This window comes from Aquarana catesbeiana, linkage group LG06 (genome assembly GCF_042186555.1).
Source record: "Aquarana catesbeiana isolate 2022-GZ linkage group LG06, ASM4218655v1, whole genome shotgun sequence".
In the NCBI taxonomy this organism is placed as follows: Eukaryota; Metazoa; Chordata; class Amphibia; order Anura; family Ranidae; genus Aquarana; species Aquarana catesbeiana.
The window spans coordinates 409261613-409404046 of NC_133329.1; the positions used below are offsets into that span (position 1 = coordinate 409261613).

The window sequence follows — 142434 nt, forward strand, 5'->3', positions numbered from 1 at the left end:
CCCTGCACTCTGTACTTTGCATACTTCTGACCCCTGCACTCTGTACTTTGCATACTCCTGACCCCTGCACTCCGTACTTTGCATACTTCTGACCCCATGCACTCTGTACTTTGCATACCCCTGACCCCTGCACTGTGTACTTTGCATACTCCTGACCACTGAACTCTGTACTTTGCATACTTCTGACCCCTGCACTGTGTACTTTGCATACTTCTGACCCCTGCACTCTGTACTTTGCATACTTCTGACCCCTGCACTGTGTACTTTGCATACTTCTGACCTCTGCACTCTGTACTTTGCATACTTCTGACCTCTGCACTCTGTACTTTGCATACTTCTGACCTCTGCACATTTTACGTCATATACTTCTGACATCTATGCTCAAGTTTTAATCACAGTCTACTGCACAATTTTGACACACTGCTTCAGTCTTCTCCTCTGCATGGCCAAGAGAGGAGGAGCCTATCCATTGGGGTGTACAGGGTCCGTGACTTCTAATGACGGTCCTGTACATAGTAGTGGGTTTTGATGCAAACAGTAATATATATGAACACAAAATATCACAGACCAAGTCACTTAGATAAAGTTAAAACATTCAATCAAATTAACTTTATTTACAAGACTTGGTGGACAATATCTCATGCATATATCATATGGTTCGGGTTAAAATCCGCTGCTCTGTTGCGCCCCCTTGTGAGGATCACTATATTGAGCGGATTTTGTTTGATAGAATGATTGCACTTTCAGTGATTTCTTCCATATAAATGGAAAAAAGAATACAAAAAAGAAGAAAATTGATGTATCTCTTATGACACTTTTTCTTGAAGCAGAGAAGGTTGTACGTTATTTTGTGTCTCTTCCATAAGAAGCCGTGTCGTCTTCTGACCCGAACATAATGCACTTTATCAGCCAATCTGCGTTATGAAATATGTCAACATCGGACCAATTACCTCGTTCTGTCAGATCTCTTGTTATTTCAAATCATGGACATTGTCAAAAATAAAAGAAATTCCTACATTGTTTATTAATAAAAAATATATAAACTACTTTCAAATACAAGAATCTGCGTGATTTCTAAAAGAACAATTTGCAACATAACGATTCATTCACGATTCATCCATTCATCTTCCAATCTTAGGTTGGGTTCACACCTAATGCTCGCGTCTTGGCAGTGGCGGCCCGTCCATAAGGAGTCCATGTGCCCGGCCTCTAATCCATGCGCCTGACTCCTAATCTACATTCAGGACACCGGACGCATGGAATCCAATGGGGATTTTTTTTTTTTAGAAGCACATGATTAGAGCCTGAGACTCTAATTGGCTTCAAAAAAGGGTGGGCTCAGGGCGCAGAGCACTGTGCCCGGAGCCCATCCAATTGTGTGACAATAGCGAATTAATATTCGCTATTGTCTTCCCGATTCTCCTCCCAGCCAATCAGGAAGCAGGTCCTGAGACCCGTCACCCGATTGGCCGAGAGGAGAAGCGATCCTATTGGCCGTCTAGGAGGAGGAGGGAGGAGATGCATGGCAGAAGCCGCCATGATGCCGAGGAGGAGGAGATGCAGGGGAAGCCACCGCCCGGAGGAAGCGCTGCCTGCGACCTAGATGGGGTAAGCGCGGGGCTGGTGACCAACCGACAAACCGACCAACCAGGGGGATGCAGAGGTGACCCGAACGACGGGGGGGGGGCGGTGGGGTGACACCGACTGGTTTGCCGCCACTGTGTCTCGGCGCACACGTTTTTGTATTGTTCAGCGCCAGGTAACAAAGTATGATATCAATGCTTCCTCATTGTGGTTACATTAGAAATTCCATAATAAACACACAGATTATCAGTTCTGAGGTCCAGCATCCCGCTGGTGTGCACTGGAACAGATGGTTTGAGGGGTATTTCGGCCCCGGGGCCGCCAGTGTGAACATCTGTCTGTTTCCCGTCTCGGCCTCCCATCCTTCTCTATTCTCTCCAAAACTCCAAAAATTCATTTTTGGCTGCAGCTTTAATTTCCAGGACATTCCAGTAATAATAATATAGTAAAAATCATAGTAATAATAATAATAATAATAATAATAATAAAATATAGCCAAATATATAAAACAAACAAAAGAAAATTGTTTATAAAAATATAAAAAAAATTATATATAAATAGAATTATAATTGGAATGGAGGTGAGGATTAAAATTGTCTTCTCCACACTGAGTAGATCTCCCTTAAATCTTCCCTTCAGTCTTGCACAGATGTACCGGCTCCTCTCCTGGACTGAAATGGCCTCCTCTGATTTCACTGCACACTCTGAGCTTCTCACAATGTGCATTAGAAGCTGCAGCAAATCAGATAGAGCCCCCCTAATTTCCTGGCTGGAAGACATCCAACATCATCTTCTCTTTTCTTCTGAAACCTGACTACACACATCCAACGTGCAAAAAGGTATTATCAGCAAATGGCCCATCAGGAGTCCTGGTGGAATCGTGCACATTTACCCGGGTATGCATTGTTATTAATAAAGATACATCCAGATGAATGTTACAGCAACCTTCAGTTGCAGGGGGCCCCTGAGGGTGATCATGATGGGGGCGTCCCTTATGATGTGGGAGACCTGAAGACAAGATTTGTGGAGATGAGGAGATCTTCCAACTGTTGTCCAACCAGCCTGGAACGTAGCTTTTCACGAGCAGGACCCATCGTGTGGCTATGGAACTCAGAGCTGGCCTATCTACTCTGTGTCTTAGGCCTTAGTAGCTTCTCATCTGTCATGCAACCAGACCTCTAATTATAAGAAGTGGCCGTCGGATGCCTAACCTGGCTCTAGTCTAGGCTGATTATTGAGCTCTGAGCTAAAACTAGCTATAGAATCCCAGTCCAAAAGGGATGGAGTTAATTAAAATGACAGGAGCTGCATATGAATGTTATTGCAATGAACAGGAAGGTGATCACTACACACATAGAGTAGCATGAGAGATAATAACAATAGGACAAAACGACTTCTGTCACAAGGATTTAGATGCACACTCAAGCTATGGGCAGCTGCAGTTATACCATTAGAACATAGGATTACTTGCCTAATAGTCTCTGTTTCTGGTCTGGGTTACAATACAACCGGGTGTGAATAAGGTCACCTGGCTTAGTTCTGTGTCTACCTTATGGAAACCCCCCTTTAAATAACATCACAGTCCTCCAGTCTTGGTTTTTGACCAAGCTTGCAGGGACAGGAAGTACCTGTCTGTAACCAACTAACCCTGTGGTAATAACAAGCAAACGCTATTTACATGTACAGACGGTAGAGGATGACAGACTCTTACATGTGCCCAGAGAAGTGCATACGACCACAACCAACATGCACTGCTCATTCCAATTAAATGAAAATGAGGGGAAAAGGAGAGGTTCGGGAGCACACAGAAGTTGTTATATACAGGCTGAAAAACACAATAAGAAACAATTTGAAGAAGAATAGATGACAGGGCCATTAAGTAGTGGATGTGTACGGATTTTTTTTGAAAAATATTGTATCACTTTAAGGAAGCAAAGTTGCATGAATTTGAAAAAGGTTATTTACAGTTTAAAAAAAAAAATCTGCAATAATGTAAGAGGGTGGAGGGAGGGGGCGTGTTGTGGAAATGGATGAAGGTCTGCTGTAACCGATCGGTGATGTAGAAAAAGAAGGGAAGTCGAATATGCAGCCAGGATCCAGTCGTTCCAGCCAAGACACTTCTCCGTTTCCTAGATGCACCATAAATATGTACGATCTGCTCAGCCAGGTGTACATGTTTATGTCAGACGAATGGTGCACTAAACATTCAACTTATGGGTAGGGGTGGGGGGGAAGCATTCAGATAGCCAGATTGGAAGAATCTGCCTGTGTGTGGCTATCACAGCGATTGGATCAACCAGACAATATCCTGATACATGAATTACACTATATTGTCAAAAGTATTGGGACGCCTGCCTTTACACACACACACATGAACTTTAATGACATCCCAGTCTTAGTCCGTAGGGTTCAATATTGAGTTGGCTCCGCCCTTTGCAGCTATAACAGCTTCAACTCTTCTGGGAAGGCCGTCCACAAGGTTTAGGAGGGTGTCTATGGGAATGTTTGACCATTCTTCAAGAAGAGCATTTGTGAGGTCAGGCACTGATGTTGTGCAGGCCAATCAACTTCCTCCACCCCAAACTCGCTCATCCATGTCTTTATGGACCTTGGTTTGTGCACTGGTCCAAATCATCTGGTGGAGGGGAGATTATGTTGTGGGGTTGTTTTTCGGGGGTTGGGCTTGGCTCCTTAATTCCAGTGAAGGGAACTCTTAAGGCGTCAGCATACCAAGACATTTTGGACAATTTCATGCTCCCAACATTGTGGGAACAGTTTGTGGACGGCCCCTTCCTGTTCCAACATGACTGCACACCAGTACACAAAGCAAGGTCCATAAATGGATGAGCGAGTTTGGGGTGGAGGGACTTGACTTGCCTGCACAGAGTTCTGACCTTAACCTGATAGAACACTTTTGGGATGAATTAGAGCGGAGACTGTGAGCAAGGCCTTCTCGTCCAACATCAGTGCCTGACCTCACAAATGCGCTTCTTGAAGAATGGCCAAACATTCCCATAGACACACTCCTAAACCTTGTGGACGGCCTTCCCACAAGAGTTGAAGTTGTGATAGCTGCAAAGGGTGGGCCAACGCAATATTGAACCCTACAGACTAAGACTGGGATGTCATTAAAGTTCATGTGTGTGTAAAAGCAGGTGTCCCAATACTTTTGGTAATATAGTGTAGATGGAGAAACGATTTAAAAAAAACCAAAAAAAAAAACACTTTTCCTCTGTTGATTGCCCCCCACCCTGCAGACTTCACAGGATCCGTGGCTCTGACCCCTCATGTCTGCCACACACCGAGGAATGGTCTGCCAGCCCAGGGCTGTCCGAAGGTCAACAATCACCTCCATAGGTGTGCGCAGCCTATTGTATTAGGGTGTGCACCTCAAAGCTCCAACACATATGGCTTTGTGACACATTAACCGGCCTCTTCCCCACTCATCATCCTAAAACAATAGGGGGGGGGGGGAGCAGGTGCAGCACACAGGGGGACCTGGGCAGCAGAAAGAAAAGGAACTGGGACAAGAGGGGTGGCATACATTGGTACCAATCCCCTGTATTTTCCTCCCGTGGCAGCTGAATATCGGCGAGAGGAAGAGGAGGAGAAGCCTACTTTCAGCTGCTGCAGAAGAAAATACAGATCGGTCCCTTAATTTCCACTCCAGCCGCCTATCCTGTCCAGGTTCTGGGGGTCGGCAAGTAAAGATCGCGGCTTACCTGTCACCTGCCCACAATTGATGGGTTGCCAACTCCAGGATTAGGGTGTGCCCAGGCACACCTGGCACACCCCTTGCACATGCCTATGATCCACTCATCCCAACCAGGGAAACAATAGGAATGCTGACTATTGGTGGCCAGTTTTTCATTAACTGTAGGGCATGCACTATTTTTGGAAAAACCCTGCAACCGGATCGCCTAGTACTTTTGTACCATGTGTTCTGGTGCAGGCAAACACACTGCATTTGGGGTGTCATCAACTTAACATGGAGACTCCCTGCAGATCACAACTCCTGTATGTTTTGAACATGCTGCGGGAAACGCACACACGGATCGCATTCTAGTGTGAACTGGGGCTTTGTGTAGACGGGCGCTGGTGACAATTGCTGCCTTTTCAACTTGGGTGCAGCGCAGCTCAAAAGCATCTCAATGGGACGCGCCGCATCTAAGGAAACGTGACAGACGCATCCTCAGAATCGTCATCCGCAATGCAACATTGAAGTAAATAGGGATCTGTTGGCTTGTGTTTGATGTATGTTTCAAAGGCATGTCCAACGCAGGAAAACTCCCGTCTACATGAGCTCTGAGCGGTATAAATGATTTTAGATACATTATTTATCTCCTCTGATAACGTTCCTCATCAAAACATCCAATGCCCAGACATGAAGACTCATCGATGTGCAGACAGAAATTGAAATACATTGTTACTTTATCTCATGAATCGCAACTTTGTCTCCTTCCTCTGTTCTCATCACAATCATCTCCAGACAGAAGCTAGAGAGATATTTTAAGAAATGTATTCCCTGCGATGACCTTTGCAAATTTTTACATTCTCCATCGCTCTGAAATAAAAAAATATGATGTGCATTAAATTCAGCTGATTTGTGCTCTATTTAGAGAAAAAAAAAAAACATAATAAATATAAAATATTGGAAGTGTTAGGAAATGGCTAGCGGTGGGGTGTTTATACCTTGTATACACTTCGTATTATCCACCTCAGATCCGGAAGGTTTTACCCCCCTTCGTGGCCAAGTCATTTTTTGCTATTCAGATTACAATATTTTTTTTATTAACCTCCCTGGCGGTATGATTATGTCAGATTTTTGAAGCTCAAAGCGGTACATTGTTTTCCATGGAAATTTGGCAGTTTATGTTGTAGGCCTGTAATTCTTAGGAATAACTCACTTAGACCCCTTTTACTATTTTTAGCGCCACTTTACAGTCGTTTTAGCGGTGGTATTCGGCCGTTAGTGGGGGGGGGGCGGTTTTACCCCCTGCTAGCAGACGAGAAAGGGTTAAAACCACTGCCGGCGGTATATCCACGCTGCCCCATTCATTTCAATGGGCAGGATCAGTGAAGGAGTGGTGCATACACATGTAAATACAGTAATATACATGTGTGTGTGTATCCCCAGAGAGCCCCCCACTTACATCTGGGTCCCCAGAGAGCCCCCCCCTTACATCAGGGTCCCCAGAGAGCCTCCCAATTACATCAGGGTCCCCAGAGAGCCCCTCCTTACATCAGAGTGCCTAGAGAGCCCCCCCCGCATCAGGGTCCCCAGAGAGCCCCCCACTTACATCAGGGTCCCCAGAGACTCGCCCTTAAATCAGGGTCCCCAGAGAGCCTCCTCCTTGCATCAGGGTCCCCAGAGAGCCTCCCCCTTGCATCAGGGTCCCCAGAGAGCCCCCCACTTACATCAGGGTCCCCAGAGAGCCCCCCACTTACATCAGGGTCCCCAGAGAGCCTCCCCTCCCCTTGGGGACCTCTGCAGAGACTCGGGGCTATGGGCCCCAGATTCGGGGCTATAGCCCCAAAAGCCACCCCCTAGAGACGCCACTGCTGCTAGCAGGACTTTTTTTTAGCGTCCTGCCAGTGCACCGCTCCAGTATGAAAGCCCTCGGGGCTTTCACACTGGAGTGTGAGGAGCGGCTCTTTCAGGGCGCTTTGTAGGCACTTTTTTTAGCGCTGTGGTGCTTGCAAAGCACCCCAGTGTGAAAGGGGTCTTAGACCCCTTTCACACTGGGGCAGCAGCGGTAGTTTTAGCAGCGCTTTACCCACTGTTATACCGGCGCTTTGGGCAGGAGCGGGGCACTTTTAGCCCCCTAGAAGGGGTTAAAAGTGCCCGTGTAGCACTTTGCAGGCACTTTGGCAGCACTGTCCATGCATTCCAATGGACGGGGGCGGTAGGGGAGCGGTGTATACAGCGCTCGCAAACCGCCACAAAGAAGCTGCTTGCATGACTTTTTCTAATGTCCTGAAACGCACCGCCTCAGCGTGAAAGCACTCGGGCTCTCATAGTGGGACTGCAGATGAGGCATTTTCCGGGAGCTTTATAGGCTCTATTTTTTGCGCTAAAGCGCCTGAAAAATGCCCCAGTGTGATAGGGGTCTTAAATCTGTCCAAACAAGAGTCTAGTAGATATCCCGGGTATGATAAAGTTTGAAACACAAAATCATGAATTATAATATAATACATAACTATAAATAATTATAAAAAAATAATAATATAATAATAATAATAAAATGTATTCAATACAATCAAAAACACTAAAATTGGTCAGTTGCAGAATTGTCGCTGTCGTCACTTTCAGTGTCTGATGACAAATTTCCCCACAAATCACTCAATCTCTCAATTCTGCAAGTGATTCTTATGATTTACTATCACTCTTTTCTAGCTGGTCTAAAGCCATTTTTTGGTTGCCATGGACATTCTCAAGTTTCCAGGCAGAAAGAACATTATAGTTAATATAAAATAGCATGCAGGGCACTGGACAAAGCACCATTTTTTAGTGGGACTGCAACATTGCGGTGGACAAATCGGACACTAACTGACATTTTTTGGGGGAACCAGTGACATTATAACAGTTATTACAGTGATCAGTGCTAAAAATATGCACTGTCACTGCATTAATGACACTGGCAGGGAAGGGGTTAACATCAGGGGCGATCAAAGGGTTAACTGTGTGCCTAGCTGGTGCTTGCTAACTGTGTTGGGGAGGTGCTCTGACTAGGTGAAGACAGAGATCGGTGTTCCTGCTAAGGCCCCTTTCACATTTGTGCGATGTGTCCTGCGACTTGGGACTGCAAAGTCGCACTATAAGTCGTACCCCATGATTTACAATGAGTACCATTCATATCTGTGCAACTTCAAGTCGCACCGACTTCAAAGTAGTCCCTGTACTACTTTGGTCTGACTTTGATGCGAGTTGAGGTCCGTAGACCTCAAGTTTAAAAGGCATTCCCTGAAATCGCGGAAGAATCACGTCAAAATTGCGGCTGTGAAATCGCGGCCCCTTAGCAGGAACACCGATCTCTATCATCTACCCAGTAAGAACGGAGATCTGCCTCTACCAGTGAACGCCTCCAATCAGTGTCCAATCAGCGCGATCGCGCCTCCGCCGGTGCTCGTGCGCTCCCAGGGTCTATTGCACGAAATGATGTGCAGGTACGTCGTTTAGTGCATTAGAGCCGGCCTGCCGCAGTACAAGTGTGGTAGGCGGTCGGCAAGTGTCTACGATATTTTTGTATTTATGTCATAATATATACCAGTATGGGGAGGGGTAGACGTGCAATTATTTCCGTTACAAATTAAAATTCGGACAATGTGTTATTCGAGTGTATCTCCGAATCACAATAGTAACAAACTTGAACGAACCCGAAAAGAAAAAACTATGACGAAAAGATCAAAATAATTTGTATTCATTTGTTTCCTTTGGATGACAGGATGTGACAGTTTGGGCCTTTTGTTAATATTTAAAGCATCCGAAACAACGTAATGACATATCGAATGATCCGAATTGATTTGGATCCACTGGCGGTGCCACCATTAAGGGCGCACGGGCGCCGCCCTCTCTCTCCAGCCACCCCCTCTGTGTAGTATGGATAGATGGGCGCTGGAAACCCACCCCCCCCCCCATTCAGGCATCCGGCCCCTTTTCGGACGCCTGAATTCCAGTGGCGGGCGGGGGGGGGGGTGTGTGTTTGTTTTTGAAGCACCTGATTAGAGCCATAGGCTTTAAAAAAGGTGAACTGTGAGCGCAAACCATTGTGCTCGCAGTCCACCCAGGTGTGTTAGCAAAGCAAATGAATATTTGCTTTGCTAACACAGATTCCGCCTCTCGGCCAATCAGGAGGTGCGCATGTAATACCGGTCACCTGATTGGCTGAAGGCAGAGGCGATTCCAATGGCTGCCTAGCTGAACAGGAAGAAGACGCGCACGGAGGACACAGGAGCCATCGCCACGCTACCCGTCCCACAGCTCACGGCCTGAACCGCCACCATTATGGGGTAAGTGCCAGGCAGACAGCGGGCGGGCGAGTGAGCAAGGGGGGGGCTCACAGTGGCTGCATATTATTGGCACAGAGGCTGCAATTGATGGGCACAGTTGGCTGCATTTGCTAGGCATAGTGACTGCATATTATGGGCACCGAGGCTGCAATTGATGGGCACAGTTGGCTGCAATTGATGGGCACAGTTGGCTGCATATGATGGGCACAGTGGCTGCATATGATGGGCACAGTGGCTGCATATGATGGGCACAGTGGCTGCATATGATGGGCACAGTAGCTGCATATGATGGGCAGAGTTGGCGGCAATTGCTGGGCACATAGGCTGCATATGATTTCCACAGTGGCTGCATATGATGGGCACAGTGGCTGCATATGATGGGCATGTTTTCATGCCATTGTGTACAATTGTGTTGCTAGCTGTGATTGGTCACAGGAATCACATGGTACAGACAGGGCCAATCACAGGCCATCTGTACCATCTGATTAGCTGTGGTCAATCACAGCAAAACACACTGAATGAATCAGTTTCATTCAGTAAAATGGTTGCTTATACCAATGAATAGGGGGGATTTTAGGGGGGTGTGCTATCCCATCCCATTGTCCCTCTGTCCATCCCACTGTCCCTCTGTCCATCCCACGGTCCCTCTGTCCCCCTATTCATCCCACTGTCCCTCTGTCCATCCCACTGTCCCTCTGTCCATCCCACTGTCCCCCTGTCCATCTCACTGTCCCTCTGTCCATCCCACTGTCCCCTATCGAATGAATGAATGACTTGTACAGCGCTACAAATGCGAACTGAATCGCCTCAAGGCGCTAGATCCATCCTGTGTTGTCCTGCTGCTTAGAAGAGGTGGGTCTTGAGTTTTTTTCTGAAGGCCCGATGGTTTTCTTCCATGCGGATGTTGGCGGGTAGAGCGTTCCATAGCCGTGGTCCTTGGACTTCGAATCTTCGTTCTCCCTTTGATTTGTAGCAGGACTTGGGAATGAGGAGGAGGTTTTTGGTTAGTTGATCGGAGACTTCCATTGCGTGTCTAGTGTTTTATTTTCTCGCAATAGGTATTGAGGAGCTTTTCCTTGTGTGCATTTGTGGGTGAGGCAGAGGGTCTTGAATGCTATCCGATCTTTTACGGTTAGTCAATGTAGAGTCCTCAGGGATGGGGAGATGGATTCCCAGGGTTTTTTTTCCTGTTATCAGTCTTGCTGCCATGTTTTGGATGCCTTGTAGGCGTGCGATCTGGTATTTAGGTAGTCCTATGTAGAGGGAGTTTGCGTAGTCGAGACGGGAATTGATGATTGTTCCAACTACTGCTGCTTTGTCCTCTTTTGGAATGAAAGGGATGAGTCTACGTAGCAGGCGGAGGAGATGGTGAGATCCGCTGACTACTGATCCTATTTGTGCATCCATCGACATCTCTGAGTCGAAGATGAATCCGAGACATTTGGCTTTGGTGCTTGAGGAGATGGTCTGTCCAAGGATGGTGGGTGGTGTATTTCGGTTTACGTGGAGGAGAAGAAGCTCTGTTTTGGATCCACTGAGTTTGAGGGAGCTCATGGTCATCCAGTCATCTATTAATGTGAGGCATTTTTCTAGTCCCTGATATTGGTCTTTTTGTCCGGTGATGCGAAAGTAGAGTTGAGTGTCATAAGTCCAATTTTCTGATGATATTGAAGAGAGGACGGATCTAGATGTTGAAGAGCATGGGTGATCCTTGAGGGACGCCATAAGAAATTGTGCGAGTTTCAAAGGTGAAGGCTCCTAGTTTCACTGTCTGTGAACGATTTTCTAAGAAGGATGCGAACCATGGTAGATCAGAATCTGTGAATCCTGCTACTTCTTTGAGGCGGATGAGTAAAGTATTGTGGTCCACTGTGTCGAACGATGCACTGAGGTCCAGGAAACATGATTCTCCATCATCTGCTGCTTCGAGGGCGTCGTCCCATATTTTGAGAAGTGCCATTTCTGTGCCATGGCCTGGGCGGAAGCCTGATTGAAGCGGGTCCAAGAGTTTGTGTGTGTCCAGGTGGAGTTGTAGCTGTTGTACTACTGCTTTCTCCATAATCTTGGAGATGGTGTTAAGGCTTACCGGTCTGCGGTAGTTCGGGTCTTTGGGGTCGAGGTTGGGTTTCTTTAGGAGGGGTTTGACTATGCCTTGCTTGAGGGCGATCGGAACAATCCCTTCATTGAACGACTGATTTATGAGATGTGTTATAGTAGGAGCCAAGATGTCGGCACATTCTTTCAGGAGTTTTGTGGGAATTATGTAATTTGGTGATGTGCTGTCTCGATGGCTTCTGATGATGTTTTTGGTGGTGTCAGCGGTGATCGGGATCAGCGAAAAATTCAGTGATTGTTTGAGGTTCGTATCGATTTCCTCTTTTTTCTTTAGTTGAATGAGGTTGGTTGTTTTTTTCTGTTCAATTATTTTCCGAATGTTGTCCATTTTGTCGATAAAAAAATCCGATAACTCATTGCAGAATTCTTGAGTTTCGTATGCTGGGGGCTCTAGGCAGGTAGGGTTCATAGTCTGAGCAACAAGTTTGAAAAGTTCACGAGGGCAGTTTAAGGCTTTTGAGATGGTGTTTGAGAAATGTTCTTTTTTTGCTTTGAAGATTGCTTTGTGATATTTCTTAGTGAGTGCTTTGTAGTATGTGAGGTTTTCCTTTGTAGAATTTCTTCTCCAGGCTCTTTCAGCTCTTCTGCGTTCCTGCTTTAGTAAAGTAAGGGTAAAGTAAGTATCCATCCCACTGTCCTACTATCCATCCCACGGTCCCTCTCTCCATCCCATGGTCCCTCTATCCATCCCACAGTCCCCCTGTCCATCCCACGGTCCCCCTGTCCATCCCAAGGTCCCCCTGTCCATCCCAAGGTCCCCCTGTCCATCCCATGATCCCCCTGTCCATCCCACGATCCCCCTGTCCATCCCACGATCCCCCTGTCCATCCCACGGTCCCCCTGTCCATCCCACGGTCCCCCTGTCCATCCCACGGTCCCCCTGTCCATCCCTCTGTCCCCCTGTCCATCCCGCGGTCCCCCTGTCCATCCCGCTGTCCCCCTGTCCATCCCACGGTCCCCCTGTCCATCCCACTGTCCCCCTGTCCATCCCACTGTACCCCTGTCCATCCCACTGTACCCCTGTCTATCCCACTGTACCCCTATCCATCCCACTGTCCATCCCACTGTCCCTCTGCCTATCCCACTGTCCCCCTGTCCATCCCACTGTCCCTCTGTCCATCCCACTGTCCCTCTGTCCATCCCACTGTCCCCCTGTCCATCCCACTGTCCCTTTGTCCATCCCACTGTCCCCCTATCCATCCCACGGTCCCTCTGTCCATCCCACTGTCCCCCTATCCATCCCGCGGTCCCCCTGTCCATCCCACGGTCCCCCTGTCCATCCGCGGTCCCCCTGTCCATCCCGCGGTCCCCCTGTCCATCCCGCGGTCCCCCTGTCCATCCCACGGTCCCCCTGTCCATCCCAAGGTCCCCCTGTCCCCCTATCCATCCCACTGTCCCTCTGTCCATCCCACTGTCCCTCTGACCACTCTGCAGCACAATTCTTCCACCCCCCGTCCACCCCACTGCCTGCCCCTGTGCATCCCGCTGGTGTGGGGTTCTTTGGGGTGCTGTGGTTAGGGTGGTCCACTTTGGGGTGCATTAGATATGATGGACTGATTTGGAGTGTTGACATAGAATGGGTCACTTTGTTGTGGTGTTGATAGTGTGGGTTACTATAGGTAGGATGGGCTACTTTGAGCTGTCAGTGGAAGGGTGCAGTGGATAGTAAGCCCCGGTTCACACAGGGGTGGCACGACTTGCAGGTCGCCTCACCGAGGCAACCTGCACACGACTTTCACGGCGACTTGCAAAACGACTTCTGTATAGAAGTCTATGCAAGTCGCCTGAAGTCGCCCCAGAAATGCTACAGGAACCTTTTTCTAAGTCGGAGCGACTTGCGTCGCTCCTATTAGAACGGTTCCGTAGTACAGAACGGGAGGCGACTTGTCAGGCGGCTAGGTCGCCTGACAAGTCGCCCCTGTGTGAACCGGCACTTAGGGTTGTTGTAGGTAGGGTGGGTTTAATTTAGGCCCCTTCCACGGTTAACGCAATGTGGCCACACCCTCTGTGCGCCATGGCGTACACAGCACACTGTCTTACTACTCTCTTTAAGCCACCCAAAGGTATGCAAGGTCTTTTACAATCCTATTGTCTTTATAGTGTAAAAAAAATGCAGTGCGCCAGAAAAGTGTTCAGGTTTGGCTTAAAGAAAAGGTGGCAACCCTACTCCTGTTCCCCCTTCACATCAGAGTCCCCCCCCCCCACACACATCACAGTCCCCCCTCTTCACAATCACAGTCCTCTCCCTCCCTTTACATCACAGCCCACCTTATAGCCCACCTTACCACCATATAAGAGTCTCCCTCCCTTTATTTCACAGTCCCCCCTTTTAAATGACATTACCCCCCTTCACATTAGTGTCCCCCCCCCCCCTTAACACTCCTACCTTCCACACACAGCAAAGCGGAGGGTGGGAGGTGTGGACAGAGGTCAGGGGCTGACCAACTTTTCATGGTAACAAGTGTGCAATCGGCTTCTTGACCTGCCCCACATCCTGGCATCACCTGTTTCTTAATATGAAAGGTTGAGAAGTTGCCGCCCTCCATCCATAACTGCTGCAGCTCCCGCCCTCTACCCTGCTGTGAGAATGGGGGGGGGGGACCTGGGAAAGGAATTCATGGCTGCAGTGGTCTGGATGGGACTATCGTTCGGTCCTGATCGCGGTCCACCATTTAGCGTTCCCTGATTTTAAACCCCTTCCAACTTAAAGTTACCGCAGAACACCATGGGGTGCACAACCTGTGGCCCTCCAGCTGTTGTGGAACTACAATTCCCATCATGCCTCTGCCTTTGGGAGTAAAGCTTGTAACTTTCATCCTTGCCATGCCTCGTGGGACTTGTAGTTTCACTACAGCTGGAGGGCCACAGGTTGAGCACCCATGAGTCGTAGCCCCCAGCAGACAGAGGTTCTAACCCCTCACAATTCTATACAATCAAAACAAATTGTTTTGCTTTGAGATGAGTTTTAGAAAAACGAAGTAAGCCAATTACAGGAGCAGGTGGGGAACTCTGTTAAATCTTGTTTTAAACAGTTGCCAGTACTGTTGCCATGGCTGCCAGTGCCGGGACAAGGTCACCTACCTAGTGCCCAGGGCAAAGATTCCACTTACCCCCCTTACTTCCCTTTGCAAGCCAAAAATTCCCCCTCTTCCAGTACAAATCCCCTCCTCCCAGCTCAAATCCTTTCCCTCCCCAAATACCACCCCTCAGCACAAATCATGTACCCCTCAAATTTCCCCTCTGAGCATAAAACCCCTCCCCCACCAAATACCCCTTTCCCAGCACACATCCCCCTTAGCAGTACTGTTGCCATGCCTGCCAGTGCCAGGACAAGATCACCTAGCACCCAGGGCGAAGATGCCAAGTGAAACCCCTTCCCCCAAAATGTATAAGCATTATGTGTCAGCAAGAAACCCTGCCCCCAATCCCACCCCAAAAAAAAAAAACATTTGAGCACTAGTCTTCACACTTATTCCCTTATTTACTTTTGCAACCCCAAACAAAAATTCCCCCTCTTCCAGTACAAATCCCCCCTCCCAGCTCAAATCCTCTCCCTCCCCAAATCCCCTCCCCCTTCCAGCACAAATCATCTACCTCTTAAATTTCCCCTCAGAGTATAAATCCTCTCCCCACCTCCAAATCCCCCTTTCCTAGCACAAATCCCCTCCCCCACCCCCCAATCCTCTCTCCTAGCAGTAATCGTCCCCCCCAACTTTCCCTTTCTTGCACGAATCCCCCCCCCACACACAAATCCCCCACTCTCCTAGTACTAGTTCCCCCACCCCCCAATCCTCTCTCCTAGCAGTAATTGTCCCCCCAAATTTCTCTTTCTTGCACAAATCCCCCCATCATCCCTACTAGTACAAATCCCCTTTCCTAACAGATATCCACCCTCCTAGTACTAGTCCCCCCCCCCCCTCCCCAATCATCCATTCTAGCACAACCCCCTAAAATCCCCACCGCACCCGGGGCGGGCGTTCCCTTCTGCCCACCCCTTGTCCCCGCCCCTAATGGCTGCACTGACATTTTATCTTTTGGGAAAGCTTTAAGAACACCGATTGGAATGGAAAGGTGATTTTTTTTTAACAATAAATGAGAAAGTGATTTGTATCGTGTTCGGTTTCTGAATGAATCTGATGTCATTCTTTATTGTTTGAAAGTTAAACTTTTAATGAGTTTTCTGTCACATCTGAGATTTATTACAGGACACAAATTTTACTGATAAGCGAGGATCAGCGATATCCTGATTGTGTTCTGGAATGATCTCCACCATTTAATTCCTCTGTCCAATCAGCTTCAGGCTGGGGGGGCGTCCCCCCCCTCTTGGCGCTAATGACGCCTGCCCTCCGCCCCGGAGTGAAGGGTGACCTCTATTTAGTAAACGCCGGTTGTTGAGGATTTTGGACAGATTTACAGGCGCCTCGTTATAATTACATTTCTTGGCAGCAAAAATGTAAATTCCGAGTTCTGGAAATAAGACGCCGCGTATTGACGGAGGGCGGGGGGGGGGGGGGGGTCGCAGACGCCGATTTATAAAATTGATGGAGAAAAACTTTATTTACTCTTTCTGGACAGACGACGGCTGTTTGAGAACTTGTCATAACGATCGGCTACTTAGCGAAGGTTAAAGGTTCCGTCTTCAGACTTCATAAATGTGACAAAATCGTTACAATGTAATGTATTTCTATAAGAATACGAGGATTGGAGCCGTCATTGATCTCCACATCCCAATCAAAGTCCAATATATCAATAGATCATTTGTGTCTTACACAGGGGACCTTCAATGTGCCAAATTAACATCCAAAAAATGGAATATTATACCGTATAAGATTATTTTTTTGTTAATAGATTTTAGTAAGCGGCCAGCTTGGTGTGAACCATTTTATCGATGTGTTTGTATTTTACCCGCTTGCTGTCCGGGGAAATTTTTCACACACATGTTAAAATGCTTTTCCAAAAAATGACTTAGAGACCCCAAACATTATATATTTTTTGAAAGCAGAGGCCCCGGAGAATAAAATGGTGGATGGTGCAATTTTTTATGCCGCCCAATATTTATACAGTCTTTATCAAATATACATTTTCAGGAAAAAAAAATACTGCACATAAACACAATACCCAATTTGTGGTATATATATATATATATATATATATAGTGAGCGGCAGTTGTGTGGAGGAAAATGCCTTGTTGAGGTCAGAGGAGAATGGGCAGACCAGATGATGTTCCAGATGATAGAAAGGCAACAGTAACTCAAATAACCACTCGTTACATCCAAAGTATATAGAATACTAATCTCTGAACACACAACACATCCAACCTTGAAGCAGATAGGTTACAGCAGCAGAAGACCACACCGGGTGCCACTCCTAAGAACAGGAAACTGAGGCTACAATTGGCACAGGATCACCAAAATTGGACAATAGAAGATTGGAAAACCGTTGCCTGGTCAGATGAGCCTGTATTTCAGCTGTGACATTCAGAGGGTGGGGTCAGAATTTGGGGCATGGATCCATCCTGCCTTGTATCACCAGTTCAGGCTGCTGGGGGGGGTGTAATGGTGTGGGGGATGGGGTTTAATCACCATGGCCTACCTGAGAATTGTTGCTGACCATGTCCGGTGAGTGTATATTTATGGTAAAATATAAAATATGAAGTTGTGTCGAGTAAATAGATACCAAACATTGGCGCACGCTCATGAAATGACGACAAACTATGGAACCTACAGTTGGCAGTAGGTGAAGCTTTCAAAGCCTTTTACAGGTTATTCTTTTAGAGTTTCTATCATTAATGATGACCCGACAATCACGGCAATCACCGTTTACATATGTGTGCCGGACCTGTGTGCACTTTTGCATTTGCCTGTATGTTGAGCTGCATTTTTGCCGCCCACTGACCGCCCCCACCTTAAGCTGCAATGAGCAGTGAATAGTTTACATACTGCGGTTGCGATGCTTTGGGGCACGTACCTGGTGGAGATGGAGCTGTAGAGGGGGCTTCTCTTGCACCTCCTGTATAACACCCCTGGTAGAGATGACAGGGAGTGTAGGACACTGAGTGTCACGAGGGCCGGTAAAGCAGGTGGCACCAGCTGAGGCTTGACAGGAAACCGATGGCCGTGAATCACCAGACAGGCACCCGGAACTGGAACTCCGAGAGGCTGGGTCAGTAGGCAGGAGCGCAGCTGGAAAACACAAGCCAAGGGGTCATCAATGGCCAGGCAATGCAGGTACAGGAACGTGAGACAAGAGCAGGGTAAGGATACAAGCCGAGTCAGTACAGAGTCGGCCAGCGAGGTACAAGAGCATGAGACAGGAGCAGGGTCAAAGCAAAGGCCGAGGTCAAAGGTAGGCAGGCGGGAATCCCGAGGAGGGTCGAGGTCAAGCCGGATCAAACACAGGTAGGCAGCAAACGGATCAGGGCACAGGTAAAACGGGATCAAGCTGAAAGACCACTCAGCAATGTTTTAATGTCATCGTTCAGCTTAAATAGGCCGTTTGGCGCCAGTGCGTGCACGCGTTCGCGCATGCGCATATGCACATTTCTTCTTGTGCACACGCTTGCCGTTTGGATTCAACTGGACTTCTAAGGCCCCCTCACACTATATTGCATGTAGGGAATGTGTGCAAAATCTCACACTTTCCCGACACACCCAGAAACACGTTGCCCTTTAGCAGACGTACGGCGGTGCAAATAATTGTTAATATATTTTTGGAAAAGGGTCAAGGGACTCACATTTAATGCCCATTGAAATGAAGTGCTCTATACGTGGGGTGCGCGGGAATGCCCTGAAAACGTGCGGCGGTCAACCAGTGGCGGCTGGGGATCAATATTTTGGGGGAGGGGGCGGCAAACAAACTCGCACCGCCGCCACTCCCCCCCCCCCCGGGGGAGATGGACGGGAAGGCGGCCTTATAATAGAAGATGACGAGGATTGAGGACAAGGGTTAGGGGTGCTGTTCCTCGCTCCAGCCGAGGGAAGAGCGGGGGCTTCTCCTCCCGGCCAAACAGGAAGTCTGTCCTGAGACCCGATTGGCCAGGAGTCCTAAGACTCCTGGACCTGCTTCCTGATTGGCCGGGAGGAGAATCAGAAAGACAATAGCAAATATTAATTTGCTATTGTCACACAAGTGGGTGGGCTCTGGGCACAGTGCTCACACCCCAAGCCCACCCTTTTTTGAAGCCAATTAGATCCTCAGGCTCTAATCACGTGCTTCCGAAATAAAAAAAAAAAAAAAAAACATCCGGCATCCTACATGGAGATTAGGGGCGGGAGCATGGATTTGGGGGGCGGCGCCCTGCATGGAGATTAGGGGCGGGAGCATGGATTAGGGGGCGGCGCCTTGCATAGAGATTAGGGGCGGGCGCATGGATTGGGAGGCGTCCCTTATGGACGGGCCGCCACTGGTGTCAACCTAGTCTAAGATTGGAAGATGAATGGATGAATTTTGAACCAATCATTACGTTGTAAATTGTACATACAGAAGTCACACAAAGATTCTTGTATTTTAAAGTACTTTAAAATATATTTTATTTATAAACAATATATGAATTTCTTTTATTTTTTGGCAACGTCCATGATTTGAAATAACAGCAGATACGATACAATGGGGCCATACAAGCGATCGACTGATAAAGTGCATTATACTCGGGTCAGAGGACGCGGCTTTTTATGGAATAAACACAAAATAATGTACAACTTTCTCCGCTGCAAGAAAAAGTTTGATAGGAGATCATCAATTTTCTTCTTTTTTTTTGTAATCGTTTTCCACTTATATGGAAGAGGCAAAAATCAATGACAGTGCAATCTTCATATCTAACCAAATCAGCCTATTTTAGTGATCCCCACAAGGGGGCGCTACAGAGCAGTGGATCTTATCAGAAGACAGAACGATTCATGCACACGAGAGATCGTCAGCCAAGTCTTATGAAGAAAGTTCAAATGAAATAAAGTTTTGTTTTTAACTTTATCCAGAAGACTTGGCCGGTGATATCTTGTGTGCGTATATATTACTTTTTGGGTTAAAACCCAATGTACAGGGCCACCATTATAAATCACGGGGCCCCATACATCCTACCTGACAGCCCCCCCCCCAAGCTCTTGTTCACATAAAGGAGTAGAATGAGGCAATGATGTGTCAATGAGTGGGGGGGGGCTATATGTAATATACAGAATGCAGGGGTCAGGAATATGTAATGTACGGAATGCAGGGGTCAGGAGTATGTAATGTACGGAATGCAGGGGTCAGGTGTATGTAATGTACAGAATGCAGGGGTCAGGAGTATGTAATGTACATAACGTAGGGGTCAGGAGAATGTAATGTACAGAATGCAGGGGTCAGGAGTATGTAATGTACGGAATGCAGGGGTCAGGAGTATGTAATGTACGTAATGCAGCGGTCAGGAGTGTGTAAAGTACAGTGTGCAGGGGTCAGGAGTATGTAATGTACAGAATGCAGGGATCAGGAGTATGTACCATTCACCAGATCACATCATGTGAGACTGTGGCCGGCACCCCCCCCCCCCCCCCAATCACTGCTGAGATCAAGCAAGATGGCGGCCTGGAGGGCACAATCTTCCTCAGCACTGCCCGGCAAGGTGCACAAAGTGGAGTTAAGGTGGGGGAAAGCCGACAGCTCCTGCAAGTCCTGGGACCCCCCTTGCTGACCCGGTTAGGCACAGGAGGGGCTCCTGTATCCCCCCCCCCCCCCATCAGCTGCACTGGCTATATAGCGCCCCCTTGTGGGGATCACTAAAAAAAAGCTGATTTTATATACAGCTTCCTTTGGTTCGGTGTCCATCATGGCTGAAAGATAAAGTCCTTTGTGAAGAGGAATGATGATGACCCAGGAAAACATACACGGCTGGTCAGGAACCGTCCAATCCAGAGAGAGGCTCAAGAGCAGAATTTCAGATTTATAGAAACAAGTTTGTTATTTTAATGTAGCTTATTTTCAGTTTTCTACATTTTAGATCTTCGTGGTCTTCTCCTCTATATTGTCTATACCGGTCTCATCGAAGTCGGGTGTTGGCTTCTCGATATCATCATCTTCATTGTTGCCTTCCTTCAGGTCATCGGGGTCCACCGGAACGTAGAAGTATCCCATGATGGAGAAGATGATGGCTACAGCGACCAGGAGGGCGCCAAACAGGATAAACTCCGCCCACTGCGAGGCGAGAGAAGGAGGGTCAGTTGATTTATAGAAATATACACAAATTCAATACTAACATATTGTAGAATGTATTTTCAATTGTGTATATTTTTCTTCAGTTATGGATGGGGTAGGGAGGAGTTAGATCTCCGGTCACTTTATTTTTGTCTGTCTATCCTGTTGGGGAGATTTCCCGTCACTTCTTATCTGAGAGACACAACAGGAAGTGAGAGGAAAATCTCTGAGAACGGGAGTATTTGTGCTAGAAGGGGGAGAGAGGAGAGGATTAAGTGGTACAAGGTAGGATTTGGAGGGGGGGTTAGTGCTTGGGGGGGGGGAGTTGTGCTAGGAGGTAATTTGGGGGGGGGGGATTAATGCTTTTGTTAGGAGGGTGGATTTGAAAGGAGATTTGTGCTTGGAAGGGGGATTTGCACTGGGAGGGTGGAATGAGGGGGAGGATGGGGGATTTGTGCTAGGACAGGAAATTTTTTTTTTGGGGGGGGGGGGAGAGATTTGTGCTAGGTGGGGGGTTTTGAAGGTGAGAAAGGATTAGTGCTGGGGGAAGGAAATGGGGGAAGAAGATTTTTGCTGGGGTGGGGAGATTTGTGCTAGGAGGGTGGATTTGTAGGAGGGGGGTCGTGCTGGGAGTGAGGGTTGAGGGGGAGGAAGGGGAATTTGTGCTAGGAGGGGAAATCTTGAGGGGGAGATGATTTATGCTTAGAGAGGGGAAAGGATTAGTGCTAGGAGTGGGGATTTGCAGAGGGGAGAGGGTTAGTGCTAGAGGTGTGATTTGGGGAGAGGGATTTGTGCTGGGGATGGGACTGGGGGAGAGGATTTGTGCTAGGGGGTTTGTGCTAGGAGGGTGGATTTGAAAGGGGATTTGTGCTGGGGGGAATGAGGGGAGGATGGGGGATTTCTGCTAGGTGGGAGGATTTGTAGGGGAGAAAGGTTTAATGCTAGGTAGGTGATTTGGGGGGGGGGGGGGGGGATTTGTGTCAGGAGGGTGGATTTGAAAGGAGATTTGTGCTAGGAGAGGAAATCCTGGGGGGGGATTTGTGCTAGGTAGGGGGATTTGAAGGTGAGAAAGGATTTGTGTTGGGGGAAGGGAATAATGGAAGAAGATTTGTGCTGGGGGGGGATCAGAGGGGGGAGATTTGTGCTAGGAGGGTGAATTTGTAGGAGGGGGGGGATTTGTGCTAGGAGGGGAAATCTGGAGGATTTATGCTTAGAGAGAGGAGAGGATTAATGCTAGGAGTGGGTATTTCACAGGGGGAGAGGGTTAGTGCTAGAGGTGTGATTTGGGGGGAATTTGTAGGGGGGGGATTTGTGCCAGGAGGGAAAATCTGGAGGGGGGAGAGGATTTATACTTCGAGAGAGGAGGGGTTTGAAGGGGAGAAAGTATTAATGCTAGGTAGGTGATTGGGGGGGGGGGGGGGGTTGTGCTGGAAGGGGGATTAGGGGAGAGGGGAATTGTAGGGGGGGGGATTTGTGTGGGAGGGGGAGGATTTTTGCTAGGAGGGGAGATGAGGGGATTTTGTGCAAGGAGGGATGATTTGTGATTTGATTTGTGGGGAAGGAGAATTGACCTGGGGGGGTGGAGGTACAAATATTTGTGCTGGTAGGGGGGACTGCAGCAGGGAAGGATATGTAGTGGGAAGGGGGGGGGGATGTTTTGCAATTTTGTTTGGGGAGAATTTTGGCTTACAAAGGGAATTTTTGCTTGGGGGGGGGGATGGGGAATGTGCAGGTTAGTGCTAGAATTTTTTTTTTTTTTGTGGGGGGGGGGATTTTGCATCTTTACCCTGGGCACTTGAGTATCTTGTCCTGCTTGGGAGTATGTCCAATATAAGGATTCTACTGGGGCTTTGCTCTACCATAGAGTGAGGGACTAAGGAACGAGAGGTGGGACAGATGGGCATCAGAAGGCTTCATTTGCGCGGTATTATTGGAAATCACTTTAGCGGGAAATCACGGTGATCGTATTACTTTATGACTGGTCATCAAACATTCACTGTTTTGTCTTCAGATTGGAAGACGCACAGATGGGAATTTTAGCCTCAAATCCTGATCCTCATCCGGCCTCACACTTTTATCCAAGTTGAGAGTTCACTGATAAGCGTTACCTGTTCCATGGATCCGGCCTGGGCTACAATTAGCACGATGACGTTACCGAAAGCCACAGTGAGCAGCCACCCGGCCTGGAGGACGGACTTCATACTGGCTGGAGCCTGGGAGACGGGAGACACAAAGAGGTCACAAGTCAACATTTAGCACCTTCAGTGCCAAGAATCTAATCTAGCTCTTTCCTCCCTAGCTTCACAGTCCCTGGCCCCCAACCCCTTTCATTCAGTTAGTTCGAATGAGTCCCTTCAAGACAGAGGGGACACCTCAACCTCCATCATACATGGAATTATCAGTTCTGGGTGGAGTGCCCCCTTTTACCCCATGTGTACCTTCCAGCAGGTGCAGGGTGAGACCTATTATCTCATTGTCAGTGATTACCTGGGAGTAGGAGAAGTCTAAGCCGGTGACTGAGAACATGACCTCACCGGCGCTCAGCAGGATGTATTGGGGGACCTGCCACGCCACGTGCACGCCGTTTGCATCAATGTCCTCCATCTTGTAGGCTTTAATGACTTTCTTGGCTTCATCCACCTGATTAGAAAAGTTCACATGTGAGACGGAAACAGACAGCAGCTTATACCAAGCTATTAAATATTTGATTTGTAAGGAAAAAAAAAATAAAATAAAGACCATAGATGTCAACTGTCCCGGACTTGCTGGGACAGTCCCACATCTTGACCCTCAGTCTAAATGATGATGTGTCCTGGGCCATGTCCTGGGATCACAATTGTACCCTGATACATTATTCATTAGGATGATTGGGGGCTGTGCGTGGGTGGTCCCTGCATAATCCCAGCACATAACCCCACCCACAGTCTGCCTTAGGCCCGCCCAGTGACTAGGTGGTTTTGCCCACTCACTAGATTGAACCATCAAACCCTGCAGTTTAGGGTGTTCAGTATAGTAGTGGTCACTGGGCGGGCCCAAGGCAGACTGTGGGCGGAGTTGTGTCCCGGGAGCCGGGACTGAAATGGTGCTGAGCATTTCAAACCAATTCTGCAGATTCCAATTGTGGAGATGGTTGGATCTCTAAATATTGATAGTAACAATTCTGATCTGAGCCGGATAGTAATGAAAACAATGTATCAAATCAAAGCCTGAAATGAACACAATGCAAAGATTATATAGATGGGAAACTTCGTTATTGCCAGTAGAACTAATGCTGCTATATTTAGCCTGAATATCTTGTCATTAAAGACCTCTGTTCAATAAAGGGTTAAACACCACAATTTTCGTTCTGGAATGTTGTACTAGACAGGGCCGGATTAGGAACATCATGGGCCTGGTGCTGAGGATTTTGGTGGGGCTTTTATAAAACAAACAAATAAAAATGCAAAAATTTTTTGATATAACAAATTAAATTAAATAGAGAGAAAGGGGATGAGAGAGAGAAAAAGGGGATGAGAGAGGGGTAAGGGAGGGAGGTTGAGAGAGAGGATGCGCATGAGCATGCGTGGGAGTGAAAGCAACACAGCCCAGCCAAGGCAAGAGACCGAAGGCAAAGAACACGGAAGAAAGACCGGTATGGCAGTGGGCACTATGTACAGGAGAGGAGTGTGGAGGGTATGACAGTGAGCAGTGTGTACAGGAGAGGAGTGTGGAGGGTATGACAGTGGGCACTATGTATAGGAGAGGAGTGTGGAGGGTATGATGGGTGCAGTATGTACAGGAGAGGAGTGTGGAGGGTAGGACAGTGAGCGGAGTGTAGAGGGTATGACAGTGAGCAGTATGTACAGGAGAGGTGTGTGGAGGGTATGACAGTGAGCACTATGTACAGGAGAGGAGTGTAGAGGGTATGACAGTGAGCACTATGTACAGGAGAGGAGTGTAGAGGGTATGACAGTGAGCAGTATGTACAGGAGAGGAGTGTGGAGGGTATGACAGTGAGCAGTGTGTAAAGGAGAGGAGTGTGGAGGGTATGACAGTGGGCACTATGTATAGGAAAGGAGTGTGGAGGGTATGATGGGTGCAGTATGTACAGGAGAGGAGTGTGGAGGGTAGGACAGTGAGCAGTATGTACAGGAGAGGAGTGTGGAGGGTATGACAGTGAGCAGTGTGTACAGGAGAGGAGTGTGGAGGGTATGACAGTGGGCACTATGTATAGGAGAGGAGTGTGGAGGGTATGATGGGTGCAGTATGTACAGGAGAGGAGTGTGGAGGGTAGGACAGTGAGCGGTATGTACAGGAGAGAAGTGTGGAGGGTAGGACAGTGAGCAGTATGTACAGGAGAGGAGTGTAGAGGGTATGACAGTGAGCAGTATGTACAGGAGAGGAGTGTGGAGGATATGACAGTGGGCACTATGTATAGGAGAGGAGTGTGGAGGGTAGGACAGTGAGCGGTATGTACAGGAGAGGAGTGTGGAGGGGATGACAGTGGGCACTACGTACAGGTGAGGAGGATGAAGGAATCTGGGAAGGAAAAATGTAAATGGTTTGTGGAAGGATGTTTAGGGACTGCGTAATAATTAAGTGGGCCATACAGGGCTTGAAATTAAGCAGAGACCAGCCATAGTCGATCTATGTATGGGTTAGCTGGTTGTACACAAGTTAATCTTTTAATTGACTTGAGTAAAACCAGCCTGTCAGGTTTTTCGCAAAACAATCAGTACTGCCAGCTATAGTTAGCAACACTGATGATTGTATTGTGTGGGTAGGGAAGGCTCTCCACTGGGAGAACACAATAACACTGTGGGAGTGACCTGGTTGGTGGGGAGTGACCTGGTTGGTGGGGAGTGACCTGGTTGATGGGGAGTGACCTGGTTGATGGGGAGTGACCTGGTTGATGGGGAGTGACCTGGTTGATGGGGAGTGACCTGGTTGATGGGGAGTGACCTGGTTGATGGGGAGTGACCTGGTTGATGGGGAGTGACCTGGTTGATGGGGAGTGACCTGGTTGGTGGGGAGTGACCTGGTTGGTGGGGAGTGACCTGGTTGGTGGGGAGTGACCTGGTTGATGGGGAGTGACCTGGTTGATGGGGAGTGACCTGGTTGATGGGGAGTGACCTGGTTGATGGGGAGTGACCTGGTTGATGGGGAGTGACCTGGTTGATGGGGAGTGACCTGGTTGATGGGGAGTGACCTGGTTGATGGGGAGTGACCTGGTTGATGGGGAGTGACCTGGTTGATGGGGAGTGACCTGGTTGATGGGGAGTGACCTGGTTGGTGGGGAGTGACCTGGTTGGTGAGGAGTGACCTGGTTGGTGGGGAGTGACCTGGTTGGTGGGGAGTGTGAAATGGATGATGCGTTTCAAGTTTCTTTCACATTTGCGGTAATGCTTACTGCCCTCTGAAAAGTGATCTGTGGTGGATTGCTTTTCAGTGAGTGGTATAGCAGCAGCTGACAGGCGTTCATGAGGTGCTACTGCCGCCTCCTTGTTTTTTTTCTTTTACATTGCTGAATGGTAGTTTTACCTTGTTGGACTATGGAACTCCTGGAACGGATTACGCTCGTAATCTGAGGTTCCACTGTATATCATTTTTAGCTTGATTAAAACAGTACCTTTGCAGCAGCAGAAGATTCTCATTCTCCCTCTTAACTGTGTGAGAAAAACATGGGATTGTGGGTAAATCTTATACACATAAACACATGTTTTTTCCTTCTAATTAGGAGGGCTGGACTGGAAGGGAGCATTTGTCTTTCAGACACGCCCCCTTCTATGACACTGCAGTGAGAGGCGTGCCTCCACTGCAGCATTTTTATTGGACAGCTGGGGCCAATAGTACTTTACCATTGGTCCAAGGCTCCAAGCTGTCCATTGAGCTCAGTGCCACTGACAAGAAGTAAGGAGAGGCACTGTGAGCTCATCCTCTCAGTCTGCTGCAAACAGAGTGTGCCAGCCTGTATTTAAACTGGCTACGAGCCCCAAATTTTGACCAGTGGTGGGGTAGATCTTCCAATTTTTTGGCAAATGGGCCTATCTTAAGGTAAGGGGCCTGGAGCTGCAGCTCCAATATCCCCTATGTTAATCTGGCCCTGGTACTAGAAGGTTGAGATCGGACCCACCCACCTGGGGAGAAACTGGGTTCTTCAACCTGTACTGGAACTACAAGTCCCAGCACATCCATCCAGCTGCTAAATAGAAAAATAATCAGAAATACTCTATTTGGAAAAAAAAGTATGTGAACCCCCCTCCAAATGAAGGCATTCAAGTGTTTCCAGTGAAAGGTCCTGCTAATACTTCATCATACAAAGACAAGTGCTCTTCCAACCTTGTGGAAGCAGTTTGGTGAAGACAATTTTCTGGTCTACCATCACTGTACCCCTGTGTACAAAGCCAACTCCATAAAGAGATTGTGTGACAGAACTTGAGTGGTCTTCACAGAGCCCTGACCTCAACCCTACTGAACACATTCTGGATAAATTAGAATGAGCCAAGTCTTCTCAACCAGCATCTCCATAAAGACATGGGTTGACCAGTTTGGACTGGAGGAACTCAAGTGTCCTGCATAGAGCTCTGACCTCAACCTTACTGAACACCTTTGGGATGAATTGGAATTCCAATTGTGAGCTAGGTCTCTTTTTTTTTTTTCGGTGCCCAATGTGTGAGCCAGGTCTTCTCATCCAACATCAGTACCTGACAGTGGGTGCCCGTCCATAAGGGGCGCAGGGGCGCTGCTCGACTAATCTATGTGCCGGGCCCCTAATCTACTTGCAGGGCGCCAGACGTATGGATTTCAATGGGGGTTTTTTTTTTTGGAAGCACACGATTAGAGCCTGAGGCTCTTAATGGCTTCGAAAAAGGGTGGGCTTTAATTAAATTAATATTTAATTTAATTAATTTTCACTATTGTCTTCCTGATTCCCCTCTCGGCCAATCAGGAAGCGGGTCTTAAAACCTGATTGGCCGAGAGGAGAAGCGGCTGTATTGGCCGCCAAGGAGGAAGCCGCTGAGGAGGAGGAGACGCAAGGGAAGCCCCCCCAAAAATGGAGCACCAGCCGCTACTGGTACCTGACCTTACAGATGGTCACAGATTCCCACAGACACCATCCAAAATCTTGTGGAAAGTCTTCCCAAATAAATGGAGGATGTTCTCGCCACAATGGGGGAAACCTCCATGTTACGTGTCGTGGGGGAACTCCATAATAATGGTCATGGTTTTTAGAATGGGATGTCCATCTCCATAAAGACATGGTTTGACTAGTTTGGTGTGGAGGAACTTGAGTGTCCTGCACCGAGCCTTGACCTCAGCCCTACTGAACACCTTTGAGCTGAATTTTTTTGGTGCCCAACACGAGGCTCAATGTGTTAGCCAGGTCTTCTCATCCAACATCAGTAACCAACCTCACAAATGGGCACAAATTCCCACAGACACCCTCCAAAATCTTGTGGAAAGTCTTCCTAGGAGGGTGTAGGATGTTATAGCCATATCAGAGGCCATGGGAAAAGGGGCAACTTCATAATACCAGTCATGGTTTTGAAATGGGATGTCCAACAATATGTGATGGTCAGGTGTTCACGAATGTTTGGTCATATGGTGTATAGCAATAACGAGGCTGTAGGATTCCTTGGAAGGTAAGAAAGCCAAAATGTTACTCACCTCCCTCAGTACTGCTGTGTATGCGGCACCAAAGTCCAGTAGACCCAAGTCAATCGTGTATTTATCTCCTTTGTAAGTCACGGCAGTTAGTTTGGTACTGGTGAGAGAATAAATAATATTACGAGACTGTTTACGGTCAGTGAAAGATCGATCAATTCATTAATCATGAATTCACTCACAATGCTCTTTTCTGGGTGAAATATTGCGATATGTTGAGGCTGGCACTGTTGATCGTTGCATCGCCGATCTTGATATCGTAGACAGTTTCTGGGAGCAAATTAATAAATCTGCAAGAAATAGAAAATCAGAAGTTAACGAACAAAAAAAGGGGTGCATTTATAAAAAACAATCCACATAGCAATTTGCCAAGCAAAAGTCCATGTACATGCATTTTGTATGAGTAGGAAAAAAACAAATGTTATGAGACAGACAGATTGTTCCATCGAGACTGCCTTTTTGTTTGCTTTTAATATATACAGTTTATATAATATATATATTTATTATATGTATGTGTGTATATATATATATATATATATATATATATATATATATATATATATATATATATATATATACACACACACACATATATTATATATGTATCTGCATAAAATGTCAACAATTCTGTGTTTTTCTGTCAATATGGGGTGCTGTGTGTACATTAATGAGGAAAAAAAATTAACTTAAATGATTTTAGTGGAGATAAAAAGGTTCCTGGACTGCTGCACTCTGAATTAAGGCATCTTTATTGTAGAACGTAAAAAATCCAAAATACAGTCACATAAATAGAGACAAGACAGGGTACAATCGCTAACGCATTTCACATCATCGGATGCTTACTCATAGCTAAAGTGGACAAGAATAAAATGTGTATAAATAGGCAAAAGGGTGGGGTGAGAAAACTAGTAAAACCACCAATCAGTGCCTCACACTTGGGCTTGCACCCTTTGCATGCAATTAAAAACTTTGTAATCCCAAAAGAATTAAGAAACACCTGTGGGTCGGGATGGAGAAGGATCTAATTTAGCCCAGAATATAATTTGAGAACATGTATACCTATATACCCAATAGACAATGATCAAACGTAATAAATGCTAACACATCCCGTCATGGTGTTTACATATAGATGGGATAATAAGAATAAACAACACCAAAAAAGAAAAAAAATCTATATATAGATACATAAAAAATGCATAAAGAATATATGTACCGAAGACACTCCTAATAAATAGGAACAGAAAATGTACATGTAATAGATATGCAATTAATCGTGTCGAAAGTCGACTACAAAAATCATGACAAGTCATGAGCGTATCTAAAGGAATGCAAAACAAAAATGCCCCATATTGGTTATTATAAGTCGCTATCGATGATTTTAGCAAATGGCTGCAATATAACAAAGAGTGAAAAACTTAAGGGGGTCTGAATACTTTCTGTCCCCACTGTGTATATATTTTTTTTTTTTTTATCTTTTTATTGGTGCTAAAAACACTTACAGATATCCAACATACAACAGTATATGGGTTCAGCTAGGAACTCAGATACAAAAGTACTAGAGACCAGCCTCCTTGTGTTTCTCTTGTCTCTGGATTCCCGGAGAGTTTAACAGACAAAGGTGGTATACAATGGAGTAACCTGGTCAATTTGGAGCACATAGCTTAACCTGGAACAGTTGTAAGGATCGCATAAATCAGAGGAACGGCAGCAGAACTGGAGTGATCATCAACCACCCTAAGGCACCCACTCTGTCGCTCGGTACCCCTGTAGGGGTGATTATTTCTGGTGAGTGGGGGAGCACTGGGGGGTGAGCACTTCAAGTCACTACCTGAATTAAAACGCACAGAAGTCACTGGTGGATGCCCTCAAGGGTGAAATAAACAATATATATACTGAACTTAGTTTTTCCATCTGGTTAAAAACTTTCTTACATGGATTATATATATATATATAAAAAACTTTTTAATTAAATAACTTTCTAGAAATGAACCATCACCTGCTATAAAAACACAAGAGACTGGAAATAATTGTTTATGCATGATATTTTTGGGATTGTATATTTATTGGATTTAATGCTCAGGGAGCGATTTACCTTGCATTTTACGTTATTAAGATTACACAAATAAGTAATTTTATTTCTAGCAGGCACTCACCATCACAATATTTTTGATTTTTGGGGTTAGTCACTACCCAATCTAACATTTTGCAGAGAATATGGGAGTGGCAAAACAGACATTGCACTGACACCTTTATTCACTCATCTTTTTTTACTAAATATAAACAAAAAATGTTTTTCTTAGCGCCATTTTGTCCCAAAACTTTTGAACTTTGGGGTCAATTTCAATTTTACTAATTGCACAGTTTATAGTATTATTTGTTTCACTATAGTCAGCACAATTTTACATGGCAGACAATATATTCTCACTGGGGTGACCTAGTTCTAATATTTATTAAGCAGTAATTAACATTTTTTGTATCACTGGTGTTTTTATTTATTTCATTTTATTTTTTGGTCTGCTCCAATTATAAGGTCTTCTCTATCTTTAGACCGCATTACGGCATTTAGTGATGGAGTTCTTATATGTCATAGTCATTTGAATTTAGCGTGTAGTTTATGATATCCATACCTATAAACAATCAACATAGAGGGCAGTGCCTTTTATATCTCCTTATTACCTATCAATTTGTGCAATTAGACCCCTAGGGGTACTAATTAGGGATAGGCAGCAGCTCTTATACTGTCCTAAGCGCGGATTTATTTATTTATATCAATAATGGGGGTTGTTGGAATATTCCTTTCAGCGTTTCATCCTCTGTTATAATGGGTTGTAAATCTTTGATTATCTTTTTGATCCCTTCTAGTGTTGGGTTGTATGTGGTGACTAGAGGTACTCGGTTATTTGTTTTTTTGCTCTGTGTATTGGAGGAGATTTTCTCTTTGAGCCCTTGCACACTGGGGCGGGGGGCGGCGTCGGCGGTAAAACGCAGCTATTATTAGCGGCGTTTTACCGTCGGTATGCGGCCGCTAGCAGGGCGGTTTTACCCCCCGCTAGCGGCCGAGAAAGGGTTAAATACCACCGCAAAGCGCCTCTGCAGAGGCGCATTGCCGGCGGTATAGCCGCGCCGTCCCATTGATTTCAATGGGCAGGAGCGGTAAAGGAGCGGTATACACACCGCTCCTTCACCGCTCCGAAGATGCTGCTGACAGGACTTTTTTTACCGTCCTGCCAGCGCATCGCTCCAGTGTGCAAGCCCTCAGGGCTTTCACACTGGGATGACAGCAGCGGCACTTTCGGGGCGGTTTGCAGGCGCTATTATTAGCGCAATAGCGCCTGCAAACCGCCCCAGTGTGCAAGGGCTCTTTGGGTTTTCAAGGCTGTGTTTATGCTGTTGTTGATGGTTTTGTCTTTGTAACCTTTCTTATGGAAGGAGTCTGCCAGTGTTCTGAGATATTTATCTCTGTCTTCTGGGTCTGAACAAATTCGGTGGTATCTGATGGCCTGGCTGTGTATGATGGCCCGTTTGGTGTGTTGGGGGTGAAAACTAGAACTGTGAAGATAGCTGCATCGGTCAGTCGGTTTTCTGTATATCGACGTGTGAAGCTTGTCACCTCTGATGTATACTGTAGTGTCCAGGGAGTTGACATGTGTGTTCGAATAGTCCATTTTTAGTTTGATAGATGGGTGAAAAGTGTTGATCAATGAGAAGAATTGGTTTAGATTTTCTTCACCTTCAGTCCAGATCATGAATATATCATCAATATAGCGATAATATCTGTATGGCTTTTGTTGTATGCTGTTCGGACCACCACTATAGAAGACCTCAATGTTTTAGTTCTTAAAGTGAATTTCAGAACTATCCAGGAAAGGAAAACGTTTGAACTAAGAATGATACTTCTTTTTGATACAAAAAATAACGGCCTAAATTTAGATATTGGTTACACATTATGCTAAAGTTTTACGACCCCTCTGTGACTAGTATCCCCCCCCCCCCCCCCCCTGCATTCTATAGCTCTCCCTCTGTCTTATCTCACTAACTCTGCTGCTATCTTTATTACCATTGATTTGTATGTGTTTTGTTTTTCTCTTTTTTTTTTTTCTTCTTCTTTAACATTCTGCTTAAAAATTTGTGAATCAGTACTGCTTGAACCTTGAAGAAGGGGACATACCCCGAAAGCTTGTCCTGAAAAATTGTATGTTAGTGCAAATAAAAGTATCACGGACAGTACTCAATTTTCTCTGTCACAATTGCACTAATACGGCTACAATCAAATCAAGTATGATGGAAGATATTTTATATCACAGAAACCTGACATTTTACCAACAGGGGTGTGTAGACTTTCTATATCCACTGTACATTCACATCAGTCCCTACCCTCCAGGAGCTTACAATCTACAATCTAAGGTCCCTAACTCACATTCATACTGGGGCCAATTCAGGTTTTGCACAGAGAAACATTTCTGTAATCTACAACATAAATCACACAATAGACACAAAAGACGTACCTGACCCCTGCTAATCCATTGGCTGGTTTTCTATTGGAATCTTGAATCTAGAGGAGAAGAAAAAAATCCATAAATGTTACAATGTAACTGTTCAGTACTAAAATACATTACAGCTATGGATTGTATGGACCTAAACAGCTCTATAATGTGATCGATATTATCCAAAGTCACCAGCATTGTATTGGCTAGTCAATGCTAAAGCATTCAAATAAACTATTTACAGCCAAAAATAAAATTAAAAAATTATATATATGAAGGCCAGCAGGGGCGTTGCTAGGTCTACAAAAGATCTGGGGGCTAGAGCCCATAGCAGCGTAGCAAAGAATGTCATATGCTTGGGTGGGCATACACATGTATATACAGTAAAATACGCAGGTGTGTGTATATCCCCAGAGAGCCCCCCCTTACATCAGGGTCCCCAGAGAGCCCCCCCCTTACATCAGGGTTCCCATAGAGCCCCCCCCTTACATCAGGGTTCCCAGAGAGCCCCCCCACTTACATAAGGGTTCCCAGAGAGCCCCCCTTACATTAGGGTCCACAGAGAGCCTCCCCCTTAAATCAGGGTCCACAGAGAGCCTCCCCCTTGCATCAGGGTCCCCAGAGAGCCTCCCCCTTGCATCAGGGTCCCCAGAGAGCTCCCCACTTACATCTGGGTCCCCAGAGAGCTCCCCACTTACATCAGGGTCCCCTGAGAGCCCCCCCTTACATCAGGGTCCCCAGAGATCCTCCTCCTTACATCAGGGTTCCCATAGAGCCCCCCACTTACATCAGGGTTCCCAGAGAGCCCCCCTTACATTAGGGTCCACAGAGAGCCTCCCCCTTAAATCAGGGTCCACAGAGAGCCTCCCCCTTGCATCAGGGTCCCCAGAGATCCTCCTCCTTACATCAGGGTTCCCATAGAGCCCCCCACTTACATCAGGGTTCCCAGAGAGCCCCCCTTACATCAGGGTCCCCAGAGAGCTCCCCACTTACATCAGGGTCCCCAGAGAGCCTCCCCTCCCCTTGGGGACCCCTGCAGAGACTCAGGGCTTTGGGCCCCAGTTTCAGGGCTATAGCCCCAAAAGCCACCCCCTAGCGACGCCACTGAAGGCCAGTATGGTGGCCTAAATTTATGGGGGTATTTAAGCAGCCCACTCCCCATGCTCTTTGTCGGTTCAGTGCGCGATACTACATGTCACTGGGCCAACTCTTCCCAGCTCACCCCATGTTCGTGAGTCTGTGCATTCGATCGCAAATGCGTTGTGGCTTCTTCATTCGTGGTCTTCGTTGGTGGTTCTGCTCACCGTCGCAGGTAGTATTCAAACCTTTTTTGGTGCAATCTTGTGATTCGTTATGCTTCTTATCCTGCATCCCTTCCAGTTGTTGTCGACATCATTCGGCACACGTGTAGTAAATTCATAAGTTCCTTCTGTCAAACACGATTCATTTGTAGATCCGAGCCTCCGAGCCGCTGTCGGTCGTTGTCCAATATCACTCACCATAGGCTTCACTCGTTATAAGATTTACTGTCCATGAGGTTGCCATCTCATCCGTTTGGAGATGTATTGTTTGGACGGGTTCTGTGGCTGATTGAGGTGGTAATTAGACCCACCCGGTGCCTTGTCTGCACTTGATTAGCCCTGGGGGGGCTGGGTGGTTGGTAGGTGTTCAGTTTCAGAGTAAGGGGTGGCATACACTCTACAACCAATTTGTTTCAGATTCATTCAATATTCCTTACTACCGATTCGTATCGGATTCATTTCATAAATTTTACAACTGATTTGTATCAGATACATTGCATACCTTCTACCGCTGCCATTCCTTGTGTCTCCCATGCCGTGCGTTTTCGTTCCCGCAGCGGAACTTACGAATCGTTTGTACACGGTTCTTCTCTCATTTATTTACCAAACCAAAGTTATTTTCTGTGCGTCATGCACGGCGCCACACCACGCTCTTCGGATGTGTTGCACACCCGCTCCAGTCCAATGCGAACCAGTCATATGGTCACTGGTAGGACTCTTTACCGTGTTTTGTCATGTCAATGTGTGGCTGCTCGCGGTGTCTCCCGTACCATGTGTTCGGTCCCCGCAGAGGAACTTACGAATCATTCGTACTATTTTCTACACCAAACCTTGTTGTTTTGCCTCGTGCACGGCATCACGCCACACCTTCCCGATATGTTGCACCCCCGCCACAGTCCGGCGCAAACTCAATTGCATGCCCCACTGTCGCAAGTAAGATTAGTTACCACATTCTTTATGTCCCATCAATTCGTTACCATCCGTTGCCTCCCATATCGTTCATTAGTTCTCCCTACGGAACCTATGAATCAAACGGACGTTGTCCTTATCCCTTATAGTGCCCGCTTAAGGGTAGGGTAAGCCGCCAAACAAACCAGGTGTTTCTATCCTTTTCTCAGTAACCCAATTCTCATTCGTTTAGACCCTTGCAGCCATGCAAAATTGTCTCAGCAGCCTGTTATGCCTCGTACACACGATCGGATTGTTGGTCAACAAAACTGTGGACTTTTGTCCGAAGGGCGTTGGCCCAAACTCGTCTTGCATACACACGGCACACAATCGTTGGCCAACAATCAAGAACGTAGTGACGTACTACGTGGTTTTTCAGCTTTTTAGCGCCACCCTTTGGGATCCTTCTGCTAATTTCGTGTTAGTAGAAGTTTGGTGAGTGTTGATTCGCGCTCATTTAGCGCTTTTCATTTCGCGCTTTTCAGTTAGTTTCTGAATGGCCGTTCGTCAGCCAGACATGTTGCGGAATCAGAGGAGATAACGAGTTATTGCTTTGACATTATTTTTTTGGTTGAATAATGATTTGATTTGGTATATTTTCTATATTTTTGGATGCATAGAATGCACTTTTTGTTTGGTGAAGTTCTATTGGCAGATATCATGTCTAATTTTATTTGTTTTCTTTTTTTAATACACAATAAAAAAATTGTGTAGAATAATACTTGGCTATGTGTTTTACTTCAAATGACAGTTTGGGAGTCGGCAGTTACATTAAAAAAAATACAATGTAAAATTACAAGGGACACCAACATAGTTGTATCTTTGATCTTAAAAACTACCGGATAATGGTGTTGTGGTAACTTGCCCAAATAAAAAAAAAAAAAAAAAAATATTATTCTTGATATCACTAGAAAAAATAAGCCTTTGAAAATGTGTTTGCAATAACTCCATCAGTATCACCAGCAAAGCAGCTTCATTATTATCCCATTAAAGAAGAAGAGAATTGTGCGCTGCATTTCCAGATTTCATAATTTGCCGCATCATGAATGTTAATTCTCCATTACGAGCGCAAGTTTACAAGACCGACCGCTTCCGGCTCGTCCTCGCTTCCGAGCATGCGTGTTTTGTACTTTGGACTTTTGTCCGACGGACTTGTGTACACACGCTCGGAAAATCCGACAACAGACATTTGTCCGCGGAAAATTTTAAAACCTGCCATCCAACATTTGTCCGCGGAAAATCCGACAACAATTGTCCGATGGAGCGTGCACACACTCGGATTTTCCGCCAACAGCCTGTCAGCCAACATTTCCCATCGGAAAATCCAATCATTTGTACGCTGCTTTACTCTTGTCGAGACCCTAGCAAAACGTAATATCGTCTCAGCAACCTCTCACTCATTAAAAAAAAAAAAACCTTTACCACAACGCAATTTCGGCCCAGCAACCTGACACCTGTTGAGACCCTTGCAACCATGCAAAATCGTCTCAGCAGCCTGACACTCTTGTTGAGACCCTTGCAAACGCAATATCGTCTCAGCAGCCTCACACTCATCGAGTCTCTTGCAAACGCAATATCATCTCTGCAAACCCGACACCCATTGAGACCCTTGCAGTCATGCAATATTGTCTCAGCAGCCTGACACTCATTTGAGACCCTTGCAAAATGCAGTATTGTCTCAGCAACCTCACACTCATCTAGACCTTTGCGACGAACGCAATCTCGTCTCAGCAACCTGACACCCGTTCAGACCCTTGCAGCCATACAAAATCGTCTCAGCAACCTGACACTCATTTGAGACCCTTGCAACCACGCAATATCATCTAAAAAAAAAAAACACTTATACTCATCGAGATTCTTGCAACCACGCAATATCGTCTCATACAACCTCATACTCATGGAGACCCTTGCAACCACGCAATATCATCCCAGCAACCTGACACTCACTGACACCCTTGCAACCACGCAATATCGTCTCCAGTAGTATATAACACTTTGCGGCACGCACCTAAGTGCAAACCCCAATACAAACTAACTTGCAAACACACCTCATTGGCAAACAATCAGCGGCACCCAGTTGGCCATTCATCTCCATCTTTTCTCTGTCTTTCTCCCTTAGTTCAGGTTTCCATCCGGCACCAGGTTGGACTTTATCTTCACAGGTAAAAAATAGTAGGGGAAGAATGTACAGTTCACATCTTCACCAGGGTCAGTCGCATGACAGGGGTGAGCCAGTTCATTTATGGTAAAGTCACGCCAGGCCCACCGCCCACAGTTATCCACCACCTCGATGACTTCCTGCTCTTCGAACAACCAGACACACCACGGGCAGATCTAGAGTAGTTGAGAATAGTGTTCAGCAATCTCAGCGTGCCCATAGCCGAGCATAAAGTGGAAGGCCCGCCACACTCTATCACCTTCCTAGGTGTCACTCCGGACACACGTAGCATACAGGCTAGCGTGCCTCCCGACAAACTAGCTCGTACCAAGACAGTTATCCACCACTTCACCGGGTCACAAGGGTGCACCATGAGGCAGTCGCAATCCTTACTAGGGATGCTGAACTTCGCGATGAGGATTATTCCTCAAGGACGGTCCTTTATATCACACCTTTTAGTTTTTCTTACACCAGTGCAAGATCCAGACCAAGATCTCAAACTAGACCAAGCAGCAGTAGCAGACTTAGCTATGTGGGACATGTTCCTCACCAGCTGAACCGAACCTTGGCCCCCAGAAATTCTCTTAATTTCTGCTTTCACCCAGTCTTCATTACTCTTCGAACTGTATCCCATCGTGGCAGCTGCCCAGGTCTGGGGCCACACTTGGACAGGACAGACGGTGCTCTTCACCACAGACAATCAGGCCATGGCCAACATCATCAATAAAGGTAGATCCAAGTCACATATTCCAGGCAAATGCAAAATCGCAGCTGATGCGCTGTCCCATTTCAACCTTACTTTGTTTTTCCAGCAGGAGCCTGGAGCTGACCCAACATCTACTCCTGTCCCACCCTGGTCCTTCCTGACGATGGACTGAAGTCGCATCTCGTCGAAGCAACCCAGCTCGTTAACCACTCCTTGGCATGCAACACACTGAAGGCCTATCGCACTGCTTGGAATACCTACCGCAAGTTTTTGGCCTCTTGCTCCGAAGCAGTGATAGGTGACGTTAGATAAGTTCTAGCCTTTACATCGTATTGCCACAACGCAGCTGGCCCTTTCTCACAATACTATCAGGCTATACCTAGCCGACGTCCAGCATTTCCTGTCCTTACAGGACCCCAGTAAACCCTCAGTACTCTTGGTCCATGCAGTCAAGTCCCTCCTACGGGGCATACTGAAGCACCAACCTGTAGTCAGTGGCAAACGCCTACCTATCACGAGTGCCCTCTTCAGAGACATGTCTGAAATCCTTACTCATTCTCCATTTGGGTCTTTGCCCAGCCTAGTCATCCAAGCGGCCATCTACCAGGCCTTCTACGTTTTCCTACGACTTAGTGAATTTACCGTCAGCGGCTCCGGCAGTCAGACACTGCTCTGACGCCACCTGACTCGCTTTCTAACCATTACACCCTTCATCTCACAGTCTGCAAAATGCATCAAACCGGCCCCGGGGTTGACATCAACCTGTTTTAGACTAACAACGCCAGGTGCCCGGTAACGGTGCTTGACCGACTACTGTCCCATCTACCCAGCCAATCTGATGGTAGCTCGTTGCTACCCTTTCTAACCAGCCCCCTGAGTGGCAGCCAGTTTATCAAGCATGTCAGGATCCTCCTAAGCAACTTGGGCTTCAACCCCAGTCAGTTGTCTCGACATTTCCTGTTGGATTGGAGCAGCCTCAGCTGCCTCCCAGCATGGAGTACCAGACCATGTAATCAAGAAACTAGGCCACTTGTTTTGCCACATACATCCCAAATCCTCAGGAAGAAATGGCACAAGCCTTCACCAATAACCACAAGAATCAATAAAGAGTTATTCCCCTATTTGAGTCTTTTGCCCCCTTTTCTTGGCATACAGACCAGACCACCAAGGCACACTTCAGGTCTATTTATGTTGTAAGTCTTGTCGCGTGTTTATGTGATCCACAACTCTCTCGGTCATAGGGCCATGACCATAAATATATAATATATATATATATATATACACACACACACACACACACACACACACACACACACACACACACACACACACACACACACACACACACAATACATTACCAAAAGTATTGGGACGCCTGCCTTTACACACACATGAACTTTAATGACATCCCACTCTTAGTCCGTAGGGTTCAATATTGAGTTGGCCCACCCTATGCAGCAATAACAGCTTCAACTCTTCTGGGAAGGCTGTCCACAAGCTTTAGGAGTGTGTCTATGGGAATGTTTGACCATTCTTCCAGAAGAGCATTTGTGAGGTCAGGCACTGATGTAGGACGAGAAGGCCTGCCTCGCATTCTCCATTTCTTTATGGAACTTGCTTTGTGCACTGGACTAAATCATTTGGTGGAGGGGGGGTTATAGTGTGGGGGGTTGTTCTTCAGGGGTTGGGCTTGGCCCCTCAGTTCCAGTGAAGGGAACACTTAAGGCATCAGCATACCAAGACATTTTGGACAATTTCATGCTCCCAACTTTGTGAGAATAGTTTGGGGATGGCCCCTTCCTGTTCCAACATGACTGCACACCAGTGCACAATGCAAGGTCCATAAAGACATGGATGAGCGAGTTTGGGGTGGAGGAACTTGACTGGCCTGCACAACATCAGTGCCTGACCTCACAAATACTCTTCTGGAAGAATGGTCAAACATTCCCATAGACACCCTCCTAAACCTTGTGGACGGCCTTCCCAGAAGAGTTGAAGCTGTTATAGCTGCAAAGGGCGGGCCAACTCAATATTGAACCCTACGGACTAAGACTGGGATGCCATTTACCACTTCAATACCGGGCATTTTCACCCCCTTCCTGCCCAAGCCAATTTTCAGCTTTCAGCGCTGTCGCATTTTGAATAACAATTGCGCGGTCATACAACACTGTACCCAAATGAAATTTTTATAATTTTTTTTCCCACTAATAGAGCTTTGTTTTGGTGGTATTTGATCACCCCTGCGGTTTTTATTTCTTGCGCTATAAACAAAACAAGAGTGACAAGTTTGAAAAAAACACAATATTTTTTACTTTTTGCTATAATAAATATCCACATTTTTTTTTTAAACAAATTTTTTTCCTCAGTTTAGGCCGATACGTATTCTTCTACATATTTTTGGTAAAAAATATCGCAATAAGCGTATATTTATTGATTTGCGCAAAAGTTATAGCGTCTACAAAATAAGGGGATAGATTTATAGCATTTTTATTATTTTTTTTTTACCTAGTAATGGCGGTGATCTGCGATTTTTATCGTGACTGCGATATTGCGGCGGACACATCGGACAATTTTGACACATTTTTGGGACCATTCACATTTATACAGCGATCCGTGCTATAAAAATGCATTGATTACTGTATAAATGTGACTGGCAATGAAGTGGTTAATCAGGAGGGGGCGCTGTAGGGTTAAATATGTTCCTAAGGAGTGATTCTAACTGTGAGGGGAGGGGATTCACAAGGGGAGGAGACCGATCGGTGTTCCTCTGTACAAGGAACACGCCATCGGTCTCCTCCCATCTGGCAGGACGTGGATCTGTGTGTTTACATACACAGATCCACGGTCCTGCTCGGTTACCGGGCAATCGCGGGTGCCCGGCGGACAACGCGGCCGCCGGGCACGCGCACCGGGACCCGAGTGACGCGGCGGGCGCGCGCCCCCTAGGGATCCTGGAAGGCAGCGCCGTCATATATCACAAATCAAATGTATCCCCTCTTCCCAGACCTCCCATGTATCACTTGTCGAATAATTCTGTCCAACTTACCGTTCTACAATACAGACTGCCATTCACTGTATCCACCAATAAGGAGTATGTGGCTTCCTCGTGAATGTCCTCTGTGCAGGAAATGTTCGCTCCAGGAATTTCCACAGTCACCTTCGCAGAGCCAATGAAGTTAACCTTCATGTAATTGGGATCCTGCAGCAGGAAAACACACAGATATCACGAGGTCTGTGGGGGGGGGGGGGGTCAGTTGGACTGGAAGGCAGAGAAGACCATCAAACCCTTACAGAGGTGCAAACCCTTCACCACACGATTACACTCCACCCAAAATGTAAAAAAAAAAAAAAAAAAAAAGTATAATCTGGAGTTCCCCTTTAATCTCACTGTTCTGTACGTTCATTCCCCTCCCCTGTGTCATGTGACTGCTCAGGTGGCGCGTTTCTTACCTGGAAAACTCCTTTGATCAGTGATGGCCGTGTGAACGGAGAATTGTTTGGCACCTGAACGGTGACATCTTGGTTTGCAAAGTTCAGAACCTGCACGTAGCTCTCTCCGGCCTTTGGAACGAGCGGATTGGACACCTGGAATGCCAGAATAAAATAATTAAAAACAAAGACTTTAAGAAACAAATGTGGGGGGGGGGGGGGGGTATCAGTGCCAGGACAAGGTCATCTAGAGCCCAGGGCGAACATGCCAAATTGCTCCCTCTTACCCCCAAGATGCATGATTATGTATCAGCAAAAATTCCCCCCCCCCCACCCCACCCCTCAAAAAATCGAGCAGCAATCTGCATGGTCCACCCTAAGCATAAATTCCCCCCTCCCTTCCTGTACAAATCCACTTTGCTCCCCCATCCTCCCCAGCTCAAATCTTACTCCCATATGCTCCTAGCACCATACCCCCCCCCTCCTCTAACCCTAAAATATCCCCCCTGAGCACAAATCCTCTCCCCCCACTCCAAATCTCCCCCTCCTAGCACAACCCCCCCCCCCCCAAAAAAAAATAAAAATAAAAATAAATGTTTTGCCCTCCTATCATCCCTACGAGCACAAATTACACCCCGCCCCCCCCCCCCAAAAAAAATTGTCTGATCTGAGAACAAATCCTCTTCACCCTTTCCCCCTCTCCCAACACAAATCACCACTCCTAGCACACCTCTCCAAATTTCCTCTCCTAGAACTATTCTTACCTCCTGACAACCCCCGCCCCCCCATAACCCCTTCCAACACAAATTTCCTCTCCCCAATCTCCTTATGGTGCCCCCCCACCTCACATGATACTGCAGTGCCCAGGGCAGCCATCCCTACTGCCCATTCCTTGTGCTGGCCCTAGGGGGGTAAGTGTATGGTCCACTCCTCAATTCACTGAGAAACCCACCAAACCTCCCCCAAGAACAGGTATACTAGTGAGACCTATAAGAGCGGTGGTCCTGGGAGAATTAAAAAAACATTCCAAAAAAACATGTCTTCGCCGTGGCATTTTTAACTCTGGGGGGCAGTGTCTGGCAGGCAGCACCGTCTGTCAAACTCGCCTGTTGACTTCAACGTGGCTGCAACCCAACCAGCTCTCGGTTTGCAGTTCCCACAATGTAAAATTGCTATTCATATATTTATATATTAGATATTGAAAAAAAAAAAGAGCAAAAAAGCAAGTGCATGGAAAACGCATGGCAAACGCACAGGGAGAAGGGGAGTTGTGGCGGCATCAGCGTGTTACAGGTAAGAACCCACCTAAATTGTATTAGTTGTATTAACAGGAAGCAGGTAAGTCACTTGAGACTTTAACTCACATCAATTTTGACCTCCACAATAGTGGCAACAGCGAAGGCCAGAGCGACCAGCAGCATGCCGACAGCCATCTTTGCCAAAGGTCTACGGAGAGGAGGAATAATTACAGGTAAATGGGCAGCTTATGGATACACTGAGCAATCACCGCATTGGCTGGAGACAGGAGACATGACTTTGCTACTCACTTGAAGTTGATCTTGCAAAGCCCGATGAGAGGGTAGATCCCCAGATCAAACACCGGGATAAGAATGAGGATCAGAAGTGGGTTCAGGACCTGCAGAGATAAGATATTTCATTACCATCACTCTATGGAAGGATCTGAATCTAATAAAATAACTTCCTGCAATAATATAAACTGATCAACCATAAATTAGGACCACCCACCCTCACCATTTGAGGTATGGACTCTACTAGACCTCTGAAGGTATGTATGCTGGCACCAAGCCTCCAGTAGCAAGTCCTGTAAGTTGGGAGGTGGGGCCTCCCTGGATCGGACTTGTTTTTCCAGCACATCCCACAGATGCACAATTTGTATGAGATGTGGAGAATTTGGAGGCCAAGTCAACACCTCAAACTTGTTGTGTTCCTCAAACCATTCTGGAGTTCATCAGACCAGGCCACCTTCTTCCATTTCTCAGTGCTCCGGTTCTGATGCTCATCTGCCCATTGTAGGTGCTTTTGGCTGTGGACATGGGTCACCACGGGCACCCTGACCAGTCTGTGGCTACACAGTCCCCATACACAACAAACTGCGATGCTCTGTGTGTTCTGACACCTTTCTATCAGAACAACAGAAGTTTTGGCCCCAAGAGGAGGAGACTAATTATATAAAATAAGAGTAGGCTGACCTTGTAAGAACCCATATTGTGGGGTCAGACTGGGCCCCTTACACAGATGAAGGTGCCAACTGCAGAGGGACGTATTACAGTATCTCACAAAAGTGAGTACACCCCTCACATTTTTGTAAATATTTTCTTCTATCTTTTCATGTGACAACACTGAAGAAATGACACTTTGCTACAATGTAAAGTAGTGAGTGTACAGCTTGTATAACAGTGTAAATTTACTGTCCCCTCAAAATAACTCAACACACAGCCATTAATGTCTAAACCGCTGGCAACAAAAGTCAGTACACCCCTAAGTGAAAATGTCCAAATTGGGCCCAATAAGCCATTTTCCTCCCCGGTGTCATGTGACTCGTTAGTGTTACAAGGTCTCAGGTGTGAATGGGGAGCAGGTGTGTTAAATTTGGTGTTATCGCTCTCACTCTCTCATACTGGTCACTGAAAGTTCAACATGGCACCTCATGGCAAAGAACTCTCTGAGGATCTGAAAAAAAGAATTGTTGCTCTACCTAAAGATGGCCTAGGCTATAAGAAGATTGCCAAGACCCTGAAACTGAGCTGCAGCACGGTGGCCAAGACCATACAGCGATATAACAGGACAGGTTCCACTCAGAACAGGCCTCGCCATGGTCCACCAAAGAAGTTGAGGTCACGTGCTCAGCGTCATATCCAGAGGTTGTCTTTGGGAAATAGACGTATGAGTGCTGCCAGCATTGCTGCAGAGGTTGAAGGGGTGGGGGTGGGGTGGGGGGTCAGCCTGTCAGTGCTCAGAGCATACTCCGCACACTGCATCAAATTGGTCTGTCATCCCAGAAGGAAGCTCTTCTAAAGATGATGCACAAGAAAGCCCAAACAGTTTGCTGAAGACAAGCAGACTAAGGACATGGATTACTGGAACCATGTCCTGTGGTCTGATGAGACCAAGATAAACTTATTTGGTTCAGATGGTGACAAGCGTGTGTGGGGGCAACCAGGTGAGGAGGACAAAGACAAGTGTGTCTTGTCTACAGTCAAGCATGGTGGTGGGAGTGTCATGGTCTGGGGCTGCATGAGTGCTGCCGGCACTGGGGGTACAGATCATTGAGGGAACCATGAATGCCAACATGTACTGTGACATACTGAAGCAGAGCATGATCCCCTCCCTTCAGAGACTGGACCGCAGGGCAGTATTCCAACATGATAACACCCCAAACACACCTCCAAGACCACCACTGCCTTGCTAAAGAAGACGGTAAAGGTGATGGACTGGCCAAGCATGTCTCCAGACCTAAACCCTATTGATCATCTGTGGGACATCCTCAAATGGAAGGTGGTGGAGCGCAAGGTCTCTAACATCCACCAGCTCCGCGATGTCGTCATGGAGGAGGGGAAGAGGACTCCAGTGGCAACCTGTGAAGCTCTGGTGACCTCCATGCCCAAGAGGGTTAAGGCAGTGCTGGAAAATAATGGTGGCCACACAAAATATTGACACTTTGGGCCCAATTAGGACATTTTTTTACTTAGGGGTGTACTGACTTTTGTTGCCAGCGGTTTAGACATTAATGGCTGTGTGTTGAGTTATTTTGAGGGGACAGCAAATTTACACTGTTAGGCCCCTTTTACACGGGGGTGGTGGGGGCGGCGGCGGTAAAATGGCAGCTTTTAAAGCGCAGCTTTACTGTCGTTTTTGCGGCGGTATTCGGCCGCTAGCGGTGCGGTTTTAACCCCTGCTGGTGGCCGAAAAAGGGTTAAAACCGCTCGCATAGCTCGGTATAGCCACGCTGCCCCATTGATTTCAATGGGCAGGAGCGGTGAAGGAGCAGTGAATACACCGCTCCTTCACCGCTCCAAAGATGCTGTTTGCAGGAGTTTTTTTTCTCTCCTGCCAGCGCACCACTTCAGTCCAGCTTTCACACTGGACAAACAGCAGCGGCAGTTTTAGGTCGGTTTGCAGGCGCTATTTTTAGCGCAATAACGCCTGCAAACCGCCCCAGTGTGAAAGGGGCCTTATACAAGCTGTACACTCACTACTTTACATTGTAGACAATTGTCATTTCTTCAGTGTTGTCACATGAAAAGATAGAAGAAAAGATTTACAAAAATGTGAGGGGTGTACTCACTTTTGTGAGATACTGTATATCTGATATAAGTTTGTAACTTGCCGTTTCTGCTGTTAACACCATCACTGGCTGATGTTTATAATATCATATGCAGAAGATCAGTCTGTTTGGGAGTATTTTTTAATCCATTTAACATTCTGCCATTTTACTCTGTCCTGATGAAGGGGTTGTGGCCCATTGGCTGTCCTTCACTCTTCTTGTTGTTATCTGTTGAACAATTAAAGATCTCGGACTCTTAGGTTTTTTTTTTGGGGGGGGGGGGGGGGGGGGGTCTTTTTCATTGACCTATTACACTTATAATCTATGACTGTCAGGTAAGTATCAAAATTATATAAGTATGGTGACCGTTCCATACCTGCATCTGGTCCGGCTGAATGAGAAATCCTTTCTGTAAATAGAATTAATAATAAATAAATAAATTATTTAGCATATCAGGGCGGTTTTGGAAGGAAACAAATATATCAATGTTACATCATCTTCTCTAAGCTGTACACAGAGATCTCTAAATACAATGGTCCAATGTATTCACAGATGAGGGTGTAAATGGACAGGTGGACAAGGGTGGAAATGGCGGGAGGACAAAGGTGAAAATGGCGGTTGAACAAGGGTGGAAATGGTGGGTGAACAAGAGGGGAAATAACACGAGGACAAGGGTGGAAATAGCGGGTGGACAAGGGTGGAAATGGCTGGAGGACAAGGGTGGAAATGGCGAATGGACAAGGGTAGAAATGACAGGAGGAAAAGGGTGAAAATAACAGATGGACACGGGTGGAAATGGCTGATGGACAAGGGTGGAAAAATCAAATGGACAAAAGCAGAAATGGCAGTTGGATAAGGGTGGAAATGACAGGTGGACAAGGGTGAAAATGACAGGTGGACAAGGGTGGAAATGGTGGGTGGTCAAGATAGGTATTGGTGGATGGACAAGGGTGGAAATGACAGAAGGACAAGGGTGGAAATGACAGGAGGACAGGTGTGGAAAAGGAGAATGGACAAGAGTAGAAATGGCAGTTGGATAAGGGTGGAAATTACAGGAGGACAAGGGTGGAAATGACGGGAGGACAAGGGTGGAAATGACGGGAGGACAAGGGTGGAAATGGCAAGTGGACAAAGGTGGAAATAATGGGTGGAAATGGTGGGAGGAAATAACAGGAGGACAAGGGTGGAAATAGCAGGTGGACAAGGGTTGAAATGGCGAATGGACAAGAGCAGAAATGGCAGGGGGGTAAGGGTGGAAATGACAGGGGGACAAGGGTGGAAATGGCAGGTGGATAAGGGTGGAAATGGCTGATGGACAAGGGTGGAAAAAGCAAATGGACAAAAGCAGAAATGGCAGTTGGATAAGGGTGGAAATGACAGGTGAACAAGGGTGGAAATGACAGGTGGAAAAGGGAGGAAATGGTGGGTGGTCAAGGGAGGAAATGGTGGGTGGTCAAGGGAGGAAATGGCAGGTGGAAAAGGGAGGAAATGGTGGGGGGTCAAGGGAGGAAATGGCAGGTGGACAAGGGTGGAAATGGTGGGTGGTCAAGATAGGTATTGGTGGATGGACAAGGGTGGAAATGACGGGAGGACAAGGGTGGAAATGGCAGGTGGACAAGGGTGGAAAAGGAGAATGGACAAGAGTAGAAACGGCAGTTGGATAAGGGTGGAAATTACAGGAGGACAAGGGTGGAAATGACGGGAGGACAAGGGTGGAAATGGCAAGTGGACAAGGGTGGAAATAATGGGTGGAAATGGTGGGTGGACAAGGGAGGAAATAACAGGAGGACAAGGGTGGAAATAGCAGGTGGACAAGGGTTGAAATGGCGAATGGACAAGAGCAGAAATGGCAGGGGGGTAAGGGTGGAAATGACAGGGGGACAAGGGTGGAAATGGCAGGTGGATAAGGGTGGAAATGGCTGATGGACAAGGGTGGAAAAAGCAAATGGACAAAAGCAGAAATGGCAGTTGGATAAGGGTGGAAATGACAGGTGAACAAGGGAGGAAATGGTGGGTGGTCAAGGGAGGAAATGGTGGGTGGTCAAGGGAGGAAATGGCAGGTGGAAAAGGGAGGAAATGGCAGGTGGAAAAGGGAGGAAATGGCAGGTGGAAAAGGGAGGAAATGGCAGGTGGACAAGGGTGGAAATGGTGGGTGGTCAAGATAGGTATTGGTGGATGGACAAGGGTGGAAATGACGGGAGGACAAGGGTGGAAATGGCAGGTGGACAAGGGTGGAAAAGGAGAATGGACAAGAGTAGAAATGGCAGTTGGATAAGGGTGGAAATTACAGGAGGACAAGGGTGGAAATGACGGGAGGACAAGGGTGGAAATGGCAAGTGGACAAGTGTGGAAATAATGGGTGGAAATGGTGGGTGGACAAGGGAGGAAATAACAGGAGGACAAGGGTGGAAATAGCAGGTGGACAAGGGTTGAAATGGCAAATGGACAAGAGCAGAAATGGCAGGGGGGTAAGGGTGGAAATGGCAGGGGGACAAGGGTGGAAATGGCAGGGGGACAAGGGTGGAAATGGCAGGGGGACAAGGGTGGAAATGGCAGGGGGACAAGGGTGGAAATGGCAGGTGGACAAGGGTGGAAATGGCAGGTGGACAAGGGTGGAAATGGCAGGTGGACAAGGGTGGAAATGGCAGGTGGACAAGGGTGGAAATGGCAGGTGGACAAGGGTGGAAATGGCAGGTGGACAAGGGTGGAAATGGCAGGTGGACAAGGGTGGAAATGGCAGGTGGACAAGGGTGGAAATGGCAGGTGGATAAGGGTGGAAATGGCTGATGGACAAGGGTGGAAAAAGCAAATGGACAAAAGCAGAATGGTGGGGGGGTCAAGGGAGGAAATGACAGGTGGACAAGGGTGGAAATGGAGAATGGACAAGAGCAGAAAAGGCAATTGGATAAGGGTGGAAATGACGGGAGGACAAGGGTGGAAATGACGGGAGGACAAGGGTGGAAATGACGGGAGGACAAGGGTGGAAATGACGGGAGGACAAGGGTGGAAATGACGGGAGGACAAGGGTGGAAATGACGGGAGGACAAGGGTGGAAATGACGGGAGGACAAGGGTGGAAATGACGGGAGGACAAGGGTGGAAATGACGGGAGGACAAGGGTGGAAATTACGGGAGGACAAGGGTGGAAATGACGGGAGGACAAGGGTGGAAATGACGGGAGGACAAGGGTGGAAATGACGGGAGGACAAGGGTGAAAATGACGGGAGGACAAAGGTGGAAATGACGGGAGGACAAGGGCGGAAATGACGGGAGGACAAGGGTGGGTGGGCAACGGTGGAAATGGTGGGTAAACAAGGGAGGAAATGACGGGTGAACAAGGGAGGAAATGATGGGTGGACAATAGTGGCTATGGCGGTTTAGTAATGAATCTAAACATGGGTGTGACAATCCCGATACGGGGACAGCTGACTTAACTGTGAAAATGAATCTTCACTTACAAAATCGGTGTTCATTCTTGTAGCCTGAAGAGTCCATCGTGATCCCTGAAAGGTAACAGATAAAGTTTGCTATGTGAATGTGTGTACTGCTGCCAGGGTGATAATGAAATATAATGGACAACTCGATCTGTCGATCTGTTGACGAGTGCTGGGACCATAACTATCCCCCAACTCAGCTGACACCCAATGTGATGAATGCATAATGGGATACTTGCTCTGGGCAATCGCTGTAGACTTGCCATTACTGGGCAGTGGCGGCTGGTGCTCAAAATCTTTGAGGGGACGCAAACAAACTGAAAAATACTGAAAAATAAACACAAATTGCAGCCTCACTATACCCATCAAATGCAGCCACTGTGCCATCAATTGCAGCCACTGTGCCCATCATATGCATCCACTTATTCCTATCATATGCAGCCACTTGTGCCCCTCTTAGTGGCGGGTCAGGCAGCAGGTGACGGAGGTGAGCTGTGGGACAGCTCCTGTGTCCTCCATGTTTCCCCCTCCTCTGTTGTTCCGTTTTGCTAGGCATCCAATCGGAGCACCTCTGCCTTCAGCCAATCAGGTAACGGGTATTAGACCCGTGCTACCTGATTGGCGGAGAGGCAGTTTAGTGTTAGAAAAGCAAATATTCATTTGCAAATATTAATTTGCTTTTCTGACACATCTGGGTGGACTGCGAGCGCAATGCTCTGCACCACCAGTCCACCTTTTTTGAAGCCTATTAGAGCCTATGGCTCTAATCAGGTGTTTCAGAAAAACACAACCCCAATCCCCCCCCCCCCCCCGCCGCTGGAATTCAGGCGCCCGGTGTCTGAAAAGGGGCCGGACACCTGAATAGGGCAGCGGCGGCATAAATACATGAATCTATGCATTAGTCATAGAGGGGGTGGCTGGAGAGAGGGGGCGGTGCCCATGTACCCTTAATGGATGGGCCGCCCCCTGCCACTGGGGCTGCCTGAATCTCATGAAGTCTGCTGCTCCCTCACTGTCCAATCACAGGCTGAAGTGTGGGGGAAGTAACCAAGCTATATTGCTTTATTTGCAGCAAAAAAAAGGTCAGGCCACTGGGCTGGCTGTGCTACGTGTCAGACGTGTCAAATCTCAGGACTGGATAGACAAAATTACTAATCCTTTGGTGGGTAAACCAGCCGAGGCAAAGATCCCCCCCCCCCCCCCCCATCCACTTTGCTTGTGCAGATGGGGAATTGCCTCAGTTTTTTTTTTTCCGCTCAGCTTGTTGGCTAAAAATTGACCCATCTATGGGCATCTTTAGGGGCAGCTGAATGAGGTCATCAAAGTGACCCCAGATCACATATAAACCGGGTTGATCAGCATGTTGTGTTTTTTGTATGCGCCCCTCCCCCATATTCAGAATTACCTGCTGGTCGTAGAGAGCCCAGAACATCGGGAGGGGGATGTACAGGAAGAGGACTTTGGTCACCATTTTCACTTCTGTGATTGTTTTTTTCTAGAAAAAAAAAAAAAAACACTTGAAATATGAGGGTCTACTCTCCCCCTGCAATGAGGATTCTGAAAGTAAAATGTTTCTGATTGATTTGAAACAAGCCAACGCGCTTTGAGGATCTGCACCCCCTTCATCAGGGCTGAGCGACAATGGAAAGGTGCAAATATACAGCATCAGAGGAAGTGATCCACTACCTGGGGTGAATGTCGGGTAAATGGGGTTCCTATTTGTGTTTTCCTGTATCTCCTGCATACCCTGTACCTTGGCTTTAACGCTGCTTGGGATATATAAATATCATCTAAATCCATCGGTCACACGTATTCTTCTTGAATCTCGGTGTCATTTGTGCATCTCTTGCAGATCCGAGCTGTAATCCAGTGTGAAACCTCCTGATAAGGCAGTACAGCCGGCCCTCCTGTACCGGGCATTGGCCCCATCAGTTTAACCGATTGCCGACCAGCCGCCGTCATTATACTGCAGCAGGTTGGCACAGCTGCGCAAACCGCCATAGGCTATAGGAGGCGCACGCTCCTCAGAGAGCCAGAACGGGGATCCATCAATGTAAACAGACAGACCCCCGTTCTGTCAGGGAGGTAGAGAGAGATCTGCTGTTCCTAGTGATCAGGAACAGCGATCTCTCTCCTCCTCCAGTCAGTCCCCTCCCCCCACAGTTAGAAACCCCTCCCTAGGGAACATTTAACCCCTTGATCGCCCCCTAGTGTTAACCCCTTCCCTGCAAGTGACATTCATACAGTAATCAGTGGGCTATTTTTTATCTCTGATCGCTGTATATATGTCACTGGTCCCAAAAAAGAGTCCGATCTGTCCGCCGCAATGTCGCAGTCCCGCTAAAAATCGCTGATCACTGCCATTACTAGTAAAAAAAAAAAAAAAAAAAAATGTATAATAAAAATGCCTTAAATCTATCCCACAGTTTGTAGACACTATAACTTTTGCACAAACCAATCAATATACGCTTAATGTAATTTTTTTTTACCAAAAATATGTAGAATACATATTATACACAATTTATATAGCGCCAACTGTTTACGCAGCGCTTTACAATGTATAGGGGAGACCACACAATCACAGTACAGTTCAACACAAAAGGTACAGGAGGGCGCTGCTCGTAGAGCTTACATTCTAAAGGGAGGGGGTGGTGGTACAAAAGGTAATAGCTGCAGAGAATGATTTGATGGGGGTGTCTCGGGGACAGTTGTTAGGTGGGTGTGGGATAGGCTTCCCTGAATAAATTAGTTTTCAGGGATCTCCTAAAGGTGGACAGGTTGGGGGCTGATTGGACATACTAGGGCAGGGAGTTCCAGAGGATGGGAGAGGCTCTGGAGAAGCCCTGAAGGCAAGCATGGGAGGAGGTAACAAGGGAGCTAGAGAGGAGGAGGTCCTGGGAGGAGCGGAGGGGACGATTTGGGCGATATCTGCAGATGAGGTTGGTGATATGTTGGTGACATATCGGCCTAAACTAATGAAGAATTTTTTTTTTTTTTTTTTTTGGGATATTTATTGTAGCAAAAACTAAAAAATATTTTTTTTTTTTCAAAATTGACACTCTTGTTTTGTTTATAGCGCCAAAAATGAAAGCTGCTGAGGTGATCAAATACCACCAAAAGAAAGCTCTATTTGTGGGGAAAAAAAGGACATTAATTTCTCTTGGGTACAATTGTCAGTTAAATCGTCGCAGCGACGTATCGCAAAAAATGGCCTGGTCAGAAAGTGGGTAAATCCTTTCCGGGGCCCCCTCAGGGGGTCGCCTACAGTGATCTAAATTTGATTTCTTATAATTCTACTCTCGCCATCGATTAGGATATTGAAATGTGACATCATCAATGTACTTTTTGACTTGACATGGTATAGCTGATTATTGTACAATATCTGTCTTGAGCTAATGTAACCCGTTCTTTTTATTCTGTTTGTTTGTGACAAAATAAATAAACTTTATGTTAAAAAAAAAAATCCTTTCCGGGGCTGAAGTGGTTAAAAAGGGGGTCCCAGGCACCTGCCGAGCAGGAGGGGCCGGCTGTACCGTCTTATTGCAGACACAAGCCTCTTCTGCCACCCTCCGCTGCCGCCTTCTCCTCCTCTCTCTCCCTCTGGCTGTGCTGCAGAGGAATTGGTTCTAGCATCTGCACCCCCCCATTCCCCTGCTGTTTGCCCCCCCCCCCCGTGTGCCCCTTCTCCCTGCAGCACTGCTGGCTTCCCTCCTCTCTTCTCCCACCGGCACCTGCAGCGTGCACACAGGGGGATTGTTTCAGGATGGAGAGTAGGGGTAAGGGGCCAGTAAATATCTCATATTTACCTTCCCCTACCTTTCCTGAATGAACACAGTAAACGATCGGTACCGATCAGTCCTGTGTTCACTTGTCACTGAAGCATAATAACCACTTGACCTCTGAAAGATTTACCCCCCTCCCCTTCATGACCAGGCCATTTTTTGCTATACGGCATTGCGTTACTTTAACTGACAATTGCGCGGTCATGCAGCCTTGTACATAAAAAGTCATATTGTGTAATTTTTTTCCCCACAAATAGAGCTTTGTGTTGGTGGTATTTGATCATCACCTCTGCGTTTTTTATTTTTTGTGCTATAAACGCAAAAAGTCCGACAATTAAAAAAAAAAATATATATATATATATTTTTTTTTACTTTCTGTTAAACATACCCAATAATTTAAAAAAAAAAAAAAAAATAGAATTTCTTCATCAATTTATTATAAATTGATTGGTTGGCACAAAAGTTATAATGTCTACAAACTATGGTATATATACTGGAATGTATTTTTTTATAGTAGTAATGGCAGCGATCAGCGACTTATAGCGGCACTGCAATATTGCGGTGGAAATCCGACACTGACTGACACTTTGTGGGAACCAGTGACACTAATACAGTGATAAGTGCTAAAAATATGCACTTTCACTGTACTAATGACACTGGGAAGGGGGTTCAACATCTAGGATGATCAAAGGGTTACATGTGTGCCTAGCCAGTGTTTGTGTGTACTGTGTAGTGCTTTACTAAGGGATCATGTGATGGGCTATTTTCCTTGCTTTGCAGGGAAACAAAATCCAGCACATCCCCGCTGACAGGACGGAGTTCTGGAAAGTCTGTCTCCTCGCCGATCAGCGGGTGCCGGCGGACATCCACTGGTCGGCACCCGCTGATCGGCTTCTGCTGTGACTAATCACAACAGAAGCAGGACGCCGCCACGTGCGCATGCACCCCCCCCATACCTAGAAGAGCAGAATCACCAATCTGCGCAGCTGGCCCAGCACTGTCACAGTAGATGTACACTGCACAGTCGGCAACTGGGTAAGCTGTGTTAGCAGGAATTTTGTTGTGTTTGCGTCTACTAATATTGATTTTCCCGTATTTTTTAACAAATTCATCATTTGATATTTTCGGGGGGTGGGGGGGCTGTCAGGGTCCTGTGACTTCTTCTAACTTCTGCTTACTGTATTAACGATCGCTCACTGCTGCTCTCCCTCCTTCTGCAGAGGGACTTGTCTTGTCGCTTAGGTCCTCACATTACATAGTTTTGGTAAATCTAAAGTTGATTGTACAAAGATTGTAACATGTATGGTGAGTTCTAATGTGACTCCTCCCTATGAAATATTAGTGAGCGTCTTTTGATGGAAGGAATGTGACCTTTTTTTTGGAGATGGGGTTCACCTTAGTCTGCCATGGACCAAATAAATATGTAAAAGTATGAGAGGATCACAAATCCAAAATTAACCCAATAAAAGTTTATTTTTCATGACAGGAGGTTGAAGGATAAAACCAACGCATTTTGGGGTCTCAGTGCTCCACCTTTATCAAGACAAAGCCTTGACCAAAGAGGAGCTCTGAGCCATGAAACGCGTAGGTTTTATCCATTTGACTGCTGGTCATGAAAAATGAACTTTGCTGGATTGATTTTAGTTTCGAAGTGTCCTTAGACATATTTTCTAGACTGCTCAGTGGACCCCGAGGGACACACTAGTTTATTTATTTATGGTATTTATATAGCACCATCATTCACATCAGTCCCTGCCCCCAAGCAGTGGCATACCAAGTGGGGGATGGGCCGCCCCGGGTGCCACACACTGGGGGGGTGTCAGGCCGGCGCCCCCTGTCTGCGACTGAAGTGGTGACAGCGCTCCACCAACCATCCCCTTCTCTCACGGCCGCGGGCTGTCTGAGCAGTCCCGTATGTCACGCAGGCACAGCCCAGCAGAGTGAAGCCGCCTCCCCCTCCTCTCTGTTGATGTGTACACAGGGGGAGGAGACCTGCTGTGCATGTGCCATGCTTATCTGAGGTACTGAATGGAGGGGGTCTGCACTAAAGGGAGGGGGTCTGCACTAAAGGGAGAGGGTCTGCACTAAAGGGAGGGGGTCTGCACTAAAGGGAGGGGGTCTGCACTAAAGGGAGGGGGTCTGCACTAAAGAGAGGGGGTCTGCACTAAAGAGAGGGGGTCTGCACTAAAGAGAGAGGGTCTGCACTAAAGAGAGGGGGTCTGCACTAAAGAGAGGGGGTCTGCACTAAAGAGAGGGGGTCTGCACTAAAGAGAGGGGGTCTGCACTAAAGAGAGGGGGTCTGCACTAAAGAGAGGGAGTCTGCACTGAAGGGAGGGAGTCTGCACTGAAGGGAGGGAGTCTGCACTGAAGGGAGGGAGTCTGCACTGAAGGGAGGGAGTCTGCACTGAAGGGAGGGGGTCTGCACTGAAGGGGGGTCTGCACTGAAGGGGGGTCTGCACTGAAGGGGGGTCTGCACTGAAGGGAGAGGGTCTGCACTGAAGGGAAAGGGTCTGCACTGAAGGGAAAGGGTCTGCACTGAAGGGAAAGGGTCTGCACTGAAGGGAAAGGGTCTGCACTGAAGGGAGGGGCTCTGCACTAAAGGGAGGGGCTCTGCACTAAAAGAAGAGGGTCTGCACTGAAGGGGGGATCTTCACTAAAGGGGGGGGGTCTGTGTAACATGCAGGGGGTCCAGAGCGGTGGGGGATGTATAATATATAGGGGTCCAAAGGGTGCTGTGTAATGTAAAAGGGTCCAGGGGGCTGTGTAATGTAAAGGGGTCCAAAGATGCAGGGCGTGTGTAATGTAAAGAGGTCCAGAGGTGCAGCTGTGGAGAGAGGGTACACAGTAGTGACAAAGAGATATTGGGGTATGCAGGGGGCACAGTGAGGTGTTTTTACATTTTAATGTGGGGGGAGGGTGCCAGATATAGGATCCGCCATGGGTGCCAAATGCTCTAGGTACGCCCCTGCCCCCCAAGGAGCTTACAATCTAAGATCCCTAAACTCACATTCATACATAGACATACTAGGGTCAATGTAGACAGGAGCCAATTAACCTACCAACATGTCTTTGGAGTGTGGGAGGAAACTAGAGGAAACCCACGCAGACACATGGAGAACATGCAAACTCCAGGCAGGTAGTGTCGTGGTTGGGATTTGAACCGATGACCATTTTACTGCAAGGCAAATGTACTAACCACTATACCACTGTGCTGCCTGTAGTTGACAGAGAATGGTCTTCAAATGTTGGAGTTTTGGTTGGATTTGTCCTAATCTTGGGTCTAGAGCCCTACCAATATGTTTCTTTTATCGAACACAGACCAAATAAATGTCACGAAGCAGAGAAAGGACGTTGAGGTGACCTATGAGCAGGCAGGAGACGCTCACACTTACCGAATAGTTCTCGGAGGCCCAGTCCAGCCAGTGCTCCCGCTTGGGGAATTGCTTGGAGCGATGCCTCCAGCGGTTCTTGATGGCGAACTAAAGACGAGAAAGAAATAAAAACATGAAGATGATTCGGATTCCTCTCACTCTGCTGAGGAGAGATGACACCATAAACCCGTTTGTGGCCAAATTATGGAGGTCCAGCTCAAGAACCTGAAGTATACTGTATTGATGGAGCGCAAACAGAGGCAGGCATCAATGTGAACCTTTATAACTACAACTCCCATCATTTTGGTATCTATATCGGCTGCCCATGGGGTGAACCCATACCACCCACTTACAGTGCCTTGAAAACGTATTCATAGCCCTTGAAAATTTTACACAATTTGTCATGTTACAACCAAAAACGTAAATGTATTTTATTGGGATTTTATGTGATGGACCAACACAAAGTGGCACTAACTAAAATCTAGAGGAACCAATTGCCTTCAGACGTCACCTAATTAGTAAATAAAGTCCACCTGTGTGTGATTTAATCTCAGTATAAATAAAGATGTTCTGTGAAGCCCTCAGAGGTTTGTTAGAGAACCTTATTTTATGTTTTATTGAGGAGATGGAACTCGGTTGCCACTGCTCCGAGGCCTCCCGGACAGCTAACACTGCTGAGAAAGTGCTTCTACCCTGGACCGAGCAGTGCTGGTTGTGGGATAACAAACTGCCTGCCACTGGTGATAATCGCCAGAAAAAAAATCTTTGCCAGTATCTTTCTATCGACATTAGGAAGACTAATGGGGCGCCAATTCCCAATCATCGAAGTATCTTTACCCTTTGACAAAAGGATCACTGCAGATTGCCTCATGGAGGGAGAGAACCCTCATACAAACAGCCATTAAAAACCTCCACAAGGTAGGGAGCCAGGATCATCTTAAAACATTTATAAAATTCGTCTGTCAAACCACCTGGCCCTGGCGTTTTCTTGATGGCTAGTTTATCAATAGCCTGGATTACCTCATCTGCAGTGATTTTATCCGTCAAATTCATCAAAGGAACATTACTCTCCAGACCTGGTGTAGAGTCCAAAAAACCCAACATCCTTGTCTGATCAAGGTTCCTTCCTTCCAGGAGATCGGCATAGTATTATCTGACAACCTCCAGGATCCCTGACCTAGACTTCGTCAGAGAGCCCGTACTGTCCTTCAGGCCATTGACCGTCTTAACTGCTACGCTCTGTTTACAGTGCTGATAAGGGTCAGGCGAATGGTATTTCCTGTATTCCCTCTCCTGAACCAAAGAGGCGTGCCGGTCATATTGATGTCTCCTAAGGGGGAGACATCAATCTCCTCCATTCAAAACAAGGCGGTCAAGTTTACTCCGCAAACGCTGGTAGGTGATCTACTTATCTTGCTGCTTCTTTTTTCCTATGGCCTTGAAAAGCCCAACAGTCCGCTGTTTTAGAAGCTCCCACCATTCTGACTTACTGTTGCAAAAGTCTAGGATAGTCACCTGTGCTTGAAAAAAATCCTCAAAGGATTGTCTTACTCTCGTCTTCCAGGAGGGCCGAATTCAATCTCCAGATATCCCTCCCCCTAGGTGGCATGTCTGGGGCATTCAGAGTCACAGATAGAATACAGTGATCAGAAAACTCCACTGCCTGACACACAGGAACCAAAAAAGCAGATTCTCCCTTTAAAAAAAAACTATTTATCCTACTCTGACTACTACCTCACTGAAAAGTGAACCCCGTGCTGTCTGGGCAGCGCTTAATGTGCGCATCTACCAGACCTGCTTCCCTTACTATCGCATTGAGAAAAAGGCTGTCATAGCCCAGCTTATCTCTGAAACCTCTCCTGTCTTTAGACCTAGTAATGGTGTTTAAATCACCTCCAAAGATAACCTGCTGGGCCGTAAAAAGAAAAGGCTTAATATTTGTAAAGAGTCATTTCCTGTCCCACTTCGCCTGGGGACCATAGATGTTAATCAAGTGCAGGTCCTGCCCCCTCACAGAGATGTCCAAGACCATGCATCTCCCTATCTCTACCTCAATTACCCGCCGGCACGTTACCATACCAGAAAAAAGGACCGCAACCCCGCTGTAAGGCTCAGCCGCAAGAGACCAAAATGAGGGACCACATCTCCACTCCTTCTTTGCCAGATGTATATCGGCCAGACTACTCAGATAGGTCTCTTGCAAAAACAAAATGTCAGCATCAAACTCGAGCAAAAATAAGGCCATAGGACGAGCACTTACTTATCTTAAGCTGGCAACATTAATGGTTGCCACTTTTAACGGAGTGGGAACTGCCATTAGGGTATTTGAGGCAGCCGTTTCTTAGCCTGACTACTCCTTCTCCCTGGAGATTAGAACCAGCACGCTTCATTGCACCCTGGGACTCATCATCCATAGAGGATGCCATACTCAACGAGTCCCATTCATCGTCATCATCTGACAGGACCTCAAACTTATTTTCCAAAGGCAAAACCTTAGGACTTAAGGTAACTGTACCTCTTTTTTTTTTTCTTTTACCCCTCCTCCTTTTATCCCCCAACCACTCCATATCATCCTTAGACAAACCGGAATCAACAGCTTCCCACTCTTACCCTCCCCTTCACCCTCCTCTCCCCCACTCTCCCTTTCCTTATCTACCACCAGGCCAGCCTCTTCACCATCCTCCCCACTCCTCTGCACCCCACGATCCTCAAAAGAAACCTTGCAGCGTTGAGGGAGGGGGACTGGCACTGCACTTGATGCACCTGCCTCAGTACCTCTTGCTGCCTCTGCAATTTTGTAAGACATAGAAGGATTGGACACATTCTCGGTAACTGATACCTTACCCACAGACTGGGAAGACACGGGCACACTAGGTAAATGCACAGACTGGGGCACCACAGACTGGGAAGACAGAGGCACGCTAGGTAAACGCATAGACTGGGGCACCACAGACTGGGAAGACACAGACATATTGGGTATTGGCACAGACTCAGATGGAATCACAGGCACCCCACCTGCTGAGCTTTGAGTTTCCTCTATGTCCAGGCGGAAGAACTCTCTCTCATAAGCTCAGGCTTGTTATGCATTGCCTCAGGACACTGACTGTAAGGATGCCCCACCGCATTGCACAGATTGCACCTTATAATGTTACAATCCTTTGCCAAATGTCCTACACCCTGACAGAGAGAGCACTTTATCACCGGACAGGAGGATGCAAGATGCCCTTTATCTCCACACTTGTTGCATAGCTTTGGCTGGCCTGGGTAAAAGATGGTCAGCCTGTCCCTCCCCAGGAAAGCTGAAGATGGCAGATGTTGGATGTCATTGTCAATGACTTTTAATTTTAACTGCACAGACCACCCCCCGTCCATATTCCCCGATCATCCAAAATCATCTTTAGGGGGCTCAGGACGTCTCCATACCTCCTCAACCATAGAGATAAATCCCCTTGTGGTGTGGACTCATTGCAGACAAGAACTGTCACCATTTTAATGAGTGGCTGGCGTGATACAAGCTTGGGGATGAGCCTTCATCAGTCCGGCAGGCCCCTACACACGTGCTCATATTTCTCCCAAAATATATCCAAAGACTCCGGGGGGATAAAGGACAAATCATACTTGTAGGAACCAGGCAGGACTGATCAGGGCGAAAATATCTATGGGCCTAAACCCTATCTGCAGAATCTTATCCACCACTGCCCTCCTATGCGGAGGAAGTCCACCCCCCTCCCATCTAAGCTGCACAACATTCCTACTTTTAAACAGGGAGGAAGATAGAACATTTCCCTGCTCCTTCCCTGCTTGCTCCCCCTTCCCAGATCCTGTAGCAGCAACACCAGCATAAGTTTTCCTTACAGACACACCAATTGCAGTCTTGTCCTTAGACACAATCAAACCAGCTGATGGAGAGTCTAATTCAGCTTTGGATTAACAGAGGCAGCACCCGCCCTCTCCCTCTGCTCTGAACACTTAGCTTCTTTCCTGGGTTCAAGCACAGTCTTGGCTACTGCAGACTTCTGGAGAGTTGTAGCACTACTGCTCCCAACATCTCCTCTACCATTCTCAGGAACAGCCTCTGTGTTTGGTCCAGGCAAAGGCACTGTATTGTCCATGGCACTCCTCTCTGCAGACTCTTCCCCAGAAGCTGACAGTTACTCTCACCAATTTCATATGAAGCTTTGTTTTCAGCAGGTAATTCAGACTGGATTGCATGCTGTACATTGTCTATGGGTCTGGGCTGACTGTCCGTAGCACTACAACCCTCAGCAAGCCCATTGTCATTAAAGTTCACATCACCATCTTGCACACACACACTGTACCTGCTTGCTCTGTTGTTACATTTGCAATGTCAAGGCTGACGGTGGGATCAGACTTCCCCCCAGTTGTTGCAGACTTCATGGTGAATCTTGCTCTCTCCATAGGTCTCTCTTTCACAGGGCGAGGAACGGTGTCCATCTCCTCATCATCATCCGGGAATCCACACCCAAAGAGGATTCCAGCTTAGTGATGAACTACAGCATGCCAGTACCTCCCTCAACCTCCTGCTCAGATGTTCCATATTGCTGCTGCAGAGGAAGGGGGGATAGAGGCCTCCGCCATTGAGGGCTCAGCAGATGCCTGAGGTGTTGAACAGCTGGGCTCATCCTCTGGGCCCACTTTCTCGCTCTTTGCTGACTCCGCTATTCTCCTTCAGAGAGCTCACCAGTTCCTTCTGCTTCCTCACAGCTTGCTCCAAGTTCTTCAACTCAGGCCTCAGAGCTGGTCTTTTTTTTACTGTATACTTTGGCACAAATCTGTTTTTTCTTCCTAAATTCAGCCATCAAAACTAACAATTTCTCCTCTTCTTTCTTAATTTGTTTTAGCTTACCGACAATCTTCTGTCTAAAGGCAGACAGGGACTCATCTCTCCTTGGGCCAGGCCCAGTATCTTCCACAGGCTGAGCCCTAGTCACAGGCCCACCTAGGGGGCCCCCGCCAGGGTCCTCCCCAGGATTCACCATTCCTCCTGGTGCAGAGAAGCAACTCTAGCCCCTGGTTTCTGGACGCACAGGAGCTAAGGAACCAGCAACCTCACACCTCACTGTCAAGGAGCATAAAGGCAGTTTCCCACCATCCCTGTGCTGAGTTCCTGGGTCTACAAACCTGCTGTGCCCGTTATGAGGGGTTCCACCATCCCTGTGCTGAGTTCCCAGGCCTGTACAGCCTGTATACCCACTGTGCCCATTATGAGGGGTTCCAGACCATCCTTCTGCTGGTTTCCCGGGTCTGTAAACCTGCTGAGCCCATTTTGAGGGGTTCCCACCATCCCTGTGTTGAGTTCCCAGGTCTGTACACCTATTGTGCCCATTATGAGGGGTTCCCACTATTCTTGTGCTGAGTTCCTGGGTCTGTACACCCGCTGTGCCCATTATGAGGGGTCCGCACCATCCCTGTGCTGAGTTCCCGGGTCTGTACACCTGCTGTGCCCATTATGAGGTGTTCCCACCATCCCTGCTGGACCTTAATTTATTTTAGATGGTGGAAAATGTAACAAGAGGAGCTGGAACACACAAAACAGAACAGGAACAGACTTAGGAATTCTGGCTGGGAGGTATCAGAAGCACTAATTCAGCGCACCAGGCTCCACTTACAACTACGATACCACTTTTAGGTGGAGTGTCCCTGTAATGGGTGAAATCTTAGAGTTGGTTATGAGTTTTTTTTCTGGTTATATCACTCACTCCGATACAGTTGAAGACTTGGGCTAAGATGTTTCCTTGAGGCGGGTACTTCTTGTACATCCCGCTCCCGCTGACAAACACAACTGCAGGAGAGAAAACACAAAGTCAGACATCTGTCCTCACATGACCCGACCGTCCTCCATCTACAAGGGAATCATTCACAAACCACCCGGCACACATACACACACAACGCTTTCATCAGATGTGATGCTTGGATTCAGATCTGAGGGGGATCGGCTCTGCACGCCAGGGACAGAGGGACCCTGGGGCCGAGCACATTTCTAGAAAAAAAAGTCTTTGTGATTTATTTATGAATCTAACTGACTGATCTAATGATGGGAGAGTAAAACAGAGAAATCTCTACAATACTCCGGATGTGGGTCTCCGAGGGGCCGGTGATAGAGATGCCGCATCTCCAATCTGCCTCCAGAGGATTAGCCTGACAGCCAGGTAAACTAACATTTTTAAGGAGAAATCAGTGATAATATCCTTTACACCGATTACACCTAATATTGAGTAGGTCTGCCAAAACAGCCCTGACCAAGGCATGGACTCCACTAGACCTCTCAAGGTATAGTATCTCACAAAAGTGAGTACACCCCTCACATTTGTGTAAATCTTTTCTTCTATCTTTTCATGTGACAACACTGAAGAAATGACATTTTGCTACAATGTAAAGTAGTGAGTGTACAGCTTGTATAACAGTGTAAATTTCCTGTCCCCTCAAAATAACTCAACACACAGCCAATTATGTCTAAACCGCTGGCAACGTAACGTGAGTACACCCCTAAGTGAAAATGTCTAAATTTGGCCCAAAGTGTCAGTGTTTTGTGTGGCCACCATTTTATTTTCCAGCACTGCCTTAACCCTCTTGGGCATGGAGTTCATCAGAGCTTCACAGGTTGCCACTGGAGTCCTCTTCCACTCCTCCATGAGGACATCATGGAGCTGGTGGATGTTAGAAACCTTGCGCTTTTCCACCTTCTGTTTGGGGATGTCCCACAGATGCTCAATAGGGTTTAGGTCTGGAGACAGGCTTTGCCTGTCCATCACCTTTGCCCTCAGCGGCCCAGTCTCCAATGGGAGGGGATCATGCTCTGCTTCAATATGTCACAGTACATGTTGGCATTCATGGTTCCCTCAATGAACTGTAGCTCCCCAGTGCCTCATGCAGCCCCAGACCATGACACTCCCACCACCATGCTTGACTGTAGGCAAGGCACACTTTTCTTTGTACTCCTCACCTGGTTGCCGCCACACACGCTTGTCACCATCTGAACCAAATAAGTTTATCTTGGTCTCATCAGACCACAGGAAATGGTTCCAGTAATCCATGTTCTTAGTCTGCTTGTCTTCAGCAAACTGCGTGCCTTCTTGTGCATCATCTTTAGAAGAGGCTTCCTTCTGGGACGACAGCCATGCAGACCAAGTTTATGCAGCGTGCAGCGTATGGTCTAAGCACTGACAGGCTGACCCCCCACCCCTACAACCTCTGCAGCAATGCTGGCAGCACTCATACGTCTATTTCCCAAAGACAACCTCTGGATATGACGCTGAGCACGTGAACTCAACTCCTTTGGTCGACCATGGCGAGGCCTGTTCTGAGTGGAACCTGTCCTGTTATACCGCTGTATGGTCTTGGCCAGGCCATCTTTATGTAGGAGCAAAAATTCTTTTTTTCAGATCCTCAGAGAGTTCTTGGCCATGAGGTGCCATGTTGAACTTCCAGTGACCAGTATGAGAGAGTGAGAGCGATAACACCAAATTTAACACACCTGCTCCCCATTCACACCTGAGACCTTGTAACACTAACGAGTCACATGAAACCCCGGGGAGGGAAAATGGATAATTGGGCCCAATTTGGACATTTTCACTTAGGGTGTACTCACTTTTGTTGCCAGCGGTTTAGACATTAATGGCTGTGTGTTGAGTTATTTTGAGGGGACAGCAAATTTACACTGTTATACAAGCTGTACACTCACTACTTTACATTGTAGCAAAGTGTCATTTCTTCAGTATTGTCACATGAAAAGATAGAATAAAATATTTACAAAAATGTGAGGGGTGTACTCACTTTTGTGAGATACTGTATGCTGTGGTATCTGGCACCAAGGCGTCAGTAGCAGATCCTATAAGTCCTGTAAGTTGCGAGATAGGACTTCCATGGATCGGACTTGTTTTTCCAGCACATCCCACAGATGCTCCATTGGATTGAGATCTGGAGAATTTGGAGGCTAAGTCAAAACCTCAAACTAGTTGTATTTCTCAAACCATTCTTGAATTCGTCAGATCAGGTCACCTTCTTCGATTGCTCTGTGGTTCAGTTCTGATGCTCACGTGCACATTGTAGGCACTTTTGGCTGTGGACACCAATCAACATGGGCACCCTGAATGGTCTGCGGCTATGCAGCCCCATACACAGGAAACTGCGATGGTCTGTGTGTTCTGACACCTTTCTGTCAGAACCAGCACTACATTTTACAGAAATTTGAGCTTCTATGCTAGTCTATTGAATCGGACTGGACTATACAGGCCAGACTCCCCCCACTTCCATCAATGAGCCTTCCCTCCCCACCACCATCAATGAGTCTTCCCTCCCCCACCTCCAATAACGAGTCTGAGTCTTCCCTCCCCCACCTCCATCAATGATCCTTCTCTTCCCACCTCCATCAATGATCCTTCCCTCCCCCACCTCCATCAATGAGCCTTCCCTCCCCACCTCCATCAATGTGCCTTCCCTCCCCACCTCCCTTAATAAACCTTCCCACCCTCATCAATGATCCTTCCCTCCCCACCTCCATCAATGAGCCTTCCCTCCCCACCTCCATCAATGTGCCTTCCCTCCCCACCTCCCTTAATAAACCTTCCCACCTCCATCAATGAGCCTTCCCTCCCCCACCTCCATCAATGAGCCTTCCCTTCCCCACCTCCATCAATGAGCCTTCCTTCCATCTCCATCAATGAGCCATCCATCCACCTCCATCAATGAGCCTTCCCTCCCCACCTTCATCAATGAGCCTTCCCTCCCCACCTCCATCAATGAGCTTTCTCCCCCACCTCCATCAATTAGCCTTCCCTTCCTACATCCATCAATGAGCCTTCCTCCCCCACTTCCATGAATGAGCCTTTTCCCCCACTTCCATCAATGGGCCTTCCCTCTCTACCTCCATCAATGAGCCTCTCCCACCTCCATCATTGAGCCTTCCTTCCACACCTCCATCAATGAGCCTCCCCTCCTTACCTCGATCAACAAGCCTTCCCTCCCTACCTCCTTCAATGACTGTTCCCTCCCCATCTCCATAAATAAGCCTTCCCTCCCCACCTCCATAAATGAGCCTTCCCTCCCCACCTCCATCAATGAGCCTTCCCTCCCCACCTCTATCAATGAGCCTTCCCTCCCCACCTCCATCAATGATCAGCCTTCCCTCCACCACCATGAATGAGCCTTTTCTCCCAACATCCATCAATGAGCCTCCCCCCACCTCCATCAATGATGAGCCTTCCTTCCATCTCCATCAATGAGCCATCCATCCACCTCCATCAATGAGCCTTCCCTCCCCACCTCCATCAATGAGCCTTCCCTCCCCACCTCCATCAATGAGCTTTCCCTCCCCACCTCCATCAATGAGGCCTTCCCTCCAACCTCCATCAATGAGCTTTCCCTCCCCACCTCCATCAATGAGCCTCCCTCCACCCACCTTCATCATGAACCTCCTTTCCAACCCATCTTCATCAATGAGTCTTCCTAGGTAGACTGTATTAGGTAACGCCCACATGTGAGCTGAGTCTCCTGATGCAAGCAGTGGGAAGAGTTATGCAAATATCAAAATGCCTTGATGAACGGGTGTCTGTCTGGAGGAGTGGGTGTTGCTAAGCAGGATGTATTTGTATGCAGACCGTCCTAGGTAATTCCCACATGTGATGCTGAGCCTCCATGATTGTAAGAATTGAAATCCAAGGACAGTCAGGCTGGGGAGGAAAGTGCTAGATGATGATGGACATACTATGTGACTTGCTGCAGCTTCTATTGCACATTGTGAGAAGCTCACAGTGTGCAGTGAAATCAGAGGAAGCCGTTTCAGTCCAGGAGAGGAGCCGGTACACCTGTGTAATACTGAAGGGGAGGCCGGAGAGAGGATTTCATTGTTGTGCCGTTCTTTTCCTTTTCATCAGATGCGGATATCAGACGTCCTTCCTATTATCTTTCATTCGATCTTCTCACCAATAAATCGGTTACAATGTTTGACTTTGTTTCCCTGTACTATTTACAGGGTCATGCTGGTCATTTGTTCTCATGAGAACCTTCACCACATTACATAATAGAAAAGAATTTAGAAAAAATTGGTTTACTTACTCAGCGCAATGAACATCAAAGCAGCCGGAACGCCAAACGCCAACGCGTAACAATCCATTCCGAAGCATTGGACGTCTCCTGCAAGACATGGGTAGAGCTGACGTGAGAGGACACGTCTGGTGCCCACTTTAGTGTAGACTCAGAACTTTCCCATCCCGGACACCAGTCTCTGCCATTCATTACACTGCGCTGTGTTCAGGTTACAATTGTCTGTTTATGGAAGTTCAAATCTCAGTATAAAATCTTTATTTGCAGAGGGTTGTGAGAAACAATCAATGTGGACTTCAGATTGTACAATCTTCTATAGATTTACCAAAACCTCCGAAGGGGGCTCACAAATTCGGTGTCAGCTGTTGATCAACACAGTGGCGGCTGGTGCTCAAATTTTTTGAGGGGGCACAAACTGAAAAAATTCAGAAAAAAAACTCATCAATTGCAGCCTCACTGTGCCCATCATATGCAGCCACTGTGCCCATCATATGCAGCCTCTGTGCCCATCATATGCAGCCTCTGTGCCCATCATATGCAGCCACTGTGCCCATCATATGCAGCCTCTGTGGCATCATATGCAGCCTCTGTGGCCATCATATGCAGCCTCTGTGGCCATCATATGCAGCCACTGTGCCCATCATATGCAGCCTCTGTGGCCATCATATGCAGCTTCTGTGGCCATCATATGCAGCCTCTGTGCCCATCATATGCAGCCCTCTGTGCCCATCATATGCAGCCTCTGTGGCCATCATATGCAGCCTCTGTGCCCATCATATGCAGCCACTGTGCCCATCATATGCAGCCTCTGTGCCCATCATATGCAGCCACTGTGCCCATCATATGCAGCCACTGTGCCCATCATATGCAGCCTCTGTGGCCATCATATGCAGCTTCTGTGGCCATCATATGCAGCCTCTGTGCCCATCATATGCAGCCACTGTGCCCATCATATGCAGCCTCTGTGGCCATCATATGCAGCTTCTGTGGGCCATCATATGCAGCCTCTGTGCCCATCATATGCAGGCCACTGTGCCCATCATATGCAGCCTCTGTGGCCATCATATGCAGCTTCTGTGGCCATCATATGCAGCTTCTGTGGCCATCATATGCAGCCACTATGTTCATCATATGCAGCCACTATGTTCTCATATGCAGCCTGTGCCCATCATATGCAGCCACGGTGCTCCATCATATGCAGCCTGTGCCCATCATATGCAGCCGGTGCTCCATCATATGCAGCCGGTGCTCCATCATATGCAGCCTGTGCCCATCATATGCAGTCACTGTGCTCATAAAATGCAGCCCCTGTGCCCATCATATGCAGCCTACGCCCATCATATGCAGCTTTTGTGCCATCGTATGCAGCCTGTGCCCATCATATGCAGCCACGGTGCCCCATCATATGCAACCTGTGCCCATCATATGCAGCCATGGTGCCCCATCATATGCAACCTGTGCCCATCATTTGCAGCCTGTGCCCATCATATGCAGCCTCTGTGACTCCCCCCCCCCCCACTCGCCATCTGACTGGCACTTACCACACCTGTGGCAGATCAGGCAGCGGGTGATGGCAGCGAGCTGTGGGATAATGCAGCGGGTCAGGGCGGCGGCTTCTCTGTCTCCCGTCCGTTTCTTCTTCTGTTCTGTTAGTCATCCAATCAGAGCGCTTGTGCCTTCAGCCAATCAGGTGACGGGTATTAGACCCGTGACTCCTGATTGGCTGAGAAAAGTGGTCTGCGCCACGACCCCACATTTTTTGAAGCCTATCAGAGCCTATCAAAGGCTCTAATCAGGGGCTTCAAAAAAACACCCCCCGCCGCTGCAATTCAGGCGCCCGGCGTCCGAAAAGGGAGTGGTGGCCATGGATAGGATTCATGCTACACAGAGGAGGGTGGCTGGAGAGAGGGGGTGGCGCCCCTGCGCCCCTAATGGACTCACCACCACTGATCAAACATGAAGATATTGGAAATAATATTGTGATCAGAGGGGGAATTTTTCTGCGCACAGATAACATCCTGTTGGGAGTCCCATGAAATGTTTGACAGTAGAAAACATCAGCTCGCCATTTGTAGGACGCATTCATAGGACCGGAAGTGAAGAAAACAACTGACCTCTGAGAATCGGCGTCACGAAGGTGGAGATGAGACTGCCGGCGTTGATGGCCATATAGAAGATGGAGAAGAACTTTCCTCTCTCTTTTACCTGGAGAAGACGGGAAAAAAAAGCGAATAGTTTATTAACCACTTGACTGTCGAAAGATTTACCCCCCTTCATGACCAGGCCATTTTTTGCGATACGGCACTGTGGTAATTTTACAGACAATTGGTGCGGTCGTGCGATGTCGTACGCAAATAAAATTGATGTAATTTTTTCCCCCACAAATAGAGCTTTCTTTTGGCGGTATTTGATTACCTCTGCGGTTTTTATTTTTTGCGCTATAAACAAAACAAAAACGACATTTTTGAAAAAAAAAAAACAAAACAAAAAAAACATCTTTTATTTTCTGCTATAAAACATATCCAATAAAAAAAATGTAAAAAAAAAAAAATCAAATTTCTTCATCAGTTTAGGCCAATATGTATTCTGCTACTAATTTTTGGTAAAAAAAAAAAATCCCAATAAGCATATTCTCTCTGGAGAAGAGACGCTTGAGAGGGGATATGATTTCAATATACAAATACCGTACTGGTGACCCCACAATAGGGAGAAAACTTTTTCCCGGAAGGGAGTTTAACAAGACTCGTGGCCACTCATTAAAATTAGAAGAAAAGAGGTTTAACCTTAAACTATGTAGAGGGTTCTTTACTGTAAGAGCGGCCAGGATGTGGAATTCCCTTCCACAGGCGGTGGTCTCAGCGGGGAGCATCGATAGTTTTCAAGAAACTATTAGATAATCACCTGAATGACCACAACATACAGGGATATACAATGTAACACTGACACATAATCACACACATAGGTTGGACTTAATGGACTTCCCCGACTATGTAACTATGTATATTGATTGGTTTGTGCAAAAGTTATACTGCCTACAAATTATGGGATAAATACTGCCATTCTTATTTATTTATTTATTTTATAGTAGTAATGGCGGCAATCAGCGACTTAAAGGCAGGACTGCGACATTGCTGCGTTCAATCTGACACTAACTAACACTTTGTGGGAACCAGCGACACTAATACAGTGATCAGTGCTATAAATATGCGCTGTCACTGTACTAATGACACTAGCTGGGAACTGGTTAACATCAGGGGCGATCAAAGGTTTAACTGTGTGCCTAGCCAGTGTTTTTTTTTGTGCACAGTGAGTTGGACATTTTGATGATAGGCAACTCCTATCCTCATATTGATTAGTGGCTCCAAATTAATAATAACTACTGCAGTAGGAAACAGACACAAAAGATACGCTCAGCATCTTTCCAAATAACTGTTCTGCTTTATTATGAGGCAATTGAAGGTTTTTATACACATGATTATGTAGGGTATCACATTAATATTACAATTGTACTTTTATGGTAACAAGGGGCGTAACATAGGCAGGCTATTCTAATCAGACTCGAAAGAATGCAAACATGTAATGAAAACATTATTAGTGCCGTGTGCAATACATACAAAATAGAATACATTTATATACAGAACTTACAACTTTCCTTTACAACAGTGTGGTGCTTTTACTAAGGAAGTTTATGGATTGTATTCCATGCTTTGCAGAGAAATAATAAACAATCACTTCTTCCCCATCAGAACAGAGCTCTGCCTTCTTTACATAGGCAGAGCTCAGTTCTGCGTGTTATCCTGACAATCGGTGGACATTGATTTGCTGACACCCACCGAACGGCTTCTGCATGACAAATCACAGCTGAAGTGGCGTGGCCCCCCCCCTCCCCCCCCCAACCCAAAGTGATTCCGTGCAGCATGGCCCCCCTGTAGCAGTAAATCTACTATTGGGCAGTCAGCCAGTGGTTAAACTATGTGTTGGGCGCAAAGTCTAAAACACAGGGGGCACAATTCACCGAGTTAACACAACAGGATATTTTCCGAAAAGTGACAGTTATTTTCAGTTGAGTCCAATGAGATTATAGAGCACAGTCGCATGGCTGGGAATAGAACGTGTGAGCCTTGGTTCACATATGTGTGTTCTGCATGCTCCGTGTAGAGAGACCCATTCATTTCAAGGGGCTGCCCTCCACCTACAAGAAACGGGAGAAAGAAGCCCCCGATCTTTTGTAAAATCGCGCTGCACAGCAGTTTGAATTAATAATGGAACATATGGCAAGTACAGTAAGGTATAAAAGTGAAATAAGATGATGATTCCTACTTAGGCTGCTTTATAGGACAGAATAGAAAAGAACAAAATAGAATTAAACAGAATAGAATAGAAAAAAAAATAGAATAGAATAGAAAGTAAAGGAATAGAATAGAATAGAATAGAAAAAAAAAGGAATAGAATACAATACAATAGAACAGAATAGAATATAACAGAATATAAAGGAATGGAATGGAATAAAACAGAATAGAATAGAAAATAAAGGAATAGAATAGAAGAGAACAGAATAGAATATGATAGAAAATAAAGGAATAGAATAAAAAAGATACTTTAGATTGTAAGCTCCATGAGCAGGGCTCTCCTATTCCTTCTGTATTGAACTGTACTGTAATTGTATTGTCTCCCTTTATATTCTAAAGAGCTGCATAAACTGTTGGCGCTGTATAAATCCTGTATTATAATAATAAACATAGAATGAAAAATAAAAGAATAGAAATAAATAGAATAAAATGGAAAAGAATAGAAAAAAATTGTGTGGAATAAAATAGAATAGAAAATAAAGGAAGTGAATAGAGTGGAAAATAAAAAGATAGAATAGGAAAAGAATCGACTAGAAAATAAAATAATAGAATAGAATACAAAATAAAAGAATAAAATAGAAAAGAATAGAATAAAAAAATAGTATAGAATAGCATAAAATGGCAATGAGGTCTAATCGACATGTTTTTGTAAACACTGAGTACATTTAGATACGTGTAGGCAGGTGCAGTCAATTTTCTCCACTGCAGGTGGCGCTGGACCATGGTGGCATTGCAGTTGGAGGGGAAGTCAAGAGGAAACATGGTTTTTCTATGATTTCATGGGTCACTGAGGGTAGCTATCTGATTGGATGCTGCCGCTCCATGTGACTCTGGCAGCCATCTTGGGTCGGCAGAGCCTATTTAAGGCCCTGGCTCCCAGGACTTGGCAACGCATTTCACGTGTGGGGTAATGTAGGGGCAGGTCACCCGCCTGACAGGGGACAGTATAAGTGGCGGGGAGAGGTTCCAGATAAGTAGAGAAAGAGCAGGGACATGCTATCTTTCCTGGAAGTCTCCCCGCTTGGGCACAGACCGGCCAGGCCACGTTCTCTATTCCTCGAGACGGATGCTGTTGGAGCATCCGAGATCTGCTGTTACACAGTTTGCTGCAACATCCTGTGAGTGCGCCCGGTTGGGTTGACTTCCCACCGAGGGAGTTGCATTTATTTGAACTTTAACTACAATACAGTTTTGTTATTGCATCTGGACTCTTAAGTGTTTACTAAACGCCGCACCACGCCGCACCTCCCCACATGTGTGCTCAATCTGGAAACCATTCAGACGCAGATTAGACTTTGTGATTGATTTGATTTTCGCTATCCGTTTGTCTACTGTAGTCATTTGTTTTCAGTATCCTTGCTTTGTTTTTATTTTATACATGGTATCCTTTGTTTTTATTATATACATGGTATCCTTTGTTTTTATTATATTACATGTATCCCTTTGTTTTTATTTTATACATTCGTCCTTCATGTGGATGGTACTTTTTTGTAGAAGGGTTGCATTGTTTTGTAGTTTAATTCTAGAGCTGCACTTTATATCTTGAATTGTTTTGTATTCATTATATCGGGGGGGATTGAACACTGAGACCTTGTGCACACTGGGCATAAAAAATGCTGCTTATATGAGGGGGTGCTGATAAGCAGTGGCGGCTGGTGGGGTTTATTTTGGGGGGGCGGCAAACAACCTCCCCCCGGGCCACCGGTGGAGCGGCACTAGCACAGCTGCCCCCCCGCGCGTGCGGTGTGGACTTACACCCTTAGCAACCCCCCCCCACCCACCAGCTGTCTGCCGGTCAGTCCTTACCCTGGAGCGGCGAGAGCAGCGGTCGGGTCTTCATGGAGTGCGGAGCTGATGCAGCCGTCTTACAATGTGGTCGCCTCTGCCCTTAAGCGTGGCGGGCTCGGGGGGGAAAGCTGCTCTGTGTGTCCTCTCCTGAGCAGCCTCCGCACCGCATCTCCTCTCTGCTTGTCCCGGCGATAGGCGTCCAATAGGATCACCTGACGTTTTGGCCAATCGGGGAAAACAGGTTTCATACCCGCTTCCCGATTGGCCCGGGAGGAGGATCAGTGTTGCAACAGCAAATATTTATTCGCTGTTGCAACACAACTGGGTGGGATCGAAGCGCATTCTCTGCGACCTGAGCCCACCCTATTTTGAAGCCTATTAGAGCCTCTAATCAGGTGCTTAAAAAAAAAAAAAAACCCCGGCCCCTGTAATTCATGCGTTTGGTGCCCTGAAAGGGGCCGGACGCATGATTAGGGGGTGGGCCGCGGGGCCGTGGATAGATCATGCTATGCGATGAGTCTATCCATTCTACATAGTGGGTGTGGAGAGAGGGGACGGGCCGCCACTGCTGATAAGTATTGAGCCTTACCCAGAAAAAAATTGAGACAGCAAGCTGTAAATTGTACTGGCCAATTTCTCTATATTTAAATGGTGCAAAAATCAACCACCTATGATTTTAACTTATCTTTCTTTTTCAGGTCCAAAGAGAACATGACAGCACCTCCAGAAAAATTCAATGTGGAAGAGCCTAGGACCATAATCCTGTTTCTCCGAGGGAAAGGTGGGAAGCAGATCCACCAGGATGAAATGCCACAAACTTTGGGGGACAGTGGCCTTTTGTGTGCAACAGTGTTGGGTTGTCAATTTTAAAATCTGGCCATTTTGAAATGGACAAACAGTGGAAGGCCCGTTTCTGTCTCTGTGCCTGCAAATGTGAAAGCCATCCATGACATGATCATTGAGGACCACCGAATATCAGCCTTAAAGTATTGCTACATATCTGGGAATATCACGTGAGAGAGTCGGTGCCATTATCCACAACGACTTGGAAAGGAGAAAGCTCGCAGCAAAAGTGGATCCCAAAACTTTTGACAACCGAACAAATAGAGGAAACGTGTGGAGACATCGGTGGCTGTTTTGGAACATTTTGCAAGAAATGAGTCAGATTTCCTGGACAAACTGTTGATGAGACACGATCTACCATTATGATCCTGAGACAAAGGAACAGTCTAAGGAATGGAGGCACGGTGGTTCCCCCAGGCCAAAGAAGTTCTGTGTGCAAAGGTCAGTGCAGAAGCAAATGTCAAGAAGAAGGGAGTTCTGCTGGTGGACTACCTCCAAAAGGTTCAACCATCAATGCAACACATCCTGTGCTTTATTGACGAAGTTGAGGCAAAATATCAAGGAAAAACATTGAAGAAAGCTCTCCAAAGGTGTCATCCTGTTGCATGGCGACACCTCTCACACACTGCAGGAGAAACAATGGCAAAACTCACCTACTTAGGCTTTCAGGTAATGCCCCATCCACCCTATTCGCCCCAACCTGGCTCTTCTGACCCCCAGTCTCACAAAACACCTAAAGCAGGGGTCCTCAAACTACGGCCCGCGGGCCGAATCCGGCCCTCCAGCGTTTTTTATCCGGCCCGCGGACTGGCCCGTTTAAAATTGCAGGCACTCCCCCTGCCATCTGCTCCCTCCATCAGACAGGATGGGAAACATGACAGGCCCGGACAAAGGACCTTCTGTGCTAAGAAGCAGGTGATTGGTTACTAGGCATCGGGGCGGTCCCAGGAACCAATCACCTGCCCCTCACTTCCAAAGTCCCGCCCTCCGTCCGGACCTACCATGCCTCGTGTCCTGCGTGATACAGGTAAGTGTTGAGTGGGAGTGCTGTAATATTGATATGGGGAGTCTGTGATATGGGGGGGAGTCTGTGATATGGGGGGGGAGTCTGTGATATGGGGGGGGAGTCTGTGATATGGGGGGGGAGTCTGTGATATGGGGGGGGAGTCTGTGATATGGGGGGGGAGTCTGTGATATGGGGGGGAGTCTGTGATATGGGGGGATCTGTGATATAGGGGAGTCTGTGATATAGGGGGAGTCTGTGATATAGGGGGATCTGTGATATGGGGGGGAGATCTGTGATATGGGGGAGATCTGTGATATGGGGGGAGATCTGTGATATGGGGGAGTCTGTGATATGGGGGGGAGTCTGTGATATGGGGGGGATCTGTGATATGGGGGGGGATCTGTGATATGGGGGGGGATATGTGATGGGGGATCTGTGATATGGGGGAGTCTGTGATATGGGGGGGATCTGTGATATGGGGGGGGATCTGTGATATAGGGAGATCTGTGATATGGGGGGGATCTGTGATATGGGGGGGGATCTGGTGATATAGGGAGATCTGTGATATGGGGGAGATCTGTGATATGGGGGGAGTCTGTGATATGGGGAGTCTGTGATGGGGGATCTGTGATATGGGGGGGGGGGATATGTGATATGGGGGGGATCTGTGATATGGGGGAGATCTGTGATATGGGGGGGATCTGTGATATAGGGAGATCTGTGATATAGGGAGATCTGTGATATGGGGGAGATCTGTGATATGGGGGAGATCTGTGATATGGGGGAGATCTGTGATATGGGGGTGTCTGTGATATGGGGAGATCTGTGATATGGGGGAGATCTGTGATATGGGGGAGATCTGTGATATGGGGAGATCTGTGATATGGGGAGATCTGTGATATGGGGGGATCTGTGATATGGGGGGGATCTGTGATTGGGGGGGATCTGTGATATGCGGGAGTCTGTGATATGCGGGAGTCTGTGATATGGGGAGATCTGTGATATGGGGGGAGATCTGTGATATGGGGGGATCTGTGATATGGGGGGGAGTCTGTGATATGGGGGAGTCTGTGATATGGGGGAGTCTGTGATATGGGGGAGTCTGTGATATGGGGGAGTCTGTGATATGGGGGAGATCTGTGATATGGGGGAGATCTGTGATATGGGGGGATCTGTGATATAGGGGGGAGTCTGTGATATGGGGGGAGTCTGTGATATGGGGGGTGTCTGTGATATGGGGGGAGTCTGTGATATGGGGGGAGTCTGTGATATGGGGAGTCTGTGATGGGGGATCTGTGATATGGGGGGGGGGATATGTGATATGGGGGGGGATCTGTGATATGGGGGGGATCTGTGATATGGGGGGGGGATCTGTGATATGGGGGAGATCTGTGATATGGGGGAGATCTGTGATATGGGGGAGTGTGATATGGGGGGATCTGTGATATGGGGGGAGTCTGTTATGGGGGAGTCTGTTATGGGGGAGTCTGTTATGGGGGAGTCTGTTATGGGGGAGATCTGTGATATGGGGAGATCTGTGATGGGGGAGTCTGTTATGGGGGAGTCTGTGATATGGGGAGATCTGTGATATGGGGAGATCTGTGGATATGGGGGAGTCTGTGATATGGGGAGTCTGTGATATGGGGAGTCTGTTATGGGGTGATCTGTGATATGGGGGAGTCTGTGATATGGGGGAGTCTGTGATATGGGGAGTCTGTTATGGGGGAGATCTGTGATATGGGGGGGATCTGTGATGGGGAGTCTGTTATGGGAGATCTGTGATATGGGGGAGTCTGTTATGGGGAGTCTGTGATATGGGGATCTGTGATTGGGAGATCTGTGATATGGGGGGATCTGTGATGGGGAGTCTGTTATGGGGGATCTGTGATGGGGGATCTGTGATATGGGGGGGATCTGTGATGGGGGATCTGTGATGGGGATCTGTGATGGGGGATCTGTGATGGGGGATCTGTGATGGGGGATCTGTGATGGGGAGTCTGTGATGGGGAGTCTGTGATGGGGAGTCTGTGATATGGGGAGTCTGTGCTATGGGGAGTCTGTGCTATGGGGAGTCTGTGCTATGGGGAGTCTGTGCTATGGGGGGGACTGATATGGGGGATCTGTGATGGGGGAGTCTATTATGGGGGAGCCTGTTATGGGGGGGATCTGTGATGGCGGAGTCTGTTTATGGGGAAAGTCTGTGATGGGGGAAGTATGTGATATGGGGAGTCTGTTATGGGGGGAATCTGTTATGTGGGGCTTTGTGATGGAGAGGAGTTTGTGATGGGGGATCTGTCATGGGGGGGCTTTGTTATGGGTGAGTCTGTGATGGGGAGGGGGTCTGGTGATTGGGAGTGGTTTGTGTAATGAGGGGAGTCTGAATACTGATAAGTTCATATTGATTACAATTGTTTCTTTATTTTAAATATTGTACTGTTTTTTCTGTTTTTTTTTTTTTTTTGCACTACAAATAAGATGTGTGCACAGGAATTAGTTCATATTTTTTTAAACTATAGTGCGGCCCCCCAACAGTCTGAGGGGACCGTGAACTGGCCCCCTGTCTAAAAAGTTTGAGGACCCCTGACCTAAAGGGACAACAATTTGGGAGTGTTCCGGAGGCAACTAATGCTGCAAATGTAGTGGTTACACCAGCAGTGGGAAGAATTTTATTTGCAGGGACTTAAAGCGGAGTTCCAAAGTGGAACTTCCGCTCATTTGTCTAACCCCCCCCCCCCCCTACTGTAGATGAATAAACTAAAAGATACAAAAAAGGTTTCTTTTTATCTTTCTGTTTCAGCGGCCATTGCCCGGCTGCTTTTTTTTTTTTTTGACAGCTCCAATTTGCCGGACTTGGTTTACACTTCAGCTGTCAACAGGGGAACCCCACTGACAGCTGAATGAGTCATCGTTTGTTAAAGCGGAGTTCCACCCAAAAGTGGATGTCGCAAGCGCATTGACCTTGTGGGGGAATATGTAGAATAGTGTGGCAGTCACAGCTTCCTATCTCAGTTTTTTCTGGGTAAGGCTCAATGCTTATCAGCACCCCCACCCCCTCCTACAGGCGTTTGGTGTTTTTTCTTTCAGCATGTGAAAGCAACTCATTTGGTCATTTATAGGCATATTTGTAGAGAAGCGTTTACAGGCTGAAAAAAATTTAAAAAACACCAGAAGTGCGTTTTTTGAGAGGAGTTTTCGGGCAGGAAAAAAAAACGCTTGATGCGCCTAAACACAAGCGTGCTCAAACGTAGCGTTTAGGCACGCCAAGTGTTTTTCTGTGTAATTTTTTTTTTTCTAGTGTTTTGAGTAGAGTTGGGCGATCAGTTCAAACCAAGCAAAAGTTTGGCCCGAATTTCGCCTGTTCGCCCGAATTTGCAGGGTGCTCAGCGGGATGTTCGGTCAGTGACGTCACAAGGGGGCGGTGCCACCAGGTGACGTCACCAGGTGGCCTCGCCCCTTACATATTTCGGAACTGTCAAATGGCAGAGAAGGCATTCGTCAGTTGGCATTCGTTGCGGGCAAAGCATGTTTTTTTTTTCGGGTCCGCGGTGCGGTGAGCGTCATGATCAACGATGGATCTACATGGGGGGACGTTGTTTTTTTGACAAGGAATTGGCAAAAACTGCCTCCTGTCTTTATTTATTTTTGACACTTTTGTTTGGCGAATGAGTAGGGGTACAATGTTCCACATACTCATTCACATAGGAAAAGGACCGGGATCTGAAGGATTCCGATAAGCCCCCTGCCCACAGACCCCCCACAACCATAGCCCAGGGTTGTCTAGAAGAGGCCCTTGCCCCATTAACATAGGGACAAGTTGCTTTGGGGTGGGAGCATCCCCCCCATGTTGAAGGCATGTGGCCTGGTACGGTTCAGGATGGAGGGGGGGGGGTTATCTGATCTGCCGGGCTGCATGCTCGGATAAGGGTCTGGAATGGATTTTTGGGGGGGACCCCACACTGTTTTTTAAAACATTTTTGCATTGCTGGCAATGGTATTGTATTGCCATCAATTTAAATGTAATTTTTTTTCTTTATAAATTGCATTTTTGCTGCAGCAGGTTCTATACGTGGTACAGATGTGCCACTTTACAAGCAGAGTAATGGCACTCCCCAGACACTATATTTAAAGGAATTTGTCATTTTTATTGTTTCACTTTAAGCATTTTTAAAATCACTGTGCCTGTAAAAATGATCTTTTTAAAAAAAAAAAAAAAAAAAATGTTTGCCCCCTAGGGCAGTACTCGGACCCCCATACCCTTTTGGCCAACAACTTGCATATAAGTCTTTAAAATGGGCCCTTTTTTTATCAACTTCGGGTTCCATAGACTTTACTAGGGTTCTCTATTCGGGTCTGAACTTTTGTGATGTTGGAGAGTTCTGGTGCAAACCGAAACACTTCTAAATCTAAACACGTGTAAGCGCACCCAAGCACTCTAAACACATTTACAAGGTGCTCCATAGGAGTGGTACCAGTACGTCCTGGTGCCTGCAGCTGCCGCCTGCTTGCAGTAAAATTACTGTGGGCGGGCGTCAATTATTTTAAAAAAATGTATGTGATCTCCATTCCAGTTACTTTGCCTAGGCTGATGACATGAGTCTGCTGCAGGCAGAAAGAAGCATTTCCTCAGTCTCCCCTCTCCCAGTGTCTTTGCCTAGACTGAGATGATGTCATCAGTCTGCTGCAGGCAGGAGGAAGCATTTCCTCAGTCACCCCTCCCCAAGTGATCAGACTGTACACTGTACCTTTGTAGCAAGTCACAAGGTTCAAGACTGCAGCAGGGGGCTGTTCTGTGTCAGACATTTGTGAACACGGGTGAATGTAGCCTGTGTTTCAGTTTTTGGTAGATGTTGTATAGCTGGACCACATAGTGTCTCATTACCATTTCAGCAGACCCCACCTATGACTGAAATACCACCTACTGGTGGACCTTAAAAACCACATGATGTAAACCGTTCTTTGTCTCTCGCTTTCCAAAGAGATAAAATCTTACATGTTCTTCATCAAACTGGTCACCGCCGAAGGCCGCAACGCAGGGCTTGATACCCCCGGTCCCAAATGCGATGGCAATCAGACCAATGATGCACAGAGCCCTGAGAAAGAGGCGGAGACAGAAGATTATGTATAATGGGTCCACTTACCCATCCCCCCGCTCCTGTAGAGCCGGGAAGCTATGATGGTATTTTCGGTTCTAACTTGTGGTTGGTGTTTATTGTGATTTCTTTTGGGGAGGGGGTTGGGGTGTTATACTTACACATGCAGCTCCGTGCCCCCCACATACGGGATGGCACCCACAGACTTGATCACATGACCGATCACGTACAAAATGGACAGCCAAAAGATGGTGCTGCGGGAACAGAAAAGTGATGTAATGAGGTGCGGAGATCATACAATGTATCTTCATGTATCAGAGATCATACAATGTATCTTCATGTATCAGAGATCATACAATGTATCTTCATGTATCAGAGATCATACAATGTATCTACATGTATCAGAGATCATACAATGTATCTTCATGTATCAGAGATCAGACAATGTATCTACATGTATCAGAGATCATACAATGTATCTACATGTATCAGAGATCATACAATGTATCTACATGTATCAGAGATCATACAATGTATCTTCATGTATTGGAAATCATACAATGTATCTTCATGTATCAGAGATCATACAATGTATCTTCATGTATCAGAGATCATACAATGTATCTTCATGTATCGGAGATCATACAATGTATCTTCATGTATCAGAGATCATACAATGTATCTTCATGTATCAGAGATCATACAATGTATCTTCATGTATCAGAGATCATACAATGTATCTTCATGTATCAGAGATCATACAATGTATCTTCATGTATTGGAAATCATACAATGTATCTTCATGTATCAGAGATCATACAATGTATCTTCATGTATCAGAGATCATACAATGTATCTTCATGTATCAGAGATCATACAATGTATCTTCATGTATCAGAGATCATACAATGTATCTTCATGTATCAGAGATCATACAATGTATCTTCATGTATCAGAGATCATACAATGTATCTTCATGTATCAGAGATCATACAATGTATCTTCATGTATCAGAGATCATACAATGTATCTACATGTATCAGAGATCATACAATGTATCTACATGTATTGGAAATCATACAATGTATCTTCATGTATCAGAGATCATACAATGTATCTTCATGTATCAGAGATCATACAATGTATCTACATGTATTGGAAATCATACAATGTATCTACATGTATCAGAGATCATACAATGTATCTTCATGTATTGGAAATCATACAATGTATCTTCATGTATCAGAGATCATACAATGTATCTACATGTATCAGAGATCAGAAAATACCGTTTACACATGCAGGTGTGACCTCAGTATGTGATGCTTCTGCGCGCTTTGGGGGGGGGCATTTCATTTATTTATTTTTATATTGTCCCTTTAGGCTCCGTTCACATCTTGGCATTCCGAATCGCAGGCGTTATCGCCGCGATTCTGCCCACGATTCGAAATAGTGGCAAATCACGGGACACCCGTGCAATGCCCATCACTTCCAATGATACCCTGATCGCGGCACGATTTTGGCACGATTGACACCCGATGAATCGCGGTAAAATCGCGCAAACAGAATTGCGGGACACCCGTCGCCCAAAAGAAGTACAAGAATTTCTTTTGGTCAACAGATGTCCCGCGATTCTGTTTGTGTGATTTTACCACAAATAACGTCTGACGAATTGTGGCAATATTGCGCCGCAATCGGGGTGCCATTGGGCGTCCCGCGATATTCTGCTATTTCAAATTGCGGGCAGAATTTGCGGCGACTCCGTTGCCGATTCAGAACGCCAAGATGTGAACGGAGCCTAATTTGTTTTTATCACTTTTATTCCTATCACAAGAAATGTAAGCGTCCCTTGTGATAGAAATAAGCGATGACAGGTCCTCTTTATGGAGACATTTGGAGTCTATAAGACCCCAAATCTCACCTCTGGAAAGCATGAGATAATAAAAAAAACTTTGATCTTTGCTTTCCAGGGGAAAAAAATGGCGGTGTTTACATCTGACGCCATGACATTACTTCCGACCTCCCAGGATCATAGAGGTCATCATTGAACTCACTTAAATTTGCCCAGCCACCCGTCAGCGATGGGGGCCCCGAGGATCGGGGTGAAGTAGCAGAGCCCGGAGAAGGCGTGGTAGACGGTGGTTGAGAGGTTCTCGCTCCAGTGCAGGTAGTTCAGGAAGTAAAGTGTCAGGACGGCTGAAAAGTGAAAAGATCTGTATTAATATTTTACAGAGAAGAAAATATAAATATTATACCTGTAATAAATAATAATATATACAGTATCTCACAAAAGTAAGTACACCCCTCACATTTTGTGTAAATCTTTTCTTCTCTCTTTTCATGTGACAACACTGAAGAAATGACACTTGTCTACAATGTAAAGTAGTGAGTGTACAGCTTGTATAACAGTGTAAATTTGCTGTCCCCTCAAAATAACTCAACACACAGCCATTAATGTCTAAACCGCTGGCAACAAAAGTGAGTACACCCCTAAGTGAAAATGTCCAAATTGGGCCCAATTAGCCATTTTCCCTCCCTGGTGTCATGTGACTCGTTAGTGTTACAAGGTCTCAGGTGTGAATGGGGAGCAGGTGTGTTAAATTTGGTGTTATCGCTCTCACTCTCTCATACTGGTCACTGGAAGTTCAACATGACACCTCATGGCAAAGAACTCTCTGAGGATCTGAAAAAAAGAATTGTTGCTCTACATAAAGATGGCCTAGGCTATAAGAAGATTGCCAAGACCCTGAAACTGAGCTGCAGCACGGTGGCCAAGACCATACAGCGGTATAACAGGACAGGTTCCCCTCAGAACAGGCCTCACCATGGTCCACCAAAGAAGTTGAGGTCACGTGTTCAGCGTCATATCCAGAGGTTGTCTTTGGGAAATAGACGTATGAGTGCTGCCAGCATTGCTGCAGAGGTTGAAGGGGTGGGGGGTCAGCCTGTCAGTGCTCAGACCATATGCCGCACGCTGCATCAAATTGGTCTGCATGGCTGTCATCCCAGAAGGAAGCCTCTTCTAAAGATGATGCACAAGAAAGTCCGCAAACAGTTTGCTGAAGACCAGCAGACTAAGGACATGGATTACTGGAACCATGTCCTGTGGTCTGATGAGACCAAGATAAACTTATTTGGTTCAGATGGTGACAAGCGTGTGTGGGGGCAACCAGGTGAGGAGGACAAAGACAAGTGTGTCTTGTCTACAGTCAGGCATGGTGGTGGGAGTGTCATGGTCTGGGGCTGCATGAGTGCTGCCGGCACTGGGGAGCTACAGATCATTGAGGGGACCATGAATGCCAACATGTACTGTGACATACTGAAGCAGAGCATGATCCCCTCCCTTCAGAGACTGGACCGCAGGGCAGTATTCCAACATGATAACCACCCCAAACACACCTCCAAGACCACCACTGCCTTGCTAAAGAAGCTGAGGGTAAAGGTAATGGATTGGCCAAGCTTGTCTCCAGATCTAAACCCTATTGATCATCTGTGGGACATCCTCAAACGGAAGGTGGAGGAGCGCAAGGTCTCTAACATCCACCAGCTCCGTGATGTCATCATGGAGGAGGGGAAGAGGACTCCAGTGACAACCTGTGAAGCTCTGGTGACCTCCATGCCCAAGAGGGTTAAGGCAGTGCTGGAAAATAATGGTGGCCACACAAAATATTGACACTTTGGGCCCAATTTGGACATTTTCACTTAGGGGTGTACTGACTTTTGTTGCCAGCGGTTTAGACATTAATGGCTGTGTGTTGAGTTATTTTGAGGGGACAGAAAATTTACACTGTTATACAAGCTGTACACTCACTACTTTACATTGTAGACAAGTGTCATTTCTTCAGTGTTGTCATAATATGTGAATATACTGTATATATATTTCTAAGGCTCCTTTCACACTTGTGGGACCTGGAAGTTGCGCGATTTTGCGGCGATTTTTGACGCAACTTTGAAGTGATTTTGCCACAAATTTGACGTGACTTGAAGCAATGCCTGTGTAATCTTGAGGCATGGACCTCAAGTCGCATCAAAGTCGAACCAAAGTAGTGCAGGGACTACTCTGAAGTCGCTGTGACTTGAATTTTATCCTTGCTCACTGCCTGCTTTAACCCAACATTAGCGCGCTGCAACCACATGCATCACACGGCATTTGCAGGGCTCCTCCATTCAGATGAATGGATTGCAACCAGTGGGCGGTACTGCCCGCTGAACATGACAGTGGGGATAATTTTTGCTGCACTGGGATGCAAAGCATCATGGCCGTGACATACCTGCTCCCCCCTCCGCTGCCTTTGCACCTTATATGTGTGGACCGTTCAGATCCGCCTGTCAGTTTTTTCAGGCGGATCTGAACGGTCGCTCCATACAGCTCTATGGAGCGTCGGATGTCAGCGGCGACATGTCCGCTGACATCCGATCCGCCCCGATCCGCTCCGCAAAATCCAGACGGATGGATGTCCTATTTTCCATCCACCTGGCGGAGCGGATCAGATGAAAACAGACAGGCGGTCCGTAATCATCCAATCCCCCCATAGGGGAGAGCGGATATCTGACAGGTCCGTCCCTGCATAGAGTGCAGAGACTGACTTATCATCCGCCGGCTCAGCGGGGATCAACGGAGCGACCCCTCCTGAGCAAGCAGGGGAGTAAAAACGGACAGCCCCATGTGAAAGGGGCCTAAGGGGGAGTGTTAGTGGGAACCCCAAAACACAGCTGTAAAATGAAGCCTAAGGCTAGATCTAAACTTGTTTTTAAACCCACTTCTAAAAAGCGAACTCTCGCCTCTCTCTCCCCCCTCTCTCCCCCATCATTTCCCCCCCTGCCCTCTCTCTCCCCCCTTTCCCCTCACCGTTTCCCCCTCTGCCCTCTATCTTCTCCCTCCCCCCTCTCCTCCTTCTCTCCCTCCTCTGCCCCCTCTCTCTCTTCTCTCTCCTCTCTCTCCCCATCACTTCCCCCTCTGCCCTCTCTCTTCTCCCTTCCCCCCCTCTCTCTGCCCCCTCTCTTCTCCCTCTCCCTTCTCTCCCCCTCTCTATTCCTCCCCCTGCCCTCCCTCTCCTCTCTCCTCCTTCTGTCCCCCCTCACTCCCCCCCTCTGCCCTTTCTCTTCTCCCTCTCTCCTCCTTCTATCCCCCTCTCCTCTCTCCCCTCTCCCCCTTCCTTCCCCACTCTACCCCCCTTCTGTCCTCTCTCTTCTCCCTCTCCCCTCTCTCCCCCCTCTCTCCTCCTTCTCTCCCTCCTCTGTCCCCTCTCTCTCCCCTTCTCTCCCCCTTCACTTCCCCCTCTGCCTCCCCTCTTCTCCCTTCTCCCTCTCTCCTCCTTCTCTCCCCTCTCTATTCCTTCTCTCCCACCTCTGCCCTCTCTTTTATCTCTCTCCTCCTTCTGTCCCCTCTCTCTTCTCCCTTTCTCCTCACCGTTTCCCCCTCTGCCCTCTCTCTTCTCCCTCTCCCCCCTCTCTCCCCTCTCTCTTCCCATCTCTTCCCCCTCTGCTCAATCTCTTCTCCCTTTCCCCTCACTATTGCCCCCTCTCCCCCTTCTCTCCCCTCTCTCTCCCCCATCACTTCCCCCTCTGCCCTCTCTCTTCTCCCTTTCCCCCCTCTCTCTCTCTGCCCCCTCTCTTCTCCCTCTCCCTTCTCTCCTCCTCTCTATTCCTTCTCTCCCACCTCTGCCCTCTCTCTTCTCTCTCTCCTCCTTCTGTCCCCTCTCTCTCTCCCCCTTTGTTCCCCCTCACTTCCCCCTCTGCCCTCTCTCTTCTCCCTTTCCCTCCTCTGCCCTCTCTCTTCTTCCTCTCTCCCCCTCTCTCTCCCCCTTCTCTCCCCCATCACTTCCCCCTCTACCTCCCCTCTTCTCCCTTCTCCCCCCTCTCTATTCCTTCTCTCCCACCTCTGCCCTCTCTCTTCTCTCTCTCCTCCTTCTGTCCCCTCTCTCTCCTCCCTCTCTCTTCTCTCTCTCCTCCTTCTGTCCCCTCTCTCTCCCTCTTTGTTCCCCCTCCCTTTCCCTCCTCTGCCCTCTCTCTTCTTCCTCTCTCCCCCTTCTCTCCCCCATAACTTCCCCCTCTGCCCTCTCTCTTCTCCCTTTCCCTCCTCTGCCCTCTCTCTTCTTCCTCTCTCCCCCTTCTCTCCCCTCTCTGGGCCATCTCTTCTCCCTTTTCCCCCTCTCTCCCCCTTCTCTTCCCCTCTCTTGTAACTTTCTTTCCTCCCCCCTCTCTCTCTCCTTCCTCAGTGTATAGTCATCTTCTATGTAATCTTCCCCCTTCACTGTTGGGTGCAGCCTGACCCTGACCACAATTTGTCACACTGCGTACCGCAGGACTTGTTTTTCTGCTCCACCCCAGAGTGCCCCGGGTCCTTCATAATCCTGGTCATGGTGACATTGGTCATGCTGTTTAGACTTTTCAATTATAAAGCCGTGCAGATTACATGTTATGGGGATTTTTCATGTTTACACCCTGATTAATCAATTCTCCCGCTTTCTCATAGGAGTTTATGTCACACTTCAGGATGTCAGTAAAAATGTGACTTTAGTAAAAAAAATGTGAACGTTGGTGAATTTTCCATGGTTTATTGATAAAAAAAGTTGTGGGGAGTTGGCCTCTCTAGGGTGGGTGGGGGTGGGGGGTCTCCTGTTAGGTGGGGGGGAGGGGCTCTGTTAAATAAGCTGTACAAAGCCCCATCCTTTCTAATGGCGGCTGTGTGTGTGTGTGTGGGGGGGGGGGGTTTTGAGGGGGATCGGTGGAGTCACTGCAGGGGCATTCTATTGCTGTGCCCCATAGTTGGACTTTAATGAGACACTCCATCTCTAGAAATGTAGAGCCGTTGTATTGAGGCACCCCCACACTGAGGTTCCTGGCTCTCTTTTCGCCTTGTGGAATTCTCTCCCCCCCCCCCCCCCCCCCAGATTATAATAAAGGATTTCAATTTATTTTCCTGATCTGCTAGAGGTTTCAAATTGAAAATTGCCTGCTGGCTATTTATCTCAAATCTGCTCCCCGTCCCTATTATGGCCAATGAGAGCGATAAAGGTTACAGCGATACCAAGGTTAGGGCTAACGGAGGCTTAGCTGGCATTCCTCCAGTACTTTGGGCCGCGTTCAGGGCAAAGATGCCAAATTGCCCCCCCCCCCATTCATTATGTGCAAGTTTATGAGGAGGAGGAAGAGAGAGAGCACAGCCCGCACCTCCTCCCGCCTCCCTCCTCTCTTCCTGGCTGCTCCCAGTGCTGGGCTGACAGAAGTAGTGATGCTGCTTTCACTACTCCTGTCACCTTATAGTAGAAGGAACTTCTCTATCCGTTCAATATACTCTGCACCCAGGGCAGCCGCCCCTTCTGCCCACCCCTTTTCCCGGCCCATCCATCTGTACATCTACACAGCAAAGATTGGCGATCAGATGTGAGTGGTGTTATCAGCCGGCTGCCCTCACCTTTCATTCCATAGTAGGAGAATCTCTCGCAGAACTCGTTGACGATGATGAACATAATACTCAGCGGGTAGTTGGTTCCACATATTCGCTGCAGGAGAGAACGTACCAGAGTTAGCGGTTATCAGTCTGGAAGGCATTGCCTAATATATCTGTGATGTACAAATATGGGGAATAGATCAGTAAATATCAGAGTGTATTACATGGAATATAAAACATGGCTGCATTATATACAGATTTTACTGGGTAAACCATTCTGCTGAAAATTAATGAAAATATCATTGTGAAGTAATGGATATCGTGCCAAGGTTCTACCTGGAGCATCAAGTACAATGGAGAAATACTCTCCATATTAACAGATCAGAGCTGTCATTAGTAAAAGATAGAAAGGACCAGGAGTGTCTCTAGTACCAGACACAGGAGCAGCGCCATCTACAGCAGCCGTCCCCATACTGCGACTCTTGGGCCAGATGTGGCCTTTCAACTTCTTTTATCCAACTCTTGGGACACTATTCCTCCCACTGACACCAATGATGGGGCACTATTCCTCCCACTGACACCAATGACGGGGCACTATTCCTCCCACTGACACCAATGACGGGGCACTATTCCTCCCACTGACACCAATGACGGGGCACTATTCCTCCCACTGACACCAATGATGGGGCACTATTCCTCCCACTGACAGCAATCATGGGGCACTATTCCTCCCACTGACACCAATGATGGGGCACTATTCCTCCCACTGACACCAATGATGGGGCACTATTCCTCCCACTGACACCAATGACGGGGCACTATTCCTCCCACTGACACCAATGACGGGGCACTATTCCTCCCACTGACACCAATGACGGGGCACTATTCCTCCCACTGACACCAATGACGGGGCACTATTCCTCCCACTGGCAGCAATCATGGGGCACTATTCCTCCCACTGACAGCAATGACAGGGCACTATTCCTCCCACTGACACCAATGACGGGGCACTATTCCTCCCACTGACAGCAATCATGGGGCACTATTCCTACCACTGACACCAATGATGCGGCACTATTCCTCCCACTGACCCCAATGATGAGGCACTATTCCTCCCACTGACACCAATGATGGGGCACTATTCCTCCCACTGACACCAATGATGGGACAATATTCCTCCCACTGACACCAATGATGGGGCACTATTCCTCCCACTGACAGCAATCATGGGGCACTATTCCTCACACTGACACCAATGACGGGGCACTATTCCTCCCACTGACACCAATCATGGGGCACTATTCCTCACACTGACACCAATGACGGGGCACTATTCCTCCCACTGACAGCAATCATGGGGCACTATTCCTCCCACTGACACCAATGATGGGGCACTATTCCTCCCATTGACACCAATGATGGGGCACTATTCCTCCCACTGATGCCAATGATCGGGCACTATTCCTCCCACTTACACCAATGATGGGGCACTGTTCTTCCCCTTTACACTAACAATGGGGCACTATTCCTCTAAATTACACACACAATGGGGCACTATTCCTTCCACTGACATCAGTGATAGGGCACAATTCCTCATCCCACTGACCACATTCTTTTTTCTTTTACTTAACTTATATTGAAAAAAAAAAAAAAAGTATCTGAGGGCTGACATCATACAACCATGTTCAATGGATTTTGTGAACAATTAGACCACGCTGAAACGCTGAGTCTGCTCTCCGGTTTATCAAACAATAATAGAGCAGATAACTGTATGCAAAAAGATACCTTCTAGTAACAAGAAGTGTCATCCACACATTAGGCAGTAATGAATCACGAGAAAAGTCACCGGTATGATTAGCCAATAGGGGGGCCGAACATGTCATCCCAAGGGGGAGAAGTGGGTAATAAAGGATGGAGTCATAGGGCTGCATAGTCATCTGTATATCAAGAAGAAAGAGAGAAAGAAAGAGAAAAAAAGAGAGAAAAAAAGAGAGAAAAAAAGAGAGAAAAAAAGAGAGAAAAAAAGAGAGAAAGAAAGAGGAAAAAAAAAGAGAAAAAAGAGAGAAAGAGAGAAAGAGAGAAAGAGAGAAAGAGAGATAAAGAAATAATAGATACAAAGTAAGAAAAGAAAAAGAGAGGGGGAGGGAAAAGGGATCCCCAGAGGCTCACATCCTAACTAGCGTGGTTCGCAATGTGTGATCCAAAGTCCCAGAAAACGCGTCAGTAACTGGGAAGGTGAGAAGTGATCAAGCCATGTATGCCCGGTGTGCAGGAATTTTATCATGTGTATCGCTAATAATCGCTGTGAGTTTTTCATTAATCATTGTACGCAGTTCTTTACCTTGTCGAAGTGAAGAGCCGGCGATTTTCATGTCCTCACTATCTCCTGCTTCATCGCCATAAAAATGTGAGTTATTAACCCTTTCCCTGCCAGGTCTGTATGTTGTACACAGTGCCCGGACAAGGTTATCTAGAGCCCATGGTGAACATACTGAATTGCGCCCCCCAAGATGTATGGTTATGTGTCAACAACCCCCCCCCAAAAAAAAAAAAAAAAAAAAAAAAAACGAGCACTAATCTACATGCTTACCCCCTAAGCATAAATCCCCCTTCCTCCCAGTACAAATCCATCCCCCTTCTAAAATCCCCCCTCCTGGCACAAATCTTTGCCCCCCAACCTCCCCCCTAACTCAAATCTTTGCTCTCCCATATTTTCCCAACATAAAATCACCCCAACCCCTTAAAACAAAAACTTCCCCCACCTAGCACAAATCCTCTACTCCTCAAATTTCCCTTCCGAGCACAAATTCCCCCCCCCCCCACTCCAAATCATCCCTACTAGCACAAATCCCCCCTGTGACAGACCTAGCCAGGATAGAGGCTTTTGGAGGGGACTGAATGCTAGCTTCTACCGATTATGGGCCCTGGCATTTGGGTAAACGGGGCTCTTTGTGAACTGTATGCCTGGGGACCCTTGAGGTGGCGTTACTTTAGATTCGGGTCCATATCCCCCCAAGAGACACAGACTCTGGGGACCCTGTATTTGCCATATTACAAATAGTGACTGATTCATACTGTTGGGACACATACTGTGAGGAGATGCTGATGTCAGTTCCAGCCACCTGTATCTGTCTGCTATAATGTAAATTAGTCTAGTATGACTTGTCACAGCTTCTAAAGAGTCTTTTCATCCAGTGTGCTAATTAACTCTGCAATTGTATAACAGTACAAGTTCTGTGTTGACATGTATGATAATGTGTATTGTATAGTCGGTGAGCTAGGTGACGTGAAGTCTGTCCTAAAGGTCATGTCTCTGAGTCACCTAGGCTGTCTAAAGGATTAGATAATTAGCTCATGTTAATTAGGTTTCTGGTGAGATGTAGTTTCATCCTGCGGTATATATTTTTGTGTTTGAACCTCAATACAGAGCCTCGTCTTGTACTTGGGGGAGAATTATTCATATGGGTTTCTTGTTCGGCTGATTGGAGTGTTCGGTAGCTGCCTTTGTGTTTGAGTATGGAATGTCCTAAACGACTTTAACCCCTTTCATACGCGGGGTGTCGTTACACCCCCCCCCCCAAAAGAATTACAATCTTAGCACAAATTTCCTTACCCTTCCCACCATATTACCTTTTCTAGCACAAACCCCCTGAATCCCCACTCATAGCACAAATCCTTTTCACCCATCCCCCCCCCCCTGCCAACACAAATGCCCCCAAATCACCACTTCTACTTCTAATACATTTTGGCCTAAATCTATGACTAAAATTGAGTTTATTGGATTTTTTTTTTTCGTTTTTTCCTCCGTTTATATCGCAAAAAAAAAAAAAATCGTAGAGGCAATCAAATACCATCAAAAGAAAGCTCTATTTGTGGGAAAAAAAGGATGCAAATTTCGTTTGGGTACAGCATTGCATGACCGCGCAATTACCAGTTCAAGCAGCGCAGTGCCAAATTGTAAAAAGTGCTCTAGTCATTGAGCAGACAAATCTTCCAGGGCTGAAGTGGTTAAGACAGTGAAGTAAGTGTCTGCAGAATTAATGGAAAGCTTTGATTTTTTTTGCAAAAGAAGTACATTAATGGTATATTGGTACATAGGAGAGCTGTGATTTAGAAGAAAAAAGGCGAACTTATCCTTTAAGTTTTATCTTGCATAGCTCTTTCATTTGGCATGTGGAAGTGTGCAGGAGATGAGAGATGAGATAACTGTCTGTGTGGATAGAGCTGTAGTATTGAAAAGAGGAGAAGGGTCTCCTGGGTTCTGTAAAGTTCACCATACATTATACAAGCAGGACTCTCTATAGTAATAGATGTGGTGGAGAAGGACTCCCTATAGTAATACATGTGGTGGAGCAGGCCTCTCTAGAGTAAAACATATGGTGGAGCAGGCCTCTCTATAGTAATACATGTGGTGGAGCAGGACTCCCTATAGTAATACATGTGGTGGAGAAGGACTCCCTATAGTAATACATGTGGTGGAGAAGGACTCCCTATAGTAATAGATTTGGTGGAGCAGGCCTCTCTGTAGTAACACATGTGGTGGAGCAGGACTCCCTATAGTCCTGCTCCATAGACTATAGTCCCTTCCTGCCCCTTCTAAAATTCAATGTCTACCACTCCTTCTGACTTAGAGGTAGCGCCATTATACCCACTCTTTATAATTTATTATGCTTTGCAAAGAACCCTATTAGGAACTTTGTGTGAGGGAGGCAGCAACCTTTGGCTTCTGACCCCACAGACGTGACCTAAGCGCAGTTTCTTTCTTGAACAATTTCCTTCTGACAGCTTTGTATTCTATCCTTAAACTAACTCTCCTGTACACCTCTTCTCCACCCCCCACCTTATATACCGAAACCTGGCTTCATGAATCCGACACTGCGTCTTCTGCTGCTCTATCCCACGGTGGTCTTCTTTGGACTCACTCCTCCAGAACTAGTGGACGCAAAGGAGGGGGTGTTGGAATCCTTTTAGCCCCACATAGCACCTTTCAAGTACTTCACACACCTCCCTCTCTTTCACTCTCCTCATTTGAGGAGCACTGCATTCGTCTCTTCTCCCCAGTTTCTCTAAAGATAGCTGTGATCTACCGGCCCCCTGGTCCGGTATCATCCTTTCTTGATGACTTCTCTGCCTGGCTCCCCTACTTTCTCTCTTCTGAAATCCCCACAATCATTCTCGGAGACTTCAACATCCCTACTAATACTAACATTCCTGCAACTTCCAAACTTCTTATGCCCCGTACACACGGTCGGATTTTCCGATGGAAAATGTCCAATCGGAGCGTGTTGTCGGAAATTCCGACCGTGTGTGGGCTCCATCGGACATTTCCCATCGCAAAGTTGGAGAGCAGGAGATAAAATTTTCCGACAACAAAATCCGTTGTCGGAAATTCCGATCGTGTGTATACAAATCCGACGGACAAAGTGCCACGCATGCTCAGAATAAATAAAGAGATGAAAACTATTGGCCACTGCCCCGTTTATAGTCCCGACGTACGTGTTTTACGTCACCGCGTTTAGAACGATAGGATTTTCCGACAACTTTGTGCGACCGTGTGAGACAAAACAAGTTTGAGCCAACATCCGTCGGAAAAAATCCTAGCATTTTGTTGTCGGAATGTCCGAACAAAGTCCGACCGTGTGTACGCCCTATGAGTCTAACCTCCTCCTTTGACCTAAAGCAATGGATACATGCACCTACTCACTCTGAAGGCAATACCCTTGACCTCGTCTTTTCCCACCTATGCACTCCATGCAACCTCTCCAACTATCCTTACCCTCTCTCTGATCACCACCTTATTAATTTCACTCTCTCCCTCTCCTCTGCCTCCTCTCCCTCCAAACGACTAACGGTTACCCGTAGAAACCTTCGCCATCTCAACCCTTCTCTTCTCTACTCTGCGACTGACCACCTCTATGACAAAATTGCACCCCTGTCCTGCACCGACCTAGCCACATCTGTCTACAACACTTCACTTCAAGCCTGACTGGACACACTGCCCCCCTACACACAGAATCAGGCCCCGTCCCCTTCAACCTTGGCAAACAGATGATACTAGATGTCTAAAAAAACACAGCCGTGCTCTCGAGCGCCTGTGGCGTAAGACGAAGTCCCAGAAAGATTTCAGCCAGTATAAATCTGCCCTCCAAAAATATAATTCCAGCCTCCTCACTTTCTTCACTCTCATTAAAAACTTCATTAAGGCCCCGTCAACTCTTCTCTACCTTCAAATCTCTACTTCGTCTTCCACTGCCTCCACCCATTAACTCACTCACTGCCCAGGAGATCGCCAATCACTTCAAACAGAAGATTGATACAATTCGCGAGGAGATCTCTACTGTTCAGATACCCTCCACGCTTTACACTTCATGCCCACAGGTACAATCATTACTTCCCTCTTTCAACCCCACCACTATAGAAGAGGTTGCTAAATTACTGGCCAACGTCCATCTTACCACCAGCCCTCTGGATCCTGTTCCCTCGCAAATGCTACATTCACCCTCTGGCTCTATTCTATACTCTCTAACCCACATCTTCAATCTCTCCCTCTCTTCTGGAATCTTCCCCAACTCTTTAAAACATGCACTTGTCAGACCCATACTTAAAAAGCCCTCACTGGACCCATCCAATCTTAACAACCTATGCCCCATCTCCTTGTTCCCCTTTTTATCCAAACTCCTCAAACGTCTGGTCTACAACTGACTGAGCATCGACCTTGCTGATAATAGCCTTCTTGATCCCCTTCAGTCTGGATTTCGTCCTCAACACTCCACAGAAACTGCTCTCCTAAAACTAACAAACGATCTACTAATGGCCAAAACTAGGAGACACTATTCTGTACTCCTACTCCTGGACCTCTCTGCTGCCTTTGATACGGATGACCACCCCCTCCTCCTCAAAAAACTCCATGCCTTTGGTCTCTGTGACTGTACTCTTTGCTGCTTTTCTACATACTTATTTAACCTTTAGCGTTACTTTCAATTCTACTTCCTCCTCTCCTCTTCCTTTCTCCATTGGGGTCCCCCAAGGATCTGTTCTTGGACCTCCCCTATTTTCAATCTACACTTCCTCCCTGTGTCAGCCGATAGCCTCCCATGGCTTCCAATACCATCTCTACGCTGACGACACTCAAATCTATTTCTCTACCCCTCAACCCACTCCCTCTGTCTCCTCACATACCACTATTTTACTATCAGATATATCAGTCTGGATTTCGCACCACTTCCTCAAACTTAATCTATCCAAAACCGAACTTATCATTTTTCTTCCCCCACGTGCCTCTTTCCCTGATCTCTCTGCCAAAATTCATGGTACAACTATCATCCCATCCCCACATGCCAAGGTCCTAGGATTAGTCCTGGACGCTGAACTCTCCTTTAAGCCCCACGTCCAATCACTGTCCAAATCTTGCCGCCTCAACCTCCGCAACATCTCCAAAATACACCCCTTTCTAACCAATGACACAACAAAGCTCTTAATTAACTCCCTGGTCATCTCTCGCCTCGATTACTGCAACTCCCTCCTCATTGGCTTACCTCTACATGATCTATCCCCCCTTCAATCCATCATGAATGCTGCTGCCAGACTCATCCACCCTACCAACCGCTCTGTCTCTGCTACTCCTCTCCTCTCCGCTCACCCAACAAATTAAATTCAAAATACTAACAACTACCTACAAAGCCAACCACAACTCTGCCGCCAGCTACATCACTGACCTAGTCCCAACCTAATCGTTCTCTTCGTTCCTCTCAAGACCTCCTGCTCTCTAGCTCTCTCATCACCTCCTCCCATGCTCGTCTCCAGGACTTTTCCAGAGCCTCTCCAAGCCTATGTAACTCCTTACCCCAATCTGTTCGTCTATCTCCTACTCTATTAGCTTTTAGACGATCCCTGAAAACCCTTCTCTTCAGAGAAGCCTCCCCTACCCACACCTAACAACTGAATTTTCTTTTTGTACATCTGATCATCCCCCACAGCTACTCCCCTTTGTTCCACTTGACCCTCCCCTCTAGATTGTAAGCTCTAATGAGCAGGGCCCTCTGATCCCTCCTGTATTGAATTGTAATGTAATTGTACTGTCCTTCCCGATGTTGTAAAGCACTGCGCAAACTGTTGGCGCTATATAAACCCTGTGTAATAATAGTAATACATGTGGTAGAGAAGGACTCTCTATAGTAATAGATGTGGTGGAGCAGGACTCTCTATAGTAATACATGTGGTGGAGCAGAACTCCCCATAGTAATACATGTGGTAGAGAAGGACTCTAGTAATACATGTGGTGGAGCAGGTCTCTCTATAGTAGTACATGTGGTAGAAAAGGACTCTCTATAGTAATACATGTGGTGAAGAAAGACTCTCTATAGTAATAGATGTGGTGGAACAGGACTCTCTATAGTATTAGATGTGGTAGAGAATGACTCCCTATAGTAATACATGTGGTAGAGCAGGACTCTCTATAGTAATACATGTGGTGGAGCAGGACTCTCCATAGTAATACATGTGGTGGAGCAGGACTCTCTACAGTAATACATGTGGTGGAGCAGGACTCTCTACAGTAATACATGTGGTGGAGCAGGACTCTCTACAGTAATACATGTGGTGGAGCAGGACTCTCTACAGTAATACATGTGGTGGAGCAGGACTCTCTACAGTAATACATGTGGTGGAGCAGGACTCTATAATAATAGATGTGGTGGAGAAGGACTTTCTATGGTAAAATATGTGGTGGAGCAGGACTCTCTATAGTAATAGATGTTGTGGAGAAGGACTCTCTATAGTAATACATGTGGTGGAGCAGGACTCTCTATAGTAGTACATGTGGTAGAAAAGGACTCTCTATAGTAATACATGTGGTGGAGAAGGACTCTCTATAGTAATAGATGTGGTGAAGAAAGACTCTCTATAGTAATACATGTGGTGGAGCAGGACTCTCTATAGTAATACATGTGGTGGAGCAGGACTCTCTATAGTAATACATGTGGTGGAGCAGGACTCTCTATAGTAATACATGTGGTGGAGCAGGACTCTCTATAGTAATACATGTGGTGGAGCAGGACTCTCTATAGTAATACATGTGGTGGAGCAGGACTCTCTATAGTAATACATGTGGTGGAGCAGGACTCTATAATAATAGATGTGGTGGAGCAGGACTCTCTATAGTAGTACATGTGGTAGAAAAGGACTCTCTATAGTAATACATGTGGTGGAGAAGGACTCTCTATAGTAATAGATGTGGTGCAGCAGGACTCTATAATAATAGATGTGGTGGAGAAGGACTCTCTATAGTAATAGATGTGGTGGAGCAGGACTCTCTATGGTAAAATATGTGGTGAAGAAAGACTCTCGATAGTAATACAGGTGGTGGAGAAGGACTCTCTATAGCAGTGGTCATCAACCCAGTCCTCAGGGCCCACTAACAGGCCAGATTTTATGCATTACCTTGGGGAGATGCAGACTAGAATACTGCAATCACTGAGCAGCAAATGATATCACCTGGGATTTATTTCAGTTATCTTGCAAACCTGGCCTGTTAGTGGGCCCTGAGGACAGGGTTGATGACCACTGTTCTATAGTAATAGATGTGGTGGAGAAGGACTCTCTATAGTAAAAGATGTGGTGGAGAAGGACTCTCTATAGTAATAGATGTGGTGGAGAAGGACTCTCTATAGTAATAGATGTGGTGGAGAAGGACTCTCTATAATAATAGATCTGGCGGAGCAGGACTCTCTGGAGTAGCAGGCATAGCGGAGCAGTCCACCCTGTATTGGGTTAAGCTGTATTTGTACTCAGTGTAAGACTCGTTCTGCGTGTTTGTTGCCAGAATCTCTTGTGAAATCCTAATAACAGAAACACATGATCTCCGATCTTACATGATCTCGGGCTGATGTCCCTCTCCGGCTCAGAACTTTGGATATCTGGATGACAGCCCACCCAACCCGGTAAGGTAATGGTTAAGGGACTGTAGGACAACTTACCGGCACTTTCTTGGTCGGAGACGATTCTTTTCTGAAGAACTTTGCGATCCAGGAACCTGAGGAGGAGAAAAGATATCTCAGGCCTGACATGATGCCAAAGTCCCGGAGTCTCTGTGTCCTCCTATTCCAGCCTTTCTTCCTTCCCTCCCATCCTTGCTGGGTGCAGCTCACCACCCGGCTCCTCTGCAATTAACTCAAACTTCCCTGACCTGCTAATTATAGAGGACTGTTGTGCAAACCTCCCGCCGGGACCGGCCCGAACACTGCCGGGAAACCTCCTGCGGAACCCAGGATGGGGAAGCCCCCGGAGCCTTCAGAATTCACCCCCCAATTCTTTGGAGAACTACAGACATCAGAAATGGAAAAGTACGGTAGCTTTAAAGCTGAACTCCAGTCAAACAGCTAAATACACAGAGACAACTCAACTCTGCCACACAGTACAGCTCTTTCTGGCAGGAAAAATGGGGAGACCTGATTTTCTCTGCTGCAGTCCAGTAACACTCATGCCGCGTACACAACGATCGGACTTCTCGTGGGAAAAAGATATGACGGCTTTTCCGGCGGGATTCCGCTCAAGCTTGCCTTGCATACACACGGTCACACAAAAGTTCGCTGAACTTACGACTGCCAAGAACGCGGTGACGTACAACACTACGACGAGGTGAGAAAACGAAGTTCAATGCTTCCGCGCACGCGTCAAATTTTTCCGAACATGCGTAGGGATTTTGCTCATCGGAATTGCCCAGACAATCGCTATTTCGGATAGGAACTTTTCCTGACCAAAAAATTGAGAACATGCTCTCAGTCTTTTGCTGGCTGGAATTCGGCCAGTAAAAGTCCGATGGAGCGTACACCCGGTCGCATTTTCCGACGAAAAACTCTCCTCTGTCTTTTGCAGGCCGAAATTCCGATCGTGTGTACGCGGCATTACAGGTCTTCCCCCTCCAGCGGCCGGTGACTGAACAGTGAAAGAAGAAACAGCAGACTGAGGAGCTCATCTCTCTGGCACTCTACTTCTTCCTCCTATCAGTGGCAGAACTACCAGGGTCACAAACTTGCAACTTGGCCCTGGTGCTGCGCCACAGTGGGGGGGGGGTTGGTCAGGGGTAGCTCGGTTCATAGTGCTGCAACCCCAAAGTGGTACGACTTGCTTGCCAGTTGCGTGCAATTTTCATTGCAACTTCCTGGCAACTTGCTTGCGATTTTCTTGTGACTTCCTTGCAACTTTTGTGATGTAACATTACAGTCTCAAATTGCACCAAAGTCACAGGAAAGTAATGCAGGAACCTTTGTTTTTGTCCCTTGAGTGACATTGGGGCGGCAACCATTGAAATGAATGTGTTTTGACATATCATGCAACTTTATGGGGGAGATTTACTAAAATTGGCACACACGGAATCTGGTGCAGCTGTGCATAGTAACCAGCTTCTAGGTCTAAGGCTCCATTCACACTAGTGCAGCCTTCGAGTGCGACTTTGGAGTCATTCGACGTTACACTCTCTGGCACTGTAGTCGCACCAAAGTAGTACATAAATATTTCCACTGTCGCTGCGACTTTAAGTCGCATAGATTAGAACGGGTGCCACTGAAATCATGGGGCTGCGACTTTGTGTTCAAAGTCACATGACAAGTCGCACGACAAGTCGCACTAGTGTGAACGGAGCCTTATTGTCAAAGCTCAATTGAACAAGCTGAGGTTAGACACTGATTGGTTACTATGCAGAGCTGCACCGGATTTAGTGTGCACCAGTTTTAGTAAACCCCCCCCCCCCCCATTCTGTGTCACAAGTCACATAATAAGTTGCAGCAGCGTGAACCGGGGCTTATAAAGGACCTTGTGATGGGAGTAAAGGGCACCCGGGATCAGTGGGAAGGGCCCCAAGCAAAGGACCATGGACTGGGGGGTGGGGGGGTCATGGGACTGGTGCAAAAGGGTCCTGAAGGTCAAGGCCTGGTTCTACACCTCTGCCTACTATCATCATGCTCTTTGTTCTTTTTGCTGATTTCTCCCTCTCTTAGGCTGGGTTCACATATGTGCGAATCGGATGTGGATTGCCCTGCATCCAAGTTGCATGACAGGCGAGTGTGACTGGGTCTCAATGGAGCCAAGTCACACAGATCCGGGAGCGACCGAATTGCAGAAGGGTCCTGTGCGTGTTTGGGTCCAGTTCAGGTGCAAATTCAGGCAAAAATTCTGACCTGAATCCAGTGGCGGCTGGTGCTCAAAATTTTTTGGGGGGCGCAAACAAACTTAAAAATACTGAAACACCCCCCCCCCCCCATCAATTGCAGCCTCACTGTGCCCATCATGTGCAGCCACTTGTGCCCATCAAATGCAGCCACTGTGTCCAAACACAGCCAATTGTGCCCATGAAATGCAGATCGCGGCTCTGACGACCCCCCCACTCTTGGCTCTGATGCCCCCCCCCCTGTCTCGCGGCTCTGACTTCCACCACTTGCGGCTCTGACGGCCCCCCCCCCCCACGGCTCTCATGTGCTTCCCCCCACTCACGGCTCTCTGACAGCACCCCCGCTCTCAGGTGGTCTGGCACTTACCTCCAGTTCTGAGTCCACCAGAGCAGCCGTGGAGGCGGGGATGTCCATCCTCGTGTCTCCTCTGTGCCACCTCTTCCTATGCGCCAGGCATCCAATAGGATGCCCTGGCGCTTTGGCCAATCGGGAAACAGGTCTAACGACCTGCCTCCCTGATTGGCAGGGAGGAGCGTTAGTGTTAAAATAGCGGAAATTCATTCGCTATCGTCACACAATTGGGTGGGATCAGGGCACACTCTCTGCTCCCCGAGCCCACCCTATTTTGAAGCCTATTAGAGCCTCTGGCTCTAATCAGGTGCTTCAAAAAGTACCACCCCCTCCCGCCCCCGCCATAGAAATCCATGCGTCCTGAAAGGGGCCGCCAATGCAATACTCCCAACGCACACGTACCTGCACTAATGGCTGTATCTTAAATTGGGTGCTCCAATGACTGGAACCGACTGCAATCATGAGAAGGAAGTGTCACCTGCACACCAGGATCTCCAAAATTGGGTCCAAAATTTTAATCACATAGTATCAAAAAAATAAATAGAAGCGACGTTTCGGAGCCACGCAGGACCCCTTCATCAGGCATGTGACAAATTATAATACAAACAGCCCACCATGGATAGGGGGGGGGGCTGCGCTCCTGCATTGTGGGCCCACAATGCACGGGCCGCTTCTGTCTGATTCGCATCTGAACCGGTGAACAGACATGCACCGGACCCCAGGCTGAAAACCACAGCCGCGTATGTAAACCCGGCCTTGCTCTAAGCTCTGCTGTATGAGGACTTCAAGAGGTTGCTACCAGGTCCAATTCCGGTACTTCCATTGCTTGCCTTAAAGCTTTAGTAAACCGCAGTTAAAGAAAAAAAAATTCCCTGCAAGGCAATGTCATATTGTGCTAGAATGCATAGCACTACTTTTGGATTACTTTAAAACAAAGCCCTCCAGCGTCGCGCTGTTACTGCTAAGAGGGCTTTCATCTTTACCCGGTCTTCCGGGTTTGCGGCCACCGGCTACATGAGTGGTCGGGAACGTGATGATTTCGCGGGAGCGGCCGTATGCGGCACGGGACCTGAAGGTCCAACGAGTATATACTAATACTGTATACTAATTCTATATACTAATCAGTGGCGGCCCGTCCATTAGGGGTGCCTGGATGCCATCCCCTCTCTCCAGCTACCCCCTATATGCAGTGGATATAGGCCACACCCTATTCAAGTGTCCGGCCCCTTTTGGGTCACTGGGCATATGAATTACAGTGGCAGGGGATTTTTTGAAGAACCTGATTAGAGCCAGAGGCTTTAAAATATGGTGGACTCGGGACTCAGAGCATTGTGTCTGGAGCCCACCCAGGTGTGTTGCAACAGCGAATGAAAATTCACTGTTGCAACACTGATCCTCCTCCTGGCCAATCGGGAAGCAGGTATGAAACCTGTTTCCCGATTGGCCAAAACGTCAGGCGATCCTATTGGATGCCTAGCGCCGGGAGGAGCAGAGAGGAGACACACCTCGGAAAGTGCTCCAGGATAGGACACCAGAGCAGCTTTCCCTGAGCCCGCCACGCTGGAAGATGGCCACATCCGACCACTGCTCTCACATCCAGGGTAAGGACAGCGGGTGGTGGGGGTGTGTGTTAGTGCCGCGCGCGCGGGGGATTAGGTGGCAGTTGTGCTAGTGCCGCTTCACCGGCGGCCCGGGTGGGAATGTTTGCCGCCCCCCCCCCCCAAAAAAAAAAAAAAAAAACCACCAGCCACCACTGATACTATATATCAGTCTGGATGACGCACCACTTTCTCAAACTCAATCTATCCAAACCCAAACTTATAATTTTTACTCCCCCACGTGCCCCTTCCTCTCTGTCAAAATTGATGGCACAACTATCAGCCCGTCACCCCTGCATGCCAAGGTCCTAGTTGTAATCCTGGACTCTGAACTCTTCTTTAAGCCCCACGCCCAATCACTGTCCAAATCTTGCTGCCTCCGCAACATCTCCAAAATACACCCCCTTTCTAACCAACGACACAACAAAGCTCTTAACTCGCTCCCTGGTCATCTCTCACCTCGACTACTGCAACTCCCTCCTCATTGGCTTATCTCTACATAGTCTATCACCTCTTCAGTTCATCATACATGCTGAATCCACCTCACCAACCACTCAGTATCTGCTGCCCCTCTCTACCAATCCCTCCACTGGCTTCCGCTCATCCACCAAATTCAATTCAAAATACCAATGTAGCTTAGGCAGGGAGCTCCTCACAAATTTACTTGCCAGGAGTAGTTATCCTGGTTGATTGATAGAGATCTATTGATTTCTCCCTAAATTTGGCATTTTTGCACTTTTCTCTTCTACCACTAGGTGGCCGGGTACTTGGTGGTACTAGATATGAGAAGGGCAACCCAAGGTCAGGTTATGGGTATATGGGGCATTTCAGCCAATGGGCAGGGATTTTCTTGAATCCCTTGGCCTGCTGGGATCACCTATATATTCGGGTGGAGTCAGGTGATCTATGTTCTGTGCCACCTGGACGGCTGTCTGGGTGGACATGTGTTGTACGTGCCGGGCTGCTAGGCCAGAGATTGGGCCTATCCCAGGGGCATCTGGCTGCCAGGCTGTGTGAGGGTCTATCCAGAAGTAAGAGTAGCGCAGGGTTGGGATTGCAGCTTGCAGTCCAACCAGAAGTGATGGTTCAGCTGGCCGGAGAACCTGTTGTGGTCTTGGTAGGGGGGAAGCTGTCGCCACTAAGGGACCAATCGCCTTTACCAGGGACCACAGTGAGTAACTGAAGCAAGTACCGGAGCAGTATTCTCACTGAAGGGCACGGTGAAGAATCGGGAAACTTCAGGCGGTGATCACGTCAGGGACCCAACCAGCGGAGGTGACGCTTGAAGAGCAGCCTTGTGTGTTAAGCCAGGGACCGAGCAGACCAGTGGGGTGAAGCATCTGGAGTGCCAAGCTAGGGACCCAGCAGGGAAGCGAGGGTGATGCTTGAGGGAGATACAACCGCAAAGATTGGAGGAGCTCAAGGGATTCAGAGTCAGTGCATCAGAGGGTCTAGTGAGAGACCAGGAACTCAGTATTGAAGAACTACAAAAAGCAGTTGCAATGAAGCTGAAGGAACTGTTACGTTTGAGTTAGAAACTATTAAAGACTGTTACCATAGGAGACCGCAATCCTGCATGTGCAGATGTGGCACCTAGTTAGGGCCTTTCCCTGCATGGCTGTCCTCCTATTGAAGTCTGCCGACTGAATCTACAACTACTTAAGGGTGTCCTGGCCCCAACCCTCTTTCTCCCAAAAATACAAAAAGGACTGTTAAGAGAAATAAAACCTCTTTTACATCCAAGAAGTGTCTGGCACCCAATGACTTTCACCATCTTTGCACCCACTATGCCTCACAACCTCACAACCCACCACATATTGAAGGATGTCATCTTTGGCCTTGGAGGTCCTCATTAGACTGGAAGAGGCTAAAAACTTTGCTACGCTAACAACTTCCAAAGCCATCCACAATTTAGCCCCCAGCTACATCACTAACCTAGTCTCAAAATACCAACCATCGTTCTCTTTGTTCCTCTCAAGACCTCCTTCTCTCTAGCTCCCTCATCACCTCCTCCCATGCTCGCCTCCAGGACTTTTCCAGAGCCTCTCCCATCCTATGGAACTCCTTACCCCAACTTGTCCAAATATCTCAGACTCTATTAGCTTTTAAACAATCCCTGAAAACCCTTCTCTTCAGAGAAGCCTACCCTACCTACACCTAACAACTGCATTTTCATTTACTCCATCAGTTAATCCCCCCACAATTATTACCTTTTGTTCCACTTGACCCTTCCTTCTAGATTGTAAGCTCTGAGGATCAGGGCCCTCTGATCCCTCCTGTATTGAATTGTATTGTAACTGTACTGCCTGCCCTCATGTTGTAAAGAGCTGTGCAAACTATTGGCGCTATATAAATCCCTGTTCACCTAGACTGAGAGATACAGACGTTGTGTACACAGGTGATAGATTATATATATATATATATATATATATATATATATATATATATATTTTATATATAGTTATAGTGAGGGGGTTAGCTCGGCAGAGGGTGTGTGTGACCCCCTGGATGGGTTCACCACACAAAATCAGGCACAGCAGACAGCGTTGTAGGTGAAAAAAACAAAAGGTGTGGTTTATTTATTCTATATGCAGTGAAAAATATAACAGCAAAACAAAAAGAAACATGAAAAGAAATCCTGGTCAGTTTGACCGCTTACTACGCACGTAGATTCCCTCTCTAACAACTGGGTGCAGCCTTGTTCTGCCCCAGTCCCTATCTCTGTTTTAGAAGTTTGCCACACAGGCGTTAACTCACCGCACAGGACAGATTCCACACTCCCCAGTCTACACACACAGAACTGGTTCCAGGATGGAGCATCTCCCTAACCATTCTGGGGTTTTTTCTATAGATCTTAATTAGCCCACTTACTTCAGCTGGGCTCATTAACTCTTCCCCTTCAGGACTCCCAGCACCCCCCCCCCCCCCCCCCCCCAAGTGGTATAAGTCAGCATAAAGCCTGAATCTAGGGCATACATATTTTCCATCCTGGATGCAACCAGGTGATTTTACCTACCTGCTGTCACATACCCCCCCTCTTGTTTCAACCTTGGGGTTGGAACACACGCATGTACTCGAGACAAAAAGCATCCACATTCCCCATTTTAACGCCAGGGCGATGCTTTACTGTAAAGTTGAATTCCTGTAGGGCCAGGAACCACCTATTTATCCTTCTATTGGCCTCCTTGTTTTGACCCATCCACTTTAAAGGAGCGTGATCAGTAACCTGGTCAAAGTGTAACTTTATTCAATTGTCGAAAATCGTCACAAAACCGCCAGCTCCCATCAGGTTTGGGCACTAGTACGATAGGACAGGACCAGTCACTCTGGGACTCTATCACACTCAATTCCAGCATCCTTTGAACCTGCCCACGTATTGCCTCCCGTCGGGCCTGTGGTATTCTATAAGGTTTGAGTTTTACCCTTTCTCCTGGCGGAGTGATAATGTCATGCTCTACGCCAGATGTTTCTCCTGGCAGCTCAGAGAAAATCTCTTTGTTGCGAAGTACAAACTTTTTAACCTCCTGTTGTTGGGGTTTCGATAAGGTGACTGCAATTCCAACCTCAGGAACAAAGCAATCAGACTGGACCAGTGGCAAAGTCTCTGCGACTAGGGATTCCCTATCCCTCCAGGCTTTCAGCAGATTGATGTGATATACCTGTTCTGGCTTTCTGACCCTGTAGTTCACCTCACTCACTTTTTCAATGACATTGTATGGACCTTGCCATTTGGCCATGAATTTGCTTTCAACCATAGGAACTAGCACCAATACCCTATCCCCCCGGGGAAAAAGTACGGGTCTTGGCCCCACGGTTGTACACTCTCTGCTGTGCTAACTGCGCTTGGGCCAAATGTTCCTTTACGATTGGCATTACCTGTGCAATTTTATCTTGCATCAGGGCGACATGCTCAATCACACTCCTGTGGGGAGAACTCTCATTTTCCCAAGTTTCCTTGGCAATAGCCAGCAGTCCTCTTGGGGGTCTCCCATAGAGTAAGTCGAAGGGTGAGAAACCCGTAGAGGATTGGGGTACCTCCCTAATGGCAAACATCAAATAGGGTATTAGACAGTCCCAATTCTTTCCATCTCTATCCACCACCTTCTTTAACATTTGTTTTAGGGTTTTGTTGAATCTTTCAACCAACCAATCTGTTTGGGGGTGATACACAGACGTAAGTAATTGTGTCACTTTGAACAACTTGCATAGTTCTTTCATAACCCGGGACATAAAAGGTGTACCTTGGTCCGTAAGCAGTTCCTTACAAATACCCACGTGGCTAAAAACAAGAGATAGCTCTTTGGCTATGGTTTTAGCCGAGGTATTTCGAAGAGGAATCGCTTCCAGATAACGGGTGGCATTGTCCAATATAACCAAAATGTACCGATGCCCCCTAGCGGACTTCATTATCGGACCTACCAAATCCATTGCGATCCTCTCAAAGGGGACCTTAATGATAGGAAGAGGTACCAGCGGGTTACGGAAATATGGCATAGGTGCCGACTTCTGACACAGAGGGCAGGAGGAACAATAATTTTCTGTTTCCTTGATGACCCCAGGCCAATAGAATCTCTGCAATACTCTCTCTCTCTGGTTTTCTCTGTCCCCAGATGACCTCCAAGAATGTGCCCATGGGACAATTCTAACACCAACGTCTTGTAAGGTTTGGGCACCACAAGTTGCTCAATGGTTTCTTCTGCCCTTTGAGCCACTCGATACAGCAGGTCCCTTTCCACAGTGAAGTATGGGTAAGTGCAAGTCTTATCTGGGTTCACTAACTCGCCATCTGTTTTCACCACATTTTCCCGTGCCTTTATTAGGGTAGGGTCTTTTAACTGTTCTGTGGCAAAATTTTCCCTGTGGACCTCGAGATCCAAAAACTCCACAGACGGCATGTTTTCATCGGAGGATGTTGGCTCCTCCCCAGTTTCTCGAGTTTCCCCCGCCAATACCGACAAATGAAATTCTGGAGAGTCCTCACCACTCCCAGAGGAACTCTGGTCATCATCTTCCTGGTCTATAGGGGCACCAGTGGGGGGCTCAGGACAATCCCAGAGTTCCCAGAACTTTGGAAAATCCCTTCCCACAATGGCATCATGTGGTAAGTGAGACATTAAACCCCACCTGATGAGAGAGGTTACCTTTGTGGGTCTCAAAAACCACTGAAGTTACAGGATACTCTCGGGGTGTCCCCATGCACACAAATAACAGCCACCTTGTTATTCCCAGAGACCTCTGTAGTAACTAATTCAGCTTTTATCAATGTCACCAGGCTACCTGAATCCAGCAACACACCAACATTCCTACCATTAATACACATTTAACATAAATGTTTCTCAGGTCCCCGAATGGCAGTGCATGCAACTGCCGCAAACAGCGACTGACGTCTGTCCCTTATAAAGTCACATTGCAAAGGTTCATCCACAACTGGGCAATCTGCTGCAATATGTCCCTCTTGCCGGCAGCGGTAGCAAATAATCTTTTTCGCTGCCTCTTGCAGCCTGGGCTTCCCGGGCTGCTCCCGCCAGACATTAGATTGAACCCCCACCCTCTCACTCTCTGCACCCTAACCCCTTGGAGTCAGCTTACCCGCCACTGGGGATGGTCTGGTCTTAGGGAGGAAAGTCCGTGAGTCCCTGGAAGAGGTGGTCAGGTTCTCTGTAGCCAAGTACATCTCACCCAGATCCACAAGTTTATCTGCAGTTTCTGGGTCTCCATGGCTTACCCACTTTTGGATGGCAGTAGGAAGAGCTCTCAGGACACCATCCATAACAACACGTTCCACAATGTTTGGTGCGGTCAAAGTCTCTGGCTGCAGCCACTTCCTGCTCAGGTGAATGAGATCACACATTTGAGACCTGGGGGGGTTTTCCAAGCCGGAAAGTCCAGTTATGTACACGCTGAGCCCGGACGGCCAGGGTGACACCCAGCCGTGCCAATATTTCCGCTTTTAGCCCCGCATAGTCTTTTGCTTGGTCAGGCTCTAGGTCATAATAGGCTTTCTGCAATTCCCCCGTTAACAGAGGGGCCACATGTCCAGCCCACTGCTCCTTGGGCCACTTTTCCATTTCAGCAGTCCTCTCAAATGTGGTCAAAAACACCTCCGGATCATCCTCTCCAGTCATTTCTGTCAGTAAACGGCTCACACCAAAGGATGCGGTATTAGTGGAACCACTTACCTCCCTGGTCTGCGGACGTTGCGGCATTAATGTCTCCATTTGTTGTTGGAGTCTCTGCACTTGCTTTTGTAACAGGTCTATGAAGCGGGCCTCAGATTGCTGCTGGGCTTGTTGCTGAGCTTCCAGACTCTGCAGGTGAGCTTTCTGCTGAGCTTCCAGACTCTGCTGCAAAGTTGCATTTGTATGCTGCTGGGCTGCGAGGCTCTGTTGTTGGGCTGCAAGGCTCTTTTGCAAACCCGCATTTGTCTGCTGCTGATTTGCATTTGCTAGAGCCAGCTGTCTCAGTATCTCCTCCATGCTGGTCCTAAAAAAAAAAACTGCCCCTGATTCTCCACCAACTGTGAGGGGGTTAGCACAGCAGAGGGTGTGTGTGACCCCCTGGATGGGTTCACCACACAAAATCAGGCGCAGCAGACAGTGTTGTGGGTGAAAAAAAAACAAAAAAAAAAACAAAAGGTGCGGTTTATTTATTCTATATGCAGTGAAAAATATAACAGCAAAACAAAAAGAAACATGAAAAGAAATCCTGGTCAGTTTGACCGCTTACTACGCACGTAGATTCCCTCTCTAACAACTGGGTGCAGCCTTGTGCTGCCCCAGTTCCTATCTCTGTTTTAGAAGTTTGCCACACAGGCGTTAAGTCACCACACAGGACAGATCCCACACTCCCCAGTCTACAAAAATGCAGAACTGGTTCCAGGATGGAGCATCTCCCTAACCATTCTGGGTTTTTTTTGTATAGGTCTTAATGAGCCCACTTACTTCAGCTGGGCTCATTAACTCTTCCCCTGCAGGGCTCCCAGCACTCCCCCTAGTGGTATAAGGCTGGATTCACACCTATGCAGTTTTAGTGCTTTTTGCATTTTGCAGATTTGCACTACTGTTTCCTATGGAACATGTTCTGTAGTGCAAATCTGCAAAATGCAAAAAGCAAAAAAAATGCCATAGGTGTGAATCCAGCCGAAGTGCCGGTTCACACTGGTGCGATGCCAAACATCGCACAGACATCGCATGTAATTCGCAGCGCACTGCCGTTCACATTACATGCGATGTCTGTGTGGTACGATATCAGCCATAGAGATAGTATGGCTGATATCGCACCGCATTCGGTGCAAACACGCACAGGACCCTTTTTCTGTTCGGACCAGAATCGGATCGCATGTGTGTTCACACATATGCGATCCGATTCATGTCCGAACTGTCAGTTCGCAGTGCGATATTTTTTTTTTTTATTGAAAGCCTATGGCGTGCAAAACACACCCCAAAAACTTCACCCGGTGCATAAAAAATGTGCACACACATAAAGAGTGCTCACAAAAAAGTGCCACGGGTACACAAGACGTGCCAATTCCCTGATCCCCCGGGGTGTTAGGCTCCTGCGGGGACAAAGGTACTTACAATGGTCTATCCGGCCGAAACCAGACAGACCCTGTTCTCTGGAGGGCCTGCCGAGACAGGACCCACCCAAGTACTAGGTGGGGCTCCCCCGAAGGGAGACCCCATGAGAGAGGGCGAACTAAGCCAAAAGGCCATGTCCACCCCCTCCCAAGACGTTCAGGGCTGGCCCGAGGACCCGCATCCTTACTAGTCAAACGTGCAAAAACGTGTAGGACAAGACGTGACAAACATAGGGTTTCAATCAAAAAAAATAAATAAAAAGTGGGGGAAGGGATAGTGAAGAGGAGAGTGAAAGAAGTGGCCATTGTGTGACACAATGACCAGGCCCTCCGGCCAGGAATAAAAAATTCCTCTGGTCCTAGCCAAAAGGCCCGGCCCAAGAGGCAGGTGCTTAAAAAGCGTGTTATGGTGCAGTGGCCATGGTGCCTCAAATCAAAGTGACTGCCACACACAGTGATTCTATGGCACCCCTGGACTGCCACTCCAGGGGCACTACTCCATAGGCTTTCAAGTTCAACCCATGGTATTTTACAACTGGGCTCATATATGGATATATTCTCTAGATTCAACTTTTGAGTGCATATAATACATATTTTTCCAAATTGTCTTCTCCTTCCTGGGTTGTTGCTGCAGGTGTCCTCCCCATCTAGTTGGCCGTGGAGTCCGTGCTTACAGATAGGGGGCGCTTCATCGTGTGATCTCTCGTAAGCCACATCTTTGGGACCCTCCCCTGGGTTTGGAGGCTGCGGCGTTGGTGCCATGAGATCTCTAGGGGGAAGTGAACAGGCAATCTTTTGATTTTAAGGGGACCTCTTTTACAGAAAACTTCTCGCTATAGGACACTCATCATTGGGTAATTATATCATGTTAATATATGGTATACCTGTTTTGAAAACTATATAATTAATTATTTTTTGACATATGCACCTTTGTTGTACAATTTTAGCAGACTGACCTTTGAAGAAGACCTGGAATTTATAGGTCGAAACGCGTCAGATCTACATTTCCAATACTGTCAATATATGTACAATGTCGTTATGAATATGTGTCTACATTGTATGTGCTGAGTGCCATGAGATTTGTAAACACTCTGTATTGGAGCTCATTTTTTAACCAGTGTGTTGAAGCTATTTTTGTATAATAAAATGTATTCATTTTTTACATACATTGGCCCATCACCTTCTTTTGTGCTGCCTAAAAACCCCATTTGGGGAACTTTTTCCTTTTTTGTCTTGATCAATAGGGGTGAGCAGCACTCCCTTCCCTTCCTTGTGTCTTTCCCTTTCTTTTTCAAGTTCAACCCTGACCCACAGCCCAGACCACGACAGCCCCCACCGCAGACAGAAAAGGCATGAGGTTCAGGAAGCTTGGTGAGAGTCCCTGCCCCGTAGGCTCCACCACACTCCCATCACCCCCTCCAGTTTCACATTCGTGTAAATGGATACTAGCCACTCCCCCCTTCCGTACAAAAGGGGAGTAAGCGTTCTCCTACCCAAATAACTGTCAGCAGCTAGAGCTACCACAATCCAGGCCAGAAGGCCAGGGACCCGACCCTTTGGCCAGACCAAAATGCAGCACCCATCCCTACCAGGAGCACCCTTCCAGACGGCTCAGACTCAGTGCGATATGCGAGCTGAACTGGGGGTGTCGTTAACAATGTATTGACACTCCCCAGCGATTCGCATATGGCAGTGTGAACTGACATGCGATGCAGGAACACGCAGTGGATTCGCAGTGTTCTCGCATCGCACCAGTGTGAACCGGCACGAAGTCGGCATAAAGCCTGAACCTAGGGCATACATATTTTCCATCCTGGATGCAACCAGGTGATTTTACCTGCCTGCTGTCACAATATATATATATATATATAATGTATGTATATATAGACACTGTGCAATGTCCTCATAAAGACTAGAATATATTATGCAAATTCTTGCAGTAGGTGTGGTGAGATAATAATATTGTTATGTCTTCAGCACTATAGAATACATTGACGTTACTCTTTTATTTCATAACATTTGGAATTTCCTGAGCCGGAGTTCTCGCCCTGTAGGTATTGACCTGGTAAATGTCCCCTCCCCCGGCTTTGTATATTTCTCAGGCATTGGTGGTGGGATATCTGTATCTGAGTCCTTCAGCTTCTGGTCCTTCCCTCTGCCTGATACATTTTATTTCAGACAAGAAGATTGCTGCAGGAGAATAGAGACTTTGTTGCTCAGGGCAGAATCTTTCCGGAAAGTCTCTGCTCTACAGCTCAGTGAATGCCGAGAAGCCCCTCATAATGGGCACAGCGGGTGTACAGACCCGGGAACTCAGCACAGGGATGGTGGGAACCCCTCATAATGGGCACAGCAGGTTATAGACCCCGGAACTCAGCACAGGGATGGTGGGAACCCCTCATAATGGGCACAGCGGGTGTACAGACCCGGGAACTCAGCACAGGGATGGTGGGAACCCCTCATAATGGGCACAGCGGGTGTACAGACCTGGGAACTCAGCACAGGGATGGTGGGAACCCCTCATAATGGGCACAGCGGGTGTACAGACCGGGAACTCAGCACAGGGATGGTGGGAACCCCTCATAATGGGCACAGTGGGTGTACAGACCCGGGAACTCAGCACAGGGATGGTGGGAACCCCTCATAATGGGCACAGCGGGTGTACAGACCCGGGAACTCAGCACAGGGATGGTGGGAACCCCTCATAATGGGCACAGCGGGTGTACAGACCCGGGAACTCAGCACAGGGATGGTGGGAACCCCTCATAATGGGCACAGCGGGTGTACAGACCTGGGAACTCAGCACAGGGATGGTGGGAACCCCTCATAATGGGCACAGCGGGTGTACAGACCCGGGAACTCAGCACAGGGATAGTGGGAACCCCTCATAATGGGCACAGCGGGTGTACAGACCCGGGAACTCAGCACAGGGATGGTGGGAACCCCTCATAATGGGCACAGCGGGTGTACAGACCCCGGAACTCAGCACAGGGATGGTGAGAACCCCTCATATTGGGCAAAGCGGGTGTACAGACCTTGGAACTCAGCACAGGGATGGTGAGAACCCCTCATAATGGGCACAGCAGGTTATAGACCCGGGAACTCAGCACAGGGATAGTGGGAACCCCTCATAATGGGCACAGCGGGTGTACAGACCCGGGAACTAAGCACAGGGATGGTGGGAACCCCTCATAATGGGCACAGCGGGTGTACAGACCCCGGAACTCAGCACAGGGGTGGTGAGAACACCTCATATTGGGCAAAGCGGGTGTACAGACCTTGGAACTCAGCACAGGGATGGTGGGAACCCCTTATAATGGGCACAGCGGGTGTACAGACCTGGGAACTCAGCACAGGAATGGTGGGAACCCCTTATAATGGGCACAGCGGGTGTACAGACCTGGGAACTCAGCACAGGAATGGTGGGAACCCCTCATAATGGGCACAGCGGGTGTACAGACCTGGGAACTCAGCACAGGAATGGTGGGAACCCCTTATAATGGGCACAGCGGGTGTACAGACCTGGGAACTCAGCACAGGGATGGTGGGAACCCCTCATAATGGGCACATCGGGTGTACAGACCCCGGAACTCAGCACAGGGATGGTGGGAACCCCTCATAATGGGCACAGCGGGTGTACAGACCTGGGAACTCAGCACAGGGATTGTGGGAACCCCTCATCATGGACACAGCGGGTGTACAGACCCGGGAACTCAGCACAGGGATGGTGGGAACCCCTTATAATGGGCACAGCGGGTGTACAGACCCGGGAACTCAGCACAGGGATGGTGGGAACCCCTTATAATGGGCACAGCGGGTGTACAGACCTGGGAACTCAGCACAGGGATGGTGGGAACCCCTCATCATGGGCACAGCGGGTGTACAGACCCGGGAACTCAGCACAGGGATGGTGGGAACCCCTTATAATGGGCACAGCGGGTGTACAGACCCGGGAACTCAGCACAGGGATGGTGAGAACCCCTTATAATGGGCACAGCGGGTGTACAGACCTGAAATGAGACTTCTGGGTGGATTGACCTCTTATACTTGGAAAGTTTAAAGAAAAATAACTTTATTACGGGATGGTAAGGACAGTGCTGTCACTTCTTTGAGTTCTGTTGATTCCTGTGCGGTGGAATCTCCCGCGGTGACAGATGGGGGGTGGGGCTCTGCATGTTCTGGACTTGTTTGAGGACAATATGGGGAAAACAAATTCCCACCTCATACAGGTGACAATCACAGCCGGAGACGATTCCACTGGCAGACGGCTGCTCTTTGTTGGGTGGAATCCTCAAACTCGAAAATCATAGCCTAGATCTAGACTATTGGAAAGTGGGGGCAGGGGGGGTCCCAATGCTCACAAGGACCCATAGTGATTTGAAGGACCCGTACAATGGAGACCCCCTCAGTTTCTGCTGCTGATTCCTGCCATGCTTATTCTAACACAGAAATCTGATAGACACAATAAGACAATAGAGTTTTACTAAATGATTGGAGATTATTTAGTAAGCTTGGTGGAGGAGGTGAAGCTGTGCTCACTTCAATCATCTCATAATGCGCAATCAGATTTTATTAAAATGAAATGTAAAGATGGTGAAAGGTGTTTTAAATAACCTAAAAATGGTGTCCTTGCTGCTGCTGCCTTATTGTGTGTAGAAATTGATACATCTGGTTACATTTCTTTTCTATATTGTTAATGTAATAATAATAAAAGGGATACAATTGAAGGGAAATATTTTATTCTCCATGCACACTTGTGCGATGTCAACGTTGTGTGACTTCCATTGTGATTTTACATAGCCACTTTCATGTAACTTTGATGCAACTTTGGATGGGTGTGACTTTGGCTGTTGACTGTTGAACAACCTTTTTTAAGTCGCACAAATTTGAATGGCTTCCATTGAAATACATGCAACTTTATGAGATTGATTTACTAAAGGCAAATAGGCTGTACACTCTGCAAGTGCAGTTGCTCCAGAGCTTAGTAAATGAGGTAAGTCTTCATTTGGAAACAGTGGCGCCCCCCCCCCAAGCTGTAAAAAAAAAAAAGAAAAAAAAAGGTGCCCTTTAAGAGTGTCTGGGCGCCGGACACATGGCGGTCTATGGGAAGCTTATTTGCCCGCGATTAGGGCGTGTGCAGGGTGCAAACAATGCGCCCGCAAACGCTCCCACTCTACACTGATTTGTTCCTGTCCTCCCTTCCTGCATTTTAATTGGCAGGGATGTGAGGACGGTGGGCGGTGCTTTTTTCAGCACACCCGCGTCACTTCAGGTTTCCCGGCTCACTGCAGTGTGAAGTGGACACCAATGACGGACTGAGACTGCCAGCGCGGCTCCATAATGGCAGAGGTAAGTCCCTGTGCAGGGCAGTAACTAGACATGGACGGAGGAGAAGCGTCTCTGTATAGATGCAGGACGGAGGAGAAGCGGCTCTGTATAGATGCAGGACGGAGGAGAATCGGCTCTGTATAGATGCAGGACGGAGGAGAATCGGCTCTGTATAGATGCAGGGACGGAGGAGAAGCGGCTCTGTATAGATGCAGGACGGAGGAGAAGCGGCTCTGTATAGATGCAGGATGGAGGAGAATCGGCTCTGTATAGATGCAGGGACGGAGGAGAAGCGGCTCTGTATAGATGCAGGACGGAAGAGAAGCGGCTCTGTATAGATGCAGGACGGAGGAGAATCGGCTCTGTATAGATGCAGGACAGAGGAGAATCGACTCTGTATAGATGCAGGGACGGAGGAGAAGCGGCTCTGTATAGATGCAGGATGGAGGAGAAGCGGCTCTGTATAGATGCAGGACGGAGGAGAATCGGCTCTGTATAGATGCAGGACGGAGGAGAATCGGCTCTGTATAGATGCAGGGACGGAGGAGAAGCGGCTCTGTATAGATGCAGGACGGAGGAGAAGCGGCTCTGTATAGATGCAGGACGGAGGAGAAGCGGCTCTGTATAGATGCAGGACGGAGGAGAAACGGCTCTGTATAGATGCAGGACGGAGGAGAATCGGCTCTGTATAGATGCAGGACGGAGGAGAAACAGCTCTGTATAGATGCAGAACTGAGGAGAAGCGGCTCTTTATTGATGCAGGACGGAGGAGAAGCGGCTCTGTATAGATGCAGGACGGAGGAGGAGAAGCGACTCTATAGATGCAGGACGGAGGAGAATCGGCTCTGTATAGATGCAGGACGGAGGAGAATCGGCTCTGTATAGATGCAGGACGGAGGAGAAGCAGCTCTGTGTAGATGCAGAACTGAGGAGAAGCGGCTCTTTTTTGATGCAGGATGGAGGAGAAGCGGCTCTGTATAGATGCAGGACGGAGGAGGAGAAGCGACTCTATAGATGTGGGACGGAGGAGAATCGGCTCTGTATAGATGCAGGACGGAGGAGAAACAGCTCTGTATAGATGCAGAACTGAGGAGAAGCGGCTCTTTATTGATGCAGGACGGAGGAGAAGCAGCTCTGTATAGATGCAGGACGGAGGAGAATCAGCTCTGTATAGATGCAGGACGGAGGAGAATCGGCTCTGTATAGATGCAGGACGGAGGAGAATCGGCTCTGTATAGATGCAGAACGGAGGAGAAGCAGCTCTGTGTAGATGCAGAACTGAGGAGAAGCGGCTCTTTTTTGATGCAGGACGGAGGAAAAGCGGCTCTGTATAGATGCAGGACGGAGGAGGAGAAACGACTCTATAGATGCAGGACGGAGGAGAATCGGCTCTGTATAGATGCAGGACGGAGGAGAATCGGCTCTGTATAGATGCAGGACGGAGGAGAAGCAGCTCTGTATAGATGCAGAACTGAGGAGAAGCGGCTCTTTATTGATGCAGGACGGAGGAGAAGCGGCTCTGTATAGATGCAGGATGGAGGAGAATCGGCTCTGTATAGATGCAGGACGGAGGAGAAGCAGCTCTGTATAGATGCAGGGACGGAGGAGAAGCGGCTCTGTATAGATGCAGAACGGAGGAGGAGAAGCGGCTCTGTATAGATGCAGGATGGAGGAGAAGCGGCTCTGTATAGATGCAGGATGGAGGAGAATCGGCTCTGTATAGATGCAGGACGGAGGAGAAGCAGCTCTGTATAGATGCAGGGACGGAGGAGAAGCGGCTCTGTATAGATGCAGGACGGAGGAGGAGAAACGGCTCTGTATAGATGCAGGGACAGAGGAGAAGCGGCTCTGTATAGATACAGGAATGGAGGAGAAGTGGCTCTGTATAGATGCAGGGATGGAGGAGAAGCGTCTCTGTATAGATGCAGGATGGAGGAGAAGCGGCTCTGTATAGATGCAGGATGGAGGAGAAGCGGCTCTGTATAGATGCAGGATGGAGGAGAAGCGGCTCTGTATAGATGCAGGGATGGAGGAGAAGCGGCTCTGTATAGATGCAGGACGGAGGAGAAGTGGCTCTGTATAGATGCAGGACGGAGGAGAAGCGGCTCTGTATAGATGCAGGACGGAGGAGAATCGGCTCTGTATAGATGCAGGACGGAGGAGGAGAAGCGGCTCTGTATAGATGCAGGACGGAGTAGAATCGGCTCTGTATAGATGCAGGACGGAGGAGAAGCGGCTTTGTATAGATGCAGGGACGGAGGAGAAGCGGCTCTGTATAGATGCAGGGACAGAGGAGAAACGGCTCTGTATAGATGCAGGACGGAGGAGAATCGGCTCTGTATAGATGCAGGATGGAGGAGAAACAGCTCTGTATAGATGCAGAACTGAGGAGAAGCGGCTCTTTATTGATGCAGGACGGAGGAGAAGCGGCTCTGTATAGATGCAGGACGGAGGAGGAGAAGCGGCTCTGTATAGATGCAGGACGGAGGAGGAGAAGCGACTCTATAGATGCGGGACGGAGGAGAATCGGCTCTGTATAGATGCAGGACGGAGGAGAAACAGCTCTGTATAGATGCAGAACTGAGGAGAAGCGGCTCTTTATTGATGCAGGACGGAGGAGAAGCAGCTCTGTATAGATGCAGGACGGAGGAGAATCAGCTCTGTATAGATGCAGGATGGAGGAGAAGCGGCTCTGTATAGATGCAGGATGGAGAAGAAGCGGCTCTGTATAGATGCAGGGATGGAGGAGAAGCGGCTCTGTATAGATGCAGGACGGAGGAGAAGCGGCTCTGTATAGATGCAGGATGGAGGAGAAGCGGCTCTGTATAGATGCAGGACGGAGGAGAAGCGGCTCTGTATAGATGCAGGGATGGAGGAGAAGCGGCTCTGTATAGATGCAGGACGGAGGAGAAGCGGCTCTGTATAGATGCAGGACGGAGGAGAAGCAGGTCTATATAGATGCAGGGACTGAGCAGAGCCTTGTGTGTTTACAGATTTGTGTATGTGTGGGGCTGACATATATATATAGGTTTGTGTGGGGGGCTGGGCTGGCATATATGCAGGCAGTGGCAGTGCGCCCATTAAGGGCGCACGGGCGCCGCCCCCTCTGTCCAGCCACCCACCTCTATGTATCATGGATAGATTCATGCATTGCATGAATCTATCCATAGCCGCTGTAGCCACCCCCTATTTAGGCGTCCGGACCCTTTTCGGACGCCGGGCGCCTGAATTCCAGCGCGGGGGGGGGGGGGGGTGTATTTTTGAAGCACCTGATTAGGCTCTAATATGCTTCAAAAAAGGTGAACTGTGATTGCTGAGCATTGCGCTCGCAGTCCACCCAGGTGTGTTAGAACAGCGAATGAATATTGATGGGCACAGTTGCAGCATGTGATGGGCACAGTGGCTGCATGTGATAGCCACAGTGGCTGCATGTGATGGGCACAGTGGCAGCATGTGATGGGCACAGTGGCAGCATGTGATGGGCACAGTGGCTGCATGTGATGGGCACAGTGGCTGCATGTGATGGGCACAGTGGCTGCATGTGATGGGCACAGTGGCAGCATGTGATAGGCACAGTGGCAGCATGTGATGGGCACAGTGGCTGCATGTGATGGGCACAGTGGCTGCGTTTGATGGACACAGCGGCTGCATTTAATGGCACAGTGAAGCTGCAATTGATGTTTTTTTTTCTGAATTTTTCAGTTTGTTTGCGCCCCCCGAAAAATTTTGAGCACCAGCCGCCACTGTATACAGGTGTGTGTGTGCGTGGGGGGGGGGTGGCATTTATACAGGTATGTGTGTGGGGGGGGGGCTGACGTATATAAAGGGGTGAGGGGGGCTGACATATATACAGGTGTGTGTGGGGGGGCTGACATATATACAGGTGTGTGTGGGGGGCTGACATATATACAGGTGTGTGGGGGGGCTGACATATATACAGGTGTGTGTGGGGGGGCTGACATATATACAGGTGTGTGTGGGGAGCTGACATATATACAGGTGTGTGTGGGGAGAGCTGACATATATACAGGTGTGTGTGGGGGGATGACATATATACAGGTGTGTGGGGGGAGGGCTGACATATACACAGGTGTGTGGGGGGCTGACATATACAGGTGTGTGGGGGGAGGGCTGACATATACACAGGTGTGTGGGGGAGAGCTGACATATATACAGGTGTGTGGGGGACAGCTGACATATATACAGGTGTGTGGGGGGCTGACATATATACAGGTGTGTGGGGGAGAGCTGACATATATACAGGTGTGTGGGGGACGGCTGACATATATACAGGTGTGTGGGGAGGGCTGACATATATACAGGTGTGTGGGGGGCTGACATATATACAGGTTTGTGGGGGGCTGACATATATACAGGTGTGTGGGGGGATGACATATATTCAGGTGTGTGGGGGGTTGACATATATACAGGTGTGTGGGGGGAGGGCTGACATATATACAGGTGTGTGGGGGGAGGGCTGACATATATACAGGTGTGTGGGGGGAGGGCTGACATATATACAGGTGTGTGGGGGGAGAGCTGACATATATACAGGTGTGTGGGGGGAGAGCTGACATATATACAGGTGTGTGGGGGGAGGGCTGACATATATACAGGTGTGTGGGGGGATGACATATATGCAGGTGTGTGGGGGGCTGACATATATGCAGGTGTGTGGAGGGCTGACATATATGCAGGTGTGTGGGGGTCTGACATATATACAGGTGTGTGGGGGGCTGACATATACACAGGTGTGTGTGGGGTGCTGACATATATACAGGTGTGTGTGGGGGGCTGACATATATACAGGTGTGTGGGGGGCTGACATATACACAGGTGTGTGTGGGGGGCTGACATATATACAGGTGTGTGTGGGGGGGGCTGACATATATACAGGTGTGTGGGGGGAGGGCTGACATATAGACAGGTGTGTGGGGGGCTGACATATATACAGGTGTGTGGGGGGAGGGCTGACATATACACAGGTGTGTGGGGGGCTGACATATATACAGGTGTGTGGGGGGCTGACATATATACAGGTGTGTGGGGGAGAGCTGAAATATATACAGGTGTGTGGGGGGCTGACATATATACAGGTGTGTGGGGTAGAGCTGACATATATACAGGTGTGTGGGGGGGCTGACATATATACAGGTGTGTGGGGGGGCTGACATATATACAGGTGTGTGGGGGAGAGCTGACATATATACAGGTGTGTGGGGGAGAGCTGACATATATACAGGTGTGTGTGGGGGGGCTGGCATATATACAGGTGTGTGTGGGGGGGCTGGCATATATACAGGTGTGTGGGGGAGAGCTGACATATATACAGGTGTGTGGGGGAGAGCTGACATATATACAGGTGTGTGTGGGGGGGCTGGCATATATACAGGTGTGTGTGGGGGGCTGGCATATATACAGGTGTGTGGGGGGCTGACATATATACAGGTTTGTGGGGGGCTGACATATATACAGGTGTGTGGGGGGATGACATATATACAGGTGTGTGGGGGGATGACATATATACAGGTGTGTGGGGGGAGGGCTGACATATATACAGGTGTGTGGGGGGAGGGCTGACATATATACAGGTGTGTGGGGGGATGACATATATACAGGTGTGTGGGGGGCTGACATATATACAGGTGTGTGGGGGGAGGGCTGACATATATACAGGTGTGTGTGGGGGGCTGACATATATACAGGTGTGTGGGAGGCTGACATATATACAGGTGTGTGGGGGGAGGGCTGACATATATACAGGTGTGTGGGGGGCTGACATATATACAGGTGTGTGGGAGGCTGACATATATACAGGTGTGTGGGGGGAGGGCTGACATATATACAGGTGTGTGGGGGGCTGACATATATACAGGTGTGTGGGGGGCTGACATATATACAGGTGTGTGGGGGGCTGACATATATACAGGTGTGTGCGGAAGGGCTGACATATATACAGGTTTGTGGGGGGCTGACATATATACAGGTGTGTGGGGGGCTGACATATATACAGGTGTGTGGGGGGAGGGCTGACATATATACAGGTGTGTGGGGGGCTGACATATATACAGGTGTGTGGGGGGCTGACATATATACAGGTGTGTGCGGAAGGGCTGACATATATACAGGTGTGTGGGGGGCTGACATATATACAGGTGTGTGCGGAAGGGCTGACATATATACAGGTGTGTGGGGGGCTGACATATATACAGGTGTGTGCGGAAGGGCTGACATATATACAGGTTTGTGGGGGGCTGACATATATACAGGCGTGTGGGGGGCTGACAAATATACAGGTGTGAGAAAGGCTGACATATATACAGAATTGAGGGGGGCTGAGTGCGTACAGGTGGGGTGGCCGGTATGCGGATTCAGTAGGATGGCCCGTGGGCAAGCCCTGGGGAGTGTTGGTGGTCAGGCTCGGGGGGGGGGTGGGGGGAGGGGGCAGGCCTAAAGCTGTGTAAGAAAGAACATAAACCCCCATTGGTGGGCGGGACTTTGAAAGTGACCAAGAACAATGTATTGTATCAAAAATAGTAAATTTATTACAAAGAGCATCTAAAAAGACTTAAAGCGGGGGTTCACCCACACCGCCAAAAAAAAAAAATATTAAAAGCCAGCAGCTACAAATACTGCAGCTGCTGACTTTTAATACATGGCCACTTACCTGTCCCGGGGTCCAGCGATGTCGGCAGGGGACGCCGAGAACCCGCTCGGTTCTCGGCAGCTGCTGCCGCCATCCTGGGTGAGGGAATCAGGAAGTGAAGCGTTGCGGCTTCACTTCCCGGTTCCCTACTGCGCATGCGCGAGTCGCGCTGCGCGTCCCTAGTGGTCCCCGCTCTCTCCTGGGAGCTGTGTGTTCCCAGCAGACAGCGCGGTCGGGACGGGAAGAGGCGTAGACTCTCATGGGAGTCTATGCCGGAAGTGGGTGCAAATACCTGTCTTAGACAGGTATCTGCACCCCCCTTCCCCCTGAAAGGTGCCAAATGTGACACCGGAGGGGGGCAGGGTTCCGAAAAGCGGAAGTTCCATTTTTGTGTGGAACTCCGCTTTAAGTCGTCAAAGACAAAAAAAGTACATCAATATCGATACATTTGATTGCCTCAAGCCGGAAAACGTCGGGTTCATCCAAAAAGCCTATCTGTGTCTGCACATACTATGCAATTGCGATCAAATGTATCGATATTGATGTATTTTTTTTATCTTAAGTCTTTTTAGATGCTCTTTGTGATAAATTTACTATTTTTGATACAATACATTGTTTTTGGTCACTTTCAAAGTCCCGCCCACCAATGGGGGTTTATGTTCTTTCTTATCTACCTTGGGATGTGGTGACCTAGAACTTATGACTCCATGGATCTTGGAATTCTATTTTTTTTTTAAAGTTGTGTAAGGGGCCCAAAAATTTCTGATGGCTGCCCTGTCTCCAGTTATTACAGTTATTCTGTCCCAGCAGTAAATAAATCTGAGCCTGAGTGTGCAGTGAATGTTCTATTATCAGGTGAGGAGGTTAACCCTTTACTTGCCTGCATGTGTTTGGTTGGTTTCTCTTATTACCTACTGTAAGGCTTGTGTCCCCCCACACTCTTAACCTCCCTGGCGGTATTCCCGAGTGTGGCTCGGGGTTAAAATTCAGTACCATTAGCGGTAACCCCGAGCCACACTCGGGATCGCATTGCAGGATCCTGGGGCAGCGTTACTTACCTTGTCCCCGGGATCCTGCGATGTCCCCCGCAGTGTCCGAGGGCTCCGTCCTCCTCCGAAGCCTCTCCGTGCCAGGCTCCGTTCCCTGCGAGCGGCGCGACGCACGGGGGCGGAGCCTGGCGGCAAATTCAAAAAAATGTCAAAATCATAACACATACAGTACTGTAATCTTACAGATTACAGTACTGTATGAAATGATTTCACATCCCTTTTGTCCCCAGTGCTCTGGCCCATGCCCTGCATGCAGTTTTACATGATATATACTGTTCTTTCTGCCTGGAAACTGGAGATTGTCCATAGCAACCAAAAAGTGTCCCTTTACGTCAAAAGTGGCTTTAGACCAGCTAGAAAACAGCGATAGTAAATTAGAACACTTGCAGAATTGAGCGATAGTGAATTGTGGGGAAATTTATTTTATTACTATTTTTTTAAATTTTTTTTAATTATTTATTTTTATTTATTATATTATAATTTATGTTTTTGTGTTTCAAACTTTATCATACCCGGGATATCTACTAGACTCTGGTTTGGACAGATTTAAGTGTGTTATTGTTAAGATTTACAGACCTACAATATAAAACGCCAAATTTCCATGCAAAATAATTGTACCGCTTTCAGCACCTAAAATCCGAAAGAATCATACCGCCAGGGAGGTTAAGGCATGCTGATAGGTCTGAATTGGCCCTAGTATATACTGTATATACACTATATTATCAAATGTATTGGGACACCTGCCTTTACACGCACATGAAATTTAATGACATCCCAGTCTTCGTCCGTAGGGTTCAATATTGAGTTGGCCCCTCCCTTTGCAGCTATAACAGCTTCAACTCTTCTGGGAAGGCCGTCCACAAGGTTTAGGAGTGTGTCTATGGGAATGTTTGACCATTCTTCCAGAAGGGCATTTGTGAGGTCAGGCACTGATGTTGGAGGAGAAGGCCTGGCTTGCAGTCTCTGCTCTAATTCATCCTAAAGGTGTTCTATCGGGTTGAGGTCAGGACTCTGTGCAGGCCAGTCAAGTCCCTCCACCCCAAACTCGCTCATCCATGTCTTTATGGACCTTGCTTTGTGCACTGGTGGGCAGTCATGTTGGAACAGGAAGGGGCCATCCCCAAACTGTTCCCACAAAGTTGGGAGCCTAAAATTGTCCAAAATGTCTTGGTATGTTCCATTTACTGGAACTAAGGGGCCAAGCCCAACCCCTGAAAAACAACCCCACACCATAATCCTCCCTCCACCAGATGATTTGTACCAGTGCACAAAGCAAGGTCCATAAAGACATGAATGAGCGAGTTTGGGGTGGAGAAACTTGACCTCAACCCCATAGAACACCTTTGGGATGAATTAGAGTGGAGACTGCGAGCAGGCCTTCTCGTCCAACATCAGTGCCTGACCTCACAAATACTCTTCTGGAAGAATGGTCAAACATTCCCATAGACACCCTCCTAAACCTTGTGGACGGCCTTCCCAGAAAAGTTGAAACTGTTAAAGCTGCAAAGGGCGGAGCCAACTCAACATTGAACCCTACGGACTAAGACTGGGATGTCATTAAAGTTCATGTGCGTGTAAAGGCAGGTGTCCCAATACTTTTGACAATATAGTGTCTGTGAAGTACGTAAAGTACTGTGTAAACTGTCGGTGCATTATAAATAACTAATAAATAGCTGCAAAAATAGCTGTGCCCCAATACAGCCTGCTAATGAATCCAGCTGTGCCCCTACCTGGTACAGAGGAAAACATGATCTGGCAGTGAGTGACTGATATGTGGCGGTGATTGCTCTCGTGTATGAAAAAAAATTAATCTTTGTTTTGCAAACAAATTATAACCGCGGCAATTATAGGAGACAATGTATTAGGATGCCGATAAATCATCAACCAACAATGACATGGCACCGGGAGCCGCCTAGAGGGCAACCGTTACTCCGGTATCCTGCGGGTACACTGGCACACATTCATGGCAAACGTCTCGCCTTTTGTACATTGGCTAAATGATCGAAATTCTGCACGTACCCTCCGAATGCTGCCAGGACAGCTACAGAGAACCTGAACCCAAATACATTCTGTGGGCAAATTTTATTTTTATTTAGACAAAAGATCAAGCTGGAGAGATCTTCTACTGATCATCTCCACCTTCCTGGGATGAAAGACATTTATTCTGAGGGGGGTAGAAAATGGAAAATTCTAAGAGACAATCATCCACCATTTTCTTTATCATTTAACCACTTCAATACACTGCACTTTTACCCCCTTTCTGCCCAGGCCAATTTTCAGTTTTCAGCGCTGTCACACTTTGAATGACAATTGCGCGGTCATGCAACACTGTACACAAATTCATTTTTTAATATTTCACACATATGGAGCTTTCTTTTGATGGTGTTTAACCACCATGGGGGGGGGGGGGGGGGGTGGTTGCAAACTAAATGAAAAAAGACCAGAAATTTGGGGGGGGAAATGCATTTTTTCTTCGTTTCTGTTATAAAATTTTGCAAACAAATAATTTTTCTTCAAAAATTTAGACCAAAATTATATTCTGCTACATTTCTTTCTTGAAAATAACTCAAATTGGAGTATATTATTTAGTCTGTACGAACGTTATAGGGTCTACAAACTACAAAATGTACTGATCCTATTTCTCGAGGCCCCAAAAATGCCGGGGCAATACAAATACCCCCCACCCCAAATGACCCCTTTTTTGGAAAGTAGACTGTCCAAGCTATTTAGTAAGAGGCATGGTGAGTTTTTTGAAGTTGTCAATTTTTTTGTCAAATGAAAAATAATTTTTTATAGTATCAATTTTTTTGTCATAATATTTTGGAAAATTAAGACATTTTTAAAAAATTTTGTTCAATTTTTTCTTTTTTTTTTACATACTGTCACCAGTGCATATAACTGGTGTGGCGGTGATCAGGGACACCGACCTGTCACAGTATGTAAAAAAATATATATATATAATAAATTTTGTTTTTAACACACTGTGACCAAAGCAATACAGCGTTACCATAGTAACACTGTACTATTCTGGGAAAGTGATCAGGAATTTTTTTTTTTTTCATTGGTATAAGCCACCATTTTTACTGAATGAAACCGATTCATTCAGTGTGTTTTGCTGTGATTAGCTGTGATTGGCCACAGCTAATCAGATGGTACAGATGGCCTGTGATTGGCCCTGTCTGTACCATGTGATCCCTGTGACCAATCACAGCTAGCAACACAATTGTAAGCAATGGATGGCATGAAAGGAAGCTTTCCATTGCTTACAACTGTCATGTTATCTGCTGTGATTGGTCACAGCGATCACATGGTACCGGCAGCGGGCCTGTACAGTGATCTGTCGCTCGGCGGAGTCCAGTGAACACAGCCGGTGACAGATCACGCCCTGCAGCACGGCTGCATTGGCCACGCGTGTGGCGCGTTCTGGGAGGTCGTTATAGGACGTCCACCCGGAGCTGGGCAAAATTCTAGCTTGTATCCCAGAGATAACCGGGAGATGACCCAGCTGTCCTGGATTTCCTCCCGCCAGGCATTTGCGAACCGCGGAAGCCTTCCCCCCCCCCCACTCGATCAAAGCGGGGGGCTCCCCTTCATAGAGAGGCCTTGGGACTCTGCTTTGCAGATTTCTGGCCCCCAGGGCTTTTTCTGGCCCTGAGCTTGGTTTTGAGGCCTCCCCCTTGGAGCTGACGGCGGAGGCCGTCGTGACTGCCTGGAGGCTGTTGCCCCGGGCGACGGAGAAGCAGAACGTTTAAATGAAGGACGCCTACGCCTGCTTTTCACTGGAAGAAGGGTACTCTTTCCACCCGAGATTTTCTGAATGTATTTATCCAAGTCATCCCCGAACAACCGTTCCCCATGAAAGGGAAACCCCGCCAGCAGCTTCTTACAAGGCAATTCCGCTGAGCAACGCTTGAGCCACAGAACCCTCTGCATGTGTACTAACAGGAGGGCAAGGCGTGACGTCTGATGAATAGAATCTTTAAGAGCGTCAACCGCAAAACAAAGGGCCCTTGGCAGCTCTGCTAGGTCCGGGACCTCGTCCCCTTTCACAACCTGTTTCACTTTGTCTTTAAGGGATTGACAGACGTCTATTGCTGCTACCGCAGGTTGTGCTACTGCATCGGCCATAGCAAACGAGGCCTTAAGCAATGACTCCAGCCTCTTATCAGCTGGATCCTTAAACACCTGAACATTGTCTACCGGGCAAGGAAGAGGAAGAGACAGCAGCGTCCACTGCTGGTACACTCCACTTTTCAGTGAATTTCTCCTCCATAGGATACATTTGAGAAGATCTCTTAGGAGGAATAAAATGCCTGTCTGGATGATCAGATCATGTTCCAGCAAAGGGTGCATAGGGAAAGCATGAGAGCCCTGAGGAGGCTTTAGAGAACCCAAAGAGGAGAAGGAAACTTCAGCCGTCTCTGCTAGGGGTAACTTATATCCAAAACGGGCTGTCTCAGTGAGCGATTGAATTTGTAAACTTTGAGACTGTGAAGCTGAGAAGGGCTCTTCCGAGGCTGAATCCTCAAATGAGGAACCACCCTCTTGCCCTTCTAGCGGGTCTCCATATCCCCTCCCCACTCCTGATCTGCAGATGACGGGCCCGGCGACAGGGGAAGGGGACCCGTCGCGCTTCTTCCCAGCCTGGGAGGAGGACGCAAACAGACTAGCTATCTTCCCCTCCAAACCAGCCAAAGCCATAGCCAAATAGTCCTTAGCGACGTATGCAGAGGCTGGAATGTTGGAAGTAGCTACAATGCCTGATGGCTCAGCCTGGTCAGCCGCTTCAGGTCTTTCAGGGGAGGATGGTACTGTGGAGGGGGGACGAGGATTCCCAGACCCTGACCGCTGCGCCCTTGCGCTCCTTATCCCTGTTTTTGTCCCTCTCTTTTGGGAATACATAGTCCTAACGTGCTCACCGGTGGTGCCGCGTCCCTCCCCTCCTGTGATGTCCTCTCTGTCAGCTATGAAAAGAGGGTAGCTCTCGCGCGCGTGGCAATTTCCCTCGGGAATCCCGGGGGGCGGGAGGGGGGGAAAGGCAGAAGGTTCCCAACTCATGCCCTCATTTTATGGCAAGTGAAGCCCCCTAAACCCCCCCAAGGTGGCTGACAATAGGAGAGTGAGAGGCAGAACTGCTCCACAAGTGCTGCTGACACATTATCCAACCAGGCAAGTATGGAATGTTGACACCAGGTATGTTTATACTTACACCCTCTAGTGGTAAAAACAGGCAAGACATCATCCACTCATTAAAGAAGTCCATAGGAGTTACCCCAGGATCTTCTTAACTTACCATTCCTGCTGCAGGGCACTGCTGGAATATCACAGCGACCCAATCTTCACCCATCACAGCGGGTTGGTGTCATGCCAGGCCTTCAATGACCGGGTCCCCTTTGTATATAGGATCCACAACCTTGGACCTGTATAGCGCCCTGCCTGAGCAAACCTGTGGTATAGAATGTGACCAAGGCGCTGGATCCCAGGGCCAAGCTCTCAGCGAGAAGCATTACAGGCAAAACCTCTTTCTTCCGTACCGAGGCTCGGGTACTATCCGCTTTAGCCTTTGTTTCTGGCTCTTGGTTTGCGTAGCCCCTTGATTCTGTCCAGGACCACCTATGGAGCTCTCTTTAGCACTTCATTAACCGTGACCAACACCTTAGACACTGGTGAAAAAAAAAACGGAGGTACTCCCTGTATGGGAGGGGTTATATAGAGGGGGACTTCCTGTCTTTGATTATGCCAGTGTCCATCACCTGAAGGTGGCGTATAACCCACATAGTAATGACTATGGTGCTCTGCGTCCCGTGATGTACGATAAAGAAACACCCCCCGCCGCTGTAATTCAAGCGCCCGGCATCCGAAAAAGGGGCCGGACGCCTGAATAGGGAGAGGCTACAGCGCCCATCTATCCATACTACACAGAGGAGGCGGCTGGAGAGAGGGAGCGGCGCCCATGCGCCCTTAATGGACGCACCGCCACTGGATCCAACTCAATTCGGATCATTCGATATGTCATTACATTATTTCGGATGCTTTAAATATTAACAAAAGGCCCAAACTGTCACATCCTGTTATCCAAAGGAAACTAATGAATACAAATTATTTTGATGTTTTTGTCATAGTTTTTTCTTTTCGGGTTCGTTTAAATTTATTACTATTGTGATTCGGAGATACACCCGAATAACAAAAATTTTGTCCGAATTTTAATTTGTACCAAAAAAAAAAAAAGATCGAGATCGGTGCTCCTGCCACAATTTTGACGTGATTTTGACGCAATTTCAGGGAATGCCTTTTAACCCCTTCCCGCCGAGCTACGCAGATGTGCGTACTCGGCTTTCAGGGGTTATACCGGGATGATGTCCGCAGCTGCAGGCATCATCCCAGTACCGTTTTGTAGAGCCGGCGATTGGCTATCCAAGTATAACAACCGAATTCGGCTAAAAGCCGCTCGGCTGTTATACCGGAGAAGTGGGAGGGGACGTCCCCCCCCTCCCGCCGCCTCCCGCCGCTGTTACCGGGCCCGATCACCAATCCGCTGCCATCGGCGGCTGCTGACAGTTTGGAAGGAAGCCGTGAGCGGCTTCATTCCAGCCTCCTAATTGTAAACGCGCAAGCAATGTCATGACGCCACTTCCCATTTACTCGGCTGCCAATGGCGTTGGTTTTAAAAAAATATACAGTATTCAGAATCGCCGAAAATCACCACCTATTACTGTCACAAGGGATGTTTACATTCCTTGTGACAGCAATAAAAGTGATCAAAATTTTTTTTTTTTAAAAACACAATTTATAAATATAAAAATAAATAAAATAAATAAGAAAAAAAAACTTTTTTTAAAGCGCCCCCATCCCCGCAAGCTCGCGCAGCAAAGAAAACGCACACGGAAGTCGCGCCCGCATATGTAAATGGTGTTCAAATCACACATGTGAGGTATCACCGCAATTGTCAGAGTGAGAGCAATAATTCTAGCCCTAGACCTCCTCTGTAACTCAAACCTGGTAACCGTAAAAAAAATGTAAAGCATCGCCTATGGAGATTTTTAGGTACCGTAGTTTGTCGCCATTTCACGAGTGCGTGCAATTATAAAGCGTGACATGTTTGGTATCTATTTACTCGGCGTAACATCATCTTTCACATTTATACAAAAAAATTGGGCTAACTTTACTGTTTGTTTTTTTTTTAAATTCATGAAAGTGTCCCTTTTCCCAAAAAGTTGCATTTAAAACACCGCTGCACAAATACCGTGTGATAAAAAATATTGCAACAATCGCCATTTTATTCTCTAGATTCTCTGCTAAAAAAATATATATAATGTTTGGGGGGCTCTAAATAATTTTGTAGCAAAAAATATGGATTTTAACTTGTAAACACCAAATGTCAAAAATAGGCTTAGTCATGAAAGGGTTAAACTTGAGGTCTACGGACCTCCACTCGCATCAAAGTCAGACCGAAATAGTGCAGGGACTACTTTGAAGTCGGTGCGACTTGAAGTCGCACAGATATGATTGGTACTCATTGGAAATCATGGGGAACGACTTGTCCGCTTTGCAGTCGCAGGACACGTCGCACAAGTGTGAAAGGGGCCTTAGCAGGAACACCGATCTCTGTCTTCACCTAGTCAGAGCACCTCCCCCACACTGTTAGCAAGCACCAGCTAGGCACACAGTTAACCCTTTGATCGCCCCTGATGTTAACCCCTTCCCTGCCAGTGTCATTAATACAGTGACAGTGCATATTTTTAGCACTGATCACTGTAATAATGTCACTGGTTCCCCAAAAAAGTGTCAGTGTCCGATTTGTCCGCCGCAAAGTCACACTAAAAATCGCTGATCGCCACCATTACTAGTGAAAAATAGAAATAAATAAAAATAAATAAAAATGCCATTAAAATATCCCATAGTTTGTAGACGCGATAACTTTTGCGCAAACCAAATCAATATACGCTTATTGGGATTTTTTTATTAACCAAAAACATGTACAAGAATACATATTGGCCTAAACTGATAAAGAAATTTGATTTTTTTTTAAAAAAAATATTGGATGTGTTTTATAATTTTATTGTTTTTTTTTTTATTTTTCCAAATTGTCGGTCTTTGTTTATCGCGCAAAAAATGAAAACCACAGAGGTGATCAAATACCACCTCGTGGGATTACCGCGACGCAACCGGGCAGCATAAATGGCCCGTGCCTGCAGTTGGACGCCATAATTAGCATCCGGCTGTCTCCCAGGGGCACACTTATTTATTCCAAGGGTCAAGTAAGTCCTTTTCCACACACTTTCTGTAGTTTGGACTTTAACTTAGCAAAGTTTCTCATGGCACTCTTTCTCCATGCCCTCTGTATAACAGGCAGTATACTTTCTCTGTACTTTGCTATATGCTACTGATATGGTTGAATAGTGCCAAGACCTCTCCTCTATGGGTTTTGGACTTATCTATACCTGATTGTCTATGCGGTCACTTTCACCCTTGGAGATTTGACGCACATCAGCCCCTGCTAAAACATCATATACAAAGTAAAATGGTAGGTATTTCTTACTTCCCATATTATAACTGCTTGCTATCGCTATACAGACTGCTATTCAAAAGCCAATGGTACATTGTTTATCTTTCACAGTTAATTATAAGCATTCCTTATCCTTGGAAACATTCTGGCTGCTGCGAATTTGTACATGAGGCCAGGGGCGGACTGACCATTCGGCCACTCGGGCAGTGCCCGAGGGCCCCGGGCCACTAGGGGGCCCCATCAGGGTTGCCAGCCTCAGTAAAACCAGGGACAGTATGTAAAAATCTGTGTTTTTTTTCACATCTGTCTCTGAAATGTCCCTTACTGACATCCTTTTGGTCTAAAAATCCTGAGATTATAGCTGCCCCACCTCTCCAGTACCTTCTCAGCCAATAGAAACATGTCTGTGTACATGTGATTGTATACTGTGTGTGTGTATACTGTGTGGCCCCATAATCTCTGATTGCCTGGGGGCCCCATAATCTCCTATTGCCCGGGGGCACCATTAGTTGTCAGTCCGCCCCTGCATGAGGCTCATTTTCTTAAAGGTATCTTGGTTTAATGGTGTCTTTTTGTCTTTACCCCCTTGGTCATTCTATTATATGTTTTTTAATAATAAGATATGTACATATTATATGTTTCATTTTTTGATTCTAATTAGTATATATCTCATTTTCAGACAGTGAGATTCGCTTTTGTCTCTATTTTGTTACAATTTTGAACGCCCGTTTTGTGTCCTGAAGAAGCCTCACATGAAACGCGTAGACGCACAAGGGCTCAATGTACAAACTGTATCATTTGTCTATGGTTTTATCTTTTTTAACTATTGTGTAAATATTATGAATTTTCTTAAATAAATAATGTGATTATCATTTTCAATACTTCTCCATTGTTTCTGTGCCTCTAAAGTCTGACTTTTTGGCTACCATGCAGTACCCCTTTTTTTCCTATACTTACGGATGTGGCAAACTGAGTGCTCCCCTCTCCCCTTCCCCCTCTCCCTTTTCTCGTTCTTCAAATACCACCAAAAGAAAGCTCTATTTGTGGGGAAAAAAAAAGGACATCAATTTTATTTGGGTACAGCGTCGCACGACCGCGCTATTGTCAGTTAAAGCAAAACGCAGTGCCGTACCGCAAAAAATGGCCTGGTCATGAAGGGGGTAAAAACTTCCGGGGCTGAAGTTGGGAAGAGTAAACACAATATACTTTTTAACCACTTGCGGACCGCCCACCCACAATATACTGTACCACTGTACAGTACAGTATACTGTAAATATAAAAAAAACAAAATTTACAAGCAAATACAAGCATCCCTTACCTGCCCCCATGGTTGCTCCTTTCCCCCAGCGTAGTCCTCCAAGAAGGAACGGCGTTCCTCCTTCACACTTTCCTTTTCTTCTTCTCCCAGTTTGTGGTTAATCATTCAGGTCCGGCCTTTCCTCCGGCCACCAATAGTCAGCATTCCTATTGTTTCCCTGGTTGGGATGAGTGGAGATGATTGTTGACCTTCGGACTGCCCTGGGCTGGCAGACCATTCCTCGGTGTGTGGCAGACATGAGGGGTCAGAGCCACGGATCCTGTGAAGTCTGCAGGGTGGGGGGCAATTAACAGAGGAAAAGTGTTTGTTTTTTTTAAATAGTTTCTCCATCTACACTTTATTACCAAAAGTATTGGGACACCGGCCGTTACACGCACATGAACTTTAATGGCACCCCAGTCTTAGTCCGTAGGGTTCAATATCTGAGTTGGACCGCCCTTTGAGCTCTAACAGCTTCATATGGAAGACATGTCACAAGTTTTAGGTGTGGACTTGGACTGGCTGCACCATCATGCATGTCCTCTGCATTCTCGCATTTGTGAGGTCAGGCACTGATGTTGTGCAGGCCAGTCAAGTCCCTACACCTCAAACTCGCTCATCCATGTCTTTATGGACCTCTTGCTTTGTGCACCACCAAAGGGTGGTCCAACTCGATATTGAACCCTACGGACTAAGACTGGGATGCCATTAAAGTTCATGTGTGTGTAAAGGCAGGCGTCCCAATACTTTTGACAATATAGTGTAATGCATTTATCAGGATGTTGTCTGGTTGACACAGGCAGATTCTTCCAATCTGGCCACCTGAATGCTCCCCCCCCCCCCCAGTTGAATGTTTTGTGTACCATTTCTGACATAAACATGTACATCTGGCTGAGCAGAGCGTACATATTTATGGTGCATCTTGGAAACGGAGAAGTGTCTTGGCTGGAATGACTGGATCCTGGCTGAATATTTGACTTCCCTTCTTTCTCTACATCACCTATCAGTTACAGCAGACCTTCATCCATTTCCACAACATGCCCCCTCCCCCCACCCTGTTACATTATTGCAGATTTTTTTAAAAACTGTAAATAACCTTTTTAAAATTTATGCAACTTTGCTTCCTTAAAGTGATACAAAACGATGTAATATTTTTCAAAAATAATCCATACACATCCACTACTTAATGACCCTGTCATCTATTCTTCTTCAAATTGTTTCTTATTGTGTTTTTCAGCCTGTATACAACAACTTCTGTGTGCTCCCGAACCTCTCCTTTTCCTCTCATTTTCATTTAATTGGAATGAGCAGTGCATGTTGGTTGTGGTCGTATGCACTTCTCTGGGCACATGTAAGAGTCTATCATCCTCTACCGCCTGTACATGTAAATATTGTTTGCTTGTTATTACCACAGGGTTAGTTGGTTACAGACAGGTACTTCCTGTCCCTGCAAGCTTGGTCAAAAACCCAGACTGGAGGACTGTGATGTTATTTAAAGGGGGGTTTCCATTAAGTAGACACAGAACTAAGCCAGGTGACCTTGTTCACACCCAGTTGTATTGTAACCCAGACCAGAAGCAGAGACTATTGAATTTATTCTTCTCCTCAGTCTTCATAAGGGAATCGGGGGGGGCTTCATTAACTAAAACCGCAGTGTTCATCCTCAGGACACATCACAGGAAGCACCTCCATGGTTAACAGAGGACAGAATTAAAATTAGACTTGGGAAACTTAACATTAATAAATCACCGGGACCAGATGACTTGCATCCGAGGGTACTTAGGGAGTCTCAAGTAATTGCCAGACCGTTGTTCCTAATTTTTACTGACAGTCTACTGACTGGAATGGTACCAGCTGATTGGAGAAAAGTCAATGTAGCACCAATATTTAAAAAGGGCCCAAAATACATCCCTGGGAATTACAGACCAGTTAGCCTAACATCAATAGTATGTAAACTCTTGGAGGGGATGATAAGGGACTATATAAAAGATTTTAGTAATTAGAACGATATCATTTGCAGTAATCAGCATGGATTCATGAAGAATTGTTCTTGTCAAACCAATCTACTAACCTTCTATGACAGGGGTCTCAAACTGGTGGCCCTCCAGCTGTTGCAAAACTACAAGTCCCATGAGGCATTGCAAGGCTGACAGTTACAAGCATGGCTCTTACAGGCAGAGGCATGATGGGACTTGTAGTTTCGCAACAGCTGGAGGGCCGCCAGTTTGAGACCCCTGTTCTATGAGGAGGTGAGTTGCCATCTAGATAAAGGAAGGCCCGTAGACGTGGTGTATCTGGATTTTGCAAAAGCATTTGACACAGTTCCCCATAAACGTCTACTGTACAAAATAAGGTCCGTTGGCATGGACCATAGGGTGAGTACATGGATTGAAAACTGGCTACAAGGGCGAGTTCAGAGGGTGGTGATAAATGGGGAGTACTCAGAATGGTCAGGGGTGGGTAGTGGGGTTCCCCAGGGTTCTGTGCTGGGACCAATCCTATTTAATTTGTTCATAAACGACCTGGAGGATGGGATAAACCATAGGCGTGCCCACGGGGTGTGCCGGGTGTGCCTGGGCACACCCTAATCTTTCCAAGCTGTCTCCAAAGATCTGCCCCAAAATGTTGAATTTAACAATGTGTAGCCTGCGCTTCCAGGTAGCACAGGCAGCAGATCGTGAAACCAGAGCCGCTGCGCTGAGTGTGTGAACTGACAGTGCGGTAATGTCACTGCTTGCAGAGTGAAAGTCCATCTGTCAAAACTGAGCTGTGATTTCGGGGGTGGGCGGGCTTAACAGCTGTCAAACACCAGCCAATGGGAAGGGGTCTGGGCGGGCTGCTTTATGTGGCTCCGCCCCTTTCTTAAGCAGCCCAATCATTGGCTGGTGGTTGTTAGCTCCTCGGCCCCGCCCACCCCCGACATCGAGGCTGTGTTGTGACAGCTGGTCTTTCTGCCATTACATGACAGTGTCACACACAAGGGCTCTAGCAAGCCTCACTACCTCTCCCCAATCAGTGCCACTCTGTGCTGCCAATCACTGCCACTCTATGCTGCCAATCAGTGCCAATCTGTGCTGACACTGACAATCAGTTCTGCCAATCTGTGCTGCCAATAAGTGCCACTCTGTGCTGCCAATCACTGCCAATCTGTGCTGCCAATCAGTGCCACTCTGTGCTGCCAATCAGTGCCAATCTGTGCTGACACTGACAATCAGTTCTGCCAATCTGTGCTGCCAATAAGTGCCACTCTGTGCTGCCAATCACTGCCAATCTGTGCTGCCAATCAGTGCCACTCTGTGCTGCCAATCAGTGCCAATCTGTGCTGACACTGACAATCAGTTCTGCCAATCTGTGCTTCCAATCAGTGCTGACAATCACTGCCAATCTGTGCTGCCAATCAGTGCCACTCTGTGCTGCCAATCAGTGCCAATCTGTGCTGACACTGACAATCAGTTCTGCCAATCTGTGCTTCCAATCAGTGCTGACAATCACTGCCAATCTGTGCTGCCAATCAGTGCCACTCTGTGCTGCCAATCAGTGCCACTCTGTGCTGCCAATCAGTGCCAATTTGTGCTGACACTGACAATCAGTTCTGCCAATCTGTGCTGCCAATCAGTGCCACTCTGTGCTGCCAATCGGTGCCAATCTGTGCTGACACTGACAATCAGTTCTGCCAATCTGTGCTGCCAATCAGTGCTGCCAATCAGTGCCACTCTGCGCTGACAATCACTGACAATCTGTGCTGCCAATCAGTGCTACTCTGTGCTGCCAATCTGTGCCCATCAGTGCTGCCAATCAGAGCCCATCAGTGCTGCCAATCAGTGGCCAACAGTGCGGCCTATCGGTGCCGATCGGTGCTGCCATAATACTGGTCTCTCCGATATGAAACTTTATATATAATACACATAAGTTTGAAAACAAGACATAATAGAATCTTAGCAGGGATGGCAGAAACCCCTCTATGGATAATTGCAATACAAATTAACTTCCAGTGCAACAACTTTTTAGCTGGGAGGTTCACACCATTATACTTTGGAATTTTTGTTTTTTAAATTGTTACACTTAATGTTATATGTTTTAGTTACTATTATAATGTAAATTATTGCACTTGAAGTTAATTTTCCACCACCCTTCCTAAGTCCATGTCTTTATGGACGTTGCTTTGTGCTCTGGTGCGCAGTCATGTTGGGACAGGAAGGGGCCGTCCCCAAACTCCTCCCACAAAGTTGGGAGCATGAAATTGTCCAAAACTAAGGGGCCAAGCCCAACCCCTGAAAAACAACCCCACACCATAATCCCCTCCCCCCCACACCATAATCCCCCCTCTCATAATGATTTAGACCAGTGCACAAAGCAAGATCCATAAAGACTTGGATGAGCGAGTTTGGGGTGGAGGAACTTGACTTGCCTGAACAGAGTCCTGACCTTAACCCGATAGAACACCTTTGGGATCAATTAGAGTGGAGACTGTGAGCCAGACCTTCTCATCCAACATCAGTGCCTGACCTCACAAATGCGCTTCTGGAAGAATGTTCAAACATTCCCATAGACACACTTCTAAACCTTGTGGACGGCCTTCCCAGAAGAGGTGAAGCTGTTATAGCTGCAAAGGGCGGAGCCAACTCAATATTGAACCCTACATGCATGTAAAGGCAGGTGTCCCAATACTTTTGACAATATAATGTGTGTATCATATTATATATATACACGTATGTGTGCTTGAGCTTTGGGGTGCACACCCTAATGCAATAGGCTGCGCACGCCTATGGGATAAACAGTTCAATCTCTGTATTTGTGGACGATATTAAGCTAAGCAGGGCAATAACTTCTCCGCAGGATGTGGAAACCTTGCAAAAGGATCTGAACAAATTAAAGGGGTGGGCAACTTAATTTGCGGATAATACCTTTTTGCACGTTGGATGTGTGTAGTCAGGCTTCAGAAAAAAAGGAAAGATGATGTTGGATGTCTTCCAGCCAGGAAATGAGGTGGAGCTCTATCTGATTTGCTGCAGCTTCTAATGCACATTGTGAGAAACTCACAGTGTGCAGTGAAATCAGAGGAGGCCATTTCAGTCCAGGAGAGGAGCTGGCACACCTGAGCGAGACTGAAGGGAAGATTTAAGGGAGATCTACTCAGTGTGGAGAAGACAATTTTAATCCTCACCTCCATTCCAATTATAATTCTTTATATATAAATGTATATATATATATATATTTTATATTTTTTATATATATTTTTTTTCTTATTTGTATTTGTATATTTGTTTGTTTTATATATTTAGCTATATTTTTATATTATATTATTATAACATTGCCTCTCCCTGTGTAATACTTTAATTTATATTTATTATGACTTGTGTTCATATTTACTTTTTCTATGTCCTGAAAATTAAAGCTGTAGCCAAAATTTAGTTTTTGAAGTTTTGGAGAGAATAGAGAAGGATGGGAGGCAGAGACGGGAAACAGACAGATGTTCACACTGGCGGCCCCGGGGCCGAAATACCCCTCAAACCATCTGTTCCAGTGCACACCAGCGGGGATGCTGGACCTCAGAACTGATAATCTGTGTGAACTTCCTGGCCGGCTCTGCAGACCAAAAATCCAGATGTCTGTTCATTAGGAGATTTTATTTATTATGGAATTTCTATTGTAACCATAATGAGGAAGCATTGATATCATACTTTGTTACCTGGTGCTGAACAATACAAAAATGTGTCCGGCAAAACGCAGTGGTGACAAACCAGTCGGTGTCACCCGCACCTCCCCCCAGTCGGATCACCTCTGCACCCCCCCTGGTTGGTTGGTTGGGCACCAGCCCCGCACTTACCCCATCTAGGTCGCAGGCAGCGCTTCCTCCGGGTGGTGGCTTCCCCTGCGTCTCCTCCTCCTCGGCATCATGGCGGCTTCCGCCATGCGTCTCCTCCCTCCTCCTCCTAGGCGGCCAATAGGATCGCTTCTCCTATCGGCCAATCGGGTGATGGGTCTTAGGACCTGCTTCCTGATTGGCTGGGAGGAGAATTGGGAAGACAATAGCGAATATTAATTCGCTATTGTCACACAAGTGAATGGGCTCCGGGCGCAGTGCTCTGCGCCCTGAGCCCACCCTTTTTTGAAGCCAATTAGAGTCTCAGGCTCTAATCATGTGCTTCTAAAAAAAAAAAATCCCCATTGGATTCCATGCGTCCGGCGCCCTGCGTGTAGATTAGGAGTCAGGCGCATGGATTAGGGGAGCGGCGCCCCTTATGGACGGGCCGCCACTGCCAAGATGCGAGTGCTAGGTGTGAACCCAACCTAAGATTGGAAGATGAATGGATGAATCGTGAATGAATCGATATGTTGCAAATTGTTCTTTTAGAAATCACGCAGATTCTTGTATTTGAAAGTAGTTGTTATTTTTTTATTAATAAACAATGTAGGAATTTCTTTTATTTTTGACAATGTCCATGATGTGAAATAACAAGAGATCTGACAGAACGAGGTAATTGGTCCGATGCAGACATATTTCATAACGCAGATTGGCTGATAAAGTGCATTATGTTCGGGTCAGAAGACGACACGGCTTCTTATGGAAGAGACACAAAATAACGTACAACCTTCTCTGCTTCAAGAAAAAGTGTCATAAGAGATACATCAATTTTCTTCTTTTTTGTATTCTTTTTTTCCATTTATATTGAATGTTTTAACTTTATCTAAGTGACTTGATCTGTGATATTTTGTGTTCATATATATTACTGTTTGCATCAAAACCCACTGCTATGTACAGGGCCGCCATTAGAAGTCATGGACCCTGTACAGCCCAACGGATAGGCTCCTCCTCTCTTGGCCCTGCAGAGGAGAAGACTGAGGCAGTGTGTTAAAATTGTGCAGTGGACTGTGATTAAAACTTGAGCATAGATGTCAGAAGTATGTGACGTAAAATGTGCAGGGGTCAGAAGTATGCAAAGTACATAGTGCAGGGGTCAGAAGTATGCAAAGTACAGAGTGCAGGGGTCAGAAGTATGCAAAGTACACAGTGCAGGGGTCAGAAGGATGCAAAGTACAGAGTGCAGAGGTCAGGAATATGTCATGTACAGAGTGCAGGGGTCAGGAGTATGTAATGTACAGTGTGCTGGGGTCAGGAGTATGTAATGTATAGAGTGCTAGGGTCAGGAGTATGTAATGTCAGGAGTGTGTAAGACACAGCATTGAGGGGGTCAGGTGTGTGCAATATACAGAGTGCAGGGATCAGCAGTAGATAACACAGAGCATGCAGGGATCAGGGGTGTGTATAGCGCACCATGATGAAAGGTGGGTGTGGCCAAATTGCTCTTGCTGACATTGTCGCCCCACCCTTCAGTGATGCTAAAGCTGGCCCCAGACAGCTGCCCACAGCCCCCCGGACGGCAACAGATTCTGTGTGACTATCTTGGTTACTTGGGGAGCTACAGCAAGGTCCGGGTTTCAGGTGGACTGAAACCCGGACACATGATTCAAAACCCGGACCGTCCGGGTGAATACTGGACAGGTGGCAAACCTAGTGCAGGGGTCAGCAGAAGATAACACAGAGAATGCAGGGGTCGGGGGTGTGTAGTGTAGAGAGTGCAGGGGTTGGGAGTGGATAACACACAGAGTGCAGGGGTCAGGTGGGTGTAATACACAGAGTGCAGGGGTCAGGTGGGTGTTATGTACGTAGTGCAGGGATCAGGGCTTTCCTTGGCCTCCCATTATTGCTTATATTACTGGCCTACTACAGGCTGTGCCCACCTCTACCAGCAATCAATACCCTCAGTCCATCCACCCATCACTGACCATGTGCCTGGCATATGCCAAACAAAGTTCACCATCCACCAGATTACATCTTGTGACACTGTGGCCGGCACCCCCATCACCATGGAAACCTTGGCACTTCTTGCTGAGGTCAGGATGGTGGCCTGGAGGACACGATCTTCCTCAGCACTGTGTGGCAGGATGTATACAGTCTATACAGGGAGTTCTGGAGGGGGGAAGCTCTGTGGGCCACCCACTATTTCAATTAGGCCCAGGCCTGGTATGGGAGGGCTGCCTGTACCACCCTAGCAGCTGCCCTGGCTATATAGCGCCCCCTTGTGGGGCTCAATTAAAAAAAATAGGATTTTTATAACAGCCTACCTGTAAAATCCTTTTCTTGGAGTACATCACGGGACACAAAGCACCATAGTAATAACTATGTAGGTTATACGCCACCTATAGGTGAATGGCCACTGGTACACTCAAAAAGACAGGAAGTCCCCCTCCCTAAATAACCCCTCCCATACCGGGAGTACTTCAGTTTTTGTAGCAAAGCAATATATATATTGAGGCTTGGTGATGTATGTGATGGAAAAATCTGGACAGCCGCACTCCGGATTGGAAAAGTGAAAAATAAAATCCTCTTTATTGAAAAAGTAATAACATGATTAAAATCCGTACATGGCTTTGTTGGGATAATGCAGCTTAACCGCTAACGCGTTTCACGCTCCCATAGAGCGCTTACTCATAGCTGGTTTGTACGAAAAAGAGGCTTGGTGATGCACTGCCCATGAAGCACTGACTGCCCGGGTAGAGTGCGCTTTAATCTGAAAGGGGGGAACCTTTCTTTTCAGACCATAAGCCTGACTAATCACCTGATGAATCCACTTAGCAATAGTAGATTTCGATGCTGCCTGCCCCTTTCTGGGGGCCTTCTGGCAACACAAACCAAACATCAGTTTTCCGTATCTGAGCTGTCGCTTTCAGATAGGCCTTAACTGCTCCCACTACATCGAGAGAATGCAATAATTTTTCTTCTGCAGAATGAGGTACTGGAAAATGAGAAGGTAGGGAAACATCTTGATTCAGATGAAAACCAGACACTACCTTTGGTAAAAAGGTTGAGTGAGGACGCAGCACCACCTTATCCTTATGAATGATTAAGTATGGCTCCTTACAGGAGAAAGCAGCGAACTCTGAAACTCTTCTTGCGGAGGTTACTGCAACTAAGAATACTAATTTCCTTGTCAAAAGCAGCAAAGGAATATTACGTATAGGTTCAAAGGGTTGTCTTTGCAACACTGACAAAACCAACTGGCGGAGTTATCCGAGTGACCCCTTGTATGAATGTCCGGACTAAAGAATGCAAAGCAAGCGGCCTTTGGAAAAACAATGCCAAGGCTGAAATCTGACCCTTGATTATACTGAAGGCCAGCTTCATTTCTAATCCTAACTGTAGAAAGGCCAGAATTTTACCCATGACATACTTTCAAGGGTGACAACCCTTGGTTTCACACCAGGCGACATAGGCCTTCCAGACCCTGTAATAAATGGTCCTGGAGGCCGGCTTTCCTGCATTAATCAGTTTGGTTACTACTGAACCTGAAAGCCCCCGATTTTTTAAAATGTGGGCTTCAATAGCCACACCTTTACACTTAGCGACTGTAAGGCAGGATGGAATACCGGTCCCTGCGACAGCAGGTCCAGACGAGATGGAAGAGTCCATGACTCCCCTACTGCCATTCTCACGATCCCTGCATAGCAGGGTCTTCTGGGCCATGCCGGGGCTACTAAGATTACCGGCTTCCCTTCTTCCCTGATCCTGTGGAGCAGCCGTGGTAGTAGCTGAACTGGAAGGAATGCATAAATCAGTGAAAACTGATCCCATGGAGTCACTAACGCATCTATTCCGAGTGCAAGTGGATCCCTTGTTCTCGTCACAAAGTTGTCCAACTTCTTGTTGAACCTGGACGCCAATAGATCTACGTCTGGTGTACTCCATCTTTGGCATATGGCCAAAAAGACATCGCGATGCAGAGACCATTCTCCCGGCAACAACTGTTCACGGCTCAAGAAATCTGCCTGCCAATTTTCCACTCCTGGAATGTAGACTGCAGATAGGCAAGAAACATGTTTCTCTGCCCAAGACAGAATATAGTCCACCTCCCTTTGGGCTGCGTGGCTTCTGGTGCCCCCTTGGTGATTGGTATAGCCCACTGCTGTAGCATTGTCGGATTGTATCCTGGCAGGAGAATTCCGCAACCTGAACGTCAAGGCTATTAGAGCCAGATGTACTGCCCGAATTTCTAGGATATTGATGGGCAAGGTCTTCTCGGGCTCTGACCACTTTCCTTGAATAGTGGTCTCTTCTAGAACTACTCCCCAGCCCCATAGGCTGGCATCCGTTGTTACTACTCTCCAGGAAACTGGAATGAAGGATTTTCCTTTCTGTAAATTCCTGGTTATCAACGACCAATTAAGACTCTGGCGTACTTTTGGAGCCAGATTCATTGGACAATCCAAGGCTTGGATCTGTTTGTTCCAAGCAGACCGAATACTGTGTTGCAATTGTCTTGAATGAAACTGGGCATAGGGAACTGCTTCGAAGGAAGCTACCATCTTCCCTAGCAATCTCATGCAAAGGCAAATGGAAGGACTCTTCCTTGCCTTGACCACCTGGACCAGCTCTCTTAGAGCATTGACTTTTGCCTGAGGCAAAAACACCCTTTCCTGGGTTGTGTCTATGACCAGGCCCAAATACTCCAGCCTTCTTACTGGCCATAAGGATGATTTCTCTAGATTGAGAATCCAACCCAGGTGTACCAGATAACTGACCGTTCTGGACACCCCATGGTTTAACCATGCTATTGACTGATCTACCAGTAGCAGGTCGTCTAGGTATGCCATTACTGCTATAGCTGGGCCCCTTAGTCTTGCTAGTACCGGGGCCAGAACCTTTGTAAATACCCGGGGAGGGGTGGCTAATCCAAAGGGCAAGGCCACGAACTGAAAGTGGCGCTGCTCTACCGCAAACCGCAGAAACTTCTGGTGAACGGAAAATATTGGCACATGTAGATACACAACTTTGATATCTATGAATGCTAGAACTTCTCCTCCCCATAGGGTGGATATGACTGACCGGATTGACTCCATGCGAAAGGAGCAGATGTTTAGGAAGTGATTCAGATCCTTGAGATCTAGAATGGGTCTGACATCTCCATTAGGTT

At 47.4% G+C, this 142434-nt stretch overlaps 1 protein-coding gene across 1 annotated transcript; it reads right to left on the reverse strand.

The window, feature by feature from the left end:
- Positions 1–19205: 19205 nt before the first annotated feature.
- Positions 19206–97486, reverse strand: LOC141147271 (solute carrier family 15 member 2-like). The gene is made up of 23 exons (XM_073634478.1): positions 97392–97486; positions 96921–96976; positions 86971–87058; positions 81608–81749; positions 79715–79807; positions 79454–79553; positions 68592–68682; positions 66490–66567; positions 62136–62218; positions 56437–56523; positions 50668–50757; positions 49287–49331; positions 46206–46238; positions 43092–43180; positions 42909–42990; positions 41566–41700; positions 41162–41314; positions 33024–33070; positions 28701–28808; positions 28522–28618; positions 23362–23514; positions 22983–23087; positions 19206–20874 (listed from the first exon to the last, which is right to left on the reverse strand). Exons 1-23 carry the CDS (start codon positions 97423–97425, stop codon positions 20677–20679), a joined length of 2187 nt encoding a protein of 728 aa, XP_073490579.1. The 5' UTR covers positions 97426–97486; the 3' UTR covers positions 19206–20676.
- Between the last annotated feature and the right edge of the window lie 44948 nt (positions 97487–142434).

Excerpts from the sequence above, each read along its gene's own strand:
- LOC141147271 (XM_073634478.1), bottom strand. The coding sequence starts at position 97,425 with ATGAGTGTTACTGGACTGCAGCAGAGAAAATCAG. Across the intron at positions 50,758-56,436 it reads GGGCCTCCGAGAACTATTCG|AAAAAAACAATCACAGAAGT; the intron begins GTAAGTGTGAGC and ends TTTTTTTTCTAG. Across the intron at positions 28,619-28,700 it reads TTCACCCAGAAAAGAGCATT|TACCAAACTAACTGCCGTGA; the intron begins GTGAGTGAATTC and ends TTCTCTCACCAG.